This window comes from Cibotium barometz, chromosome 15 (genome assembly GCF_041138505.1).
Source record: "Cibotium barometz isolate CiBa-2024 chromosome 15, ASM4113850v1, whole genome shotgun sequence".
NCBI lineage: Eukaryota > Viridiplantae > Streptophyta > Polypodiopsida > Cyatheales > Cibotiaceae > Cibotium > Cibotium barometz.
Window position 1 is genome coordinate 31,994,655 of NC_141060.1, and position 144,179 is coordinate 32,138,833.

The 144,179-nt window shown below is 44.2% G+C and overlaps 2 protein-coding genes and 1 long non-coding RNA gene across 7 annotated transcripts; 2 read left to right on the forward strand and 1 right to left on the reverse strand.

Moving 5' to 3' along the window:
• Window positions 1-22,521: 22,521 nt before the first annotated feature.
• LOC147631177 (cytokinin hydroxylase-like) lies at window positions 22,522-114,417 on the reverse strand. Its single transcript, XM_086809501.1, has 5 exons — window positions 113,650-114,417; window positions 105,609-105,841; window positions 105,203-105,450; window positions 23,255-23,627; window positions 22,522-22,976 (listed from the first exon to the last, which is right to left on the reverse strand). Exons 1-5 carry the CDS (start codon window positions 114,119-114,121, stop codon window positions 22,542-22,544), a joined length of 1,761 nt encoding a protein of 586 aa, XP_086665627.1. The 5' UTR covers window positions 114,122-114,417; the 3' UTR covers window positions 22,522-22,541.
• LOC147631178 (uncharacterized) lies at window positions 22,876-106,758 on the forward strand. Of its 2 annotated transcripts, XR_015267546.1 has the most exons (4): window positions 22,876-23,014; window positions 23,233-23,444; window positions 105,664-106,273; window positions 106,640-106,758. It is a non-coding gene; the product is annotated as an uncharacterized LOC147631178 (long non-coding RNA). The 2 variants fall into 2 exon arrangements; XR_015267545.1 differs by lacking the exon at window positions 23,233-23,444 and having other exon boundaries at window positions 22,881-23,014.
• LOC147631179 (uncharacterized) lies at window positions 103,019-106,158 on the forward strand. 4 transcript variants are annotated; one of them, XR_015267544.1, is made up of 3 exons: window positions 103,019-105,798; window positions 105,889-105,946; window positions 106,093-106,158. XR_015267544.1 is itself a non-coding variant. In XM_086809502.1 (1 exon), exon 1 carries the CDS (start codon window positions 103,276-103,278, stop codon window positions 104,176-104,178), a length of 903 nt encoding a protein of 300 aa, XP_086665628.1. In that variant the 5' UTR covers window positions 103,220-103,275; the 3' UTR covers window positions 104,179-106,158. The 4 variants fall into 4 exon arrangements, 1 of the variants encoding a protein (XP_086665628.1); XR_015267543.1 differs by having other exon boundaries at window positions 103,019-105,946; XR_015267542.1 differs by having other exon boundaries at window positions 105,889-106,158.
• Window positions 114,418-144,179: the final 29,762 nt, after the last annotated feature.

The window sequence follows — 144,179 nt, forward strand, 5'->3', positions numbered from 1 at the left end:
AGATGGTAGCTCCCTAAGGACTCAGGCATGGGTGCAAGGTCGGGAGGGGGAACTAGGGTCTGAAGAGGGACGGCACTTAGGATGGGCCACCGGGTGCGTGTAAAAATGTCATGCAATTTGTGTGAAAAGTGGACTGGCAAAACATAAGGTTGGTGTGCATGTAGAAGCAAGACGAGCAAGCAGAGGACCGTGGAGGAGATGAGTGTAGCCCAATAAAAGGGACGGTTGGTGTGTAAGAGGAATGCAGGGGAAGATGGAGTACTCATGTGGCTGGGAATGAGGGGAGAGTCGAGTGAGGAGATAGTAAATGAAAGCGTGTGGGGGGTGAAGCAATTCGGCATACACCAAGGTGCTGGCATCTAGGGAGATGATCGAGGTTGTAGGGTCATGAGGGTATTTTTTTCAAGGAATCATGCTAGGGACTTAAGGAGCCAGTCAGCCTCCAAAATCCTCGAATACCCCATCCCATTTGTTGCAGGCTTGGGAATGGTGGGAAAATGAAAAAACTCCACTATGTAGGTAGTGGTGAGGGTGGGGATGCGCTAAGTGGCAAGGTAGACTAGGAAGGAGCAACATAAGTCATCGCATGCGATGGTGAAGTCAACCGAATCGAAATGAGCCAACCCTACCAGGTCAAGGTCGTCTGGTGCTACAAAACAAGACAAAGAGGGACCCAGGGGGTGGCGGGGAAATGATACCTCAACTAGTGGTAGGGATGATGATACGGTGGTGGTGGCGACTATCGAGGAAGTGGCGAGAGACGTGATGGAGATGGAGGCCACAAGAGAGGTGGGCACATGAGTGAGATCCAAGAAGTCAAGGCAACGATTGATGGTGGGCCAGAGAGGAGCAACACTCCCGGCTACTGATGCTTGTTGCCAAGATGGTGGTGGTGATGACGGTGGGGACATGGCGCTCCTCCATGGTGATGGCTCAGAGGCAGGGACTGATCGGGATTTGTAGCACGAGAAACGACGACAGTCTCGCAAGGCAGTCGGGTGAGAGAGAGAGAGAGGGAGGGGGGTAGGATGCGGGATGGCAAGGAGAGAGAGGAAGAGCGAGAGAGAGACAGAGAGAGAGAGAGAGAGAGAGAGAGAGAGAGAGAGAGAGAGAGAGAGAGAGAGAGAGAGAGAGAGAGAGAGAGAGAGAGAGAGAGAGATGAGGGCGGGGGTGTCGATGGGGTGGGCGAGAGAGAGAGAGAGAGAGAGAGAGAGAGAGAGAGAGATGAGGGGGCTGTCGGTGAGACGAGAGAGAGAGAGAGAGAGAGAGAGAGAGAGAGAGAGAGAGAGAGAGAGAGAGAGAGAGAGAGAGAGAGAGAGAGAGATGAGGGGGATATTGGTGGGGTGGGTGAGAGAGAGAGGGGGGGTGTCGGTGGGGTGGGCGAGAGAGAGAGAGAGAGAGAGAGGGAAAGAGACGGGGGGTCATGGTGAGGTGGGAGAGAGAGATAGAGAGATAGAGAGAGGAGAGAGATTTTATTTGTTTTTGTTTTTTTTTTGTTCTTGTTTTTTTTGGTTTCTTCTGTTTTGTTTCCTTTTTAATGTGTAATGTTAAAGAAATACTTAGAGGGGGATTTTTTTGATTAAATATTAACAACAAAGAAAAAATCAATACAAAAATTTTGTTTGAAGTAAAGACTACTTAGAAATTAGAACCATACGGGCACAGTGAAGGGAGTCAAGGGTTGAGGGTTGACGGGGTGCTTGGTCGAGGAGGAGAGGTAGGATCTCAAGAGAGAGGGATGAGGGGTGCATGGTAGATGTTGGGGAGGGGGTTGGTCAGTGAGTGGTAAGAGGAGAGAAGTGAGAGGTGAGGGGGTAGGGTGGTCGGTGGGAGATGGGAGATGGGAAGCAAAGACGTTACCCAAGAGAAAAAAAGAAAAGAGAAAAAGAAAAATACTAAGACTAATAATAAAGTGATAAAAAAGATAAAAAAATATGTACAACCCTTGTCATCTCACGACCCCTTGCCAGCCTGTCACACCTGAGGAGTCCAATACTTCTTCAATCTAGATCCGTTCACCGATGGGAGGGAGGCACCTTGGAGAGTTTCTAGTTGCATCGCACCCATGGGCAAGATCTCCACTACCCGAAAGGGACCCTGCCAAGCATACACCAACTTTTGAGCCTTTTTTAGATATTCAGAATTACAAACCAAAGCCAAATCGCCTTCAAAAAATTGGGAAAGTCTCAAGTGTTGATCGTGCCACACTTTGTGCCAAAGTTGCTACACCTCTATGGCCCTCCAAGCAAGTTGGCGGGTCTCTCCCAAGACTTCAAGCTACTCCTGTCGAGTTGAGTATGCGGGGTGATAGGTGGGGGCCCTAGGCTGCCCCACTCTAGATGATCCTCCATTAAATTCAAAAGGTAATACGGCCTCTAGCCTGAAAGTGAATTGAAATGGAGTGTGTAACGTGGTTGCCTTGTAAGCTATATGTGATAGGCCCACAATACTCTTAGGAGGGCTTGATCCCATCACTAAGAGGGCTCCTTGGCTACCCGTATAATAGGGACTTGCACAAATCCTTACTGGTGCTCTCCACTTATCTGTTAGCCCTAGGGTAGTAAGCACAAGACCTCTGGTGGAAGATTTGATAGCGTGCGAGCAAGGTATTCTTTGACTTTGTTCACTGATGATTTCTATGGGGGCACCCAAATAATCTAGTGAAGATGCTCTCATATAGAAAATTGGCCATTACAAGGGCGATGTTGTCCCGAGTGGCTCTGGCGTTGACCCATTTAGTCGCATAGTTGTGGTGGCCCACCAAAATGTACTCGCACCCAGTGGGGTGAGACTTTGGGGTGATGGGTCCCACAAAATCAATGCCCCACTTCTCGAACGGGGCTCCCAGGGTGAGGAAGCATGGAGAGGCAAGTAGTGCCTACTATCTGGTTTGGGTCCAGACCTTTGACATATGCCACATTATTGTTGCACACACTTTTGGCAACCAGAGAAAAGGGAGGGCCACCATAGACCAAACTGCATGATCTTTTGGGCAACGACATGGCCAGGAAAGTGACCTCCACGTGGTCCAGAATGAGCATCCTCCATGATGAGGGGAACCTCATGAGGGTGGACACATCTCCTCAACACTTCATCCTTGCCCATCTTGTACAACTATACTACAATGAGCTGATAAGGCTTACTCTTAAGTAAAAGCCTCCTCTTTGGCTCGACATCGACATTCTGGGAAAACCTAACTATGCTTAAAAGCATCACAGTCTCCTCATACCAAGTAGGGGTGGCATCCACAGCAAACAACATGCTGTCCTCTCTGGGAGATCATCACAAATCCCATCTTCAGAGGCTGGCTCCCCACTTAAGATTCTGGACATATGATCAGCCATGAAATGGTCCTTCCCTAGGTGGGACCATAATCTCAAAGTCAAATTCTTGAAAGAGAAGGAGCCATCTCCAAATCCTACCACAACCACCTGGGCTTTATTCAACAAATACTTCAGTGCTTGATGGTCCGTGAGATCACCATAAAGTGATGCCCTAATAAATAGTGTTTGAATTTTTGAAATGAATACACTATGGCCAAACCCTCCCACTCTATGGTTGAGTAGTTTCTCTCGGCCCTATTGAGCTACCTGCTTGCATAGTGGATAGGCCTATCCATCTTTAGTTCTACATCTGGTTGCACGAGTACTGCTCCAACTGCTATTACACTGGCATCCTGTGCACATGGAAGATCAACTCCCAATTCGAGGTGATGAGTATCAGAGCGTGCATCAGCATGTGCTTGAGAAAAGTGAAGGCTCTCTCTTGATCCATGCCCCAATGGAAGGGAACATCCAAGTGGAGCATACGATTGAGTGGAAATATCTAGATACGTACAGACGAACCGACGTTGGTAGCATGTATGCTCGAGCAATTCTTGCACGCCTTTAAGATTGGACGGAGCATTTAATCTGAGAATACTAATTATCTTGTTGAGATCCGAAGAAATACCATCTGGCTGAGATGATGTGACCCAGCAAGGCACCATGACCCACCAGGAAGTGGCACTTGAAGGGATTAAGGTGGAGACCCGATACCTTGCACTTCACAAACACCAAAGTGAGTTGAGGCATGTGTTCCTCTAGAACCACCACCCTTGGCATGCCTTTTTTCCCACTAAAGTTAGAGAAGTCATCCAAAAATATGTGTAAGAAATCATTCAAATACTCCTAGAAAATCTTGGTGGGGTGGCGGTCCTCTCGAAGGAGGCTGGGGCATTGCAAAGACCAAAGGGCATCATCCTATAGGCTTATGCTCCCCATTGTGTGACAAATACTATCTTGAGCTGATCCTTATCATTGATCACTACTTGGTTATAGCCATTGAACCCATCCATGAAGGAATAGAGCACATGGCTGGCCACATCTTCCAAAACCCGCTCTATGAAGGGCAAGGGAAACCCATCTTTGATTGTGCACTAATTGAGGGGTCTGAAGTCTACACATATCCTTATCTTGTTGGTTTTGTTTTTACCTACCTCTTACATCTTGTCTAGCTTTTTCTTCACCGCTTTTGAATATTTTGGATTCATGCAGTAGATGCCCTTCCTAACTGGCCGATTGCCTACTTTAAGTGGAATTTTGTGAGTGCAAATGACTAGATCTATCCCTGGGAGATCCTTCTTTAAGTGGAATTTTGTGTGTAAATGACTAGATCTACCCCTGGGATATCCTTGTAGGTCCATGCAAACACATCTTGGTGTTATCTGAAAAAGTTGGTGATTCTTTGAAGAGTGGAAGGGTCCTCCCATACCCAAGTTGCCTAAGATGGGGCATGGCTCCTTTATTATGCCTAGATTCAGCTCGCTCACCTCCTCGTGGGATAAGTGGTGGTTAGAAGAGGAGTTGTGCCTAGTGCTGCTTGATGGAGAGATAAGGAGTCGCGTGCTGGGGTGATGTCTAGAGGTAAATCACCAATGCGTTCGTCCATCTAGCCAGTGGGTATCTCTTCTACTGGCAAGGCTTCCTCCCCAGACTTGCGATGCTCTGCCCACCTCTCCTTGCAAGTACGTCTAGGAGGGGTTAGCACCTCTGATGACTCCTCTTGAGAGACCTTCTTTCTAGGTTGTCTAAAAAACTCTGGTTCCCCTAAACCTATGACCTCTATCACTTCTTGTTGAGATGCTGGTGCAGAGGAGGAGGCCAAAGTAAGCAAGGATTCTATTCAATCCCTACTACTTCTTCTTTTGAGAGCTCTTCTTCTTGGGACACCTCTTGAATGGGGTCTGGGTCCAACTCCACTATGTCCACCATATTTCACTGGAACCCCTCATAGGAATTTAACCAATTCCGTATAGGTTATGTTGCCTCTCCTTTTGAGCCAAATGAATCCCAAGCCTCATCCAATGGTGATCGTTTCCCTTCATCTGTCACATGAACTCCAACTAGGGGTTGGCTATCTCCTACTCTTTCTTGTCTCACTGGTTTCTTCCTCCTGAATGGGAATCATAGAATGTATGGCAGCACCCCTTGCACTCTCATTGGGGACTTTTCCAAGGGCAAGGTCACCGTACCCTCTCTTGCTTTTAGGGATATGCAAGTTGTCTAGGCCCCAATCATGGTTCATCCAAGCTGCCCTCAACCAAGGCCTTCCAAAAGCTGTAGAGTGGGAGGTCTAACACCACAAAATGCATTTCAAATTCAAAACTAACTGGAACTTGCCTGACTAATCCCAAGGGCATCACTTCCCTCTGGTCTACCATTTTGATGGCAAAGGGAACTATCTCATTAATTCAGAGACCCAAGGTTTTTCTAGGAGCTTCAGGCATGATGTTAACACCAGAACCACCATCCACAATGGCCCCTCTAATTTGAGTTCCTCCCATGGAGACTGTCACCCTTGGGCTTTGGTGATGATCAGGCACTCTTGGGGCTGTAAGGCATACCCTTGCTTGCTTCATGGGCCGTCGGCTATTACTAGATGTGGCTTCACCCTGAGTTGCCTTCGAATGGATAATAATTTTTGGCAAGCTTGATGGGGCGAGCTTGAATGAATCCGGTGAGCTTCGTGGTTATGCCACTTATATTCTAGCAAGCTTTTTGGCTAGATTAAGTTTATTTTGAAAAGGTTTGGTGAGCTTAGTGGTTACACTAGTTGTACTTCGCAACCTCATGGCTAATATTTTTCCACCCAATTCAATGTGAAATGATATCTTATAAATTTAGTACCCTATTACAAATGATTATTAATCAAGCAATATGTAACATGTGTGAAGTGACAAAAGTGATAAGTGCATATCATCAAATTTTAATTAAAACCTATGCATAGAAATCCTACTACATCATGTTTATTTGTACAAAAATAGCTCTACAATACATACTATGATAGAAATCCTACTACACCATGCTTATTTGTACAAAGAATATCTCTATAATGCTTATTTGCACAATGAATAGCTCTACAATACATACTACCAGTTTTTCATAATGTATAAATCTAAGCATGCATATATAAGGTATAAATCTAAGATAGTTTGGTTCATTGACCCTTCTCCTGAGATAGTGACTCATGGCTCTTAGTGTTTGTGGCTATATGGTGGCAATCCTATCAGATAGTTTTAGTGGGATCCATGAGAGTGGGAGGGGATTGTTGCCTTCGATCCATTGAAAAGCCTTTCCTTTTTTGGTTTCAGGGTCCGGAATGCCAGGCTTCTCCTCACTCTCGACAGATGCATAGGATCCCTACTCTCAGGCCCCATTGGAGAGTTATGATATCACTTCAACGATATAGTGTAGATATTAGCATAGGCTTTGGCATTCATACAGAAGGAGCCAGATCTCAGATTTCTTTTGGTTATTTTTACATGGTGGTCTTCCCACCAATCAGTGGAGATTGGTCTTTAGTGTAGCACTTACCTGCCCGAAATGTGCGGCAGATTTTGAGACTGTACATCACTATTTATGGGGATTCAGCACTGCACAACAGATTTGGGGTTCTATAGCCCAACTTATGGGAAAATTGAGTGGTCGTGCCATGCATGTGACTTGGGGGGCAGTTGCTTAGCTCTCCCAGTCCCCAGTCCGTAGCTTTTTTATGAGGGCGGTGGTATAGACTCTGCTATTTTCATTCAAAGAGGTATTGCCCAACATGGTTTGTTGTAGGATGTCCCTCACTCTGCTTATAAACTCCCTAGACAGAGGATTGACACAATTTGGGAGACTGTTGCCAGTATCATAGCATGGCAGATTTAGAGAGCTAGATGCACGTAGGCTATTAAGGGTGTCCAGATCTTTGGATCTCACTGCATTAGTACTATATGGGGTGATATCATCCATATTCGCATGGCTACTTGGGCTCGTATTCAGGGGTCCTCTCATTCCGCGTAGGCAAAGCATGTTATATTTATGCACGAGTGGGACCATGGCATTTTCTTTTCCTCTAGTCCCACAAGTTTCTCATGGCATCATGATGTTCCTGATGAGTGGTTGAAATCACCTTACATATTGGGGTGATTCTATTCTATTCCGGCTTATAGTTGTGAGTGTTGTATGTTTTTTTCATACTTAATAGAAGCCTCTTTCTTGATTTTTAAAAAAAGGTATAAAACTAAGCATGTGTATCAAGGTGTCCTTGCATCTGTTATCACATTGTACTATGTCACACATAGATTATACTATTATAGATTATGTCACACATAAACACTTTGACCTTCAAATAATTTATGAAGCGATCCCCTAGCTAGAGGCCATGTAAATCTTAGCAACGTCAGCACCATCCACATAAAGTACACTTTTCCCATTGGTGCTCACAACCAATGCAACTGGGCTATCCAACTAAAGGCTGGTTTTTACATCAGATGGATGTAAAAAATGTGTTCTTGCATGGTGACTTGCAAGAAGGATCAGCCACCAGGTTTTGAGGATATAAGTCACCTAGAGTATGTATGTAAGCTTTGTAAGGCCTTGTATGGGCTGAAGCAAGCTCCACGAACATGGCATGACAAGATTGTTAAGTATCTTGTCACTATTGGTTTTCATATGGCAAATGCAGATCACTCTTTGTGTGTGCGCAAGAGTGATAAGGATATTGTGATCATCACCATATATGTAGATGATCTTATTGTTGGAGGTGAAAACTTGGATGACATGGAGCATGTGAAAAGTCTTCTCAAAAGGAAGTTTGAGGATGAAGGATTTGGGAGATCTACACTACTTTTTGGGAATTGAGGTCATTTGCACACCCCCGAGGGTATTTGGCTGTCACAGAGACAGTATGCATTGGACATGTTGTCCAAGTATGGGATGGCTGATTGTAAGCCAATCTCGGTGCCATTAGATCAAAATGGCAAGCTTAGTGCGGATGCAGGTTGTGTGTTGGAGGATCCCACTATACAGGAAGATTGTGGTGGGGAGTTTGATCTATTAGCAGGCCAGATTTGAGCTACACTGTTGGCTTAGAGATCCAGTTTATGTAGGTTCCATGCAAACCACATCTTGACAGTGTGCAATGTACACTTTGGTATTTGAGGGCCACTATTGATTATGCATTGTTTTATATACAGCAGGTGTACCATTAGAGCTATATGGGTACATAAATGCAAATTGGGCAGGTACCATCTCAGACAGGAGATCTACCAGTTGATTTATGTTTTCATTGGGGAGTGTTGCTGTGACATGGAGCTGTAAGAAGCAGCCCACAATTGCCTTGTCGAGTACAGAGGCAGAGTATAGAGGAGTTGCGGTGGCAACGTGTGAGGTAGCTTGGTTATGCAAGCTACTTGTTGATTTGGGGTTGCATGTGGAGAGAAAGATTGTCATATATTGTGACAATCTTAGCAGTATATAGTTGGCCAGGAACCCAATTTTCCATGCACGGACAAAACACATTGAGGTACATTACCACTTCATCAGGGAGAGAGTCTTGGCAGGCAACACCGACTCGGCCTACGTCAGCACACACGATCAGGTCGTTGACACCTTCACGAAGGGCTTGGGAGCTAAGAAGCTTCGCAGATTTTGAGATACGATTGGAGTTCATGAGCTGGAGTTGAGCTTGAGGGGGAGTGTTGAGATGTCAAGCTCAACATGAGGTGACACTCACGAGGCGCCTGCGGCGTGACCTTTCGACATTTATATCACTGGCGGGTTTGGTAGCTGGCAGCACCGATATATCTTTGCCAGAGATTCTACAACTAGACTACACCGACTAGTCCACATCTACATTATGGATCGCTTGTAATTACGCTATTATGTGTGTTAGTCACTTTATCTTCTTTGTATACATTTTTTGTTGTGTGCGAAGAAGAAGAAGAAGAATTTTCAGCCTCACCTTGTGTGTTCTCTTCTAGGGGTTTGTGTGAGTGTGTGTGTGCTTGCAAGAGCTCAAGCTCTCTTCTCCCCTACATCTTTTCATGTATGTATGTATGTATGTATGTATGTATGTTTTAATGTAGAGTAAATGAGGCAGAGAGATCAAGTTTTGTGACTATTGAGAAACTGAAACTAGCCATAAATTCAAATTTTTCATGAGTTTGTATTTTTCCAATTCTACTATAATCTATACCTTTTAATCAAGTTGTTGAATGAGTATTGGTGTTTTACATTTGAGTAGGAAGCTCACTAAAACACAATTGGTGTTGTCATGAACTTGCAAAAACAAATGTGAAATAGCTATCAAGCCCACTAAAATAGGCTTGACATAGCCATCCTAAATGGGAAAGTTTTTTTGGTGAGCCTAGGTAGGCAAGCTTTGGCAGTTTTAGTTCACTAAAATAGGCTTGACATAGCCAAGAAGCTCGCTAAAATTGCCAAAGCTCGCCTACCTAAGCTCACCCAAAAGAACTTTCCCCCTTCGAATCCACCCACCAATGTTGGATCAAGCCTAGCAGTTGCTCTCCTATTTCCTAGCTCAAACCACATAATTAAGGTAGGGTGATTTCCACCTTTGCCCCTGCCAACACTCCCTCCCAACGTAAATTACTAACCTTGGGTTGGGTAGACCCCTCACCCACCTTTGAAGTTATAGTAGTTGGGGAATGACCAAGGTAGGGGCCGCTTCCATCCCCATGGGTGCTATTTGAGTGAAATCCTCCATGGCCTTCTGATAAGCTTGTTCCAAAATGGATGGGTGGAGTGCACCATTAGGGGAGGATTTGGTTCTTTGGGGCTCCTTGGGACCAGGTGACTACCAAACTATTGGAGTGTCAGCCTTGGGAGATGGCACCACTACTTCCACCATGTTAACCAATGGGGTTTTAGGATTCCCCATCCTCAGTGATGGTACCTTTGAATGTTGGTAGTTTAATTTGCATGTGGCTAAGGATAGTAGAAGCCAATGGCTTTGGCCCTAGTGGAGCCACCATAGGGTTAGAAGAGGAAGATGTTGAGGGAAGAGTAAGGGAACGAGGAAGAATTGTACGACAACTAGTTCAAAGAGGAGAATGAAGGGGTGAATTACCTCTAGAAGCTCTAGTATTTGGGAGCATACACAACACTCCTCTCACCACGATTAAAAATCACCAAAAAAGAAAAGGAAAATTTTTGAGACTATCCTTGACCTCTAGGAGAGTCCCATCGTGATTGTGCCAAATCTTTGTCTTAGCTATGGATGACTCCAGCGGTCCTCACTAGAGGGAACTCGCAGACTACCTACACAATCACGAGGTTTAGGGAAAGAGAGTGTGGATCCTGTCAGGGAAGTATACCCGCCAAGGTTTGGTCCACCTCACTAGTTAGACATGTAAGACCTACGCTTCACACCATATCTACCGTGGTCTCTGACCACCTCCTAGCATCCACACTTTCCTAGTGAAATCATCAATAAGTGTAACATAATACCTCAAATTGTTTGCAGTCTTGGTCGGTCTCCTATATATCCTAATGTATAACATCCAATGGCCTTACAATGATGTGATTTTTATGTGAGAAAGCATGTTTGGCATACTTTCCAAACTAGCATGCTTCACATAATTTATGAGAGAACACTTTACTTTTCTCCTTCATGAAATAAATCCAAACTTTCCTAGTCTTATCACATCAATAGGTGTAACGTAATACCTACAATTATTGTAGTCTTGATCAGTCCCCATACATCCAATGGCCTTGTAGTGACGTGTTTTTCATGCAATAAAGCATGTTTGGCATTCTTACCAAGCTAGCATGCTTCTTATACTTTGTGCATACCATTAACCTTAAACTTCGACAAGCCTGCAATAATATTTTGGCCATGCATAGACTTCAACCCGTTGTATATTTACATGACTAATGTGCTTGTGCCATATGTCAGTATTTATAATGGCCTATCCCATACACAAACATGGCTGCCATTTTTGATACCCTTTGCAGCCAAGCGGCATTGATTTTTGATACCCTTTGCAACCAAGCAGCATTGATTTTTGATACCCTTTGCAACCAAGAGGCATTGATTTTTGAAGTCTTCCACAAAACACCCTTGAGGATTAAACATCACTTTGCATACGTTTCCACAAAACACCCTTGAGGATTAAACATCACTTTGCATACGTTTCTCAACCATCTATCCAACAAAACCACGTTCTTTGTAATATTTGGAATATGCAGTATATCTACCAACAAGTGCTCCATTTTCCCATCCTACATAGATAAGGAAACTTTACCAACATGCACAATGGGGTGTGCAGTATCATCACATGTTTCTACATAACTTGATTTTTTTTCATTTTTTGCATATCTGTAAAACCATTCACCATGATTGGTCATGTGGTTAGAAGCGCTAGAATCCACATACCAAATATCTCTTGATCTTGACACATCTCTTGTCATGGAACTATATGCTATATCACAAAAGCTTCTCACTTATATCTCATCACCCTGTTAACTTTGGGAATTAAAGAACTAGACACACTACCTCCTTATGGGAAAAGATATCTAATGAGAGGACAAGAAAGAGTCGGTGTGTTCCTCCTCTAGAACTGTTGCCTCCAGAGGTGCAACTACCAAGAATAGATCTCTCACAAATGAAGTTGAAGAAGAAGAAGAAGAAGGACCACTAAAGAAGATCAAGCCCACCTCCTCCCAACCCTGAGTCTTGACTAATGCCACAGCAATTCCAGGCACATTGTTGCTTTTCTGTATTTATCAATTGTATTGTACATGTTAATGATAAGGACTTCAGTGTGTCTTTTTGTTGTGCTCTATGGATCAGAAATTAATTGTGCACCTTTGCAAAGCTTCAAGATCAAAGAAGATACTGTTGTGCTGGTTAAAGACTACCTCTCTATCTTTAGCAACATATGTTGCTTCAATATGTATTGGTGAACCATGCTCCTCAACAAACACCTCTGAGTTCACATGTTGGTGTGCAGACTTTACTTGCATTGTTTTTGGTGTAGTAACGAGCCTTTATGCTTTTTACTTTGACATTTCTCTGCTAGTGCTTTAAAAAGTTTGTTATATCCTTTTTGAGAGATGCCAATCTCATCCAAAATTTCCTGCACCTGAGTTGCATCAAGCTGGTTCTTATTCATAAAGAAAGACACATGCTTCTCATTGATTTTTTGAAACTTCTTTTGATCCATCATCCCTTCCACTATTCTTTTTGGTACCAAATGACTATAATGCACTCCAACTTCGGAATGTACATTGGACTCTGGATGAAGTAAAGATCTACAAATAGAATAACATCATTGATTATACTAATGCCTACTTTCAAACAAATGACCTAATTAAAAAATAGTAATATATATGAAACAAGAGTCTACATTACCTCACAGCCTGTACTCACTTCTTCATCCCTCCAGTTCCAACTTTCATTTTCTCTATGTTGCTAAGTCGCCTTATCCTTTTACGTGGCCCTAATGTTGTGTCCTTTGTCCTCAAAGTATCGATCTTCTTCTCTAAGTCTTGAATTGTTTCTTTGTTTTCCATAAGCTTTTGGGCATACAACCCATTTAGTTGTTTTATTTTGGTAGTCTTCTTCCGTAGTAGTAAATCCCTCTATTGCTCTACAACTATTGCTTTTGCTTCCAAGTGTTGAGCGTGACCCAATAAACCCTGTCTACCATCACCTATGAAATGTAGTAGGTTAGTAATGTTGAAAAATGGAGGTGGTGCATTTGTAAATGGATCCTTGGGATATATTGATCCATCTAGCACAAGTCCAAATGGCAATCTCCATTATTCCTCCTTTGTTCTTTTTGCTCATGGGATAAATAAAATGTATTGTTGCATTTCTTCAGTGGTGGTGGTAGTACTCAGATTTTGTATGTCCACATGAAGATGGTAAGTATCATATCTTCTTGTTGCATTTCTTCAGTGGTGGTGGCTGGTACTCAGATTGTATGTCCACATGAAGATGGTAAGTATCATATCTTCTTCTTTGTGTGTCATTTCTACTATTGTTACTGAGTACTTGATTGTCTCCATGTGTTGATGTTGGATTAATTGCAATCCCCAAATTAGGATTAATGTTCTCATTTGCAAAGCTAGTGTTCTATGTCGCCATTTTTAAAGATTAGCGAGTTAAAAGGGGAATTAGCTCGATCAGTAAAAGGACGTTTTTGGAAGAAAAAAACCCATAGGCACGATTAATTGGAATCCCCAAATTAGGATTAATGTTCTCATTTGCAAAGCTGGGATTCTCTGCCGCCATTTTTAAGATTAGTGAATTGAAAGGGAATTAGCTCGATTAGTAAGGACATTTTAAAAAAAAATCACCACGAGCACAAAATTATTTTTTGACAGATGAATCATTGAAGCTTCCATACATAACTACCTCAAATCTATGAAATCTCATTTTGACAAGGTTTACGTGCATCCAATCAAATATTCAAGAGAAGTGAACCATTGAAGCTACATTTTTACATTATGAATGTGGCCACCTCAGAAAACTAATTGAAAGTAGCAATATTCTATGCATATTTTAATGTATGGAAAATATTTATTATAATATTAAAAATAGATAAAAATGAGTTAAAATAAAAATTTAGATATTTTTTAGACCTTTCGATTATCTATCTCTAAGCTAAGCTGGCACTTCTTAGAGGGCCCAAAATTGAGTCCAAGTTTCTCCTAATAGCTGACACAAATCTGCTCAGATTCTTCGTCTAAGCGAAGCTGGCACTTCTTAGAGGACCCAAAATTAAGTCCAAGTTTCTCCTAATGGCTACACAGATCTGCTGAGATTCTGCCTCTGAAAGCCTCATGATGTCTCTAGTTAGAAATGAGTCCTCTAGGATTCTCTACTATCCTCTAGCATTAGCTGGCCTTATGCCACATCCATAGGGTCTCCATGGTCCCTTTCTTGACCCTCATATGACCTTCTGCTGAGACTGAAGTAGACTAGATTCTGCCTTAGTAATCTAACACATAACTGGTTGACTCACAGGCCTATACTAAAACAGAATCTTCCTCAAGTGTCCTCTAGCATCTGCACGCCCTCAAGCTACAATAATCTCAACAAGATATCACATTGTTAGCTCCCTGTAGGCTCACAACTGACTCTAATCACATTGTCCTCTCAACGATGGGGCTAAAGTGACTCAGCTAACGGAGGATTCTTCTCTTTTGCGTCCGCTGAGACCTCAAGACACTCTGAGCTCTCAAACCACACTAGTATCCATCGTTTTAAATACTTAGCACTGCTGATGACAGCAGCTTCATCACAGCTGCCACCACAGAAATATCACCAGGCATCTAACCCTTTAGATTGCTAATAGCTATCAATCCCCAGACTATGAGACCTTATACAAAACTACCCCCCTTCAAACCAGACAAACTAAAGCAAAGCCAATACACCCTTAGTTGACATATCGACACACCTAACTAACATTGTACCTTCCAAACAAATTCTAACTAAGTCAAAACCGGTTAAGAATCTGTCTCACCAGTCATCATATTGACACCCTTAGGGGTTCACCTCCTCAAACTCTATCAAATCAACTCATTCGTCACAGCACAAACCTTAAAACACAAGACTTTACCATCATTCACTACTCTTCTGCTGACATGAACCAAACACTTTAATTTCATAAGATAGGCAAAAACATATCATTGTCTCAATAACCCTAAGACTTGGGTTCAAACAAAATATGAAAACACCGAGAAAACATAGAGATTCTTCAAGAACCAACATCAAAATTCTCTGTAGCCAAACACTACAGGTCTCCACCTTCAAATACAACAATAAACAATTAAGCAAAACGTTAATCTAGTCCAAGTCTCTAACATAGCTGCATCTCAAGGATCTTAGGGAACACACCTCCTACAAGAATGTTTACTTCTTGTGCACTCTCTGCTCTAGACGACTCCATGCTTCCTCACACTGGACTATCCCTCTATCTGCAAAATTTCCACAACTAGATGAACTCTAGCCTGCTAACTGCAACCAAACAAGATTGACCTGTAGAAACTCACTTCTTGCAGTCTCGACTCTAGTGGTCTCTCAAGCCCACCCCCTTGCATCTCTCCTATCAAAAGAACTCAATTTCCCTCTTTAGGCACATCGTCACCTTTGTTTGTTCCAAAAACCTGTGCGGCCCATCTCCTTGGGATCACCATACTTTTTCCTTTTTGATTTCTTGCACCTCCACCTATATATTTGGATGCCACATCCTCCAAACCCATTTAATTTACTTTTCCCTACCTCTCTCGTCAAATACTCACAGGCACCCAGTCAGCTTAGTGTTGTGCCTATATCAAAGGGCACAACCCAACCAGGCTTCTTGTTAGCCCTTTATTTAGTTCCTGCATTCACAGATATCCCAATGCCATCACATGATTTAGAACCTCTTCCTAGCCCGAGTGCTTCCATTTGGCATTCATCCCACTCCCCAAAAGCATCAACATCTATAAGAGAAACATTACTAAATTGCCCGTCCATACGACCTCCAAGAACCTAGAGTAAAGAAATCTCATCAAAAGAATCTTCAAAAACATGATGATTACCCGCTAGTATAGAGCTATAGGTCTTCTCAAACCATTCTTTCTCCTGCAAAATAGATTTAGCATAGACACCATCCTTCTACCTACTCTTTACAACATCTACACCTTGGGTCTACTCCCAATAATCAACATCCTGTATGCAATCACTCATCACAGCCACTTGGCTGAATACTCACATAGCCTATACCTATAGGCCCAACATCATCTACAATAATATCCCCATCATCCACTTCAAAGCAGGTCGCATCAATATTATTCAAAAGAGTATCAACAAAACACAAGGAGCATCTTGTAGTTCGCTCGCATCTAGCATTCACAACAAACCCAAACCCTAACCCTAACAATATAGCCAGTGATGTATAGCCACATGCCTTGCATCATCACCTGAGAGTAGGCACCACTTCTAAAATAAATTTAGATGCCCGCTTCACAGCACCATCTTCCTCTAGTTCTCTTTCTAAAAACACACAGTCAGCATCCTTCAAACCTGTATTTACCTCCTTTGAAAGCATATCAACAGTCAGCTCTCCAAGACTCCATGAGCATCATCACATTTATCTTCTATTATTGACTTAAACAAACTCTAATCCAAATCAATTTCCTCGTCTAACCCATTCAAAGACTTTGTGACTTCCATAGTAACTCCAGCCATATCCACATCGTCAAACTATCTCAGGGGTTGCACCCGATCCCTATCAACATTAAAAAACTCTGACACAACAAGATTCAAACCGCCAACTTGTTCAGCTAACCTTTGAATTTTTTGATGTAGTCCATTCTGCCTCTACCTAGTTCCTCAACCCTTGGCGCTTCCATAAAGGTCTCCCACTGTACATGTAGATTCATTGGCAAAGCTTCCAACACAAGTCTGCTGCTTTCCTCTCCTTTCTTGCCAACTCCTTCTTCCTCAGTATCTTCCTCTATTGCTCAGTTGCTATTCTCACAGCTTCAACAAAGGTTCTTGGATCTTTCAATTCCACCTTCACTGTGATGCTCTCATGCAACACACCAATGAACTTGCCCTTTTTTAGAAAATCAGGTGGTACCTGATTATCACCCAAAGCTTTTAGAAGCTTTCTCCAAATAGCCTCAAACCTACCAAACCAAAACAGACATCTCTTCATTCTCTCCTTGATTCAGCCTACAAAGTTCTCTCCACAAGTCTTCTGGGCTGTCAGCTTTCCCATACTTTCTCTTCAAGGCTCCCTTCAACCTGTCCCAGCTTTCCCTACTATCAACATCCATGGCCTCATATTCAAACCATTCTCTGGCTTCATCTTCTAACAACAAGTATGTCATCCTCAGCTTATAAGCATCATCATCTCTACCATTTCCTAAAGCCACCAATTCAATCCTTCTCAAGAATTGGGTGACATCCTCACCCTTCTATCCTTTGAACACCTCATATCCAAAATCAGCAATTGGTAAAGCTACATATTCATTGGCAAAGCTGTCACCACAAGCCTGCTTGCTTTCCTCTCCTTTCTTGCTAGCTCCTGCTTCCTCAGTCTCCTCCTCCATTGCTCAATTGCTATTCTCACAACTTCAACAAAGGTTCTTGGATCTTTCAATTCCACCTTTACCGTGATGCTCTCATGCAACACACCAATAAACCTGTCCTTTTTTCAAAAAATCAGGTGGTTCTCGATTCTCACCCAAATCTTTCAGAAGCTTTCTTCAAATAGCCTCAAACCTGCCAAAACCAAAATAGACATTTCTTCATTCTCTCCCTGATTTAGCCTACAGAGTTCTCTCTACAAGTCTTCTAGGATGTCAGCTTTCCCATACTTTCTCTTCAAGGTTCCCTTCAACCTATCCCAACTTTCCCTGTTAGCAGCCATGGCCTCATATTCAAACCATTCTCTAGCTTCGTTTTCTAACAATAAGTCTGCCATCCTTTGCTTATAGGCATCATCATCTCTACCATTGCCTAAAGCTACCAATTCAGTCCTCCTCAAAAACTGGGTGACATCCTCACCCTTATGTCCTCCGAACATCTCATATCCAAACTCAACCATTAGTCCTGAGTTAACCAACAAGTGGACTCCAAAACCTACTGACTAAATCTCTAAATAAAATCCTTCTGATCCCTAGTGGGGGCACCAAATGATGTGTGGGGCTGGGTGATGGCCTCTATACACCACCAACAAAGCACACAAGAAGAAAACACTATGGGATTAGAACTGGGAAACACTAGAATCCCAGCTCTAAGGGCACCAACTAGACCTGCAAACAACTGTCCCCATCCCTCTTACGCCTATATATTTGGATGCCACATCGCTTTTTACCAGCTTGGATTGACTTCACACCTTCATATGTACGTTACATCCATCTATACACTAGGTTTGGGAGGGGCCAGGAATTCCCACACACCGTCTTATAAAAGATAAAAGTGCAAAGTATCTTATAAAAGATAAGTGTCCATTCGAGTGGGTAAGATGGCAAAGTATCTTATAAAAGATAAGTGTCCATTCGAGTGGGTAAGATGGCAAAGTGCCTTATGGTAGGTCGGGCAAGTGAAACCATGTTAACTAATGAAGTGTATAATAAATAATAAACTTTTATTTGAAGTTAAGTATGTGATATTTTATTTCTTGAAAAGATGCAAATTTCTTTCTTAGTTGAATCTACATAAGTTCTAGAATTTTATTTCAGATGTGAGAGAGAGAGAGAGAGAGAGAGAGAGAGAGAGAGAGAGAGAGAGAGAGAGAGTACAAAAATGATGGAAAGCACACATGGTTAGAGTTTCATGACAAAAGCAATCTAGAGATATATATTATGGAAAATTATATAATCTTCTTAGTAGTCATGCTCTTTTTATTGTTGAAGTAGTCACACTTGTTTTGTTGTTAAAGTAGTGAAGAGTTGAGGATTTAAATTTTTAAACTTTTTTCTTTTTTTTTACCGGTATACTGATTGTTTTGGGGTCAAGTAGAGTAGGTAGGCTATGCATATGGTAGTGCTTACCATCTCCTCTAACTATACCTATATGTCTTTTATGGGAAGGGCATATTGCCCTATTGACCTACTCGTCTTCTTGATAGTGGCCTTGTCCTTGTAAGATTTTTAAATACTTATAACATCACAATGCTAATGAGGCTATGGTTGATGATAGCTAATGATACGCTTAACTTTTTAAGGTGTTAAACTAGTTTGCATAGGACTCTTGAGTTTTAAGGTGTTAAACTAGTTTGCATAGGATGTTTGAGTTTCTACTTTTTCATATGTATATCCTTTAATGTACAACCTTGATAAATACTTAATCACTTAATGACTAAAGTCATAATCATACTTGTAAAGGTAACTCACGACTTTATGAAGCACATTTAATTTACTAATGTAGTGGAAAAGGCTAGCTAGAGTTGTAGTGCCTTACCCCTAAAAAACTATTTGAAGTATTACTTTTGGTGAAAAGTAATAAATATAGAACCCTTTAATCTTGAGGTGTTATTTGTATGCTTACATGTAATTTGTGGGAAGGATATTGTACCTTTATGAGATGCTCTTAAACCTTTTGAGGAATGAATAGATCCTACTCACAGTATTAACTAATAAGCTTTTGGTTAGCTCTTACATATGCTCTACAAAGTAGCATTGTTTTTTAGTTTAAGATTACTATAAAGAATGTCAATATTTGGTTTGGCTAAATGGATACTTATAGCATAATGGCTAAATGACTACTTATGCCTAAGTGATGGGTTCCCATTATGGAAAGGCCCATGGAGCTATATGGAAAAGCTCATAATATATATATATATATATATTGGGAATAATAGTTATATATATTACTATTAACAAAGGAAGCCCTTTATAAAAAGTCCTCCTACATCCCTTCTCTTAGATACATCAGATTTTGAAGCCAACTGACCACTCTAAACATTTAGAGAGCTTCCAATTCACTATTAAGTAATCTGCATATAAGGTCCCACCTTTCATCTTCCCAAACAAAAGAAGAGTGTCCCCATAAGATGTGATACCCTAGTTGTATACAAGCAACCATCATGGCTTCAGAAGTGCAACCCTTAGGAGATTGCTTCTCCAAGACCTCTCCACTTGACCAAATCTTCACAATTGGTCTAGTTCCCAAGGGGTTCTCAATAAAGTCCACAAAGGTATAGACAGGCTACTTCTCTTTCAGGTACCACCTTCTTGTTTTTGGCCCAAACTTAGGTTGCTTTACTTTCACATTAAGCCCTGAATATCCTTGCATGATGACAACAGTTAGGATGGCCTAGTATGTACAAGACTTTGCCAATCTGTAAATAAGATAATCTAATCCCAACCTGAAGGGCCTGAATTAGCTGTACTACAACAACATCATTCAATTTATTGGCACAATATACTGACCAACACATATGAACACATTTATACATTAGTTCTAGCACATAATATACTGACCACCACATATGAACACATTTATACATTAGTTCTAGAACACTACCCCAAGACTAGTCTCTTTCTGAAAAGTATATTGTTTCTAGAATTCCAAATCTCCCACAAGCAATAGAATCTAATTATGTTAAATACTAAATCTACAGCTTTATCAGTGCCAGCAGCTACGACCAGTCTAACCATGACCCAATCCCCCCAAAGCCCTTGCACCCCTATGTTGCTTGAGACCCATTTCCCAATTCTACCCCATACCCCTCTAATAGTTGGACACTCCCAGAAGGCATGCCTCCCATCCTCCAGAGCAGTTTTGCACTTAGGACAACAAATCAGAAGTGAAATTTCTTTGTGGTAACTTAAGCCCTATAGGAAGATCCCCCATGCAAACCCTCCACAAAGAATACTTGGGCTTTCACTGGAATGTTTGGTTCCCAAATAATTTTCCACCTCTTTCTCTAGATACTAGCATTCCATCAACAACATAAGGTTAAAGAATATTTTATGTCAAGCCTAGGCATGCAACCATAGTGAATGCTTGTTTGGCTTACTATACATTTGTTTAGTTTTATGACGTAACAAGAATATGGAGTATAAGTACTTTGAATGACTTCAACCATGTACATTTTAGATAGTGATAACATGTGTAAAGCATTGAATAATACAAAGTATAGTACTTTTGATGACTTTAACCTTGTGCATTTTGGATAGTGATAACATGTGTAAATCATTGAATAATATATCTTTTATGGTTAAAGTTTTAGCTAAGATGCTATATCCACAGTCAACTAGAAAATCACCTTTGCATGAAACTTTCCACATAACATGATTATACTTTCGCACTTATGGGTAGTGCACCCGACTAAGTCATGCCCCCCATAATTGTTTGCTTACTCCACTTATGGGTAGTGCACCCGACTAAGTCATGCCCCCCATAATTGTTTGCTTACTCCACTTAAGGGTAGTGCACCTGACTAAGTCATGCCCCCATAATTGTCTGCTTACTCCACTTACAAGACTAATGTATTTTGTACCACTTGCCCTTAAAAATAATAAACAAACAATAAATTTACTTGATTGATTTATGTGGATGCTATAGAACAATGGAATATTATGTACCTAGATAAGTGGATAATTTATGTCTTTGTTCTCTCTATTTACTATTTCAATAGTTGTTACACTATGTTAACTCTATTTACTATTTTAATAGTTGTTATGCTATGTTAATAATATTAATGATCCCAAGTTTGCAATGTCACAAAATCACATGGAATATTGTGCTCGCATTTTGAAGTGGGACAAGTCCATGATGTGTACCTTTGCATTTACAAACATATGGTTCTAACTATTTCTAGTTTTGGTGGTTCAAGTACATTCCTTTGCCCACTTACATGACAGTTCCATAATAGTGAAGCTTTGGTCCCCCCTCATGCTATCAAAAGTTTCATGTGTGTTTTATTTGGTTGTATTAGCAAATCTGTTTGGAGTTGTGTACTTAGTTCTAGTTGACTTATAATGTTATCAATAACCTTTTGTTCACTTATAGCTTTTGTAAGTCATGATCAGTGATTATACTACTTTCAATAGCAATGTACAAATTTCAATTTTATTTGTATTAGTTGACCTAACTTTTGTCTTTTAATGTTTGCATTCTAATTAGACAACAATAATTATGTATGTATATCCATATGTATACCTTGCAATCTTGCTCATGACATGCATGTTCTAATACATGAGTGTTAGTGGCTCCCCAAGTTATGCATGTTAGTGGTTCTCTAAGTTCCTGGTTGACATCAAATTTGTGGAGCTTTGCTATTACATCTTTGAACTTTTTTTGTACTAAACAAGTTTCTCTCAAGGAACAGATTCATACTTGTCTTCTCTAACTCTAGTACCTATTGTAGATGTTTGGGGTTATATTTTTGTTAGCTATTGACTGACTATTAGATAGGTATAACATTGATTTAGATGAGCTGTCCCCATCAAGCATTTGGGGAAGAGAGAGAGAGAGCGAGAGAGAGAGTGAGAGAAAGGGAAGACGAGACGAGACGAGACCGCTTAACGTCGACTTTTTTGATTTAAAGAAACCAATCGAACGAGAGAGAGATTACATACTTAACGAGACGAGACCGCTTAACGTCGACTTTTTTTTTGATCTAAAGAGACCAATCAATCGACGGAGAGAGAGAGATTACATACTTAACGCTTGTTCTTGAAACACGTCATAGTCTACGAAGAATGACACACGCCTTACGGAAGGACATGATCAGTATGACAGCACACCGTGCCACACGAAACTCAGCGATCTAGCCTGCGAAGAATGACCGGAGCGCCGAAGCGAGGTCGGAGGGTGAGCTCGGAGGCGGGGCAGTGGCGATAGTTGGGAGATACGTCCAGCTTGAACCTCTGCAGCACCATAGCGACCACCAGCTTGGCCTCCATGAGTGCCAGGTTCTGGCCCACACAGCTCCGAGGGCCTTGCAGAAAGGGCATGTATCCAATCGAGCCCTTCTTACACGCCTTCCCCACTCCACGTGCAAACCGCTCTGGATTGAACTCGTGCGCATCCTTCCCCCATATTTCCTTGTCATGATGTATGGCCAGTATGGGGATGGTGAATGCCATGCCCTTCGGTATGTCCATGTCGCCGAGCTTCATGTCGCCCAGCGCTGCCCTCAATGTTATTGTCACAGGTGGATACAACCGCAAGGTTTCACTGAGTACGGCCTCCAGCTGCATGCCATACATACACATCCATCAAGACAATTCAGGTAATTTTTTCTTTTCTTTCTTAGAATGTATAGATCATACATGCATGACATGCATTCATACATGTCAAGATATCTGAGGTAACTTCTTATCTGATTTTAGACGTATATTTCACCTCTCAGGTAGTTTGTTTTTAGAGATATTTTTCATGTATGCATTATTGGGGAATGCAAGATACATGGCTGAATTTGATGATCGTTTCTTGTATGCATGATGTCAGAAAAGTCTTGCATAGCAATTACCGTTTTCATTCGAGAGAGAGAGTCTGCCTTTGGTGGACTACTCCCACATAATTCAAAGACCTCGACCCGAGCACGCTCTTGCCACGATGGATATTCGGCCAATAGGAGACTTGTCCATGTTAGGAGCTTTGCAGTGGTGTCGTGGCCAGCAAAGAATATCGTTTTGCACTCATCAACAATCTGCTGAATGGTAAGTTGTGATATTTTCTCGTCCACCGCTACAGGTTCATCCCCTTTCATTAGTAAACCCAGAAAATCTGTTTGACATAGTTTCTGTCCTCTGTCCTTTCGCTCTTGAATGAGTTGGCGGATGTTACGGTCTATACGTTTCTTAACCTTACGCATTTCTCTGAAAGAAGCAAAGGGAAGAAACCTGCAAAAAACAAGGGTCAGTGTATATTAATGCGGGAAATTATGTTTAGTGTATGCATACCACCTGCAAATATCCATAAGACCAACTCTTAAGGCCCAAACAAGTGTGCACATGTGCATCCATAGGGGTATCTAGCCATCCCGATCCCGTGGACATTCACTTAGAAAATACTAGGCATTGTCCAGGCAACAAAACAATGTCACACAAATTTTAAAAATGTCCAAGCAAGCATCGATGATGCATATGCACATGTAAACTTGGATAGTCACCCATCTAATCTCTTCCATAATAGTCCTTGGCCATGGAGTAAATCCCATGTACATGGCCAGAGCGTACAAATCCTACGGACCCTGCCCAGTGCATCCAAAGACGATCTCTATGGGCTCCACCGGAGATCCCTTTATAATCCTATCATGTTCTGGATCTCCGTCACGGGCCTTGCCAAGAGTTTAGATACATGCTTGTAGGATTAATCAAGATAATCATATACCACATGATCCGAGAATTTAGGGTTTGTGACACCAAAAATCAATGTGCCTAACAGTCTCACTGAACAATCATAGAATCATTCATTCAAAATTGGTGAAAACACAAATGCTTCACTACCACCAATCAAAACCACGAGCAATCCAAAACATAAGTCTCTTTCTTGTATCAGATTTCCCAAAATCAAGTCGCTCACCTCAGGTTAATTAGTGACTTGTGAGCCTTAGCCTTATAATCAGTCTGCTTTTGCTAATCTTTGTGTGAAAATATACCCAAAGTGGTATTTTATCCAGCCCAAAAGGGCGTGTTTTTTTTGGCATATATTTGTCTTGATTCTTCTGGCCGACAACCATCCCTGGCCGACCAGCACCCCTTCAACATATATATAAAAAAGCCTCATCATTTACGAAATTATCTGAAGATCATCGCACATGATCAGCTCAGCACGTCCAACGCTTCAGTAGCCGGTGCTTTGCTCTAACCAATATTGCATCAACGAATACTTCAACTAACGCAACCAGCAACTGTTGACTCCAATCAATACGTCATAACTGCACCAATCGAGTGAACCTTCATCAGCACATCGTTGATCATCATCATCTTGCTGGTGCATGGCTCCCCTACTTGCACATCATATGATAGCAGCTATGCGGCTGTATCTGTCAAAATATGTAGCGGAGATGATAACAAAATCTGAGACCACAAGAGCAAGTAGAGTGCAGAAAATAGACAGCACAAGAGAAGGAGAGAGATAGGCGTGTAACTCTTCTCTATACACAAGATCCCGCAATGAAAAGACGATACAATGAGTGGGGAGCCATGAGGCCATTTTATATGGCCCCATATATGCAGTCGGCCTGCAGTAGGGACAGTCGACAAGACAAAAAATGTCCACAACCAGTGAATATAACTAGTCGGCCAGCTTCTCAGGGTCGGCCCTCACATGTGTGGAGTCGGCCAGCAGCAAAGAGAATCTGGGACTGCCTGTGACCAGTCAGCCAGCATTTGGTACAGCCGACAGGTCCAATACTGCCTCCCATACCCTGGAAAAATGGGAAAAAATTACGGGGAGTGAGGAAAAATGATAAAACACCTACAAAGGGCGGGCACACCCACAACAGAGGCCTTGGTATCTGATAAAGACAGGAGATGACTTCTAACACCCCCTCTCAGCTCCTGGCTATGAAATCAACCCTAGGGAGCTGGAGTGCCGCCTGAGCATAGCCTGAGGTAGAGACTTCGTGAAGAGGTCCGCCGCATTGTCCTCCGTCGAACAATAAAGTAGCAAGATGTCACCAGCCAAGATGTTCTCACGTACAAAGTGATACTGTATCTCTCTGTGCTTGGTCCGGGCATGGAAGACCGGCGGGTTCCGAGCAATAGCTATACAACTCTGGTTATCACATTGGATGACTGTGGGATCCTTCTGTGGAAACCCAATCTCGCCTAGCAGCCTCCGCAGCCACACAACCTCGCAAGCAGTACCACAAGCAGTCCGGTACTCTGCCTCTGTCAAAGATAGGGCAATAGTTGGCTGCCTCTTACTGCTCCAAGAAAGTGCTCCTGAGCCGAGGGTAAAACTGTAACCTGAAGTGGATCTCCTCGTGTCTTGATCTCCTCCCCAATTTGAGTCACTCCAACCTTGGAGTCTGACTCCATCCCCTCCTGTGTAAAAGAGTCCTAGATCCTTCGTACTCTGCAGATACTGCAAGATCCGCAATCCTGCGTCCCAATGAGACTTCAATGGTGTCTGCATAAAAGAGCTCAACAGCCCCACAGAGAAGCTCAAGTCCAATATGGTGTTCAGCAACCAGATCAATGAACCAACCAACTTCCGATACTGCGAGGCATCAACTGGCTCACAAGGATCATTAACAGTTAACTGAAGTGGAGTAAGCCTAGGTCGGTCATCTCAAACTTCTTTGACAAGGCAGCCTTCGTCATGCCAATGTGCTCCACATGACCACCGGGGAGAATGAGATCATCCACATAAAGGATGATAATCGTAACCATGCCGCGTTCCCGAAAGAGATACAGGTTGGAATTTGCAACTGATCTCTGAAAACCAGTTCGAACAAAGAAGGAATCAATCTTCTGATTCCAAGCCCTGGGAGCCTGCTTAAGACCATACAAGGCCTTACGTAACCTGTAAACCATCCCTTTAGATCCTGGAACAACAAAGCCTGGAGGCTGCTTAACATACACCTTCTCCTGCAGGTCACCATTAAGGAACACAGACTTTACATCCATTTGATACACTGGCCACCTCTGAGAAGAAGCAAGGGCAAGAACGGTCTGAATCGTGGTCCTCTGTGCTGTCGGTGCAAAGGTATCCTCGTAGTCGATGCCTGGCCACCACTGATCATAACCTTTAGCCACAAGTCCGGCTTTGTGTTTGTCCACAGACCCATCTGACGCATATTTGGTCTTAAAGACCCATTTGACACCAATGACTGATCGTTTCGACGGCCTCGGTACCAACTCCCATGTTTTGTTCTTCTCGATATGGCATCAAGTTCCACCTGCATGGCTTTCCTCCAAGTATCCTGTGAAAGGGCTTCCTTAACGGAAGTGGGCTCCTTGTCCCGCATAATACGAGACATCAGAGCATATTTTACCTGAAGAAGCTCCGCTATATTGCTTTTGTCGCAGACTCTGTGGTGCGATCTTGGAGGACCGTCCTCTGTGGTCCACTCGGAGGGTAACTCTGTGACACTTGACTCCCGAAGGGTGTCCAACAACCACTTGGGTACTCGAACAGATTGTGGAGCCTCCTGTCGTTGCGGGGGCTCTACTCCAGCTGCGGGCTCAACCTCCTGTAGTACAGACTGAGGTCGATCGAGTGGGACAATGGTCTGGGAATCATCATCAGACTCTTCTGGATCTCCAAGAAGTGGCGACTCCTTGACAGTGAATACTGGAACATGCTCATCAAAAACCACATCCCGGCTGACAACAATCTCATTCCTATCTGGATCATACAATCTGTATCCCTTGGAAAGAGAATTATACCCCACAAATATAAGCTTGTGGGATTTGGAGTCAAGCTTCCCCATTTGTTTCTTCGGAATGTACATACGCATCACTCCCAAAAACACGAAAGTGCGAGACATCAGGTTTCCTGCCAAAGTATGCCTCAAACGGAGTCATATTAGGTACTGAAGTCGTTGGAGACCGGTTGAGGGTATGGACAGCCGTTGCCATAGCCTCTTCCCAAAGTGGACGAGGAAGATCATGATGATCCAGCATGGTCCTGGCCATCTCCACCATAGTCCTGTTTTTGCGTTTTACAACTCCATTCTCTGAAGGCAATCCTGTATTGGCCAGTTCGCTCTTGATGCCATGATCTGCACAAAATCTGAGAAATACATTCGAGGAGAATTCACCCCCTTTGTCAGCCCTGAGAGTTTTTACCTGCAATCCAGACTCTTTTCCACCATCACGTACCAATCCTTGAACCGTGCAAAAGCTTGGTCCTTCTGTGAAAGAAAGTAGACCCATGTGAATCTGGTACAGTCATCAACAAGCAGCATAAAATAGAGAGATCCTCCCAGTGATGGTGTCTGCTGTGCTGAGGTCCACACAAGTTAGTGTGAATCAACTCCAATGGTTTTGAAGCCTGCTTGGAAGCCTTCTTCGGAAAGGATTCCCTGTGCTGCTTACCACGTATGCAAGAACTGCAACATCCTTGCCTGCTGCCAACATCTGGCAAGCCAACCACCATCTGGTCTCGGAAAGCTCGCCGGAAAGCTCGCCGCAGTGCATCCACGTTTAAGTGGCCAAAACGAAAGTGCCATAGATCTCCGACCTGAGAACCTGTCAATGAGGAGAGTGTAGAGAGCTTGTAGATACCATTCTCCACACCGCCTTCCCAAACAACCTGGGCAGTCTCACGGTCTCGTAGAGCAACTAAATGCTCCTCAAATTCCACCCAAAAGCCAGTCTTACATACTTCATGCACTGACAGTAGATGAAAACCAAGAGCAGGGACGTAAAGAACACGGGGGCATGCTTGCCCCCGTTGCCGTCGGGAATAATCTCCCCGGCCCTCACTGTGTATCGGAATGGTGGAGTTGTCGCCAATGAAAATGCGACCTGACTGTCGTTTCAGATTCAGAAAGAAGTCATGGGACGGAGTCATGCGCCTGGAAGCACCACTATCAAGAATCCATTCCTGGGTATCCTTTGCAGTGAAGCCAACTACCTCCTCGCTCGAAGACGATGAAGCATCGGAGTCCATCATCTCTAAGTGCACAAATGCAGGAGTCTTTGCAGCTGAGGCTGAAGAATCATTACTCTTCCCAGTCCGCTTAGGACACTTCCTCCAGTAGTGGCCTTTCTCGCCACAATCATTGCAGGACCACTCGGCCTTCAGTTTCTCTCGATCTGTTTCAGGCTTCTTCTCAGAAGATTTCTCCGGTGAAGCCTTCCCTTTGCCGCTCCTCCCAGGTAATGGTGCTGAGCCTGCCACTAGTAATCAAAGAGGAGTAGAAAGCGGAATACTGAGCAGGCAAGTGGGGCAGCAAAGTAATGGCCATATCTTCTGATGATATCTGCTTCCCAGTGTGGAGGACTTCCTGCTGAAGGGCCTATAGCTTGTTAATGTGCTCCCGCATCGTCGACGACTTTGCAGGGTTCATAACCCGTACCCGTATCTGCACTTCCAAGGAAATCCTCTTCATGGGCGATACCCTGTTATAAAGAGAAGCCAAGTGCTGCCATATGCCTCTGGCCAGCGTCATATGCTTTACGTGATTGATTACTTGTAGTGTGCAGTTGAGGAAGATAAATGACCGGACCCTGGTGTTGACACGATCCCACATCTGCGGTTCTTCTTCATTGATAGTAACTCCCCTTCCTCTGCTTCTGTCCATGGAACCCCAATAACGATGAAATCAGCAAGGTCATATGACTCCAGCACAGACTCCGTTATCACCTTCCAAATGCCATAGTTGCTCCCGTCCAACTGACGGTCCACTGGGAACATGGGGAGAGTTGGGATCTTCACATGCATCTCAGCCAACTCTAACAAATCTGCCATCACGGGGAAAGGGTAGGTGGGTGGGAAAAAAAACTTTAAACCTGCAAGTGGCTGTCCAGCAACTTAGCCCGCCTTCCATCTGCTACTTCTCTTCCCGTCCCTAACAGTCCACCAATCAGCAACGTAACAATCCCCCTCTTGCTCAGAAAACTCCCAAGATCTTTCAAGAGCCTAGGGCTCTGATACCATGTCAAAATACGTAGCGGAGCTGATAACAAAATCTGAGACCACAAGAGCAAGTAGAGTGCAGAAAATAGACAGCACAAGAGAAGGAGAGAGATAGGCGTGTAACTCTTCTCTATAGACAAGATCCTGCAGTGAAAAGATGATACAATGAGTGGGGAGCCATGGGGCCATTTTATATGGCCCCATATATGCAGTCGGCCTGCAATAGGGACAGCCGACAGGACAAAAAATGCCCACAACCAATGAATATCACCAGTCGGCCAGCTTATCTGGGTCGGCCCTCACATGTGTGGAGTCGGCCAGTAGCAGAGAGAATGTGGGACTGTCTGTGACCAGTCGGCCAGCATTTGGTATAGCCGACAGTTCCAATACTGCCTCCCATACCCTGGAGAAATAGGAAAAAATGGGAAAAAATTACGAGGAGCGAGGAAAAATGATAAAACACCTACAAAGGGCGGCGGGCACACCCACAACAGAGGCCCTTGTGTGTAAAAGACAGGAGTTGACTTCTAACAGTATCAACCAACACATTGATCATCGTCTTTACTATGCTGTTGCTGTTGGTGTCTGCAAATGCAGCACTCTCTACCTACAGCTATTGTCGGTCTTCTCCTCTGGATCTGCAGTATGTGTGCTTCTCATTCTTTGGAGCAGTACCTCACATCTGTAGCAGCATACGTCTACAGTACTTCATCGTTTTACATCTCTGCTACACATCACAGGGACAACAGCCCTCTCTGCTACACATTGTTGGGACAGCAGCCCTCTGCTCATTCGACACCGGCTGTGCTTCACCTCTCATATCAGAGGGTCTTGAACTAGATTTCATTTATTAGTATACATATCCTCACTCATCTTCTCCATGCTGTATTGATTTTCTCTGATCTCTCATACATCCGGTCTTTTCGTCTTTTTGCCCTCACATGGTATCATAGCTTTCGTGAGCAAAAGGAGTCAAGATCCTGAGAGCCTTTCAGCATGGATCGTCTACCCTCAATTCCAGAGGATGAGCTTGTTGATTCTCCGTACTCTGATTTAGATCACATGGAGGATGGGATTTCCTGGGAGAGTCGGAGATAACCGTCCTATTTATACCTACTCACCGTCTACACCGCTGGCATCTTGTCCTTCTTCTCCAAGCTTACCAAATTTTCCTTCTAGAGGGGGATACATGCCTATTGCCAGTGTCCAATACTGGACCTTGGCATTCAACCTCATCTGGAGAATCCTGCTGCTTAGTCTAGTCGACAGCTTGGACTTTGATATGAGATTTTCTCTCAGGGAGGATAGGTACCACCATGGTCGTCCTCCGGAGTACTATTGTCATCAACTTTGCCGGAGGCCGCATCAAGTTCGTATGTACCTTTGAGTGCTTATGTTCCTAATTCTACCTGGGGGTCTTCTTCTACAGCACAGGTTCAACATATGGTACCATCAAATACCCTCGATCCTTCGAATTATGTGAACCCGAATAGAGGAGGGTCTAGGAGCACGGTTCGCTCCCAGTTTACCAGTGTTGAAGGAGGTAACACTCTGTTCTCTTTTGGTTCACCTTCTATTCATGCTCCTAATGCATTTTGGAATACTGCTCATTCACAAGCACAAAACCCTCCCACCCAATCCATGTTTTTTCCTACTTGTGTTGGTATGCAGCCATTAGCAGCCGCACCTCCACAGGGACCTACGTATGGGTCTTACCTGCCATAGGGACCTCTCGGCACTTTACCTTCTGGCAGTGTGTTGCCACCCAGCATATCGGAGTATCAAATAGTTTACCAACCCATCTCAGGCACTATCTCTATTCCTGCATATGTGCCTCCTCAAGGTTTTCTGCCTCAGTCAGGTACTCCACTTGTGCAGAGTCCCCAACCTTATATTTCATCTTATGGAGTATCTGTCAGAATACGCAGCGGAGATGATGACAAGATTTGGAAACACTTGAGCAAGTGCAGAAAATAGGCAGCAATGGAGAGAGAGGACTCTATATACACAAGAAGAATCCCGAATACAAGACACAAGACTATGTGGCAAGGGGGCTGTGGGGCCTGTCACCATTTGGCCACCCAATTGGTCCACACGTGCTTTCTTATCATGTACATTGGACTGGTGTTCATGGCAGTTGTATATGCCGGGGATTGATGCCACTCATGTGATACTGAAACCAATCCCGTCAAGTGGGAATAGACTCCGTTGGACACCCACTCGCGTAATAGCACAACTTAAATATCACAATTTGAAATGGACAACTTAATAACAACTGAAAATTGAAATGAAATGAAATGTTGATAGATGGACACCAGCACTGGGGCCGGAACTGACCGACCCCCCCCTTAATATATGATATATTATTGGGAGTATTTAACAAATACAATGCTCCATGGGTTCAATGAACCAGATGATGTCCATGTACAACTGAGATGAATACAGTACCAACAAGAGGCTCGAAGTAGATGTTCGAAGGTGAGCGACCACTTGAGTGGTCCAGTCTCTACGGTCCTGTGCCTTCACTGGAATCCGTGGAGAGCACCCCACTGGTGTTCCAGGACCACGCACAAACAAGCGCTCCCATACTAACGCCTGGCTCTCCCGATCTCGGCACCTTTGGACCGTGGTTCTCCAAAAGCTTGGACTACCCGGCACCGAACGGGTGTTAGTGGTAGAAAGAGAATCCTTTATCAGATTTACAACAAAGTTCTTTACTTAAATTTGAATTCACTTACTTGTAGCTCGCAAATGGAAGACAAATACCCGAGGTGTCTGTGTGCAGCTACTCGAGGTGGACACCAGGACACAACAGCCAGTCAAGAAGGATGAGGAGTAGCTGCCTGTGGGGAAGGTGTAGCCACCTGAATTAGGGAGATGCCGCCTATGGAAGGGAGACACAACCGCCTGCAAAGGAGCACAACTACCTGCTGTGCAAGACACAGCCGCCTGTTGTGGAGGAGGAGGAGGCGTAGCCGCCTGCAAGGGAAAGATGAGGAGGCGCAGCTTGCTGTGGGAGGCGCTGCCGCCTGGAGAATGCAGAAGTCGCCTGCTGGCAGCCGCTTGTAGGGTGGCGCAGCTGCCTGTATGGGCAAGAGACACCCGGCTGCAGCCGCTTGTAGGGTGGCTGCAGCCGCCAGTTGAAGAGCAGCCGCCTGTGGTCGCGAGTGTGAGAGAGGCGCAATCGCCTGAAGGAAGCGCAGCTGCCTGAGAAGATGCTGAAACCACCTGCAGGAGCACAGCCGCCTGCTATGGCCGGTTGCAGAGGAGAGGGCAGCCTCACGCAGTTTGTAGAGGAGAGGAGACAACCGCCTGAATGGGAGGAGGAGCATGCGCAGCCGCCAGTTGAAGAGTACAGAAACCTATACGGGAGGAGGAGCATGCGCAGCCGCCAGCTGAAGAGTACAGAAACCTGTACGGGAGGAGGAGCATGCGCCGATGGAAGGAAACAGCCACCAGCTAGAGAGCATGCGCAGCCGTCTGTAGAAGAGGTGAAGGTGGCGCAGCGTGAGGAGGCGGCGTACAAAACGTCTTTGAGTGAGCAGAAGGGTGGTCGCCTCTTTGTAGGTGTTGGAGAGGAGTATACGACCACAGCTGGCCGGCTCCCCAAGCTTGCATGGGGGCGGCCAGTTTCATGGAGTGGTGTGGGTAGGTGGCCATGCACCCACCCCCACACACTTAAGGGGTTAAGGGTGGGGTTTCCCTCCCCACCTTGGCCCACACGTGGGTGCCCACTTTTTTTAAGTGAATGTGAACTTAGAACCTTATAAATTTAAAGGTTAGAAAGGAAAGCTATTAAACCAACAAGTGCCATACACTTACCACCTGTTCACATGCAACAAAACTCGTCAGAAGACAAAGCAAACTTCACGACTCACTGGCAGGCGTCCCCGCTCAGTAAGTGGCACGTCAAGCAGGCAAACACAAGAATACAAGTCATGCGAAAACAATTTCAAACATGCAAAACATGAATGCATGTGCAAATAGTATCATGGACATATCTCCCGTTCATGGAACAAGTACAAAATATTTGTCGGGCACAAAAATGGCATGACAAAAAACATAAATCCTGGTCTTCCTATGGAGTGACAGTCCCATAGGTAAACCACAGTTCCAGGCACGAGCCTCCCTATGGAGTGACAGTCCCATAGGCAAGACACGGCACAAATGTTGGCTCTTCCATGGCGTGACAATCCCATGGATAGAACACAATCCAGGTCATATACGGGTGGCACCAATCTGGCTCCCGTCCATACGACACCATTTTGCTAACACACGGGTGGCACCAGTCTGGCTCCCGTCCATGTTAAGCAAAAATACTGGCCCCTTCACATGAGACACCGGCGTGGCCTCAAGTGAATGAGACACACATATCTGGAGATGGACCAAATGGTCGGCCAATTGGTGACATCCCCCCGGGCTTCTAAAGAGTTGTTCTTAACTGAAAAGCCTCAAGATATGCTTGCAACAACTGTGGGTAATCAATAAAATAATCCTCATTTACCCGCTTTGCATCAATAGGCAAATAATTTTTGAACGTCACAAGGTATCTCCTGGAAAGCTTTCCTGCAGGTAGCTTTCGCTCCTTGTGAAAGACAATCTGTTCTGGCTGGAGGATCTCCTCAAGGTCATCAATCTCTGGTGGATCTTCTGTGACAGGCTCGTTAGGATCTGGCTCCACATATTTCCGAAAAAGACTCACATGAAATGCATTGTGAATCTTCCAATGACTAGGTAAAGCAAGCCTGTATGACACTTCATTGATCTTTTGAATCATCTTGAAGGGTCCATAATAGCGAGGAGAAAGCTTAGGATATGATCCTTCTCGTCCTGGCCTCTTCCGAAGCCTAGCCTTCTCAAATTTTAGCAAAATCCAATCACCTTCTTTGACTTGCATGTCCCTTCTATGCTTGTCAACAGCCATTTTATGCTTATCTTGAGACCTTGCAATGGCTGTCCGTACCTGAGCAAAGGCTATATCCAAGTCACGAACATATTCATCAGCTACAAAAATCTCATCCTTTGTACGAAGGATGGGTGGCAAAACCACTCTGCCATATAAATAATCTCAAACGGGGCCTTTCCCGTGGAGGCATGGATCGTTTTGTTGTTGTAGGCAAACTCAACAAGTGGAAGATACTTCTCCCATGCAGTCTTTTGATTTGCCACATAACACTTCAATAAATCCAACACGGTTGAATTTACAGCTTCACTTTGGCCATCCGTTTGGGGATGATAAGCTGATGAAAACTCAAGTTTAGTACCCATGTTATCAAATAATGCTCTCCAAAAGAGGCTGGTAGTCCTGGGATCTCTATCCCCAACAATGGATTTAGGCATACCATGATGCTTGAAGATATTAGCAAGAAAAAGTTTTACCATATGATCAACTTTAATGGTTTTCTTGACGGGCAAGAAATGAGCTTGCTTGCTAAACCTGTCCACAATGGTCCAAATAGCATCATTCCCATGCTGGGATCGAGGCAAGTCCATAATAAAATCCATAGTAATACTTTCCCAAGGTTGCGAGGGAATAGGCAATGGTGGCTGAAACAAACCTGGAGGTTTTTGCCTGTCAAATTTCACCTTTTGGCAAGTAATACATGCACGTACATAAGCCTCAATGTCTTTACGCATGCTTGGCCAAAAGAAATCTCTCTCAATCATGCGTGTAGTGGGCATGATACCTCTATGACCAGCATAAGGTGGAGCATGACATTCCTCCATAACCTTTGGACGCAAATCCTTCACCACACATAGGCAATTATCCTTCATAAGATAACCCTCGTTGATAACATAAGAGACATGTGAGTGACCAGCCATCAAATCCGTCCATATATTGCAAAAATCAGCATCCAAATGATACAAATCACGCATAGCAGATAAGTCTCCATGAGAGGCCACTGAGACTGTGGCGACATAAGGCCTCCTGGATAATGCATCTGCCACCACATTTTTCTTTCCCGGAGTATGCACAATCTGAAAATGAAACATGGAAAGAAAGTTTGCCATTCTCATCTGCTTCTCCGAAAGCTTTGTTTGAGATAGAAAATATCTCAAGCTTTGATGATCTGTCTTGACTACAAATTCAGCCCCAAGAAGATAATGTTTCCATATCTTTAAAGCATGAATTACAGCCAAGAGCTCTTTCTAATAGATATCCATATGAAGCTCAGCATCATGCAAATGACGGCTCTCGTATGCAAGTACATGCCCTTCTGATTTAGGATAGCCCCTATACAATCGCCACAAGCATCACATTCTACTACGAATGATTTTTGCAAGTCAGGAATACGGGTCCACATATGATAGCATGCTTGAGCTGCAAGAAAGCATCCTGTTCTTTTGAAGTCCATTTGAAAGTGGTTTTCTTCTTTGTGAGATCATGTAGAGGGGTGGCTATCATAGCAAAATGCCTATAATATGAACATAACCTGAAACCGATCCCGTCAAGTGGGAATAGACTCCGTTGGACACCCACACGTGTAGTAGCACAGCTTAATATCACAATTTGAAATGGACAACTTAAAAAAAAAACAGCTGAAATTTGAAATGAGATGAAATGAAATAGATGGACACTAGCACTGGGGCCAGAACGGGCCGACCACCCCCCTCAATATATGATATATTATTGGGAGTATTTAACAAATACAATGCTCCATGGGTTCAATGAACCAGATGATGTCCATGTACAAATGAATACAGTACCAAACAAAAGGCTCGAAGTAGATGTTCGAAGGAGAGCGACCACTTGAGTGGTCCAGTCTCTACGGTCCTGTGCCTTCACTGGACTCCGCGGAGAGCGTCCCACTGGTGTTCCAGGACCACGCACAAACAGGCGCCCCCGTACTAACGCCTGGCTCTCCCGATCTCGGCACCTTTGGACTGTGGTTCTCCAATAGCTTGGACTACGCGGCACCGAACGGGTGTTAGCCGTAGAGAGAATCCCTTATCAGATTTACAACAAAGTTCTTTACTTAAATCTGAATTCACTTACTTTGTAGCTCGCAGATGGACGACAAATACCTGAGGTGTTTGTGTGGAGCTACTAGAAGTGGACACCAGGACGCAGCAGCCTGTCAAAGAGGAGGAGGAGCTGCCAGTGTAGAAGGTGTAGCCACCTAAAGAAGGGAGATGCTGCCTATAGAAGGGAGGCACAACCGCCTGCAAAGGAGAAGAGCAGCCGCTGGAGATGGATACACAGTGGGCTGTATGAAGAGGCAGCGCAACCTGTATGGAGATGGCAGCTAGCCGCTTGCAGAGTAGGAGAAACAGCCGTCAACCTGTGGTGTAGCCGCCTGATGGATAGGAGGTGCCTAGCTGCAGCCTGTGCCGCATGTAGTGCAGAGAGTACAGCCGCCCGCTAGAGGTGAGCACACAGCCGCCTACAAGAGGCAGCGGCAGCGTGCTAGTGATGGCACACAGCCGCCTGTGGAGAAAGCAGCGCAGCCTTCTGGAGGTGGCAGCCGCCTGCTGAGTAGGCAGCGCAGCCTGCTGAAGATGGCGGCCTCTTGCTAAAGGAACAGTAGCCGCCTGTATGGGAGGAGAAACAGCCGCCGACGGATAGGAGACAACCACCAGCATGCGCAGCGTGACTGAAGAAGAGGTGAAGGTGGCGCACACAAAAACGTCTTCCAAAGAGAGAAGGGTGGTTGTCTCTTTGTAGGCGTTGGAGGGGAAGTTGCACGACTACAGCTGGCCGGCTCCCCAAGGTTGCATGGGGGCGGCCAGTTCCATGGTGTGGTGTGGGTAGGTGGCCATGCACCCACCCACACACACTTAAGGGGCTAAGTGTGGGGTTTCCCTCCCCACCTTGGCCCACAAGTGGGTGCCCACTTTTAAGTGAATGTGAACATACAACCTTATAAAACAAAAGGTTAGAGATAAAACTATTAAACCAACATGTGCAATACACTTACCACCTGTTCACATGCAACAAAACTTGTCAGAAGACAGAGCAAACTTCACGACTCACTGGCAGGCGTCCCCGCTCAGTAAGTGACACGTCAAGCAGGCAAACACAAAAGTACAAGTCATGCGAAAACAGTTTCAAACATGCAAAACATGAGTGCATGTGCAAATAGTATCATGGACATATCTCTAGTTCATGGAACAAGTACAAAATATCTGTCGGGCACAAAAATGGCACGACGTAAAACATAAATCCTGGTCTTCCTATGGAGTGACAGTCCCATAGGTCAGCCAAGTGTGGGACAGCCCACACAGACTGCCCAGCAGTACAGTACCCTTGCGCAGGGCTGTCCAGCAGCCAGGGGTACTCTTCTTGGTTCTTGTGCATGGTGCCCAGCAGCCAGGATGCTGCCCCAGAAGGCTGCGCAGGCTGGACAGCAGTTAATCAAGTGTGAAAACATTTTATTAATTAGACACAGTCGTGGGGCTTCATGAAACAGGCCGACTAGAGACAAGGGGGAGTATAAATACCCCAGCCCATAATCCATGTTTCCATCTCATAATTCACCAAGTGCTCCAAGCAAACAAGGGCCAGGACAGCCAAGAACTTGCTAAAGCAAAGGGGTGAAGGACTGAAGGTCAAGGGCAGGTTTTCCAGCCAAGAAAAGGTCAAGTACTTTGTATTTGTTTTCAGATTTACATCATTCTAATACAGCAAATACACCATCCGTGGTGGGGGCCCTACAGAGGGTAATTGGGACCCAATACTGTGTCCTCTCCATCTCCCCCTTCTCTCTCTATTTTCTGCACATCGTCTTTCAGTTTGTGCGTTAATTCCGTCGGGAAAAGAGTGCTGATTTCTGAGTTTTGAAGTACCGATCCTTCTCCGAAGCTTCCGCATATTACAGTGGTATCAGAGCTCACTTCAAGGACAAAGATTCAGCAAAGAAAACCAGAAAATTTTTTCGCTCGTGTGGTTGGTTTTTAGACGCCGGTGGACTACTCCTTTCGGAGTGACTCCTGTCCCTCGAAGGACGGTTGGTTTTTAGCCTTCGGAAGCCTCCGGAAGTCTCCCACACAGATAGTGGATGGTCAGATTGCGTTCCGGAAAGGAACTGCATTTTCCCGCTATGGCGAACTTCGGCGACGAGAGAGAACCAGAACCATGGGACCAGAGTGCACCAGGCAACCCAGCTAGGGCACCCGGCTTGAGTGTACAAGACATGTTCCAGCAGATGATGCGAGCAATCGCAGACCAGACAACCAAGTTGGATGAGCAGAAGGCGCGGATTTTGGCTCTGGAGGAGCGTTCTCGCTCTCCAGCGTCGCGTTTTCCATCTCCTCCTCCCTCTCCTTCCGTATCCCAGATACCAGATCCTCGTCACTGGGACCCTCTCGCAGGGTCACAGCCGCAGCCAAGCTCCTTGCTTGAGATGCAGATGCGTGCATTGGAGATTCGACAACGAGAAGACGACGCCATGCGACGAGTGGAACACGAGCGTTACCTCCGAGCCTTGGACGCCAGATTGACACCGGCGGCGCCCTCGAATCATTTTCCCGAGAAAATGAATTTCAGTAAGTACAATGGTAAACTCGATCCCACTACTCTGTATTCATGGTCACATCAATTTGAAGCTTACTTTGCCGCAGTTAGGAAATCAGATATTGACAAAGTGATCTTAGCCAGTTGGTACTTGGAAGGTGAGGCCATTCCTTGGTGGACTCAGTGGGCTCATGCCCACACCAGATCCGGTATGGCAGCTTATGGGTGGGACGAGTTCGTCCGTGACCTTAAGCAGCGGTTTTTACCGCCCCACTACCTTGAGCGACTCGAAGACGAGTTCAGGGGTGCGCGTCAGAATGCGCAACCAGTCCTTCAGTTTGCCAATAAAATTTCGACCTTGTGTCTACAATTAGGCTTATCTGATGCGGACAAGAAAGGGCAGTTTTTGTATGGCCTGGACACGCAAATCCAATGGGAGGTGCGTATGTTTAGGCCAGCCACCTTTGAGGACGCACTTTCGCTTGCGCAGAGTGCAGAAATGAAACACAATGGTGGCAAGCCCAAGACTTCCCAGCCGGCTTCTCCCAAGGCTAACGCCTCGGGAGGCAAAAGCCAGAACCAGACGGGGTCTTCCTCAGGACAGAGCCCGGGAGCCTCTGGCTCCAAGAACTCGAACAATGCGTCTAAGCTTACTCCAGACCAGAAAGCGGAGGCAGGCAAGACAGGTGGCAAGTTGAGTGCTGAGGAGCTTTCTCAGTACAGGAAGGAGGGTAGATGTTACTTTTGTCACACAAAAGGACATACTTCTCAGGATTGTCCGAAGAAGCCTCCAAAGGCCGCCGCCGCCTCCACAGCTTCCGTGGTGAGCACAGCTCCCACACAGACCCCAGTGGCTACCCCTAGTTCTTCAACCCCCGGTGCTTCAGTTGGAGTAATTATTAGCCGGGAGCTCGAAGATGAGCAGAAGGGCGCCCATGACCAGGAGTATGAGCGCAACGAATTGCTCAAGTCCTTTGGCTACATAGGTGGCCAGAGAGTCGTTGTCTTGTTTGACAGCGGCGGCAGCACGGAGGATGTGATCACGGAAGAGGCCGCTAGGCGTGCCCGTTTCAAGCTAACTCCGGTGGACAAACAAGTTGAGGGTTTTAGCACAGGTATGACAACGAGCGTCAAGTATGAAGCTCTAGGTGCTAAGTTAGTGATTCAGGGCATAGAGTTTGTGCGTGACTTTATGGTTGCCCTCTTGTAGGAGCAGACATAATTTTGGGTATCCAGTGGTTTCACAAGTTTCTTCCTGATGTCAAGTGGGACAAGCACATGTTCCAGATTGATCGGAATGTGTCAAACACCCTGGTGACCATTAAGTGTGAGCTAGGTATTCCAAACTTTCCGCTCATAAGCCACTTGCAGGCTAAGCGAGCAGTCAGGAAAGGCGCACAGTGTGCGATGATTTACATCCAGACAGCCCAGACGGTGGCCAGTGCTTCCGAGAAGTACTCGGTCCTCCATGAAAAGTTCCAGAAGATTTTTCTTCGGGACAGTCTCCCTCCCCAGCTTCCCCCGTCCAGACCGGAGGATCACAAGATTGACCTCCTCCCAGGCTCGGAACCCCCGAGCAAGTTTTCGTATCGCCTTTCTAAGGCAATGGAATCGGAGTTGGACCGCCAACTCCAAGAATTGTTGCAAGCTGGCTTCATCCGCCCCAGCGTGTCGCCATTTGCAGCACCGATCTTATTTGTCAAGAAGAAAGATGGGTCTTCTCGGTTGTGTGTCGATTATCGTGCACTCAACAAGCTGACTATTAAGAGCAGATTCCCGATGCCTCGAATTGACTATATTCTCGAGAGGCTGAATGGAGCTAAGGTGTTCTCTAAATTGGATTTAAAGAGTGGGTACCACCAGGTTCGGATTGTTGAGGGGGACATCCCCAAGACAGCTTTCCGTACAGAACGGGCCCACTATGAATTTGTGGTCATGCCATTTGGTTTGACGAACGCCCCAGCTACATTTAACCGCATGATGATGCGTATTTTCCGGGAGTTGATTGGAGTGTGTGTGTTCATATTTTTGGACGACATACTCATATTTTCAGCTACAGTTGAGCAGCATGACATTGATGTGGAGAAAGTCCTTAAGTTGCTGGAAAGCAACGAGCTCTATGTCAATGAAAAGAAGTCAGAATTTTATCTGTTCCAGGTACATTACTTGGGATATATAATCAGTGCCGAAGGCATTCGACTGGATCCGGCTAAAGTGGTCGAGATTGTTAACTGGAAAGTACCACAGACAGCTTATGACATTAGATCATTTGTGGGTATATGCCAGGCATATTCCACCCACATTGACAAGTTTTCTGATCTCTCGGCAGACCTCACCGATCTGCTAAAGGGAGTGAAAACAAGGAGGCAAAAGATTCGAATGACTCCACGAGCGTTGGAGGCATTCCAGAACCTCAAGGTGGCTTTGTCAGAAGCGCCTTGTTTAGCCCTTGCCTCGTGGGACGAACCGTTTCAGGTGATCACCGATGCGAGTAACATCGCAATTATAGGTGTATTGCAACAGAATGGTCATCCGGTAGCTTACATGTCTCGTAAGTTACTGCCCGCCGAAAAGAACTACTCAGTCTACGATCGTGAACTCCTAGCAGTTATACAGGCCTTGAAACATTGGAAACATTTCCTGTATGGCCGTGACTTCAAGGTTCGCACTGACCATCAGGCATTGCGCTGGATTCAGACGATGCCAAGTGCACAGTGGAGTGATCGACAACACCACTGGAGTCAGATATTCCAGCAGTTCGGTGGCATGATTGAGTACCTTCCAGGAAAGGCCAATCCAGTGGCCGATGCTTTGAGCAGGAAGGGACAAGTATCTGCGATTCAGACCACTAGACTTGACCTTGTTGGTACAGGACTAGAAGACATGAAGCACACGTACGCGGATTCCGAGAAATTCGGTACGCAGTGGGAACAGGCATTGGATGCCACAGGACCATGCCATTTTCTGATACGCGATGGTTGGCTTTACTACAAAGGCCGACTGTGTGTCATGAAATCATTCCGGGCAGCTCTTCTCCATGATGCCCATGACGCCATTACAGGTGGTCATAGGGGCATGAATTCGACTCTGGAGAAATTAGAACGGCAATACTTTTGGCCAAAGATGAGGCGTGATGTGTTTACATGTACAACGCTGTGACATTTGTCAAAAGGTGAAAGCTCCTCGTGGAAAGAAGATAGGGTTGTTACAGCCTTTGCCAATTCCTGAGGGTCCTTTCCAAGACATTTCGATGGACTTTGTCACAAATCTGCCTCCCAGTCCGAGTAAGCGTAATACACAGTGTTTGACTATTGTTGACAGGTTCAGCAAATTTGTGATGCTTATTCCTTGCAGGGCCAATGTGACCGCCGAGGATGTCGCCCAGCTATTCATTCGGCATTGGTACCCGATTGGTGGGATTCCTAGGACCATAGTGTCAGACCGAGATGCCAAGTTTACCAGTCATTTTTGGAGGGCATTGTTTGATAATTTTGGTACTAAGTTGAATTTTTCCAGTGCATTCCACCCACAGACAGATGGCCAGACAGAGATATACAACCAGTTGGCCTTTGATGTGCTGAAGTGCTATGTCCACGATCAGCAAGGTAAGTGGGAATCGTTTTTGCCTTTAGTTCAAGCTGTTTTGAATGACTCTTTTTCTTCAGCTATTGGCAGGACTCCATATGAGGCAGCGTTTGGAAGGCCTTTCCAGTTGTTGTTAACCAGGACTTCGTCTTCAGTACCGGAGGCGAACAGAGTGATGGAGTCTTACCAGGAGATCCTAGAGTCCGTTAAAGACAGATTGGCTAAAGCGCAAGAGGCCTACACTCGACAGGCCAATAAAGACCAAAGGGACATGAAGTTTTCGGAAGGGGATTGGGTGTATCTTCGGATTATGAAGCAAAGATTGAAGCAGGTGGGCAAGCGATGCCCAAAGTTGTCTTTCAGGAGCTTCGGACCATTTCCCATCCGGAAAAAGATTAATGAGGTGTCCATGCAGTTAAAGCTACCTCCGAGTTGGACTATGCACGATGTATTTCATGTCAGTTGGTTAAAGCCATATGCAGGTCCACCCCCTTCAGAGGTCAAAGACGAAGCGGAACCAGACATCATTGATGAAGCAGAAGTAATGGTTCCAGAACAGATCCTTCTGCACCGTTTCAAGCATGGCTCAGGCCGAAGACTACGACAGTTTCTCACGAAGTTTCAAGACCGAGGAACTCATGAAGCGGTATGGCTCGACAAAGAATTTTTCGAAGACTATCCGGCTTTATTGACGGATTATTTGGAGGCTATGCAGCTTCCGTCAAGTTAAGCAGAAGGGGATGTCACTTGCATCCCGCACTTGGAGATGCCACGTAGACATTTCTGTACAGAAGATGCAGGACCTGGGATGGTGAACTGGTCCCATGTGAGCCCAGTCCGGGACGAGTCAGCCAGGGATCCATCTCAGTCGTCTGAGGTCAGGTGTGCATCGTCCTGCACATGAGTCCAAGGTCAGGTGTGCATTGTCTTGCACATGAAGCAGTGCCAGTCCGCGCTGTGAGTCTCCCTCTGGAATGATGTCAGATGTGCTGTGTATCTGGTTTGCAACTGGATGCCAGGCCTCTGTAGGCATGTAGGTTTGCATGTAGAGATGGGGCCAGCCCATAGGGCTACCCCAAGTTAGAAGATCTTGCACTTGCACTTGTAGTGTGGGCATGGGGGAGGTGTAGAACCACCCCCAAGGGGCCAGGAGGGCCCACATTGTGCCCACCAGCCATGGCTTGGGCTGGAAGGGCTGTCGGCCAGCCTTAGGGCCTTAGAATGGCTGTCAGCCAAGTGTGGGACAGCCCACACAGACTGCCCAGCAGTACAGTACCCTTGCGCAGGGCTGTCCAGCAGCCAGGGGTACTCTTCTTGGTTCTTGTGCATGGTGCCCAGCAGCCAGGATGCTGCCCCAGAAGGCTGCGCAGGCTGGACAGCAGTGTGAATACATGTGCAGGCTGGAGAGCAGTTAATCAAGTGTGAAAACATTTTATTAATTAGACACAGTCGTGGGGCTTCATGAAACAGGCCGACTGGAGACAAGGGGGAGTATAAATACCCCAGCCCATAATCCATGTTTCCATCTCATAATTCACCAAGTGCTCCAAGCAAACAAGGGCCAGGACAGCCAAGAACTTGCTAAAGCAAAGGGGTGAAGGACTGAAGGTCAAGGGCAGGTTTCCCAGCCAAGAAAAGGTCAAGTACTTTGTATTTGTTTTCAGATTTACATCATTCTAATACAGCAAATACACCATCCGTGGCGGGGGCCCTACAGAGGGTAATTGGGACCCAATACTGTGTCCTCTCCATCTCCCCCTTCTCTCTCTATTTTCTGCACATCGTCTTTCAGTTTGTGCGTTAATTCCGTCGCGAAAAGAGTGCTGATTTCTGAGTTTTGAAGTACCGATCCTTCTCCGAAGCTTCCGCATATTACAAGGTATCTCCTGGAAAGCTTTCCTGCAGGTAGCTTTCTCTCCTTGTGAAGAAAGACAATCTGTTCTGGCTGGAGGATCTCCTCAAGCTCATCAATCTCTGGTGGATCTTCTGTGACAGGCTCGTCAGGATCTGGCCCCACATATTTCCCAAAAAGACTCACATGAAATGCATTGTGAATCTTCCAATGACTAGGTAAAGCAAGCGTGTATGACACTTCATTGATCTTTTGAATCACCTTGAAGGGTCCATAATAGCGAGGAGAAAGCTTATAATATGATCCTTCTCCTCTTGGCCTCTTCCGAAGCCTAGCCTTCCTAAATTTCAGCAAAACCCAATCACCTTCTTTGACTTGCATGTCCCTTCTATGCTTGGCAGCAGCCATTTTATGCTTATCTTGTGACCTTGCAATGGCTGTCCGTACTTGAGCAAAGGCTACTTCCAAGTCACGAACATATTCATCAGCTCTGCAAAAATCTCATCCTTTGTACGAAGGATGGGACTCTGCCATAAATAATCTCAAATGGAGCCTTTCCCGTGGAGGCATGGATCGTATTGTTGTAGGCAAAAAGAAATATCTCTGAATCATGCGTGTAGTGGGCATAATACCTCTATGACCAGCATAAGATGGAGTGTATTTTTCTCCATAACCTTTGGACGCAAATCCTTCACCACACATAGGCAATTATCCTTCAAAAGATAACCCTTGTTGATAACATAAGAGGCATGTGAATGACCAGCCATCAAATCAGTCCATATATGGCAAAAATCAGCATCCAAATGATACAAATCTTGCATAGTAGATAAGTCCCCATGAGGCTACTGAGACTGCAGCTATATAAGGCCTCCTAGATAATGCATCTGCTACCACATTTTTCTTTCCTGGAGTATGCACAATCTGAAAATGAAACATGGAAAGAAAGTTTGCCATTCTCATTTGCTTCTCGGAAAGCTTTGTTTGAGATAGAAAATATCTCATCTGCTTCTCGGAAAGCTTTGTTTGAGATAGAAAATATCTCAAGCTTTGATGATCTGTCTTGACTACAAATTCAGCCCCAAGAAGATAATGTTTTCATATCTTTAAAGCATGAATTACAGCCAAGAGCTCTTTCTCATAGATATTCATATGAAGCTCAGCATCATGCAAACGACGGCTCTCGTATGCAACTGCATACCCTTCTTGATTTAGGACAGCTCCTATATAATTGCTACAAGCATCACATTCTACCACGAATGACTTGTGTAAGTCAGGAACAATTAATACGGGTCCACATATGATAGCATGCTTGAGCTGCAAGAAGTCCATTTGAAAGTGGTTTTCTTCTTTGTGAGATCATGTAGAGGGGTGGCTATCATAGCAAAATGCCTTATGAAACGCCTATAATATGAACATAATCCCAGAAAACTACGTACTTGATGTACGTTTTGCAATTCTGGCCAATTCCGAATGGTCTCTATCTTTGCAAGATCCATTGTTACTCCATCCTTGGATACAATGTGACCCAAATAACGTATCTCTGAAAGGAAGAACTCACTTTTCTTGGCATTAATGAAAAGTTTATGCTTCCACAACTCTTCGAACACTGTAACCAAATGAGTTCTATGTTCCTGCTCATTCTTGGAGAAAACCAAGATATCATCAAAGAATACTCCTGTGAATTTGCGATGGGGTCGGAATATTCTATCCATCATACGATTAAACATGGGAGGAGCATTGGTGAGACCAAAGGGCATTACCAAAAATTCATATAATCCAAAAGTTGTCCTGAATGCAGTTTTATGGACATCTTGTGGCACCACTCATATTTTGGTGATAACCAGTCTTTAAATCAAGACGGCTGAAACAAGCCGAACCATCAAGCTTATCCAAAATGTCATCAATATGCGGAATTGGGAATCTGTTCTTGATGGTAAGCTCATTTAAAGCTCTATAGTCCACACACATGCGGAATGATCCGTCCTTCTTTTGAACAAGAAGCACAGGAGAGCAATAAGGTGAGGAACTAGGCTGAACCAAACCTTTGTCTAAAAGCTCATTTATCTGCATCATGATTTCTTCTTGTTGTGCGGCACTCACACGGTATGCGGGTTTGTTAGGTGGAGAACTACCTGGCACAAGATCTATGCGATGATCCTCGGGCCTTTGGGGAGGTAATTCACCTGGCAATGCATCAGCAAAACAGTCGTTGAATGCATGAAGAAAATTCAGCCTATCATTAGTCATAGCATCCACATTTTGATGACTTGGTACAATGCTATCACGAACAAAAACCAAGTACGCAGAAAGACTCTTTTTCATTGCTTTATTAATTTGGATGTGAGATACAAGTGGGATGGAATCCCCTTCTTTGTCAGCATCAATGAAATGCATGCGGCCTTTATGCATAAAAGAAATCATATTGGTCTTGTACTCTTTGCCGGGTTCAAGCCTATGATGCCATGGCTTGCCTAACAATACATCACATCCATTTAGTGGTGCAACTAAGAAATGTTCATTATCAAGGTAGCCCTGGATGTTTATGCGCAACTTCCCCATCAGCGGGATAACCTGCACTTCTTTACCAATAAAGGTAGCTTCGGCTTCAATATGAGGTTCCATGTTCTCAACCTCAATACCCAAGGCAGCTGCCGTTTGCATAGAGATGAAGTTATCGGTTGCATAGTCATCAAACATGAATAAGGCGGGCTGATCCTTGATTGTCCCCAAGCCTTGCATACCATTCGTTCTTTTGCATCATGATTTGTGTTTCCGTGTACATCAGGAACTGCATGTACATTAGCCTTGGTCTGCTTGTCTTCGTGCTTTGGTTTGCGGTCAGGGCATTGTCGAAACATGTGCTCTTTGCTATCACAAGAAAAACATTTTCCCTCCTTGGCATATTGCTCTCTTTGCTCCGGGGTCAAGCCAAATTTGTTCTTCTTTGGGCCTTGATCTTTAGATGAGGTATTTTCAGCTCTACCTCCCTTGTGGGTCTCCCGGAAGTTCTTTTTAAGTGGCTGTCCACCTTTTTGCAAATTTGCAGATTTGGGACAGCCTTGTCTTCCCCTTTGAACCGCCTTGATCCTGCTTAATTTTGAGTACCAATTGCTCCGTAGCAAGAGCAGAGGCTGTGAGCTGTTGCAAAGTATGTTTCGGGTGCAATTCAATGCCCGAACGATAAGCTGGTTGCAATCCAGAGTGAAACTTCCTCTTTCTTTCATCCTCAGTGATTTGCATAAAAGGAGTTACCTCTAGCAACACTTTCCAAAACTTGCTGACATACTGTTGCACACTTTCGTTATCTCTTTGCTCAGGTCTATCCCACTTTTGGGTGAGAGTTTGCTCCGCATTTGGTGGCAAAAACTGAGCATAGAATCTGTCCTTAAACTCCTTCCAAGTGCAAATGGGGTCCTTGGTGATCTTTTCAGTGATCCACCAATGAGCAGTGGTCCCTTTCAAAAACATGCTAGCATGGCGTACTTTAGACTTCTGAGTGAAGTCCTCATCGCTAAAAGAAATGTCAAACTGTGCCACAAATGCTAACACTTTGGAAGCATCATACTCTCCATGAAAAACATCAAACTTAACAGACTTGTCACCTGCTCATGGTTCTCTCTTTTTCTTTTCCCCTTATCCAACGGGGCAGCCCTATCTGCATGGGCTCCATGGGCCATCATGGAAGTTTCATGAAGCACGGTGGCATGTGCTCCACGAACCTGAGAATCAGATGCATGTGACTTTCCTGCATAAGGCAATGTCTCTCCATGAGACAACTCAGAAGGCAAAGCTCCTCTAGTGGCAGACCTGTCACCCCTACCATGGGATACATGTCTTGAATGCATGTGACCATGCCCTCCATGTGCACTAGCATACATATACCTGTCAGGCTTTGTGTCTTGTGGAGAAGATGCATGACGAGAGGTGACTGTCACCTCTTTCTTTTGCATAAATGACCTCAATCTTTGAGATGCGGGATCTCCATGCTTCAAGCGAGGTGGATTTCTGAATTTCAGCTCTCCGTCTTCCCCCTCTTTGATGTCACCTTTACGGAGGAGGTAGGAAAGTGCCAACTCCCCTGGCTTCTTGCCTACTTCCCGTGCCATGGACTCAAAAGTCACATCTACCATTGCATCGGCTTTCCTTGCTTCAATGGCACTTTGCACATGGGGATCTTCATGCAAAAATTTTAGCTCTTGCTCTTGTGCCTGCAAAAGCTTTCTCATATGCTCCATTTCAGCCCTCATTGCATCAGGCTCTTCTTCTTGCATGACTTTTTTTCCTTGAGACAGTTGTCCCTTTCAATCACTATCATTTACCCTTTCAAGGGGCTTGTGCCTTCCTCGTAGAGCATCAGAACCATGCGAAGCACTTGATGGGCCCCTCGAATTAGGCACTTCCAAAGGGTTGCCTTGGCTGTCCATTGTGTTAAGTGTGCTAGAAGCAGGGTATCCAATACACAGGTTCGTTTCCCCACTAAGAAGAGGGAAACATCCGTGCTCTGATACCAATGAAACTGATCCCGTCAAGTGGGAATAGACTCCGTTGGACACCCACACGCGTAGTAGCACAGCTTAATATCACAATTTTAAATGGACAGCTTAATATCACAATTTGAAATAGACAGCTTAAAAAAAAAACAGCTGAAATTTGAAATGAGATGAAATGAAATAGATGGACACCAGCACTGGGGCCTGAACGGGCCGACCTCCCCCTCAATATATGATATATTATTGGGAGTATTTAACAAATACAATGCTCCACGGGTTCAATGAACCAGATGATGTCCATGTACAAATGAATACAGTACCAAACAAAAGGCTCGAAGTAGATGTTCGAAGGAGAGCGACCACTTGAGTGGTCCAGTCTCTACGGTCCTGTGCCTTCACTGGACTCTGCGGAGAGCGCCCCACTGGTGTTCCAGGACCACGCACAAACAGGCGCTCTCGTACTAACGCCTGGCTCTCCTGATCTCGGCACCTTTGGACTGTGGTTCTCCAATAGCTTGGACTACCCAGCACCGAACGGGTGTTAGCCGTAGAGAGAATCCCTTATCAGATTTACAACAAAGTTCTTTACTTAAATCTGAATTCACTTACTTTGTAGCTCGCAGATGGACGACAAATACCTGAGGTGTTTGTGTGGAGCTACTAGAAGTGGACACCAGGACGCAGCAGCCTGTCAAAGAGGAGGAGGAGCTGCCAGTGTAGAAGGTGTAGCCACCTAAAGAAGGGAGATGCCGCCTATAGAAGGGAGGCACAACCGCCTGCAAAGGAGAAGAGCAGCCGCTGGAGATGGATACACAGTGGGTTGTATGAAGAGGTAGCGCAACCTGTATGGAGATGGCAGCTAGCCGCCTGCAGAGTAGGAGAAACAGCCGTCAACCTGTGGTGTAGCCGCCTGATGGATAGGAGGTGCCTAGCTGCAGCCTGTGCCGCCTGTAGTGCAGAGAGTACAGCCGCCCGCTAGAGGTGAGCACACAGCCGCCTACAAGAGGCAGCGGCAGCGTGCTAGTGATGGCACACAGCCGCCTGTGGAGAAAGCAGCACAGCGTTTTGGAGGTGGCAGCCGCCTGCTGAGTAGGCAGCGCAGCCTGCTGAAGATGGCGGCCTCTTGCTAAAGGAACAGTAGCCGCCTGTATGGGAGGAGAAACAGCCGCCGACGGATAGGAGACAACCACCAGCATGCGCAGCGTGACTGAAGAAGAGGTGAAGGTGGCGCACACAAAAACGTCTTCCAAAGAGAGAAGGGTGGTTGTCTCTTTGTAGGCGTTGGAGGGGAAGTTGCACGACTACAGCTGGCCGGCTCCCCAAGGTTGCATGGGGGCGGCCAGTTCCATGGTGTGGTGTGGGTAGGTGGCCATGCACCCACCCACACACACTTAAGGGGCTAAGTGTGGGGTTTCCCTCCCTACCTTGGCCCACAAGTGGGTGCCCATAATGGGTGCCCACTTTTAAGTGAATGTGAACATACAACCTTATAAAACAAAAGGTTAGAGATAAAACTATTAAACCAACATGTGCAATACACTTACCACCTGTTCACATGCAACAAAACTTGTCAGAAGACAGAGCAAACTTCACGACTCACTGGCAGGCGTCCCCGCTCAGTAAATGACACCAAGCAGGCAAACACAAAGGTACAAGTCATGCGAAAACAGTTTCAAACATGCAAAACATGAGTGCATGTGCAAATAGTATCATGGATATATCTCTCGTTCATGGAACAAGTACAAAATATCTGTCGGGCACAAAAATGGCACGACGTAAAACATAAATCCTGGTCTTCCTATGGAGTGATAGTCCCATAGGTAAAACACAGTTCCAGGCACAAGCCTCCCTATGGAGTGACAGTCCCATAGGCAAGACACGGCACGAATACTGGCTCTTCTATGGCGTGACAATCCCATGGATAGAACACAATCCAGGTCATACACGGGTGGCACCAGTCTAGCTCCTGTTCATACGACACCATCTTGCTAACACAGGGGTGACACCAGTCTAGCTCCCGTCTATGTCAAGCAAAAATACTGGCCTCTTCATAGAGACACCGGCCTGGTCTCAAGTGAACGAGACACAAATCTAGAGATGGACCAAATGGTCGGCCAATCGGTGACATAACCCCAGAAAACTACTTACTTGATGTACGTTTTGCAATTCTGGCCAATTCCGAATGGTCTCTATCTTTGCAAGATCCATTGTTACTCCATCTTTGGATACAATGTGACCCAAATAATGTATATCTGAAAGGAAGAACTCACTTTTCTTGGCATTAATGAAAAGTTTATGCTCCCGCAACTCTTCGAACACTGTGACCAAATGAGTTCTATGTTTCTGCTCATTCTTGGAGAAAACCAAGATATCATCAAAGAATACTCCTGTGAATTTGCGATGGGGTCGGAATATCCTATCCATCATACGATTAAATGTGGCAAGAGCATTGGTGAGACCAAAGCGCATCACCAAAAATTCAGATAATCCAAAGGCTGTCCTGAATGCAGTTTTATGGACATCTTGTGGCACCACTCGTATTTGGTGATAACCACTCTTCAAATCAAGTCGGCTGAAACAAGCCGAACCATCAAGCTTATCCAAAATGTCATCAATATGCGGAATTGGGAATCTGTTCTTGATGGTAAGCTCATTTAAAGCTCTATAGTCCACACACATGCGGAATGACCCGTCTTTCTTTTAACGTAGAGCAGAGCAATAAGGTGAGGAACTAGGCTGAACCAAACCTTTGTCTAAAAGCTCATTTACCTGCTTCATGTTATCTTCTTGTTGTGCGGCACTCACACGGTATGCGGGTTTGTTAGGTGGAGAACTACCTGGCACAATATCTATGCGATGATCCTCGGGCCTTTGGGGAGGTAATTCACCTGGCAATGCATCAGCAAAAAAGTCGTTGAATGCATGAAGAAAATTCAGCCTATCATAAGTCATATCATCCACATTTTGTTGACTTGGTACAATGCTATCACGAACAAAAACCAAGTACGCAGAAATGAAGGAGCTAAAGAAGCTCAGCTGAAACAGTTAGGGTTTCATGTGGGAGACACACACAGAGAAGAAGGGAGAGAGAGAGAGAGAGAGAGAGACATGTGGGGATAAGTCAACTCACAAAGTATGAGTGTGTGACTCCCCTATCACACATGTATATTTGCTCTAGTGCACATGTGATATGCAGCGGAAGTCTTTGTATTGGAAGATCCTGTCACACAAATGCTCACACCGTCTTCTGTATCCTGAGTTTCGTGAGTTTAGCAATCCATTTCAATACTTCAAACTTTAAAGAGTTGAGAGAGAGAGATATGAGAACTGTACACCAGATTGGGTCCCGAATTACCCACTGAAGGGCCCCCTATCTCGATAACGAGATAGTATTTGCTTTATTTCTTTAGAGAGAATGACTGTGGACTGTAGATAAGCCAAACGCAAGATCTCGGAGGATCGGAGAGTGGCTGATCTGTACACTACTGTAGAAACACCTCGATGACTTGATCTCGAGCCTATGCACTCTTCCCAAGGGCATGAGGAAGGGCTGCACACCTGAGGCTGAGAGAAGAAGGAGGTGGACTGTTCTACACTATGTTAGAATGCTGAAAACACTTATGAATGCTGTGTTACCTTCACCAGATGACTGCTGCATGTATGGATGATGCACAGAACGCTGGATACTGATGCAAACTGCAGATTCAGGGCTGGAAACTGCTGTAGACTGTTGATTCAGGGCTGGAAACTGCTGTGGACAGAAACGCAGGCCTGTAGGGGTGCTGAGGGACTGAAACGCAGAGGTTTTGGGGCTGCTGGACAGAAACTGCAGGGTATTCAGGCTGCTGGACAGAAACGCAGAGGTATTCTGCCGCTGCTGGACAGAAAAACGCAGGGTACTGCAGGCTGAATGCTGGCGTTGAACTGAGGCTTGACAGTATGCTGAATTAGAGACTGTAGAGGACTGAATCAGGGCTGATTTGATGCTGAAAACAGGCTGATTGGAGGCTGATAGCAGGCGCCTAGGGCTGTATGAAGCAAGGGGTTCTCAAGGGCTGGAGAAGCAAGCTTATGAGCTCCAAGGGCTGGATTAGTCTAGGGCTGAAGGCAAGAATGCTCCTAGGGCTAAGGAGGAGAGCTCTTAGCACAATGAAGACTGAATGAAAAACTAAGCTCTATGCAAGCCTATTTATACTAACTGGAGGTTGGTCATTTAATAAAGTTTATATTTATAAATGCCCAATAATGCAAATAATGCTAAATAAATACTATTAAATATGGAAAAAATACCAGATAAATCCTAGTAAATTCCCTAAGGCTTCTGGGATGTTCTAAATGATGCACAGGCATATGCATGCATATTATGCAGGATGCAGAGTGCTTTCTGATGCAAACCCTAAGGCTTCTACTGACTCTACATGCATGAATGATTCTCTCCAAGTGGGTTAAGGGACTTGACTGACTGGCTGACCCACTAAGGCTGAGGAATGACCTACGTAGCTCGTGCCTGACTTATCCTGGACTGAGGATGTACAATGGGGTCACGGCGTACGACAAATATCATCCTATTGGGTTCTAAAACTGTGCAACTGCTGCACTTCTGATGATGAGCCATCTTATCACCATGCACTGAGTGCAGAGTGCATGTGACATTCCCTCCTGATTAGCTTGGCGGCAGGTTCATGGCTTCCAAGTAGTCCGCCAATCACTCGGGGTACTCCTGGAAGAACTCCTCGTCGAGCCATACAGCTTCGTGGGTGCCTCGATCTCGGAATTTCGTATAGAACTGACGAATCCGTCGACCGGAACCATGCTTCCATCGATGAAGAAGGATCTGCTCAGGCTCAATCACTTCTACCTCGTCTACCACATCTGGCTGCTGTTCATCTGAAACATCAAACACTTCTGGACCAACATATGGTTTTAGCCAAGAAACATGGAAAACATCATGCATTGTCTAACTGGCAGGCAACTTTAACTTCATTGAGACATCACTTATCTTCTTAACTATTGGAAAAGGGCCAAAACTACGGAATGAAAGCTTGGGACAATGTTTGCCCACTTGTTTCAATCTCTGCTTCATGATACGCAAATAGACCCAATCCCCTTCCTTGAAGTGGACATCTCGTCTAGACTTACATGTCTGTCTGTGAACTGAATGATGGCCAGGCTCAAAATTGAGGGCCAAACTGGGTTGAATAACTCTGCGGAATCAACATACTGATCTTCTAAGTCTTTTCCAGAGATGTTGAGAATAGCCTGACTGGTCTGGATGCTGGTCTTTCTACTAAGAACATCTGCTATTGGGTTATGCTGACCAGGGATGTACTTAATCATTCCTCCAAACTGTTGGAAGAGCTGACCCTGTCTAGTATGCTGAGCACTCCACTGGGCACTTGGCATTGTCGGGAGCCACTTAAGTGCTTGGTGGTCTGTGGTGACTATGAAAATGTGTCCATAAGGAACATGTTTCAAATGTTTGAGAACTGATTGCTGTTCTAGCTTGCCCTTGAAAGTCTTGGAAAGACAAGAGGGAAACTAGCTAGGAGGTTCTGCTAACTGTGGGATACTGGGTAGGAGATCATGCTTAAAAATGTCTGAATGAGAAAGGAGATCTGCTAACTGAGGGAGTGAAGATGATGAGACAGCGGTTATTGATGAGATAGAAGCTGTCTGAGCATAAATTAATGCTCCTTCTGCTCCCTTGCATATAGCTCGTCGGGCCTGGAGATGAGAAATCATAGGAACGCGAAGAATGCTCCTATTCCCCCGAATCATGACAGGCTCAGGAAAACCTTTAGAGATGATAAAGGTGTCCTGCCCCCAATTGGGAATAGGTTCATACTCACGAAACCACTGGATTCCTAAGATCATGTCACATCCCAAAAGAGGAGAGACAATGAAATCTCGCTGGAATGAGGCCTTTTGAACTTGAAAAGAAAACTGTTGTGCCTTCTGAGAGATGTGGGTGCGGAGACCAGGTGTAAACCCGTCTACCTCCAAATGATAGGGCACTAAGGTACAGCTCATGTTGGTAGCCAACTGGGGAGAGATGGCGTCCTCAGAACTGCCCATGTCAAAAAGGATTATGAACTGTCGGCCCTTGGCAGAGCCATAAGCTCGGATCAGGCTTTTCTGTGTGGTTGTTGCCTCACCCTCCTGCTTAGCATCAAGTACCACGGATAGCATGGAATGCATAGAAGGTAAGATCTGAACCGCATTGGTGGTAGTAGGCAGGTCTGGAGGAGCGGGGGATACTGCGGCAACTTTGGCAGAAGGCTCTTTGGAGGCTTGCTCCGCTTGTCTTTTTGGACAATCCTTCTTACCATGCCCAATGGTATGACAGAAAAAACATCTGTTTTCTGATTGATACTGTCTTTGCTCCTCTGGAGGAAGATAGCCTCCAGTGATGCTTGCTTGAGTCTTTTCCTCAGGGGTCTTCTTAGGCTTGGATTCCTTACCTCCTGAACTAGAGCTAGGACTGTTGTCTGTCTTAGTGTCTTTAGAAGACGAATTACCCTTCCCCTGTTGGGGTTTGGTACTGGACTGAGATGACTGCTTGGGCTTGCCTCCGTTCATCTTCATTTCTTCATTCTCAGCGAGAGTCAGAGCCCGGTCATATGTACTTGGTTCAAAGTTACGAACTGTGAACCGAATGTTAGAGTCCAATCCACAAATGAATTGCTCCATCTTAGCCTGGTCAGATAACCCTAACTGATGTGCTAAAGTAATAACCTTACCGGAAAACTGAAGCACTAGGGATCCGTTCTGTCTGAGTCCATAGAACTCGTCTTTCAGACCGGTCATGTACTGGGGCCATGTACTGGGGCGGGAGAAATCTGGTCTTCAGGTCATGGACAAAGATGTCCCAGTCAAAGGCTGTGACACCTGTGGCATGGTCTGTATGAATACTAGACCAATGCTGCCACCAAGTGACTGCCTCACCAGTGAGATGGGGAGCCGCTAAGTGGACTTTGTCTTGTGGGTCTGTGATCCTAGCTAATGAAAAATGAGCATTAAACTGATGAACAAATTGATTAACTGATGAATGATCACACTTACCATCATACTTACTGAAATTTGGTTAACTGCGAATGATGGTGGTTGATGCTGCTGCGGGATGCTGGCTGGTGACACCTATGATTGGGGAGACTGAGGAGAGCTGCTGATACCTCAAGTGTATGGCCTCCTTTTCCCGTTGGTGTTCGAGTAACATACGTTCTCGATCAAGCTCACGTTGGTGTTCCCGAGCGGCGAGTTCAGCCTGACGTCGGTCTTCGTCGATCCTGCGTTGGGCTTCCTCATAGTCTCGTCTTTCTTCTTTTTCTCTTCTCCTTCGGGCCTCGTCCTCTCTCCTTTCTTGTTCCATCTGAAAGAAGAGGGAGATGTAGTCGGGTGCTGCTGGAGGTGTAGAAGGACGTGCTGCTGCTGCCTCCAAGAGTTGGAGACGCTCCATGAGTAGCTGGTTCTGAGCTCTAAGAAGAGCTATGGTGTCTGCTGTAGGCGGAAGAACAAGGTCTCCTTCGGGGGAGACGTCTTCCGGCTGATGAGTACTCTCTCCTGTAGACATGATGCTGAAGTCGGTGGTCGTGCCGGAACGCAATCTAACCATCCAAGGATGCCCCCACGCTAGGATACGGTGTGTGTGGACAATCTGAATCTGATACCAATGTGATATGCAGCGGAAGTCTTTGTATTGGAAGATCCTGTCACACAAATGCTCACACCGTCTTCTGTATCCTGAGTTTCGTGAGTTTAGCAATCCATTTCAATACTTCAAACTTTAAAGAGTTGAGAGAGAGAGATATGAGAACTGTACACCAGATTGGGTCCCGAATTACCCACTGAAGGGCCCCCTATCCCGATAACGAGATAGTATTTGCTTTATTTCTTTAGAGAGAATGACTGTGGACTGTAGATAAGCCAAACGCAAGATCTCGGAGGATCGGAGAGTGGCTGATCTGTACACTGCTGTAGAAACACCTCGATGACTTGATCTCGAGCCTATGCACTCTTCCCAAGGGCATGAGGAAGGGCTGCACACCTGAGGCTGAGAGAAGAAGGAGGTGGACTGTTCTACACTATGTTAGAATGTTGAAAACACTTATGAATGCTGTGTTACCTTCACCAGATGACTGTTGCATGTATGGATGATGCACAGAAGGCTGGATATTGATGCAAACTGCAGATTCAGGGCTGGAAACTGCTGTAGACTGTTGATTCAGGGCTGGAAACTGCTGTGGACAGAAACGCAGGCCTGTAGGGGTGCTGAGGGACTGAAACGCAGAGGTTTTGGGGCTGCTGGACAGAAACTGCAGGGTACTGAGGCTGCTGGACAGAAACGCAGAGGTATTCTGCTGCTGCTGGACAGAAAAACGCAGGGTACTGCAGGCTGAATGCTGGCGTTGAACTGAGGCTTGACAGTATGCTGAATTAGAGACTGTAGAGGACTGAATCAGGGCTGCTTTGATGCTGAAAACAGGCTGATTGGAGGCTGATAGCAGGCGCCTAGGGCTGTATGAAGCAAGGGGTTCTCAAGGGTTGGAGAAGCAAGCTTATGAGCTCCAAGGGCTGGATTAGTCTAGGGCTGAAGGCAAGAATGCTCCTAGGGCTGAGGAGGAGAGCTCTTGGCACAATGAAGACTGAATGAAAAACTAAGCTCTATGCAAGCCTATTTATACTAACTGGAGGTTGGTCATTTAATAAAGTTTATATTTATAAATGCCCAATAATGCAAATAATGCTAAATAAATACTATTAAATATGGAAAAAATACCAGATAAATCCTAGTAAATTCCCTAAGGCTTCTGGGATGTTCTAAATGATGCACAGGCATATGCATGCATATTATGCAGGATGCAGAGTGCTTTCTGATGCAAACCCTAAGGCTTCTACTGACTCTACATGCATGAATGATTCTCTCCAAGTGGGTTAAGGGACTTGACTGACTGACTGACCCACTAAGGCTGAGGAATGACCTACGTAGCTCGTGCTTGACTTATCCTGGACTGAGGATGTACAATGGGGTCACGGCGTACGACAAATATCATCCTATTGGGTTCTAAAACTGTGCAACTGCTGCACTTCTGATGATGAGCCATCTTGTCACCATGCACTGAGTGCAGAGTGCATGTGACAGCACATAGTGCACTTAGTACTTTTAATGTACTAAGTGTACTATGTACTATAAAACTTATGGGCTTGTACACACTATAAGAGTGGGCATAATGCCTGTGCCCTTAAGTGAAGGAAAAGAAAAAATCAGCATGTACATGATAATATACAAGGCCATATCAAGGCTGAAACTGGCCTCATCCAATGCCCATCAAGTGTCTGCAATGAGCAAACCGCTTTGGAGGCAAACTCTTTGTCAACAGATCAGCCGGGTTGTCATCCGTATGAATCTTGACAAGCTGAATCAGCTTGTCCTCTATCACCTCTCTGATGAAGTGATACTTCACATCCACATGCTTCGTCTTTGCATGAAAGACAGGGTTCTTTGCCAACTGGATGGCACTCTGACTGTCACAATGCAACAATGGAATATCCCCTGTATAACCCAAATTAACCACTAACCGAGATAGCCATAATGCCTCCTTGCAAGCCTCTGTGGCTGCAATATACTCGGCCTCTGTAGTAGATAAGGCAATGCACTTCTACATCCTGGATATCCATGACACAGCACCTCCTGTGAATGTAAACACATAACTGGTAGTAGACTTCCGGTTATCTGGATGACCGGCATAATCCGAATCCGTGTAACCATGCACTAATGCATCCTGTTTGCGAAAGCAGATGCACATATCCTATGTGCCCTTCAGGTATCTCATGACACCTTTCACTGCTTCCCAATGCTTCTTGCCAGGGTTGGCCATGTATCTAATAACCACTCCCACTGCAAATGCAATGTCCGGCGTGGTAGCAACCATGGCATACATGAGACTGCCACAAGCTGAAGCATACGGAATCTTGGTCATATCAGCCCTGTCACTATCCGACTGTGGGCTGTCCATAGCATTGAGTTTCACATATGGAGGAAAAGGAGTACTAGTCTTCTTCCCCCCCTCCATATTGAACCTCTGCAAAACTTTGCCAATGTATTCCTTCTGAGACAAATACAACACATGCTGATTTCTATCCCGAAGTATCCGCATACCCAAAATGTGATTTACATCACCCAAATCCTTCATATCAAAGGTCTGATGTAGCCTCTTCTTCAAGGCATCCATCTCTTTACGAGATTTCCCGGCAATCAACATACCATCAACATACAAGATGAGGATCAATAGACTGCCATCCAAAGCTTTCTTGGTGTATAAGCAGTGATCTATGTCACTCCTCCTGAAATCCTGGGATTTCATGAATGTATCAAATTTATGATACCATTCCCTTGGTGCCTGTTGCATACAAGCTTCTCCTTTCCATTCACTGCAGAACCCTCTGGTTGTTGCATATATATCTCCTCATGGAGATCACCGTGAAGAAAAGTAGTCTTCACATCCATCTGAATCAAATCCAGATCATCATGAGCAACCAAAGCTAATACAGCTCTAAGTGTGGTCATTTTGATCACTGGAGAGAAGATCTCATCAAAGTCCACACCATATTCTTGCTTGAAGCCCTTAGCCACTAACCTGGCTTTGTATCTTGGCTTTGCATCAGGTGCAACTTTGAGCCTGTAAACCCACTTGCATGGCAAAACCTTCTTGCCTGTAGGCAAATGCACCAACTCCCATGTTCCATTTTTGTGCAGAGAATCCATCTCCGACTTCATAGCACGCTCCCAAAGAGCCTTGTCTGCCCTCTGTAAAGCCTCCTTATAATAAGAGGGCTCCCCACAGTCAGTGAGCATCAAGTAGTCAACCCCTGGAACAAACCTGTCAGGGGGTCTGGAGGGTCTTGTGGACCTCCGTACCCAATGATCATCATTTGCAGGTTGCTGTCCAGCCTGCATATCACCTATTGGTGGCTCCTGTTCCATGCCATAAGATTGAAAGATCATGCCCGGCATCTCCTCTAACTGTGGGATATCCATAGGGATCTCTTCTGCCATCTCTGGCTGTCCATTTGGACCATTTTCAGCACTATTTAAGGGCTGGTTTTGTTGCTGTAATGACTGATTTACAGCCCTTGGTTGTTGTCCATGATGTCCATCATCATCAAAGATGACTCTGCCAGGCTCCTGTTGCCTTGCAGGCTTCTTATACATGCATGTTTCATCAAAAATGACATCATTGCTGCGTATAATCTTTCTATTCACTGGATCCCAAAGTCTATACCCCATTTCACCTCTGTCACCATATCCTAGGAATATGCATTTGTGAGACTTAGGATCAAGTTTGGTGCGTATTTCCCTACGTATGTGCACGTACGCAACGCAACCAAACACTCTCAAGTGCTTGTAGGACGGAGGCTTCCCTGTCCATACTTCCTCTGGCACTTTCCCACCAAGTCTCGTGTTAGGTGACCTGTTTATAAGATGAACGACTGTCATAACAGCTTCAGCCCAAAAACCATGAGGTAACGCAGCATGTGACAACATAGAACGGACCTTCTCCTGAATGGTCCTGTAACCTGTTCATCCTCTCTGCTGTCCCGTTTTGTGGAGGATCATAAGGAGCAGAGAGCTCCCTCTTGATGCCTTTAGCATCACAAAAGTCCTGAAACTGTTTGGACATATACTCTCCACCATTGTCAGAATGCAAAGCCTTCAGTGTTTTGCCAGTTTGATTCTCAACATGAGCAACAAACTTCTCAAACACTGAGAATGTATCACTCTTCAAACGAAGAGGATAAACCCACACCTTGCGTGTGGCATCATCAATAAAAGACACACAATATTTTGCCCCTCCCAAAGAAAGCTGAGGCATCCACATACATCTGTATGCACAAGCTCTAACTGAGCATCTTTCTGTCCAAGAGCTTTCTTGTGGGGGCACTGGAGTTGCCTGCCATATATACAATGCTCACAAAACTGAAAACTTGAGAACTTTAGAGAAGGCAAGTAACCAAAACGAGACAATTGCTCCATTCCTTTGACACTCATGTGTCCCAACCGGCTATGCCACATAGAGATTTCCGGCAGCTCGGTTGCATTTACATTAGCATGGCGACAAACATTAGCATGCATGAAGTAAAGAGTGTCCACCTTAGAGCCTCTGGCAACAACCAGTGAGCCCTTACTAATCTTTCACTTTCCACTACCAAATGTAGTAACATAACCAGCATCATCAAGCTGTCCAGTAGAAAGCAGGTTCTTCTTGATCTCAGGCACATGCCTGACATCATGGAGCATAAGGTGTGAGCCATGTGAAAACACAAGCCTCACATCACCTCTGCCAAGAATCTGGCATGCATGGTTGTCACCCAAATAAACTACTCCTTCATTGCCAGCAATATACCTGACAAACAAGTCTCTGCAACCTGTGACATGAAAGGAGGCACCTGAATCAATGATCCATGAGTGCATACCATGATCATCTCTTGCATGGAGTGAATGGGCATCAAGTGAAGACATGAATAGGACTTCATCCTCACTGTCACCTGCATGTGACACATTGACTTCTTCAATCTTGACTCCACTTTTGCCCTTTGGCTTTGCATCTTTGGCTTCATCTTTGTCTTTGTCTTTGCCTTTGTCCTTTTCCTTTTGATCATTCTTCCATTTGTAGCATTGCTTTTTGAAATGTCCCTTCTTGCCACAATAATGGCATTCCAAGTCCTTTTTGGAGCGGTTCTTGCGATTTGCAGACTAAATTTCTTGATTTCTATTGCAGGAAGGGGGGCGTCGTATTTGCTAACTCGTGTGGTGATGCTGCTGCTGCTGCTGCTGCTGTGCAGGTATGGATGCTGCTGTTGCGCTGTGGTGCGCCTGGCTGAGCAGCAGCTGTTGGCTGCCTGGTTGGGCAGCGTGGCTGCTGCTGGGCAGCAGCTGAGCAGCCCACGCTGTGGTTGGGCATGCCTGGCTCAGCTGCGTGGTCTGTTGGCTGCCTACGTTGGGCAGCCAGGGCAGTACGACCAGCAATAGACAGGGCTCTTCGACCAGCTAAGTAAGACCAGCAGGCGCACAATAGACAGTGCGACCAACAGCAGGGTGATCACGTGCAGATGGTACGGCCAGTAGGAAGCGACCAGTAGAGTAATCAATAGGGGATTGTGAGAAGAGGGAGGTGATCAAGCTCTGATACCAGTTGAAGGAGCTAAAGAAGCTCAGTTGAAACAGTTAGGGTTTCATGTGGGAGACACACACAGAGAAGAAGGGAGAGAGAGAGAGAGAGAGAGACATGTGGGGATAAGTCAACTCACAAAGTATGAGTGTGTGACTCCTCTATCTCACAGATGTATATTTGCTCTAGTACACATAGTGCACTTAGTACTTTTAATGTACTAAGTGTACTATGTACTATAAAACTTATGGGCTTGTACACACTATAAGGGTGGGCATAATGCCTTTACCCCAACAAGAAAGACTCTTTTTCATTGCTTTATTAATTTGGATGTGAGATACAAGTGGGATGGAATCCCCTTCTTTGCCAGCATCAATGAGATACAAGTGGGATGGAATCCCCTTCTTTGCCAGCATCAATGAAATGCATGCGGCCTCTATGCATAAAAGAAATCATGTTGGTCTTGTACTCTTTACGGGGCTCAAGCCTATGATGCCATGGCTTGCCCAACAATACATCACATCCATTTAGTGGTGCAACTAAGAAATGTTCATTATCAAGGTAGCCCTGGATGTGTATGCGCAACTTCCCTATCAGTGGAGTAACTTGCACCTCTTTACCAACAAAGGTAGCTTCGGCTTCAATCTGAGGTCCCATGTTCTCAACCTCAATACCCAAGGCAGGTGCCGTTTGTATAGAGATGAAGTTATCGGTTGCACAGTCATCAAACATGAATAAGGCAGGCTGATCCTTGATTTGATCCCAAGCCTTGCATATCTTCCGCTCTTTTGCATCATGATTTGTGTTTCCCTACACATCGGGAACTGCATGTACATTAGCCTTGGTCTGCTTGTCCTCGTGCTTTGGTTTGCGGTCAGGGCAATGTCGAAACATGTGTTCTTTGCTACCACAAGAAAAACATTTTCCCTTCTTGGCATATTGCTCTCTTTGCTCCGAGGTCAAGACAAATTTGTTCTTCTTTGGGCCCTGATCTTTAGATGAGGTATTTTCAGCTTTATTTCCCTCGTGGGTCTCTCGGAAGTTCTTTTTAGGTGGCTGTCCACCTTTTTGCAGATTTGGGACAGCCTTGTCTTTCCCCTTTGAACCGCCTTGATCTTGCTTAATTTTAAGCACCAATTGCTCCGTAGCAAGAGCAGAGGCTGTAAGCTGTTGCAGAGTATGTTTCGGGTGCAATTCAATGCCCGAACGATAAGCTAGTTTGCAATCCGGAGCGAAACTTCCTCTTTCTTTCATCCTCAGTGATTTGCATAAAAGGAGTTACCTCAAGCAACACTTTCCAAAACTTGTTGACATACTGTTGCACACTTTCATTATCTCTTTGCTCAAGTCTATCCCACTTTTGGGTGAGAGTTTGCTCGGCATTTGGTGGCAAGAACTGAGTATAAAATCTGTCCTTAAACTCCTTCCAGGTGCAAATGGGGTCTTTGGTGATCTTTTCGGTGATCCACCAATGAGCAGCGGTCCCCTTTAAAAACATGCTAGCATGGCGTACTTTAGACTTCTCAGTGAAGTCCTCATCGCTAAAAGAAATGTCAAACTGTGCCACAAATGCTAACACTTTGGAAGCATCATGCTCTCCATGAAAAACATCAAACTTAACGGACTTGTCACCTGCTTTAAATTCCTTGAGCTTTCTGGCATGAGGCTCATGGTCCTCTCTTTTTCTTTTCCCTTTATCCAACGGGGCAGCCCTATCTGCATGGGCTCCATGGGCCATCTTGGAAGTTTCATGAAGCACGGTGGCATGTGCTCCACGAACTTGAGAATCAGATGCATGTGACTTTCCTGCATAAGGCAATGTCTCTCCATGAGACAACTCAGAAGGCAAAGCTCTTCTAGTGGCAGACCTGTCACCCCTACCATGGGATACATGTCTTGAATGCATGTGACCTTCATGCCCTCCATGAGTACTAGCATACATATACCTGTCAGGCTTTGTGCCTTGTGGAGAAGATGCATGACGAGAGGTGACTGTCACCTCTTCCCTTTGCATAAATGACCTCAACCTTTGAGATGCAGGATCTCCATGCTTCAAACGAGGTGGATTTCTGAATTTCAGCTCTCCATCTTCCCCCTCTTTGATGTCACCTTTGTGGAGGAGGTAAGAAAGTCCCTACTTCCTTGGCTTCTTGCCCACTTCCCGTGCCATGGACTCAAAAGTCACATCTACCATTGCATCGGCTTTCCTTGCTTCAATGGCACTTTGCACATGGGGATCTTCATGCAAAAATTTCAGCTCTTGCTTTTGTGCCTGCAAAAGCTTTCTCATATGCTCCATTTCAGCCCTCATTACATCAGGCTCTTCTTCTTGCATGACTGTCTTTCCTCGAGACAGTTGTCCCTTTGAATCACTATCATTTACCCTTTCAAGGGGCTTGTGCCTTCCTTGCAGAGCATCAGAACCACATGAGGCACTTGATGGGCCCCTCGAATTAGGCACTTCCAAAGGGTGGCCTTGGCTGTCCATTGTGTTAAGTGTGCTAGAAGCGGGGTGTCCAATACACAGGTTCGTTTCCCCACTAAGAAGAGGGAAATAACTGTGCTCTGATACCAATGAAACCAATCCCGTCAAGTGGGAATAGATTCCGTTGGACTCCCACTCGCGTAATAGCACAACTTAAATATCACAATTTGAAATGGACAACTTAATAACAACTGAAAATTGAAATGAAATGAAATGTTGATATATGGACACCAGCACTGGGGCCGGAATGGGCCGACCCCCCCCCCCCCCCTCAATATATGATATATTATTGGGAGTATTTAACAAATACAATGCTCCATGGGTTCAATGAACCAAATGATGTCCATGTACAACTGAGATGAATACAGTACCAACAAGAGGCTCGAAGTAGATGTTCGAAGGAGAGCGACCACTTGAGTGGTCCAGTCTCTACGGTCCTGTGCCTTCACTGGAATCCGTGGAGAGCGCCCCACTGGTGTTCCAGGACCACGCACAAACAAGCGCTCCCGTACTAACGCCCGGCTCTCTCGATCTCGGCACCTTTGGACCGTGGTTTTCCAAAAGCTTGGACTACCCGGCACCGAACGGGTGTTAGCGGTAGAGAGAGAATCCTTTATCAGATTTACAACAAAGTTCTTTACTTAAATCTGAATTCACTTACTTATAGCTCGCAAACGGAAGACAAATACCCGAGGTGTCTGTGTGCAACTAGTCGAGGTGGACACCAGGACACAGCAGCCAGTCGAGGAGGATGAGGAGTAGCTGCCTATGGGGAAGGTGTAGCCACCTGAAGAAGGGAGATGCTGCCTATGGAAGGGAGGCGCAACCGCCTGCAAAGGAGCACAACCACCTGCTGTGCAGGACACAGCTGCCTGCTGTGGAGGAGGAGGAGACGTAGCCGCCTGCAAGGGAAAGATGAGGAGGCATTGCCGCCTGGAGAATGCAGAAGTCGCTTGCCTGCAGCTGCTTGTAGGGTGGCGCAGCTGCCTGTATGGGCAAGAGACACCCGGCCGCCTGTGGTTGCGAGTGTGAAAGAGGCGTAGTCGCCTGAAGGAAGCGCAACCACCTGAAGGAAGCGCAGCCACCTGAGAAGATGTTGAAACCACTTGTCTGCAGGAGCACAGCCGCCTGCTATGGCTGCTTGCAGAGGAGAGGGCAGCCTCACGCAGCCTGCAGAGGAGAGGAGACAACTGCCTGAATGGGAGGAGGAGCATGCGCAGCCGCCAGCTGAAGAGTACAGAAACCTGTACGGGAGGAGGAGCATGCACCGATGGAAGGAAACAGCCACCAGCTAGAGAGCATGCACAGCCGTCTGTAGAAGAGGTGAAGGTGGCGCCTCCTGAGGAGGAGGAGGCGCACAAAACGTCTCTGAGTGAGCAGAAGGGTGGTTGCCTCTTTGTAGGTGTTGGAGGGGAGTATACGACCACAGCTGGCCGGCTTCCCAAGCTTGCATGGGGGCGGCCAGTTTCATGGAGTGGTGTGGGTAGGTGGCCATGCACCCACCCCCACACACTTAAGGGGTTAAGTGTGGGGTTTCCCTCCCCACCTTGGCCCACACTTAAGGGGTTAAGTGTGGGGTTTCCCTCCCCACCTTGGCCCACACGTGGGTGCCCACTTTTTTTAAGTGAATGTGAACTTAAAACCTTATAAATTTAAAGGTTAGAAAGGAAAGCTATTAAACCAACAAGTGCCATACACTTACCACCTGTTCACATGCAACAAAACTCGTTAAAAGACACAGCAAACTTCACGACTCACTGGTAGGCGTCCCCGCTCAGTAAGTGGCACGTCAAGCAGGCAAACACAAGAATACAAGTCATGCAAAAACAGTTTCAAACATGCAAAACATGAATGCATGTGCAAATAGTATCATGGACATATCTCCCGTTCATGGAACAAGTACAAAATATGTGTCGGGCACAAAAATGGCATGGCAAAAAACATAAATCCTGGTCTTCCTATGGAGTGACAGTCCCATAGGTAAAACATAGTTCCAGGCACGAGCCTCCATATGGAGTGACAGTCCCATAGGCAAGACACGGCACAAATATTGGCTCTTCCATGGCGTGACAATCCCATGGATAGAACACAGTCCAGGTCATACACGGGTGGCACCAGTCTGGCTCCCGTCCATACGACACCATCCTGCTAACACACGGGTGGCACCAGTCTGGCTCCCGTCCATGTTAAGCAAAAATACTGGCCCCTTCACATGAGACACCGGCCTGGTCTCAAGTGAACGAGACACAAATCTGGAGATGGACCAAATGGTCGGCCAATTGGTGACAAATACTGTGGACTTGGCTTTCCGTTGGGACTTGTCCCTCCGTGTACATGCCCGTAAATGCTTGGTGGATTGGTGTTCCATTGGGTCTGGTACCTCGTGTACTTGCCTGGAGCACGTCTATTTTGGTATAGTCTCATGAACGGGGATTGTCCATACCAATGTTGCATTGCATAGCATCTTTATGTGGTTCCTTGCAATTGAAATTGCATGCTGTTTTCATGCTTGCTTGACTAATGTGTAGTTCCGGGTAAGGGGACGCCTGCCCGCAAACCGTGTGTGTGAAACTGTCTGCTAACATGGTTATGTGGCATGGGACAGGTGGTATGTATTGGTCATAATATAACCAGCCCGGTGTTCACACACACTGATGTCCCGAGGTGGACATAACCCAATGTCCACCGCCCAGACCTTATCCCCTTTGTACAAAGGAAGTAACCAGCCATGTGTCCACTCTAGCTTGCTCCACAAAGCACTTGCCTGCCACCTACACTGGACAACTCACCATCTCACTCCTCTCTCTAGAGTTTGGCGCGTCCTTCATGAGGGTTGTTGGGCTGCACATTTTCCTTCCCAACTCCATTTCCAAACTTGCTAAGGTGATTTTCAAGCTTCCAAGAGTGATTCCAGATGCTAATCATTCTCCTACACACTCCCAATGACTGAAATTCAGCAAAACAGCTCTCTTTATTGCTGTAATTTCAGGTCTTTTTGCTGAAAACCCTAATTTCACCCCTCCTTTCTCAAGCTGAACCATAGGGGAAGCTTTTCCAAGGTTCCCTTCATCCTTTTGAAGACTTTTGTCGCGAAGAAAGGCGACAAATCAAAGATCTCAACACTCCAAGGACTTCCATCGCGAAGACTTCCGCTGTCATCGACTCTACTTGCTATTGGTAAGCTTTTACGCTTAAATATGGAAGCAAGTAGCACGAGGGAGGAACAAGATTACAAGATTACATACCCTGTGGAGTGTTCTCTTGTCCTACGTGCTCTCTTGCAGATTGTTGCTATCATGTGTTGGTGGAACAATAGAGAGCAAATGGTAGGGAACATGGACACTTGAGACTCGAGAGGGTAGTGTGGATTGCAAGTCTACAACGACCACCACTTGTTTGCAATATTGTATTCATATGCATTGGTATGGAAATTTAGTCAGAAATACCCATGACACTATGTACTTGATTCTCCCAAGATCAATATACTTTATTTGAGGGAGGGGTCGGCCGTTCCAGCTCATTGTGTGTCTCTTGTCAATTCAACAATTTACTTCTTGTATTTGAGCAAGTGTCCATCAAATCTTAGTGTATATAAGTGTATTGATTAGCATTGTGTTCAACCAAGTTACAGGGCCATTTTATATGGCCCTTGCAATGCAGTCGGCCTGCTCTAGGACAACCGACACGCCTATATCTCCACGACCAACATGCAACCTCTGCAACCTCACCACCTCACAAGCAGCACCACAAGCAGCCCGGTACTCTACCTGTGTCGTCGACAAGGCAAAAGATGATTGCCTCTTACTGCTCCATAAAATTGCTCCTGGGCGTGAAGTAGAACTCCTCGTGTCTGAATCTCCTCTCCAAACTGAGTCACTCCATCTGTGGAATTGGACTCCATTCATCAATCCCCCTCATGTGAAAGAGACCAAGATCCTTCGCATGCTGTAGAAACCACAAGATACGCAATCTTGTCTCCCAAAGAGTCATCTGCAACTATGAGCTCAACTTCCTCATCAGGAAGCTCCCATCCAATCTGGTATCCATCAACCAAATCAATGAACCATTCTGCTTCCGAGTCAAAGAGGCATCACACGGCTCACAAGGATCAACACCTGTTACAGTGGGAAGCCAAGTCCTGGAAACCTGCTGAAGACCACGCAAGGCCTTCTGATACCTGTCAACCACCCCCTCTGAGTCCGGAACCACTAAGCCCGGAGAATCTACCTCCTTCTGCAAGTAATCAACTGCCACCTACCTGGCTTTCCAAGAGGTCCCCGTGGAAAGAACATCCTCATCTACAAGAGTTTCTTTGTCCCGAATACTACGAGACATCAGAGCATAGGTTACCTGTAAAGTTTCCTCTGACTGACGAACACAAGAACTACCAACATCAGTATTGGAAAGTTCCTGCCAATTGCTGCCATCAACTGGCAAGCTATCCACCATCTGGTCCGAGAATGCAGCGTATCCACACCTAAGTGGCCATTTCCAGACTGCCACTCATCACAAAACTGAGGACCTGGGAGAGAGAGTGCTGAAAGTTTGTAAACTCCATTCTCCACTCCGCCTTCCCAAACTACCTAGCCTGTTGCCTTGTCCCAGAGAGCAACAAAATGCTCATCAAACTCCACCCGTACACCAGTCTTGCAAACTTGATGCACTGACAAAACAGATGAAAACCAAGGGATGGAATATACAACACCTGGGAGGAATGCTTCCCCCCTCTGCCATCAGGAACTATCTCCAACCTGCCCTCACTGTGAACTGGGATAGTGGATGTATCCCCTGTAAGAATGTGACCAGAATACCTGCAGAGATCATGTAAATCTGAACGGGAAGGAGTCATGTGCCTGGAAGCACCACTGTCTAGAATCCACTCCCGAGTATCCGTAGTCCTCCAACCTCCTCCCTGCCCGAAGAAAATGAAACATCGGTGTCCATCACCTCCAGGTGCACAAATGCTGGAGTCTTCACAATTGCTGCTGAGGATTCTTCACCCTTCTCGGTGTTCCGCTTGGGACACTGTCTCTAATAATGGCCTTTCTCGCCACAATCATTACAGGTCCTCTTTGCCTTTAGCTTCTTGCGGTCAACGTCGGACTTCTTCTCACAGAAGACTTCTCCGGTGAAGCCTTCCCTTTGTCCTTGTTGTTACGGCCTTTCGACCGTTGGCCAGTTAAGGCCTCCGAACCTCTGCCCTGTGGAGGGTTTGAGAATCTTTCCTCGTGGTCCAAGACCATGGGCACAAGCTCCTTCCACGTGATGGTGTTGAGCTTGCCACCGGTAATCAAAGACGAGTAAAATGCTGAGTACTGAGAGGGCAAATGTGACAGCAACGTTATGGCCATGTCCTTCGATGATGTCTCCTTCCCAGCTTGAAGAACTTCCTGCTGAAGAGCTTGCAGCTTGTTAATATGCTCCCGCATCGTCGACGACTTTGCAGGGTTCATAACCTACATGTGTACGTCCAAGGAAATTCTCTTTATGGGTGATACCCTGTTATAAAGAGAAGCCAAATGGTGCCATATACCTCTGGCCAGCGTCATATGCTTTACATGATTGATTACCTGCGGTGTGCAGTTGAGGAAGATAAATGAGCGGACCCTGGCATTGACACGATCCCACAACTGTGCCTGTGCCTCCCGGTCCAGTAACTCCCCTTCCTCTACCTCCGGGCTGTGGAACCCCAACAACGATGAAATCAGCAAGGTCGTAAGACTCCAGAACAGATTCCATCATAACCTTCCATATGCCGTAGTTGTTCTCGTCCAATTGACGGTCCACCGGGAACGTGGGGAGTGTCGGGATCTTCACATGTCTCTCAGCCATCTCAAGTAGATCTGCCATTGCGGGGATGTAACTGAAAAAGGGTGGGTGGGTGGGAACAAAGAAGAACTTAACCTGCAAGTGGCTGTCCAGTAAATCAGCCCACCGTCCTCTTGCTTCTCCTCTTCCCAAACAGTCCCGAACAGTCCACCAATCAGCAACGCAATAGTCCCCCTCTTGCTCACACAACTCCCAAGAACTATCAAGAGCCTAGGGCTCTGATACCATGTCAGAATACGCAACAGAGATGATGACAAAATCTGGAAACACTTGAGCAAGTGCAGAAAATAGACAGCAATGGAGAGAGAGGCATGTAACTCTACTCTATATACACAAGAAGAATCCCGAATACAAGACACAAGACTATGTGGCAAGGGGACTGTGGGGCCATTTTATATGGTCCCTGCACTGCAGTCGGCCTGCTCTAGGACAACCGACTGCAGTCGGCCTGCTCTAGGACAGCCGACATGCCTATATCTCCACGACCAGCATATATATACCCAATCGGCCAGGTATGAACAGTCGGCCTACATGGAGAAGGTGTCCACGACCTATCACACAATCGGCCAGCACCAATAGGCATACAGTTGCAGTCGGCCACCTACTAAGACCTCCTGCCACCCAAGCCACAGAAAAATGGGAAAAATGGGGGAAAAATACGGGGAGTGAGGAAAAATGAGAAAACACCTACAAAGGGCGGGCACACCCACAACAGAGGCTCTGGTTTCTAGGTAAAGACAGGAGATGACTTCTAACAGTATCCTCCCTCGGTCCTACTCTTGGGTTGGGTATTAGTGGATTGTCTAGAGTTCCTCCTAACCCTCTACACTTTGGATCCTTCCTTTCATGTCTCCATGTCCAGAAATGCTTTCACAAACGTGTCTAACTACACTACTTGGGCTAATCTTATGGAACAGGTTTTTACCTCCCAAGGTTCCTGGAACCTAGATTTGAACCAAAACCCCACCCCTCCCTAGTATCTCCTGAAGTCATCCACTATTGGGAAGCTAGAAATGCCACTGCCATAGTGGAGCTCATGCAAGGCCTTCTGCCGGAGTTTCATTCACAACTCCAACAATTCCCCTATGTCTCTGACAGATGGGCACACCTCGCAGAGAGAGATGCTGCACGTGATCGCACGTGTCGCATTGATCTCGAGCATCGAATCCAAATTTTCTCTATCAAAGAGGGGGATGACCTGACTGTCAAGGTTGTTGAATACCGGCGTCTTAATGCGGAATACGCCACCACTGGTTCCGCCAAGTCGTAGGAAGACCAGGTTATCACTTTATTGAACAAGTTGCCACCTAGTTTCTTTACTTTTGTCACATAGACCATTAGTTTAGAACCTATGCCTAACCTATATGAGTGTGAGTGCCAACTCTTGCGCTTTGCTCGGTTGCATGACTAGTTTCATCCCAAGAAGTCCCCTTCTTCCTCCTCTACTCAAGGGGGGCCCTTGTGTCCAATACCACCTCTACTCAAAAAGGGCAGCAAGGGAAGGGGAACAGCAACTGAGGTAACCAAGGCAAATCTCAAGGCAACAATACTGACCCCAAAAAACCCTTCCTCAACACCCACTCCCCACTGGTAGAATATTCCCAAAAAGAATAGATTCTGCACTTATTGCCAAATACCTGGATATGTTGATGATGAGTGTGGCATTAAAGCCAAGGAAAATAGAGGTAACAACCCCAACACCACTAACTCAAATCACCAAAACAACCAAGGTGGTAGTGATGCCGCTAAATTGGCGGTCAAGTGGGGGTAATTTTCCAGCACCTACTCTGCTTGGTTCCCCACCAAGGAACCAGCAACAAGGTACTGGTACGAATTGGCCTAGATACTCTCCGTGGCGACCCACTGGTTAGGTCGCTCAAGGTCCCCCCTCCCAGTCAGTCTCTTTTGTTACCCCGGAAGAGATGTCTAATTGGTCATTACTTACACCACATCCTGGCTCCTCGGCCAATGTCGCACAAGTCACATTTGAGGTTGACGTTGGCCGCTCTTCCAGAAGGGAGAAGAAACAAAACCTCAACGAGGCTGTCAACGTGTGACAGCATCTACCTTCGTTCAGATCTGTTAGTTACTTGATAATCCTCTTGTGTCCACCCAACTCTTCCTTGTGGCTATCCAGTAACTTGGGTAGTTGACAGTGGAGCTACACACCATATGGTACGCAATGCTAGCATTTTTATCTCTCAGCGTCCTGCTAAGGGTGAAGTTCGATGTGGCAACAACATATTGATGCCCATCAAATCTGTTTTGGCATCGTCTTATTTGACACTAACACAGGCCCCAACCAGGCAACTCTGGATAATGTTTATCTTGTCTCTAATTTGGGCCTCAATTTACTTTCCGTATCTCAGCTAACCTAACTCGATCGTGGAGTTTACTTCAACAAGCGAGTTGTTGAGGTAATTGATGAGCCTACTAGTCTTGTTGTTGCGAGAGGTCAAGCTCAGAAGGATGGCTTATACTAGATGTCTACTTTTTTATACGAACCATCCTCCAAGGGTTCTGAGTTTCATTGGGTTCGTGCTTATGTGACTCAAGCTCCTTTGGACACTGAACAACTATGGCACTATCGCTATCGTCATCTTCCCTATGACACACTCTATGAGTTGTCTAGAGACGAGCTAATCGAAGGCATACTACGCCTCAAACTAACAAAGGATGTCTGCCAGCCATGCCAGATGGGTAAGCAGCATCGTACACTGTTTCCACATCATGCTACTCATCGTGCTCAAAGTATACTCAAGTTGATTCATTTCGATTTGAGTGGGCATTCTCCAACTCCCTCCTTGAATGGGTCTCTCTACTACATGCTGATTGTAGATGACTATTCGAGGTACATGTGGGTGTATTTCTTGAAGCATAAATCAGATGCCTTCCAATAATTTTCCATGCGGGTTCAGTTAGTCACTAACCAAATGGGCATCTCAATTGAGATTACTCGCAGTGACAATGGTGGTGAGTTTTATCTCCCATCAATTTACCGAGTTCTTGCAAGAGCATGGCATTCAACGCCAACTCACCTCCACCAACTCCCCCTCATAAAATGGAGTGGTCGAGCACAAGAACTGCACCGTTATGGACATGGCATGCTCCATACTCTTTGCAGTAAAGCCGCTCGAATGCCTTTGGTCAGAATTGGTCAACACTTCTGTATACCTTCTGAATCGTTGCTCCATGGTTGCTGTCCCTCATAGAACCCTGTTCGAGGCATTTTATGGCGAAAAACCAATTGTTTCCCATCTCTGTGTATTTGGGTGTCGTGTGTACACACACTCCGAATGACACGAGGGGCAAGCTTGAGCCAAGGAGTGAGTTGCTCATTTTTGTGGGCTACTCTTCTGAATCAAAGGCTTACAAAGTCTTTGATCCTAGATCAACAAATTCTTCGTTCGTTGAGACATTGTCTTTGATGAGCGGGATTTACTTTGTCTTCGGTTGCCCATACCACCCCAACAAGAATCTTTGACTGTGCCATACGAACCCAATCAGTCAACCTTTACTCCACCTCTTGAGGAGTCTTCCTCCTCACGACAGCCACCCAGGGACCCTTTACCTCGCTGGTACCAGTAGACCATGCATGAATCTGGCATGCTTCCTCATGCTACTCCCTTGAACGGTCCCCGTCGGCCCACCAGGCCCACTCCTCGTGCCTTATTTGCCTCTGTTTTTTCCGCAGACTATGTGGCTCATGATGAGCCAACTGTCACGTGCATCCCGCACTTGGATGCCACGTAGACATATCTGTACAGAAGGTGCAGGACTTGGGATGGTAAACTGGTCCCAGGTGAGCCTAGTCTAGGACGAGTTAGCCAGGGATCCATCCCAGTCGTCCGAGGTCAGGTGTGCATTGTCCTGCACAGGAGTCCAAGGTCAGTTGTGCACTGTCTGCACATGAAACAGTGCCAGTCCGCGCTGTGAGTCTCCCTCTGGAATGATGACAGTGATTTTGTGTATCTGGTATGGTACTGGATGCCAGATCATTGTATAGGTAGTTAGGGTTTGCTTTTAGAAAAAGGGGTCCATTGAAACCGGCCTCTGATAGAAAACCAGAGTGCGGTAGGAGCAACCACCCGTCCACTTGTAGTCTAGATGAGAAACAAAACACAGATTGGGGCTAGAGTGCCCAAATCTGAAAACACAGCGACACCTGTTGGCCCCAAAGCTTGGCGCCCCTTGCGGTATTTCTTTATTCAATTATAATAATATGTATGGCTGAGTACAACACAAAGACCAGCCAAGAGTTTACACCTGTAAGTCCAATCTGACGGCCCACAAATCCTTCTCAGCACAGAGGATCTATGCACACAGATCTGTGTCCTCAAGCAACACACTGTGCCTCCCTCTGATCAGCCAAGATCACAAAGCAGGCCAGCCATGGGCATACATCTGGCATAATTCAAGAGCATGATACATCTTCTCAGCTCAAACATACATGTGCTGTCCAATCTCTGTCTTAATCCCTTGTCAATCTGCCCACGAGGAGCCAGATAACACATACCTGCAGCAGACATCAAGCAGTAGAAAGAGAGATGGATGAACAGAAACAGAGCTTACCAAGTTCAGCTCGTGAAACAACACTGGAGGAAGCAACAGCACCAATCTGTGCTAGCAGGCACTTGAATCCACAACCCTGCTTCACACGTGTGCTTGCACTTGCCTGTATCCTCCTCCTGATGCTCACTCTTATGCTGTCCTTGAAAAGTACAGATCTGAAAATCAGCACAGTACCCGTCTGTACCGCCTCGGGATATGTGCCAGGCGTTGTACTTGCATAAACAGCCTGCTGTCCACTTCTGTACCTGCCTGAATCAGCATACACAGTTCTGTCCAGCACCCTGAAAAGCGCCGCCTGCACCAGTACTTGCTGTATCTGACTGCCCGTACACTGTACGGCAGTCGTACAGTAGGGTATGGGCTGTTGTACCTGCTGGTACAGTCTGTCCAGTCCCTGTGCGCAGAGAATCCAGCAGAGGGAAGAAGACCCGCCGCCTGTGCTAGAGAGAGAAAGAGAGTGCTCACACAGATCTGGCCGTACAGTGCTGTACGGCTGATCTACACTCAGAAAATCAGCAGCAGCACACAGAAAAACAGCCGCCTTCCTCCTCTTGAGCTTTTCCACGCTAGTATTCAAGCGCATGAAGGAACTTCTCCTTTTGCTACACGATTCCCCAAAAAGGGAAGAGAGAGAGAGAAGAGAGAGAAAACTCCTCCCCAATTTAATCCCTAGGGCCCCAACTTAAATAAGTTCCTAGGGCCACTAAGGCCTAGGGGCAAACCTCAATAAACATTAAAACTTAATGTTTTTAGTTTCCCCCTTCACACCTAGGGATGTCCACACATCTTAACACTGTCCGGGCACCCCCCATGTGAATCATAAAATATTCTGACCCTGCAACCACCATGCCCACACTTGTCCTGCTCCATTTTCACAGGGCCATGACATACCCCCCTCTTGAAAGATGGCAAGCGTCCTCGATTGCATTCTGGTGATGCATCAAAATATCCAAAGTGAAATATACAATATGGCAAGATCAGCGTCCCAAGATTCACTGCAAACCAATGGCATAGTAATAGTCCAAGTTGTATACCACTGTGAACCATACATATCCACAAAAATCTCCATGTGACTAGTACACATATATCATAGAAGTCCCATAAACAGATGTACTGTCAGCCTCAGTACCTTCGGATGAGATAAAATCTGCACCAAGCGACCTCTGGATGTCATCTGAGCCTGTCTGTATCAAGGGAGTGGAGGTGCTACCCCCCTCTTGAGCATCAGGTAATGCTCCAGACCCATGCTCTGCTGAACCTGAATGAGCCACAATAAGAGTCGGCTCTAACTCAAAGGCATCGAGATAAAGCTGCAAAACCTGAGGTGAATCTGTTAAGTCACCTTCCTCCATCCACTTCGCATCCATCGGTGAATAGTTCTTGAACTTCACAAGATAGCGACGGGAAACTTTACCTCGTACCTTCCTTTCTTTATGTGCCAGTATCTGCTCTGGAATCAGAACCTCATCAAGTTCCTCAACTTCCGGCTGAGCCTCATCTGATACATCCTCAGGCACATCCCCACGGAAAGGTCTAAGAAGACTCACGTGAAAAGCATTGTGAATCCTCCAGTGATCTGGTAACTTCAAACGATAGGTTACCTCACCAATCTTTTCCAAAACCTGAAAAGGCCCATAATATCGCATACTCAACTTAGGGAATAAGCGCTCTTTACCCTTCATCTTCTTGAGTCTAGCCTTTTCAAAGCGCAAAAGAACCCAATCACCCAATGCAAACTGCAAATCACGTCTGTGACGGTCTGCGGCTTTCTTTTGCTTCTGCTGAGTTTTCTGGAGGGCCAACTTAACTCTCCGATAAGCTTCATCCAAGCTCTCCACATACTGATCAGCCTCAAAGATCTTATCCTTTGTATGCAAAATGGGTGGAACCTTCTTCCCTCCTTCTACACTCTCAAAAGGCGCCTTGCCTGTCGAGCTATGTACAGTGTTGTTATATGCAAACTCCACTAAAGGAAGATACTTTTCCCATTGTTGCTTGTGCTCTGACACATAACACTTGAGAAGATCCAACACTGTAGAGTTAGCCTCTTCTGACTGACCATCTGTCTGTGGATGAAATGACGATGAAAACTTGAGAGTTGTATCCATGTTGTCAAACAACCCTCTCCAAAACAAACTCGTCATCCGTGGATCACGGTCACTAATGATAGACGTAGGCAAGCCATGATACTTGAAGATGTTCGCCATGAACAACTTCACCATATGATCCACTTTAATTGTCTTCCTCACGGGAATGAAATGAGCCTGCTTACTGAACCTGCATATGATAGTCCAGATGCCATCATTTCCCGTTTGTGTCCGTGGAAGATCAAATACAAAATCCATGGCAATGCTCTCCCAAGGTCTATCCGGAATAGGTAAAGGCTGTAATAACCCTGGTGTCTTCTGACGGTCAAACTTTACCTTCTGACATACGATGCATTGCCTCACAAAGGCATCAACATCTCTTCTCAAGGTTGGCCAATAAAAGAAAGTCTCCACTGCTTTGACCGTGGCGTCAATACCTCTATGACCTGCATACGGTGGAGCATGACTTTCAATCATAACCTTGAGTCGCAATGGCCTGGTAACACACAGTCTGCCATGCATCAATAAAAACCCATCTCTGAGAGTGTAATGCTCATGCCGCTGACCCTCAGACATCTGATCATACAATCTTTCAAAATCCTCATCATGGGCATACAGCATGCTCTTTCATTTCATCAAGCTCATGATGATAAGCAAGTGAAACTGCAGAGACCTGTGGCTTGCGTGACAAAGCATCTGCCACTACATTCTTTTTGCCTTCCACATGCACAATCTGGAAGTGAAACATTGACAAAAAGTTTGCCCAACGCATATGCTTCTCTGAAAGCTTAGTCTGCGTGAGGAAATAACGCAAGGTCTGATGATCTGTCTGTACAGTGAAATCAGCCCCAAGCAAGTAGTGTTTCCATGTAGAAAGAGCGTGAATTACAGCCAACATCTCTTTCTCATACACCTGTAAATGCTTCTCGGCATCTTGCAAAACTCTACTCTCATAGGCTATCACATGTCCCTCTTGCATGAGAACTGCACCAATGCTACTTCCACATGCATCACACTGGACAACAAAAGCCTTTCGGAGGTCCGGTAACACCAATACTGGGTCCGAAGTAAGCTTTTCTTTGAGCTTTTTGAATGCTGTAATTTCCCGATCAGCCCATCTAAACGGAGTTGCTTTCTTCGTCAAAGCATGAAGAGGCGAAGCAATTTCAGCAAAGTGCCGTATGTAACGCCTGTAATAGGAACACAATCCTAGAAAGCTGCGTACATCATGCACGGTCCTCAAAGCTGGCCAATTAAGTATTGCTTCCACCTTTGCTGGATCCATACGGACTCCATGACCAGACAAAATATGCCCCAAGAAATGTATCTCCTGCAAAAAGAACTCACTCTTCTTGCCATTAACCACCAATCTATGGTTTCTGAGTTCTGCAAACACAATGGCCAAATGCCTTCTATGCTCTTCCTCAGTTCGTGAATGCACAATCATATCATCAAAGAATGTGCCCACAAACTCTCTATGAGGCCTGAAAATCCTGTCCATCATTCTGTTAAATGTGGCAGGCGCATTTGTTAAACCAAAGGGCATAACCAAGAACTCATACAACCCAAACGTGGTTCGGAATGCTGTCTTATGCACATCCTCGGGTCTAATGCGTATCTGATGATACCCGCTTTTCAAGTCAATACGACTAAAAACTGTGGAGCCCTGTAAGCGGTCCAAGATGTCATCGATCCTCGGTATGGGGAATCGATTCTTGATGGTATTCTTGTTCAGCGCCCTGTAATCAATACACATGCGCCAAGAACCATCCTTCTTCTGCACTAAGAGCACAGGTGAGCAAAAGGGTGATGAGCTAGGCTGAATCAACCCCTTATTTAGAAGCTCCTGCACCTGACTCATAATCTCTTCCTGTTGGGCTGCACTAACACGATACGGCGGTCTATTCGGTGGAGTACTACCAGGAATCAGATCTATGGCATGATCTTCTGGCCTCTCAGGAGGTAATTCTCCTGGCAATGACTCGGAAAAACAATCTTGAAACCCACTTAAGAAATCAGCCCTGTCCTTATCTAACATTGACAAATTAGACTTAGACTCATCATCCTGTGCATCCTTTACATAAATCAAGTACGCGGAAAGATGCTTTTTCATTACTGATGAAATCGCCGAAGCGGATACAATAGGAACAGATTCCCCTTTGAGTTTTACATCCAATACATGCTCTTTCTGTCACCAATTGGCCGACCATTTGGTCCATTTCTAGTTTTTGCGTCTCGTTCACTTGAGGCCAGGCCGGTGTCTCGTGTGAAGAGGCCAGTATTTTGCTGACATGGACGGGAGCCAGACTGGTGCCACCCGTGTGTTAGCAGGATGGTGTCGTATGGACAGGAGCCAGATCAGTGCCACCCGTGTATGACCTGGACTGTGCTCGATCCATGGGACTGTCACGCCATGGAAGAGCCAGTATTCGTGCCGTGTTTTGCCTATGGGACTGTCACACCATAGGGAAACTCGTGCCTGGAACTGTGTCTTACCTATGGGACTGTCACTCCATAGGAAGACCAGGTTTTTATGTTTTATGTCGTGCCAGTTCTGTGCCGACAGATATTTTGTACATGTTCCATGAACGGGAGATATGTCCATGTTACTATTTGCACATGCACACATGATTTGCATGCTTGAAACTGTTTTCGCATGACATGTATTTGTGTGTTTGCCTGCCTGACGTGTTACTTACTGAGCGGGGACGCCTGCCAGTGAGTCGTGAAGTCTGCTCTGTATTCTGACGAGTTTCAGTGCATGTGAACAGGTGGTAAGTATATGGTACATGTTGTTTAATGTTATTTAATTCTAACCCCTTTGTTTTATAAGGTTAGGGGTTCACACTCATTTAAAAGTGGGCACCCACTTAGGGGCCAAGGTGGGGAGCCTCACTTTTAAGTGAGTGTGGGGGTGGGCATGGTCACCAACCCCCACTAGTCCCCTTTCATGCAAGCGTGGAAATCTTGAGTTGTACCTTCACATTAAATTTTATTAAAAAGGTTTACCCCTTCAAGCGTAAAAATCCCATCGCTTCTTCCTGGCGTTGCTTCATCACCCTTCGTAAGCTTCCTGATGGCTGGAGTTTTGCTACGCTTGCTGCTGGGGGTGCTTATGCTGCTGCTGCCTGCGCCAAACTCTCTACAGGCGGTCAGCACAGATTGCAGGTGTGCTACACACAGGCTGCGCATGCTTCTTTGAGGCGGCTGCTTCCTCTACGCCATCTCCTACAGGCTGCTGCTCATACAGGCGACTACACCTGACTGCTGGCGGCTCCTATACTCTCCCAGCCGACTGCACACACTTCAGCCAGGTGCCCTTCCTCACAGGCGGCTGCCCCACTTCAGGTCGCATCTCTGTTCCCTCCTAGGTGGCTGCGCATCTGTACTACAGGCAGCAACTGTACTGCAGCCAGGCACCTGTGTACAGCATACAGGTGCCCTTCCTCCCACAAGCGGCTAAACCCTTTATCTGGCGGCTGTTTACCCACTGGCTGCGTTGTCTTGTTCTTTTGCAAGCAAACGTGGGCCATCTTCTCTCCACTGCAGCCAGGCCTCTCCTCCAAGTGGGTTCTCCTTCTTTCACAACAGGTGGCTGTTATTTCTTGCGGTGGTACTTGCCTTGGTGGTTCACCACGAGGCGACTGAGTCTTCATCAAAGGGACTTCACATCACCTGGAAGACTTCATCATACTCTGAGTATTGGTCTTTTATCAACCAACTACAAGTAAGTGATTTTCAGATTTGAGCAAAGCATTTAATGTTTAAATCTGATAAGGGATTCATCCCTCTACGGCCACACCCGTTCGGTGCCGGGTTGTCCAAGCTGTATTGGCGAACCTCGGTCCAAAGGTGCTGAGATCGGGAGAGCCAGGCGTTAGTACGAGAGCGCCTGTTTGTGCGTGGTCTCGGAACACCAGTGAGGCGCTCTCCGCGGAGTCCAGTGAAAGCACAGGACCGCAGAGATTGGGCCACAATAGTGGTCGTTCTGCTTCGAGTTTTCTTCATCGAAATCCGAGCCTACTTGTTTGGTACTGTTTTCATATGTACATGGACATTATCTGGTTCTCAGAACCCATGGAGCATTGTATTCATTAAATACTCCCAATAAATATATCATATATTGAGGGGGGGGTCGGCCCGTTCCGGCCCCAGTGCTGGTGTCCATCTTTCCATTTCATTTCATTTAAATTTCAAGTTGTTTTAAGTTGTCCATTTCATATTTGTGGTTTTAAAGTTGTGCTATTAAGCGTGTGGGTGTCCAACGGAGTCTTTCCCACTTGACGGGATCGGTTTCATTGGTATCAGAGCACGGTTGTTTCCCTCTTCCTAGTGGGGAAACGAACCTGTGTACTGGACATCCCGCTTTTAGCAAACTTTGAACACAATGGACAGCCAAGGCAACCCTTTGGAAGTACCAAATTCAAGGGGTCCATCTAGTGCTTCTCGTGGGTCTGATGCCCTGCGTGGTAGGCACAAGCCCCTTGAAAGGGTTCTTGATAGTGAATCCAAGGGTCAACTGTCTCCAGGAAAGACAGTTATGCTTGAACAAGACCCTGATGCTATGAAAGCTGAAATGGAACATATGAGAAAACTTTTGCAGGCTCAAGAGCAAGAATTGAAGTTTTTGCATGAAGATCCTCATCTACAAAGTGCTATTGAAGCCAGGAAGGCTGATGCTATGGTTGATGTAACCTTTGAATCAATGGCTCGTGAAGTGGGCAAGAAACCAAGGGAGTTGGCACTTGCCTATCTCCTTCGCAAAGGTGATATCAAAGAGGGGGATGACGGGGAGCTGATTTTCAGAAATCCACCTCGTTTGAAGCATGGAGATCCCGCATCCCAGAGGCTGAAATCTTATATGCAAAAGGAAGAGGTGACTGTCACCTCTCGATATGCATCCTCTCCCCAAGGCACTAAGCCTGACAGATTTATGTATGCCAGTGCTCATGGAGGGCACGAAAGTCACATGCATGCCAGATATGTATCTCATGGTGACAGGTCTGCTTCCAGAAAAATTTTGCCTTCTGAGTTGTCTCATGGAGAGACTATGCCATATGCAGGTAAGTCACATGCATCTGAGCTTCGAGTTCGTGGAGCACATGCCACCGTGCCCCATGAAGCTTCTTTGACGGCCCATGGAGCCCATGCAGACAGGGCTACCCCGTTGGATAAGGGGAAAAGAAAAAGAGAGGACCATGAGCCTCATGCCAGGAAGCTCAAGGAGTTCAAAGCAGGTGATAAATTTGTCAAATTTGATGTCTTTCATGGTGAACACGATGCTTCTAAGGTGTTAGCGTTTGTGGCACAGTTCGACATTGCTTTTAGCGATGAGGATTTCACAGAAAAGTCGAAGGTGCGCCATGCTAGCATGTTTCTGAAAGGGACTGCTGCCCATTGGTGGATCACCGAAAAGATCACCAAGGATCCCATCTCTACTTGGAAGGAATTCAAAGATAGATTTTATGCTCAGTTCTTGCCACCCAACGCGGAGCAAACTCTCACTCAAAAGTGGGACAGGCTGGAACAAAAAGATAATGAGAGTGTGCAACAGTATGTTAACAAATTTTGGAAAGTGTTGCTGGAAGTGACTCCCTTCATGCTAATCTCAGAGGAGGAAAGAAAGAGGAAGTTTCGTTCTGGATTGCAACCTGCATATAGATCGGGTATTGAATTGCACCCAAAACATACGTTGCAACAACTCACAGCGTCTGCCCTTGCTACAGAGCAATTGGTGCTCAAGATCAAGCAAGATCAAGGAGGTTCCAAGGGGAAGGACAAGGCTGTCCCAAATCAGCAAAAGGGTGGACAGCCACCTAAAAAGAACTTCCGGGAGCCTTACAAGGGTGGTAAAGCTGAAAATAACACATCAAAAGAACAGGGCCCAAGGAAGAACAAATTTGGACTAACCCCGGAGCAAAGAGAGCAATATGCTAAGGATGGAAAATGCTTTTCTTGTGGTAGCAAAGACCACATGTTTCGGCAATGCCCAGATCGCAAACCAAAGCACGAGGACAAGCACACCAAAGCAAATGTTCATGCAGTTCCTGATGTGCAAGGCAATACAGGTCATGATGCTAAAGAGAGAATGGTTTGCAAGGCTTGGGGGCAAATCAAGGATCAGCCCGCACTATTTATGTTTGATGACTGTGCAACTGACAATTTCATCTCTATGCAAATGGCAGCTGCATTGGGTATTGAGGTTGAAAACATGGGACCTCAGATTGAAGCCGAAGCTGCATTTATTGGTAAAGAGGTGCAGGTTACCCCTTTGATTGGGAAGTTGCGTATTCATATACAGGGCTATCTTGATAATGAGCATTTCTTAGTTGCTCCACTGAATGGATGTGATGTATTGTTGGGCAAGCCGTGGCACCATAGGCTTGAGCCCCGCAAAGACTACAAGTCCAATATGATTTCTTTTATGCATAAAGGCCGCATGCACTTTATTGATGCTGGCAAAGAAGGGGATTCCATCCCAGTTGTATCACACATCCAAATTAATAAAGCAATGAAAAAGAGTCTTTCAGCGTACTTGGTTTTTGTGCGTGATAGTCTTGTGCCAAATCAACAAAATGTGGATGTTATGTCTAATGATAGGCTGAATTTTCTTAATGCATTCAAAGACTGTTTTGCTGATTCATTGCCAGGTGAATTACCTCCCCAAAGGCCCGAAGATCACCGCATAGATCTTGTGCCAGGTAGTTCTCCACCTAACAAACCCGCATACCGAGTGAGTGCCGCACAACAAGAAGAAATTATGAAGCAGGTTAACGAGCTTTTAGAGAAAGGTTTGGTTCAGCCCAGTTCCTCACCTTACTGCTCTCCTGTGCTTCTTGTTCAAAAGAAGGACGGATCATTCCGTATGTGTGTGGACTATAGAGCTTTGAACAAGCTTACCATCAAGAACAGATTTCCAATTCCACGTATTGATGATATCTTGGATAAGCTTGATGGTTCGGCTTGCTTTAGCAGACTTGATTTGAAGAGTGGTTATCACCAGATACGCGTGGTGCCACAAGATGTCCATAAGACTGCATTCAGGACAGCTTTTGGATTATATGAATTCTTGGTAATGCCTTTTGGTCTCACCAATGCTCCTGCTACTTTTAATCGTATGATGGATAGGATATTCCGACCCCATCGCAAGTTTACAGGAGTCTTCTTTGATGATATCATGGTTTACTCCAAGAATGAGCAGGAACACAGAACTCATTTGGTCACAGTATTCGAAGAGTTGCGGAAGCATAAACTTTTCGTCAATGCCAAGAAAAGTGAGTTTTTCCTTTCAGAGATTCATTATCTGGGACATATTGTATCCAGGGATGGAGTTACAATGGATCCTGCAAAGATAGAGACTATTTGGAATTGGCCCGAATTGCAAAACGTACATCGAGTACGTAGTTTTCTGGGATTATGTTCATACTACAGGCGTTTCATAAGGCATTTTGCTATGATTGCCACTCCTCTACATGATCTTACGAAGAAGAAAACTGCTTTCAAATGGACTTCAAAGGAACAGGATGCTTTCTTGCAGCTCAAGCATGCGATCATATGTGGTCCAGTATTGATTGTTCCTGACTTGCACAAGTCATTCGTGGTTGAATGTGATGCTTGTGGTGATTGCATAGGAGCTGTCCTAAATCAAGAAGGGCATGCAGTTGCATACGAGAGCCGTCGTTTGCATGATGCCGAGCTTCATATGGATATCTATGAGAAAGAGCTCTTGGCTGTAATTCACGCCTTAAAGATTTGGAAACATTATCTTCTTGGGGCTGAATTTGTAGTCAAGACAGATCATCAAAGCTTGAGATACTTTCTATCTCAAACCAAGCTTTCAGAGAAGCAAATGAGAATGGCAAATTTTCTTTCCATGTTTCATTTTCAGATTGTGCATACTCCAGGAAAGAAAAATGTGGTGGCCGATGCACTATCTAGGAGGCCTTATGTTGCTGCAGTCTCAGTGGCCTCTCATGGAGATCTATCTGCTATGAGAGATTTGTATCATTTGGATGCTGATTTTTGCCATATATGGACTGATTTGATGGCTGGTCATTCACATGCCTCTTATGTTATCAACGAGGGTTATCTCATGAAGGATAATTGCCTATGTGTGGTGAAGGATTTGCGTCCAAAGGTTATGGACGAATGTCACGCTCCACCATATGCTGGTCATAGAGGTATTATGCCTACTACTCGCATGATTGAGAGGTATTTCTTTTGGCCGAGCATGCGTAAAGACATTGAGGCTTATGTGCGTGCATGTATTACTTGCCAAAAGGTGAAATTTGACAGACAAAAGCCTCCAGGTTTGCTTCAGCCATTGCCTATTCCCTCGCAACCTTGGGAAAGTATCACGATGGATTTTATTATGGATTTGCCTAGATCCCAGCATGGGAATGATGCTATTTGGACTATTGTGGACAGGTTTAGCAAGCAAGCTCACTTCTTGCCCGTCAAGAAAACCATTAAAGCTGATCATATGGTAAAGCTTTTTCTTGCTAATATTTTCAAGCATCATGGTATGCCTAAATCCATTGTTGGGGATAGAGATCCCAGGACTACAAGCCTATTTTGGAGGGCTTTGTTTGATAATATGGGTACTAAACTTGAGTTTTCATCAGCTTATCATCCCCAAACGGATGGCCAAAGTGAAGCTGCAAATTCAGCCGTGTTGGATTTGTTGAAGTGTTATGTGGCAGATCAAAAGAGTGCATGGGAGAAGTATCTTCCACTTGTTGAGTTTGCCTACAACAATACGATCCATGCTTCCACGGGCAAGGCTCCGTTTGGATTATTTATGGCAGAGTGGTCTTGCCACCCATCCTTCGTACAAAGGATGAGATTTTTGCAGCTGATGAATATGTTCGTGACTTGGATGTTGCCTTTGGTCAGGTGCGGACAGCCATTGCAAGATCTCAGGATAAGCATAAAAAGGCTGCTGACAAGCATAGAAGGGACATGGAAGTCAAAGAAGGTGATTGGGTATTGCTGAAATTTGAGAAGGCTAGGCTTCGGAAGAGGCCAGGACAAGAAGGATCATATCCTAAGCTTTCTCCTCGCTATTATGGACCCTTCAAGGTGATTCAGAAGATCAATGAAGTGTCCTACAGGCTTGCTTTACCTAGTCATTGGAAGATTCACAATGCTTTTCATGTGAGTCTATTCCGGAAATATGTGGGGCCAGATCCTGATGAGCCTGTCACAGAAGATCCGCCAGAGATTGAAGAGCTTGAGGAGATCCTCCAGCCAGAACAGATTGTTTTTCACAAGGAGAGAAAGCTACCTGCAGGAAAGCTTTCCAGGCGATACCTTGTGAAGTTTAAAAATTATTTGCCTATTGATGCCAAATGGGTAAATGAGGATTATTTTGCAGATTATCCGCAATTGTATCTTGAGGCTTTTCAGTTGAGGTCAACTCTTTAGAAGCCCGGGGGGATGTCACCAATTGGCCGACCATTTGGTCCATTCCTAGTTTTTGTGTCTCGTTCACTTGAGGCCAGGCCGGTGTCTCGTGTGAAGAGGCCAGTATTTTGCTGACATGGACGGGAGCCAGACTGGTGCCACCCGTGTGTTAGCAGGATGGTGTCGTATGGACGGGAGCCAGATCAGTGCCACCCGTGTATGACCTGGACTGTGCTCGATCCATGGGACTGTCACGCCATGGAAGAGCCAGTATTCGTGCCCTGTTTTGCCTATGGGACTGTCACACCATAGGGAAACTCGTGCCTGGAACTGTGTCTTACCTATGGGACTGTCACTCCATAGGAAGACCAGGTTTTTATGTTTTATGTCGTGCCAGTTCTGTGCCGACAGATATTTTGTACATGTTCCATGAACGGGAGATATGTCCATGTTACTATTTGCACATGCACACATGATTTGCATGCTTGAAACTGTTTTCGCATGACATGTATTTGTGTGTTTGCCTGCCTGACGTGTTACTTACTGAGCGGGGACGCCTGCCAGTGAGTCGTGAAGTCTGCTCTGTATTCTGACGAGTTTCAGTGCATGTGAACAGGTGGTAAGTATATGGTACATGTTGTTTAATGTTATTTAATTCTAACCCCTTTGTTTTATAAGGTTAGGGGTTCACACTCATTTAAAAGTGGGCACCCACTTAGGGGCCAAGGTGGGGAGCCTCACTTTTAAGTGAGTGTGGGGGTGGGCATGGTCACCAACCCCCACTAGTCCCCTTTCATGCAAGCGTGGAAATCTTGAGTTGTACCTTCACATTAAATTTTATTAAAAAGGTTTACCCCTTCAAGCGTAAAAATCCCATCGCTTCTTCCTGGCGTTGCTTCATCACCCTTCGTAAGCTTCCTGATGGCTGGAGTTTTGCTACGCTTGCTGCTGGGGGTGCTTATGCTGCTGCTGCCTGCGCCAAACTCTCTACAGGCGGTCAGCACAGATTGCAGGTGTGCTACACACAGGCTGCGCATGCTTCTTTGAGGCGGCTGCTTCCTCTACGCCATCTCCTACAGGCTGCTGCTCATACAGGCGACTACACCTGACTGCTGGCGGCTCCTATACTCTCCCAGCCGACTGCACACACTTCAGCCAGGTGCCCTTCCTCACAGGCGGCTGCCCCACTTCAGGTCGCATCTCTGTTCCCTCCTAGGTGGCTGCGCATCTGTACTACAGGCAGCAACTGTACTGCAGCCAGGCGCCTGTGTACAGCATACAGGTGCCCTTCCTCCCACAAGCGGCTAAACCCTTTATCTGGCGGCTGTTTACCCACTGGCTGCGTTGTCTTGTTCTTTTGCAAGCAAACGTGGGCCATCTTCTCTCCACTGCAGCCAGGCCTCTCCTCCAAGTGGGTTCTCCTTCTTTCACAACAGGTGGCTGTTATTTCTTGCGGTGGTACTTGCCTTGGTGGTTCACCACGAGGCGACTGAGTCTTCATCAAAGGGACTTCACATCACCTGGAAGACTTCATCATACTCTGAGTATTGGTCTTTTATCAACCAACTACAAGTAAGTGATTTTCAGATTTGAGCAAAGCATTTAATGTTTAAATCTGATAAGGGATTCATCCCTCTACGGCCACACCCGTTCGGTGCCGGGTTGTCCAAGCTGTATTGGCGAACCTCGGTCCAAAGGTGCTGAGATCGGGAGAGCCAGGCGTTAGTACGAGAGCGCCTGTTTGTGCGTGGTCTCGGAACACCAGTGAGGCGCTCTCCGCGGAGTCCAGTGAAAGCACAGGACCGCAGAGATTGGGCCACAATAGTGGTCGTTCTGCTTCGAGTTTTCTTCATCGAAATCCGAGCCTACTTGTTTGGTACTGTTTTCATATGTACATGGACATTATCTGGTTCTCAGAACCCATGGAGCATTGTATTCATTAAATACTCCCAATAAATATATCATATATTGAGGGGGGGGTCGGCCCGTTCCGGCCCCAGTGCTGGTGTCCATCTTTCCATTTCATTTCATTTAAATTTCAAGTTGTTTTAAGTTGTCCATTTCATATTTGTGGTTTTAAAGTTGTGCTATTAAGCGTGTGGGTGTCCAACGGAGTCTTTCCCACTTGACGGGATTGGTTTCACTTTCCCTCTATGAGTCAGAGTAATTTTCCTATTGTAAGTATCCACCACCGCATGTACCCTGTGGCACCATGGCATCCCCAACAAAACATCACAGCCATCCAAAGGCATGATGAAGAACTCTTCGCTGTCCACATAACCCTGCAAATGAAGCCGAAGCTTCCCAATGATAGGAGTAACGGGTTCTGCATACCCTGGACAAGCCATATTTGCCTCATGTAACGGCCCCATCTCCTCTGCGCGAATCCCCAATCGGCCAGCCAAATCTGGTGAAATGAAGTTGGCTCTAGCACCTGTGTCAAAGAAGATCAAAGCATTCTGATCTCTCACTTTGCCCCATGCCCTGCACAACTCTGTAGCTTCACCACTTAGCTGCTCCCCCACAAGACCAGGAACTAAGCCTGCAGAAGGCTTTGGTTTCTTTGGCTTGGGCTCTCCTTTATTGTCAGGGTCCTTCTTGGACGTTCTCTTGGGACAATTGAATGACATATGCCCCTCTTCAGTACAGTAAAAACACTTTTGAGCATCTCTCAAAGCCTGTCTTTCCTCAGAAGTCCTTTTGGGCATTGGCAACTTCTTATACTTTGTCTCTGTAGACCCTTTAGTATCACGAGAAGCATGCCCAAATTTTTCAGCTTTCTTGCCCAATTTCTTACTGCCTTTAAATCCAGATGAACCACCTGTGAGTAACGCATTAGCTGTCATAGCATTTTCAATCATCTGTGACATGTTCGTTACTCTTGTCTTTATACAATAATCTCGTACCTCCTTGGGCAGCCCACAACAATATTTCTCAACCTGCTCAGATAATGGCACGGCACGATAAGAAGTCACTGGGAGTAGAGCTTCCCAAAACTTCTTGTTGTAATCCTCCAAACTATCACACTTTGAAGCATCCAGCTTGTGCCATGCAGTCATAACATCCACCTCAAATGTAGATGTGAGCCATACGGAAGAGAAAACCTGTTTGAATTGGACCCATGTGGTGGGTGCTATGCCCTGCAAAAGAAGAGTAGACCACCACTGCAAAGCATTGCCCTTGAGAAAAGTGGCAGCTTTCCTCACCTTTGAGGACTCTGTGTAATTCCCACCAGAAAAAGCAGCATCAAACTGCTGTAAAAAGGTAAGTGCCTTCAATTTATCCTTGGCCCCACTGAAAGTGTCAAACTTCACTGCAGCTCCCCCTTCCTTGTAATCCTTCGCCTTGCCCATAGGCGTTAGATTATCATATGGAAGTGGTTTCGTAAGATTGCTGCCCCCAACATTCATACCCATCATTGGGTCAACATTTCCCATTCCAACACCAGGCATACCATACATCCCAGCCATGTTTCCATACATTCCATTATGCATACCTGGCTGCATGCCACCAAACATATTGCCTTGCATCCCAGGTTGCATGCTTCCAAACACATTTCCTTGCATACCGGACTGCATACCACCATACATATTCCCTTGCATGCCAGGCTGAAAATTGGCTCCAAAAGGCCCATACATACCCATGCCTCCCTGAGGATAACCCCCAGTCATGGATTGAAACACCGAGCCACCACCAAAGTACCCTGGATGCATGTTCTGCTGAGGAATAGGTGGCTGTCCATAGAAGGAACTCTGTGGGTTAGCACCAAAAGCATGCTGCATGTTCGGAAACTGTGCAGGAGATGGATCCTGTGGAGTGGTACCACTATGACCTTGAGAAAGATTCTTCGAACGAACCTTCTTCTTCTTTTTCTGGGGCTCTGTGCGAGGCTCTGAGCGAGATCTTAAAAATTCAGCAAATCTCTCACTCTGTGTGAGCTGCATAAAAGTATCCATAACACTAGCCAAGCGATCTTTGAACCGAGCATCATCATCCTCTTTACCATGCACATCTTCTGGCTGTGTTACATCCTCATAAGGCTCATCATCTGCAGCCTGTTCTCCTGCAAAGATATCCTGAGATACATCTCTCTCAGGAGAAGTCTCTTGCTCTTCGTCTTCATGATAGAAGTACTCTTCCTCTGTATCAGACATGATTGCTGAATTTTCAGCGATGGCTTTCTTCAAAACAACCACGAGCTCACCCCCTTCAGAAAGTTGATGATTGGTCCCGGCAACGGAACCTTGAAACCGGCCTCTGATAGAAAACCAGAGTGCGGTAGGAGCAACCACCCGTCCACTTGTAGTCTAGATGAGAAACAAAACACAGATTGGGGCTAGAGTGCCCAAATCTGAAAACACAGCGACACCTGTTGGCCCCAAAGCTTGGCGCCCCTTGCGGTATTTCTTTATTCAATTATAATAATATGTATGGCTGAGTACAACACAGAGACCAGCCAAGAGTTTACACCTGTAAGTCCAATCTGACGGCCCACAAATCCTTCTCAGCACAGAGGATCTATGCACACAGATCTGTGTCCTCAAGCAACACACTGTGCCTCCCTCTGATCAGCCAAGATCACAAAGCAGGCCAGCCATGGGCATACATCTGGCATAATTCAAGAGCATGATACATCTTCTCAGCTCAAACATACATGTGCTGTCCAATCTCTGTCTTAATCCCTTGTCAATCTGCCCACGAGGAGCCAGATAACACATACCTGCAGCAGACATCAAGCAGTAGAAAGAGAGATGGATGAACAGAAACAGAGCTTACCAAGTTCAGCTCGTGAAACAACACTGGAGGAAGCAACAGCACCAATCTGTGCTAGCAGGCACTTGAATCCACAACCCTGCTTCACACGTGTGCTTGCACTTGCCTGTATCCTCCTCCTGATGCTCACTCTTATGCTGTCCTTGAAAAGTACAGATCTGAAAATCAGCACAGTACCCGTCTGTACCGCCTCGGGATACGTGCCAGGCGTTGTACTTGCATAAACAGCCTGCTGTCCACTTCTGTACCTGCCTGAATCAGCATACACAGTTCTGTCCAGCACCCTGAAAAGCGCCGCCTGCACCAGTACTTGCTGTATCTGACTGCCCGTACACTGTACGGCAGTCGTACAGTAGGGTATGGGCTGTTGTACCTGCTGGTACAGTCTGTCCAGTCCCTGTGCGCAGAGAATCCAGCAGAGGGAAGAAGACCCGCCGCCTGTGCTAGAGAGAGAAAGAGAGTGCTCACACAGATCTGGCCGTACAGTGCTGTACGGCTGATCTACACTCAGAAAATCAGCAGCAGCACACAGAAAAACAGCCGCCTTCCTCCTCTTGAGCTTTTCCACGCTAGTATTCAAGCGCATGAAGGAACTTCTCCTTTTGCTACACGATTCCCCAAAAAGGGAAGAGAGAGAGAGAAGAGAGAGAAAACTCCTCCCCAATTTAATCCCTAGGGCCCCAACTTAAATAAGTTCCTAGGGCCACTAAGGCCTAGGGGCAAACCTCAATAAACATTAAAACTTAATGTTTTTAGTTTCCCCCTTCACACCTAGGGATGTCCACACATCTTAACACTGTCCGGGCACCCCCCATGTGAATCATAAAATATTCTGACCCTGCAACCACCATGCCCACACTTGTCCTGCTCCATTTTCACAGGGCCATGACAGTCCAGCCCATAGGGCTACCCCAAGTCTTTGTGTGGGCATGGGGATAGTGTGAAACCACCCCCATGAGGGCCAGGAAGGCTCTGGCTGTGAACCCACCAGCCATGGAGGGCCTGTAGGACAGGCTAGGGGAAAACATACAGGATATGCAGCCTTTGTATGGCTGTAGGGCAAGTATGGGGCAGCCCATACAGGCTGCCCAGTCCCCAAACTGCTTGCAAAACAGTGTCCAGCCTCTTGGTATTCATGCGCCTGATGCCCAGCCAACCATGAAGAAAAGCGCAGCTTTTTACTGGATTTTTCTAGCATTTAATGCCATAATTCAGTCGTGGGACAGAATTAGAACTGGCTGCTTGGAATAATGCTGGCCGACTGCTGTTTATATGTAGTATAAATAGGTGAGCCCATAATCCATTGAGTTATCTCATAATTCACCAAGTGCTCAAGCAACCAAAGGGCCAGGACAGCCAAGGGCTTGCTAATGCAAAGGGGTGAAGGATTGCAGGTCAAGGGCAAAGATTTCTCAGCCAAGAAAGGTCAAGATTTCTGTATTTTCTTTTCAGATTTACATCATTTTAATAAAGCAAATACACCATTCGTGGTGGGGGCCCTACAGAGGGTATTTGGGACCCAATACTGTGTCCTCTCCTCTCTCTCTCTCTCTCTCTCTCTCTCTCTCTCTCTCTCTCTCTCTCTATTTTTTGCACATCTTCATTCAGTTTTGTGCATTAATACCGTCGCGAAAAGTGTGCTGATTTCTGAGCATTGAAGTTACCGATCTCCCTCGAAGCTTCCGCATGTTACCGTGGTATCAGAGCCTACTTCAAGTGCAAAGATTCAGGAAAGAAACCAGAATTTTTTCTCGCTCGTGTGGTTGGTTTTCAGATGCCCCCTGTCGGAGTGACTTCTATCCCTCAAAGGATGGTTGGTTTTCAGCCTCCGGAAGCCTCCGGACGTCTCCCACACACATAGTGGATGGTCAGATTGCGCTCTGGAAAGGAAGTGCGTTTTCCTGCTGTGGCGAGCTTCGACGACGAGAGAAACCAAGAACCTTGGGACCAGAGTGCACCAGGCAGCCCAGCTAGGGTACCAGGCTTGAGTGTTGCAGAGATGTTCCAGCAGATGATGCGAGCAATCGCAGACCAGACGACCAAGTTGGAAGAGCAGAAGGCGCAGATTCAAGCTCTGGAAGAACGTACCCGTTCTCTAGCGTCACGTTTTCCATATCCTCCTCCCTCTCCTTCCGTATCCCATATTCTAGATCCTCGACACAAGGACCCTCTCACAGGGTCACGACTGCAGCCGAGCTCTTTGCTTGAGTTGCAGATGCATGCATTGGAGATCCGACAACGTGAAGACGAAGCCATGCGACGCGTGGAACATGAGCGTTACCTCAAAGCTTTGGACGCCAAATTGACACCAGTGGCGCCCTTGAATCATTTTCCCGAGAAAATGAATTTCAGTAAGTATAATGGTAAACTCGACCCCACAACTCTCTATTGATGGTTGCATCAGTTTGAAGCTTACTTTGTCGCAGTTAGAAAGACAAATATTGACAGAGTGATCTTAGCTAGTTGGTACTTGGAAGGTGAGGCCATTCCTTGGTGGACTCAGTGGGCTCATGCCCACACCAGATTAGGTATGGCAGCTTATGTGTGGGACGAGTTTGTCCGCGACCTTAAGCAGCGGTTTCTACTGCCCCACTACCTTGAGCGACTCGAAGACCAGTTCAGGGGAGCGCGTCAGAACGCGCAACCAGTCCTTCAGTTTGCCAATAGAATTTCGACTTTATGTTTGCATTTAGCTTATCTGATTCGGACACGAAAGGGCAGTTTTTGTATGGCTTTGACACGCAAATCCAATGGGAGGTGCATATGTTTAGGCTAGCCACCTTCGAAGATGCACTCTCGCTTGCGCAGAGTGCATAAATGAAGCATAATGGTGGCAAGCCCAAGACTTTCCAGTTGGCTTCTCCCAAAGCTACCACCTCGAGGGGAAAAGGCCAGAACTAGACGGGGTCTTCCCCAGGACGACAGAGCCCGGGAGCCTCTGGCTCCAAGAACTCGAACAATGCGTTTAAGCTTACTCCAGACTAGAAAGCGGAGGCAGGTAAGACAGGTGGCAAGTTGAGTGCTAAGAAGCTTTCTCACTACAAGGAGGGTAGATGTTTCTTTTATCATACAAAAGGACATACTTCTCGAGAGTGTCCTAAGAAGCTTCCAAAGCTCTCCGCCGTTGCCTCCATAGCTTCCGTGGTGAGCTCAGCTCCCACATAGACCCCAGTGGCTGCCCCTAGTTCTTCAAATCCGGTGCTTCAGTTAGAGCAATTATTAGCCGGGAGCTCGAAGATAAGTAGAAGGGCGCCCATGACCAGGAGCATGAGCGCAACGAATGGCTCAAGTCCTTTGGCTATATAGGTGGCCAGAGAGTCATTGTCTTGTTTAACAGCGGCAGTACGAAGGATGTGGTCACGATACAGGCCGCTAGGCGTTCAGCAAAAAACAGATAAATCCGATAGCTATCCACCAGGATCAAAAGGAAATCTTGGTGCATCTACCTTCCAATCCTTCAAGCATTTTCCTCTGTCAAATAACCATTGATATATCCTGTTATGGTCATCCACTTTCAGCAACCCCCTGGGCTCTTCATATATGACTTCATCAATATATACTGCATTTCCTTCTCCATACCAGGTCACGTGGTTTTGTGATGGAAACAACCATTCTTCACCTCTACTCCCTTCTGACACATTTGATTCCCACTCATAATCATATACTGATTTAACAAACACCTGATCTTCAACTCCCACCTCATGATCATCCAATTTGCAACCTGCATCATTGGCTTTCAACTCTCCCTCTGGACAAATTGCCAGACCAAGACTATAGCCAAACCACTCATCCATATGCTGAGCATCAACATGTGGTGTGTCCACCATAAACCCATTTCCCTTCAGCCCATCAACATCAAACACAGCAACTTCATGCATTGTAGACTCATCATTGTCACTTCCCTGTAGTTTCTCCAGCGTCAAGACCATTGGTGATCCTTCAAGATTCTCCACATCTTGCACAGGCATCCCTACCAAGTCCAAGCTCCCTAAACTCCCAGGCAAAGCATCTTGGTTCCCTTGACCAACAACAATAGCCTCACATGCATTCTCACTACTAACAACCGATTCATTCTCTTGGGCATGACAAGGAACACACACCTTATGATCAGCAACCACACGTGCGAAATCTATAACGTCATCATCCAAAGTAGCATCCAACTCATCATCAGTCACACCATCACTCCCTTCCTGCAGAACTGGTATGCAAGTAATCTTCTCCAAGGAAGCCAACTCCAACAGATCATCCAATGCATTATCAAGAATACAGTCCAGCTCATCATCCAAAGAGCATTCCAAATCACTTTCCACAACAGCATCGGCATACGATTGCAAGGACATCTCTTCCTCTACACAAATTGGCACCTCCATCTCTTCATTCGGCATAATAACGTCTTCATTGACAACCCCGCTTTCCAAAAACAATGGCTTCTCTTCAAGACCTGTCAAGCACTCCTTTTGCTTTGGCTTTTTAACTTGTAGGGAATCCTCATTCGGACACCCTTTCAACCATGAAAAGAACCCTGACGGCTTATCAAGCATACATTTATTCACCTGCTTTAACCTTGAAGGCATTCCTTCCAGCAAAAAACATTTGGCATCCTTTCCAGCATTAAAGAGATCCTCATGCACACCCTCTGAATGCATACCGAGCTCTACCATCTTCTTCATCTTCCACTCCTTGTCCCTTGCAATGTGCACAGCATCCTCAAACGTTTTGGGTTTCTTCCCTTCGACCTTGAGCTTCAACGCAGGAAGCAAACCACTTATAAACAATCCTTTCTTCACAAACATCGGGGAAGCCTCACTCCGCAAAGAAAAGCACCATGGATCCCACAACCATGTGAACACATGCAAAAAATCATCCATGTTTTGTCCTTGTCCCTGTTGCAAATCATTGAGTTCCTGCCATAGCACACTTGAGTCTTCAACTCGCTGGAACTGCTCCAAAAGAGCCTCTGTCAACCTGTCTATGCACTAGATACATAACAGTAAAACTGCACTCCAACAAAATATATATGTATATCCCAGTAATCACTTACTGCTCAGCACTGCTCTGTAGCCCTCTCTTCAGCAGCATCCAGTTGCAAGACGGCCACACCACCTCAAAAGCGGTAGCTCCTCTCTTTGGCAGCATCCCTGTCCAGCTGGAACCAATCAGTCACCACAGCAGCCCACCAAAACCAAGGCTACTCCTCTTGCTTTTGGCATGTAAGGCGGCATCTCCTGTCCTCCTTCTTCTTTGCTGCAGTCAACACTCCACGCCTTCCAATTCTTACGACGTGCTCCAGCTTCCGCCACTTCCAAGCAACCCTTCCCCAAAACACGCCTTCTTGCTGTGGGTACTTCCCCCACCTCTCAGCTCTCTCTCCTTGGGTTTCCAGCCGTCACCACTTATCCTTCCGTATCCCTCGTGCTATCAGCTCCCGTCAGCGCTAAAACCTCCTGGCGCCTTGTTTCCCTTGAATTCCCGGCCTGCAGTTGACGTCCCCCAGCTGTCGTCACCCACCTGCAGCCAACCTCAACAAAACATAAAGCCACTCCTCTGCAGCAAACAGCGTGCTCACCAACCTGCTCTGCCGGCTCTCCTTCTAGTGGGCACCAGCCTCCGCCTTCAACTAAAACAGAGACCCAGCTCTCCCTCTCTTAGACGGCAGCCACCTCAGGTCGGCCCAAGCAAAAAACCCAAAGCTACTCCCCTGACTCCTCTGCAAGTCGCCAGTCCACAGCCCCAAGCCTGTTCTTTAACGAGGCCGCCACCCTTTGAAACCTTTGCGTCTGTGCAGACCAGAGGCCCCTCTCTTTCAAAGCGGCCACCTCTTCTTCGCTTGTTACACCTGAACCAGAGCTGTCTTCTAGGCCTGCAGCTGCACCAGAGTAGCTCCTTGCACCCAAGGCGGCCACAACCTGCTCTCCAAAGAGGTCTCTCCCTCTGCAGTATCACTAGCCACGCCTTCTTGCTACCAGGCGGCCACTCTCTCTGTCTTCACTTTCACCCCCTGGTCGGTGCCTGTAGAACCGTCTTCTTCTCGCTTACCCGCCAGCTTGTATCAACGAGGCGACCACTACTTCCTGCTTTTGCGTCTTCGCCAGCCTTCTGGAGCTCCTCGTTGGCGGCTTCAGAAACCTCCACGTGGTCTCCTCACTTGTGGCCACGTTTATCATTATTTTTTATTTTGTTTAAGGCCTAAGAAATGGCCACCCCAAATATCTTCCATTTCACACCCCGTGCTCAAAGCTACATTCCTTCATCCTAAATTGCCCATGTCTCCACATACTCTTCAAATACAGCTTCGAGTGCCCATGGATACTTGGACACGCACACATTTCCAGAGCTGCCAAACAGCTGATACCACCTCCAGCCAACCACATTCCGAAAAAACCTGTACAAGCTTACAGCCAAACCGTCCACCCTGTACATTTGCCAAGGCGTTCCCGAGCAAAACTCTCACACAGGCCATGCATCCATATGTACACAAGCCCAAAATATCTCTCAGAAAAACGCCTGACACCAATCATGTGGGTGTCCATTCTCATTTTACCAGGGAACAGGTTGAGCTTGGTACCATCAGGCTCCAGTACATTCCTACGGCGGACAACCATGCCGACATCCTTATAAAGTCCGTCAACCGGCCCATCCTTGAGCGTCTTCGCGAACAGATTGGCATTGGTCCTCCACCATCACTCTCCACATATTGAGAGGGGGATCATCCTCTCCGTCGATCATTTTTGTAACAGGCGCATGAGTCAGTGAAAACCCCCATGAGGGCATGGCTCATGTGAAAACCCACTGCATTGCATTTTCCATCTTGCATAGCATTCTGTTTTTTGTGTTTGGGGCGCATGTGAATGAAAGCCCTAAAAATGGACATTCATGCATGTGAAAACCTCTTGCATTGTGGCATTGCTCCAGTACCGCCCAAACTCAAAAACCTCTACACAAGTCGATGAACACACGTTCTACTCCTTCGACAACCCACCTTACCCAAAGTTTTTTTTTCCTGATCTTCTCTCCTGGTCCCCTTTTTGCTTGAGAGGGGGTGTGAAAATATACCCAAAGTGGTATTTTATCTAGCCCAAAAGGGCGTGTTTTTTTATATTTGTCTTAATTCTTCTGGCCGACAGCCATTCTTGGTCAACCAGCACCCCTTCAACATGTATATAAAAAAGCCTCATCATTTACGAAATCATCTGAAGATCATCGCACATGATCAGCTCAGCGTGTCCAACGCTTTAGCAGCCGGCGCTCTGCTCTAACCATATTGCATCAACGAATACTTCAACTAACGCAACTAGCAACCGTTGACTCCAATCAATACGTCATAACTGTAGCAGTCGACTGAACCTTCATCAGCGCATCGTTGATCATCATCACCTTGCTGGTGCATGGCTCCACTACCTGCACATCATATGACAGTTGTATCAACCAACATATTGATCATCGTCTTTACTATGTTGCTGCTGTTGGTGTCTGCAAACGCAACACTCTCTACCTACAGCTATTGTCAGTCTTCTCCTCTAGATCTGCAGTATGTGTGCTTCTCATTCTCTAGAGCAGTACCTCACATCTGCAGCAGCATACGTCTACAGTACTTCATTGTTTTACATCTCTGCTACACATCACAGGGATAGCAGCCCTCTCTGCTACACATCGTTGGGACAGCAGCCGTCTCTACTCATTCGACACCGGCGGTGCTTCACCTCTCATCAGAGAGTCTTTGTACTGGATTTCATTTATTAGTATACATATCTTCACTCATCTTCTCCATGCTGTATTGATTTGCTCTGATCTCTCATACATCCGGTCTTTTCGTCTTTTTGCCCTCACAATCTTTCGGGTCCCCTAACCCACATATTAGCCAATCTAACCCCTAGGTAAAAAATTTAACCCCCGGGTTAGCTTCAAGTACATAACAGAGGGCATAACACGGTTGGCCCATCTTCGACCTCTAGTGGTGTGAATGCAAAAATCTGAAATTGTCTTTAATTGTGTGCTTAATTAAGTCAGAGTTGTCAGGTACGATACCGCACTGCTCGTACAATACGATACCGTACGGGAAAATACGGTATGATATTAAAAAATTTCTTATCGTACGGTCTTTTAAAAAAAATACTTACTTTAGTATTTTCAGTTTCAAAGACAAGACAAGTTGTCACATGACACAAACCAAAATTCCATTAAAACCAAGTTGAAAGCATACATAGATGTTAGGCTAAAGCCTAAGTCATACAATGCGAGACGCTCTACGCGTAGGTAGCTGTAGTAGTAAGTACAAAAAGTGGTTCACAAAAAAGAGAGGGTAGAGGGTTGGATCACTATCAAAATTAGAGCTCTCGCTAGGATCATCTCCATCTGAAGAGTGCCCATCGGAGTGCTCGAAGAAGTCACCCTCGCTAAGGATGTTCCCCTCGTCATCAAATTTGGGCTCTCTAACCTTCTCTGACAAGGTAGTTGGAGCGTCCTTATTTGCAGGAGCAGAGGAACAACTACCGGAACCTTGTCGTGTGTAGGTTTGTACTATGCCTCTTGAGCTGAGACGAAAGGTGCATTTGCCACGAGTGCCTACTTGCACTCCTCTGCTAGTAGGTCCAGTTGTTGCATGCCCACGACAAGTACAAGAAACTCGTCGATCAATCTCCTCGAGCTCTACATAGAGCTGCGCATACAATCTCTCCTCCTCCCTATCTACGTCCTTGTGGACACTCTTGAGAGAGTCGCTTGTGAGCTTGAACTCGTCCACATTGACCTACAAGTGATAATGCGCATTGACAGATAGTTATTATCAAATAAAACTCAAAAAGCAAAAAGTTAGAAGTTTACAACTTAGTTTTTAACTTTTAAGTGGTCATTAGTTGTAACTAATAAGTTATACCTGTCTAGTCGAGTCCATCCTGTGCATGGCACGGAACTTGCGTAAGTTAGTACGGCAATACACTAGCTGCTCTAACTGTCATGTGCTCAAGTGATTGTGGAGCTTCATGTGTATGAGAGAGTAGGTGTTCCAATTTCTCTTACATGTACTTGAAGCGCAATCTTGAGCCAAGAGTCTCAAAGCCACCTTTTGGAGGCTGCTGAGCGTGTAGCCAAATGTCTCCCACCAAAAAAGGGGTTTCACAAGATTTGCCAAGTATGCGGTGATGTAAGTGCAGATCCCCCCTCTGGTCATTGTAGCTACTGAACTCCTCCAAGAACTTCCCATGGAACTCCTCTGGCAATATCTTAGGCAAGAAGGCATCGCGGTCCTCTAGCAACTCAATGTCAGTGAAGAGGGCGGGTGATTTGTAGGCCGGATGTAGCAAGGCGGCAAGACATGGATAGGTCACCGCATTCACCTCCATCTCAAATGTGGTGCAAGTCATCACTGACAATGCATCGAATTGCCGACAAATGGGTCGCTTGTTGGAGAGGGATTATCCTTCCCATGGTTGTTTCCGTATGCCGTACGACAGGATTTTGTACGGAATACCGTATGGTACGATACCATACGGTCCACTGGATTCGACCGTTGCCGCTTGTGTGTAGTTTCGCCAGTAGCCGTCTTCGACCGAAACATTTAAATAAGTAACGTAATCATACTTTCAAGAGAAAAAAAGCAAGGCACACCTCAGGATTCTCACCTCAATGATGGCTTGCTTGATATGGCGATATATGAAGTGGCCCATTGTCTTTCTTCCATTCTTCTCGGAATCTACCGTTCGTACAAAGTATGTGCCTAGAGGGGAAGACACAAATATGTTGATGATTTCCCTCTTCTTTCTATCACTCCATCCATCTAAGAGGATGCTACATCCATACTTGGCCCATCCTGCTTGCATGGGTGATAAAGAATTATCAACTCTCTCCCTCTCTTCGTTCAAGTCGTTTTGTGCGCATGTCGTAGTATGAGACGCCGGCTATGTCGGGTCCACATTTGCAATGGCTTTCACCATTGTCTTCCATTGCTCCACCTTGAGCACATTAAAGGAGAGATTGCAATCAATAACGGTGCATGTAATCTCTATCTCCGCTTGATGTTGACGCTCTCGAAGATGTGATAGGAGACCCATGGAACCCCCGGTAGCTTCAGCTAAAGTAGATTGCCTCGTGCCTTGGTCAGACCTTGGCCTCTTTGTGGAGGGCGAGGCGGAGATGGCGGGAGAGAAAGTATCCCATGGTAGGGAAATGACCTCATTATAGGCGCTTGAGTTTCTACTTGGGAGGTTGACACCCCTAATGGCTCTTATCATCTCATCGGCGATGTTTTGAGGCACTTCCTTGCATGGTGCCACTTGCCCCCCCCACCTTTGCAATGTGCTCCCGAAGCCTAGTGAGGCCGCTCACATAAGGCTTGCCACAATATTTGCATGTCCACCTATAGCATTTTGATTTTCCAGCCGCTTGTGAGACATGGCATGCAATATGAAAGCTTTATTCATGTCTCTCGTCATTGTGATTGATGAAGAGAGGAGCGGCTTGAGAGAGGAGTATAGAGAGGGGGAGGAGGGTGGAACTCACGCTTGGGCAATGGATTATGGGGCCTTGAAGATTGAGGAATAGAGGATAGAGAGGGGGGCAAAGAGAGAGAGAGAGAGAGAGAGCTTCAAAGGTGAGAGCTTGAGAGCTTCAAAGCTTGAGAGAGATCATAGATGGAGGGCTTGAGAGAGAGAGAGAGAGAGGGCTTGGAGGTTTGAAGCTCGAGATCTCAAGCCTTAGAGTTAGACTCTAGAGCTCAAAGGCTTGAGAGCTTAAGCCTTAGAGGCTTAGAGCTTGATGGCTTGAGAGTGTGAAGAGCTTAGGCTTGCTAAGTGCTTGAAGGTGTGGAGAAGAAGCTTGAAGGCTTGAGTCTTAAATAGGTAGAGCCTTAGAGGCTATAGGTTTTAGCAATGAGCATATGGCATATGAAAGACTAAAGTCAAGGCCAAACGGCAGAAAACGGACAGGCAGAAAACGGCTAGTGGCGAAACTGCGCACAGGCAGCAATGGTTGAATCTAGTGGACCGTATGAAACCTTAAGTATTCCGTACGAAAATCCTGTCATATGGCGTACGGAAACAACCATGAATTAAGTTTACTATGTAAGGGCTCTAAGAAATGCACGTCGCGATTACATTGCTCCGGTTTTCCCCTCCTATGGATTGCAAAATGGTCCTATCTCGGAGCTTATGTAATGACTTAATTGGAACACTATGGCCAGCTGCTGTCCTATCTTGGAGCTTATCTAGTGACTTAATTGGAACACGATGGCCAGCCGCTGTCCAAGTGAGGTGAAATGCAAACAAGCCTTTTAGCGTTTCGTCTTTGTGTAAATGGTTGTTGCCATTGGGTTTGATGTTTTGGACATGCAATGCAGTTGCCACCTTTGAGGGAAAATAGGTGAATGTAACACCCAACAATGCATGTCCTGTCATAAAACACATGATTGATGTTATGCCATGAGGAATATGTATACAATCATACATGAATTGATATTTAGGGCTAGCTGAAGAACGAGTTTCGCATTATGTTGGATGGAAAACAAGTTGTAAGGCTTCATGGACAACTTGTCCTTATTGTTAGCATTGTGGAAATGGTCAAAAGCATGTGATGCGTAATGCATGTTTGGATGCATCTACGTTATGCTAGGTTGGTATGAAAAGTGAACAAGTGGACACATACTAGTACACATGGCCGTGATGCATTCATTGACAAGAGGAATTGCTTGTCTACTTCTTAAATGTGGACAAACAGGTATCTCAAGATGGTGGACAGCCATATACAGATCCCAAGGTGAATAGTCATGTGTTGCATCTCTATCGAGAGATTGATTGGATATGCAAGGATTTGCCATGTATGTGAAATCTACCATGCGAAGGGCGTGGTAGAGTAAGCTTTGGAAAAGCTATCAAAGAGTTGGTTTATGGCAATCGTTTGGTTTCAAGTGCAACACTACTTTGCCTTTTTTGTATACAATTTGGAAGTTTCATAAGAATCCTATAAAGCCTAGGTTCATAGTTGCTTCTTGCAATACATCTCTGACGGATGTTTCTAAATGGCTTAGTCATTGCTTTAAAGCCATTTTACCTAGTGTCCATGACCTTTGGAAAAATCTTCTTAAAGATGTTGACGTGCCTACAGACACGAGGTCTTAAAAGATTCTGTAAGAGTAGTTCCTGTCTTGAAATTCTTAAACTCCTCTTGGAGCCTGGTTGAAAAGTCGTCTCCTTTATGCCTACAAACCTTCGACTTCACGACCTTATACACCAAACTGAAGACTTACGTGTAAGGATTAGATCCCTTATGACGAAAGTTTTTGCCTATAGATTAGAAAAGGATAGATACAAGGCTTTATTAGTAGAAAAGTCAGCTTTGCATTTTGATTTTTCTTGGTTAAAAAGTAAAAATCAAGATGTAGATAAGAGAAAGAAAAGATTCACCAAAATTGTAGACAAAGATGACATCTGTACTTGGTTAGATTTTCTCCTAGATAACCTTTATATATCCTTAGGCGACTCTTTATTTAAGCAAGCAATTGGTATTCCCATGGGTATCAATTGTGCCATCTTTCTTGCTAATTTTTATCTTTTTACTTATGAGTTTGATTTTATGGAACGTCTTATTTTTGCTTATACTTGTCCTGTCTTTCTTCACAAACTTTGTAATGTGAGATGTTTTGTAGATGACCTCTTCGTTCCCGACATTCCTTCCTTTCAAGAGTTTTTTTATATCAGTCCAAATTCCTTAGGTGGAGGGATCTATCCCAAGGAATTTTGCAAACTTAACCGCACCTCGAATAGCGATAGTTGTGCTTTTTTAGACCTTAAGATCACTCAATCATCTTCAGGCTTCATAGTAGATATTTATAACAAACGCTTACAACTTGAATATGCTAACTTAATGATCATTCGGATGCCACACTTTTCTTCCAATATTTTTGATACAGCTAAGTATGGTGTTATGTGCTCTCAACTTTTTAGATTCTCTTGTCTTTGCTCTACTAAATTTGCCTTTATCTCTCAATCATGCCATCTTATTTTGCTGCTTATCGAAAAAGGTTATTGTTTCAATAAGATTTTGAAAAAGGTTAGTTCTTTCATGAATTGTAGTAAGTTTATCTTTGGTATTTCAGCTTTTGGAATGTTTAAAATGATAAGGAGTAAGTTTTATAGAAGTGGGAAGCTGAAAAGCCCACTTAATTCATAATTCAATGCTCTTTTTTGTAAAAGTGGCTTGTTCTAGCTTAGAGCAAGGTTTGTTGTTTTAAATTAGAGTAGGCCTTGTTTAGCCTTTTCTTTCTCGCTCTAGCTTAATATAGACTTAGTTTGGTTCTTTCCTATGTTTTGTGATTGTTTGTTGTTATACCTTAGAGCAGACTTTGAGTGCTAGTCTCTATCATGGCTGAGCATGCCCACACTCCCGGAGAGTGATAGAAACTCAGTTCGCTAGTTTTATAAAGCATGTTCTTTTGGACTAACACAAACCTGCACCTACTCTTTGGCATTGATGACGTGAGTAGGGATGTCATAGCTTATTGTCCACGCTATGCATGATAGAGTTGATGAACCTACACTCCATGTTCATACAGACATTGGAGTTAATGGTTGCACTTTTGAGTCGAAGTCTTTTAAAGTTTAGCTTAATGTTTGGTTCTGGCTCTTAGTGCTTTAGGTCTAGAGTTTACAGTTCTCTCTTTTGCTATTTTGTTTTTGTTTTTTGTTTTTTTTGGTTTTTTGTTTTTTTGTTTTGTTTTTTGTTTTGTTTTTTGTTTTTTTTGGTTAATGTCTTAATTAATAGTCTTCGTTTGATATTATCTTTTGATTTCCTCTCCTTAGTAACTAGGTTTGTTAGTTTATTTATTTTTGATATTTCAAATGCTTTGTTTTTGTCTTTGTCCTTCTTCACTATTATTTCTTTCTCAAATCTCTCAATAGATCTGATGCAGTTGTATAATTATGCCAATGGCTATAATAAACCTATGCTTTCAGCTGTACATGCAGTTGTTGATGCAAGAAACTCATAAATTCTATGAATTGCATCGGGTATGTTAAGGATCTGACATGGGATGAAGTTGTTTCTCTAAGGCTTTTGTAGCACGGGTGTGATTTTGAACTACAACACCTCAATATGATATGCAAAACACTATAAACAAAAAAACTTATGCTGTCCATTTTTCTTATAAGCTAATGCTACAACCAAGCAGCTAGTGAGAGCAAGGCTATATTCAAACCTGCTACCAGGTATGACAAGGTAATGGCCATGGTGGAAGACAAAATCTCGGAGAAATTCCAGGTCATGAAATATTTTTTTCCCTTGCTCATAGCTGCACCCGAATTGTGTCAGAGTTGTAATCTCTGCTATGATTTCTGTCATATCATCTCCAATTTCAATTTCTGCTTTCCCGTTGTCCTCGTCGACATGTTTATCCCACTTTTGCAACATCTTCTCAGCAGCCAGGATCATTGTTTGTGCATAATCCTGGCACGTCAACAAGTTTATACTCAGAACTTTTTTGTCTATGGTAGTATGGCTTCACTGAATGGCCTGTTTAAAAAATGTAAACCCAGCAGTTTTGACATGGTCTAAGTGACTGAAATGAGGAGGTATTTCAATGCAACAACTTACAGAAAGAATACCTTCAGCTTTTCGAAATGGAAAGCAGGGCTAATGAGTTTTCTTTTATGTGCCCAGTCCTCCCCATTGGCTGAAACGATGCCTCGTCCAAGCAATGGTTCAAGAAATTTTTGTACTCCCAGATAAGGCTTTCCATTCGACAATCCCGTCCTAGAAGAGAACAATTCTTTGATCAAGTTTATGTCTGATAATGCAAGTGATGCTTCTGGACCCCACCAAATCAAGAATTTATTACCTGCACATGAAAATCTACTTGCATTAATATGGTTTTGTGCTACACAGGTGATTATGAAGACCTTTCTATGTTTGTATCAGACCAGAAAAGAGGCAAAAAAACTTGGTACTTCTGCATTGAGATTTGTATTAGGCCACTTCACATGCCTTTTAGATGCCTGATGTTTAATCTTATATAACAAATGCAAGGATCAAAATTCCTGCCAATGGACACTTGCCTAACATTGCACCCTCCTAAAATTCTTTGTTCAGAGACGCTTGCACTTTCTAGACTTTTGGCAGAGTTTTAAGCAAAGAAGAGGTCATATGGTTTCAATCTACGTGGTTTTCTTTTACAAGAAGATGGGGCAGCAAGTTGATTTGCAGTTACTTATTGGAGGATTTTACACTCCTTGGTTTCAATTTATAAGGCTTTATTCCACAGGAAGAGGAGGTAGTAGGGCAAGTTGATCCCCCCCCCCCACCTCTCTCTCTCTCTCTCTCTCTCTCTCTCTCTCTCTTCTCTCTCTCTCTCTCTCTCTCTCTCGCGCGCGCGCGCACACACACACGCAGGCACATGGATGGTGTGAAAAATGTATCTACTTGGTCATATCGTGATATGATACTTGAGGAATGTAGGACCTCAACATGTGAAATTTCAAACTTGCAACTCAACTCGTCCTTGATAATGCTAATTGTACACGGGCGATTTTAGAGTAGTTTTTGATCAATTCTCATCTTCTCAAATGTTGCTTTGATCACGTATCTGTTGCCTTGTTTGGAGTTTCTCATCATTCTTCTATGTCTTTGTTTTTGTCAGGACAAGGGTTAGGCTAGGGGGAGTTGGGCGGTTCAAGGGAGTCTGGACTCGTGTGGACAACCAGGGCTACAGTTAGCCGGCTAGGCTCTATATCAGGCGGTTGGGTGGAGAGTTGCTCTTTTATCTTCTAGGAGGTGGCACGAGCTAACATCTCATGGTCTCATACTGGTATCAGAGCAAGGTCCTTCCTCCATAATGCTCCGCCTTTCTCTGCAAAGTCATACAGCACAGCAGCACAGTTAGTCGCAAGAGAAGCGCGCAACGACGCGGTCCACACAACAAACGAAAGGCCGCCATCAACAACCTCCTCCTCTTGGCTGCGCACATCGCCGATGTGAGGAGAGTAATCTCTCTCTCTCTCTCTCTCTCTCTCTCTCTCTCTAGGCTACAGTCGGCGATAAACACTAGCAAACCGGTGCCACATCAAAGCAGAGTGACGTCAAAGAGATGCCTATACACTAAGTAAACTCTCTCTCTCACACACACACATTGTTGCCCATAACCTCAACAACAACAACGAAATGAACAATGGCAGCAGCGCCGCGTTGAAATGGCGACCACAAACACGGTCGGCGTGAGGAGATCAATAGTAGTGCAATAGCCGTGGTGGGAGGATAACGATGCATACTACAGCGCAACACGCAACTGCAGTCGCCAACAGCAAGGCCGCGCCAGACAACATATAGCCGTTGAGAAAAGTTTAAAAAAAAAGAGAGGAGGGCCACACATCAAGCACAACGACAGCGCAATCAATAACAAGGAGCGTGATTTTCAGTGAGCTGATTTTGGTCAGGTACTAGTCTTCATACCTTGCACACAAATTTGATTTGTTACCATGACCTCTGAAGTGTCCGAGCACTATGAGGGTCAGCAGCATGGTGGTCATCCTCTATGGATACCAATATGGCTGATCTAGATGCGGATGATCACGGATTTGTGGATTTACACGCACACTTTATTAGAATCACACAGACAACGTATTGAACAAAGTTTACATGTTCTTTCTCAAAGTTTACAGACCATGCAAGTGATTCTCCAACAGGCACGGCCAAGACACTTTGGGTTGGAGCATCCTACTTCCTTGGTTCTGAGGAGAACAAATGGAAAGGGGCTAAATAAGGTAGTGACGCGGTTACGAAGGCTAGGATGTCTCTCGTCTCCGCAAGATTATGAGCGAGCTAAAAAGGAAAAATTATCTTATTTGCATGGCTGTTGATCACGATAAACAGAATTATCCAAAGAATCATGTGGCAAGGATGTCGATAAGGGCGGTAGTAAGGCAGTGCACATGGTGCAAGTCATGCCACTTGAGGCTTCTCAAAAGTTTTCTAAGGTTCAAGTATGCCATACTGATGCCATGCATGAGTATTGTAACCTCTATGATGTGCGTACCCTCTTTTAGGCCTTATAATTTGGTTCAGATGCATGGACATATCAAGAGACGAAGAGTTTGTGTTATAAAGGACGATGGGACTACACAACTTTTTGAATTATCACTTGGTTAAAAAATTAAAAATTTCACAAAGCTCTAGTTATTATAAATACATGGCATCTCTTGCTAATGGGCATGATAAGCATGTATGGGACACGGTGGTTAAGCAAGTTCCACTCATTATTCAAGGACATAAAATGCACTTAGATTTTTCAGGTTATGCATATTACTTGAGCTGATGTTATTTTGGGTCGTGAATGGTTGTTTCATTTAAGACCATCTCTTTCTTGTAGTTATTTAGATAATACTTTTGATTTTGAGGTCAATGGTAAACAAGTTCGTTTGCAAGGTGAGCACGATGTGTCCCTATCTCCACTCATTTGTTTTGTTGAAGTAAATCGCCTTGTACATGCTCATCAAATAGAAAATCTCTTTTTGTGTTACATGTTTTCTTCAATTTTGTCTCATGATGATGCTAGTGGTGATAATTTTAATTTCAGTTTGTGTATCTCTGCCAAGGGTATGGAAAGTGATACTTCTCTTCATGATTTGTAGTGTATTAAATCTCTCAATTTTGTCATATGTGAACAACATGTTAGTGCTATGCATAATAATGAACAAGCTTAAATTTTTTCTAAGCTCACTCCACACGTTTCTAATTCTTTGCAAAGTCTTTTGCTTGAATTTCGTGATGTGTTTTCAAGCGACTTGTCCTCTGATTTGTCCCTTGAGCGCAATGTCTAGTATGTCATTGAAGTGCTCAACGATGCTAAACTAGTTTGCAAGCCTCCGTATCGGCTTAGCGCTAGTGAAGCCAGTGAGGTAGAGCGTAAGCTTACTAACTATCTCGCCAGGGCCTTCATTAGGCCTAGCAATTCACCATGGCATCACCAATTTTATTAGTGAAGGAAAAAGATGGGTCTATACGTTTGTGCGTGGACTATCGTGGTTTGAATGCAATCACAATAAGAATAAGTATCTGTTACTGTGAGTTGATGAGCTTTTTGATCAACTGCAAGGTGCGCGATAGTTTAGCAAGATTGACTTAAGATCGGGCTATCATCAAGTTCGCATCCGCATGGAGAATGTGCTTAAGATAACTTTTTGAACCAGATTTGGGTATTATGAGTTTTTAGTTATGCTGTTTGGTCTAACTAATGCTTCAGCTACGTTTATGACGCTTATAGATAGTGTGTTACGCATGTATCTTGGTCGATTCGTTGTAGTATTTCTTGATGATATTTTGATCTTTAGTCGTACCAAGGAAGAGCATTCGTAACTCCAATGACGGACCAATTAAAATCTAAGGGTCACAACTTTGCTTGGGGTGATGACCAACAACAAAGTTTCGATCATTTTAAAGTTACCATAGCTACCGCACCTGTGTTGGCAACAATAGATCCTAATCAATCGTTTGTGGTTGAAACAGATGTTAGTGAGCAATTGGTGGTGTACTTCTTCAAGAAGGAAGACTAGTAGCTTTTGAGAGTAAGAAGTTGGATAGAGCTCAACGGAATTATTCTGCGTATGAGCGTGAGCTTTATGCCATCATTTATGCTTTAGGGAAGTAGAGGCATTATCTCTATAGTGCTAAGTTTGAGATTGTCTTTGACCATGAGAGCATCAAATGGTTGATAAGTTAAGCTGATTTGAAAAGTCGTAAAGCTCGACGGGTAGAAATCCTCCAAGAATTTGGCTTTTAATTAAGGGGTATCGCAAAGGCCGATACAATGTCGTGGTTGATGCCTTAAGTCAACTCATTGAGTTTCACGGAGTTGAAAAGTGAATTTTTAGATTCACTCAAAGGCAAGTGCGAACATGATTAATCATATAGTTCCATATCCAGCTCTTCTCTTTCTAGGGATAAGCTTAATCGTTTTGGAAGCATTTTTCCATCGATAATGGGTACTTGTTACACAAAGGAAGAGTATGTGTACCCTCGGACTCAGACACCAGGCACCAAATACTTTTTGAGTGTCATGATAGTCCAAGTGTAGGTCATCTTGGAATTAGGAAGATCTATGACTTAGTGAGAAGGCAATTCTATTGGCCTAGACTTCACAGGGACGTCCAAGAATATGTTTTGCATTGTCAAAAATGCCAGGTACAACCCTTAAGAGATCCCTGATGGTAAGTGGGAAAGCATCTTTATGGATTTTATTGTAGGTCTACTTACAACTAGCAGAGGCCATGATGCCATTTGGGTTATTAGTGGATAGGTTGACCAAGATGTCTCGGTTTATTCCAACTAAAATCACGATGAAAACGCCAAAGTTAGCTCGGCTTTTCATTGAAAATATTTATGGACTCTATGCGTTGCTAGCCAATATAGTTAGTAATAGAGATCTGAAGTTTAATAGTCACTTCTGGCGAGCAGTGTTAAAAAGGTTGGATACAATGCTCATTATGAGCATTGCTGACTACCCTCAGAGTGATGGTTAGACAAAAAGGGTCAACAAAGTACTCGAGGATATGCTAAGGGCAAATGTGAGTAAACGACAAACTAATTGGGAAGATTACTTACCAATTTTAGAATTTGCCTTTAATAGTGCGAAGCATGTGATTACGGGCTTTAGTCCTTTTATGCTTATGTATGGCTTTCAACCCTAATCCCTAGTAGCTATGGGGTTAGCTATTGAAAGAATTCAAAAGGTTAAAGACTTTCTGCAAGATCATTATGATATGTTTAAGATTGCTAAAAGGAAAATGTTAAATGGGCATAAGATCGTTACAAGCATTATGTGGACGAAGACCACAGAGTGGTCACATTTGAAAAAGGTGAGCAAGTATTTCTCAAGATTCTCCAGAGTTCGAAAACTTTGAGGATGGGCAAAGTGCCAAAGTTGTTGTCTAGGTATTGTGGACCTTTCACAATACTTAAGCGTGTAGGTGAAGTTGTTTACAAGTTAGCTCTACTAGAACATTCCAAGGTTCATCCTCTCATAGATTTAATTGAGCCTCCGGTTTTACCTCATGAGCCAGAGTGCATCTTAGATTTTCAAGAGAAGTGAACTCGTCACGGAATTAGACAACAGTGTCTAGTTAAGTGGAAGGATAGACAGGAAGAAGGTTCAACTTGGGAGGGCGTTAGTACTCTCAAGACGTGTTATCCTACCTTTGTTTTTGAGGACGAAAACTCTTCCAAAAGGGGGGAGTAATGTCAGTGCAAGGGTAAGGCTAGGGGGAGTTGGGTGGTTTAGGGGATTTCGGACTAGTGTGGATGGCCAAGGCTATAGTTAGTCGGCTAGGGTCTATATCCGGCGGTTGGGTGGAGAGTTGTCCTATTCTCTTCTAGCAGGTGGCATGAGCTAGCACCTTGTGGTCTCATAGTTTTCTTGCTCTGAAGAAAGCAAATGAACTACACTTAACAGAAATTTAACCTATTTTGCTTTTGCAAGATTGAATGACGTCAGTGTAGTTGCTTAAATTTCACTGGGTAACAATCTTGTATAAAAGAGGGAGGTGATGAATTGAAACATTTTATAAGATTAAAATTAGAGTGAGGTGAGGTTGATGAGAGACTTTAGCTAACCTCATATAGCCTTCCTTATTTGTTTATGATCCAAGGCCAGTCTTGTTTAAAGGACTCAACTAAGCTGAGAAATTGGCATGAATATTTCTTTTCCAAGCATGGTGTCATTGAATGTGTGTGTGTGTGTGTGTGTGTGTGTGTGTGTGTTTCTCTGTCTCTCTGTGTGTATCTATCTCCATATATATTATATGAAGGAAGAGTTTCACATGGCAAGAATTTGGAGATTCAAGAGGTAATTTGGAGGTTGAGGAGAGGTAGGCTCCTATTACTCTAGGAGTTTGAAAAATATCAAGCTGGGAATTATATACATGTGAAGCATGGGACAATCCACTAGTTTTATCTAAAGAAAAAGATAAAGTGCGTCAATACGTGTGTGCCATTTTGAGGAAGAGAAAACTAGTCAATTTGAGAAGTATTCTAATATAAATCAATCAATGAAATTATAATTAACAATTGAAATCATATTATATTTTATAAAGTGAGATCTAATTAATTTAACCTAATTTAGATACATCAATAAAAATATATCATAATTATCAAGCTTAAATATTCTCCATAAAAAATGTATATAGATTAAGTTTTGTTTCATCATAGGGAAAAGATAAAGTGCGTGAATGTGTGTCATTTTGAGAGAGAGAGAGAGAGAGAGAGAGAGAGAGAGAGAGAGAGCTAGTCAATTTCAAGTGTATCCAAACATAAAGCAAAATGAGTAAACAAAATTAAATTATAGATAAAATGAATGATTAGGTTCTAGTTAATTGAACCTTAATTTGATTGCATAAGTCAATAAAATATATCACAATTATCAAGCTTAAATATTCTACATAAATGTATAAGAGTATGTGAATATTGCATTATAATAATAAAGCTAAGTTATATTTAAAAAAAAATAAAACGTATAATTGAAAATGATAAAGTGAAGTATCTTTTTAAACACTTTTTTAAACTTATTAACATAAAATGTCTTAAATTACATCAAAATCAACTATAACAATCATGCCCAAAATGTGAAACAGTAAAGTGGAAAATAATTATGACTGAAAGAATAATGAAAAATGATGTTCTATAGAAAAGAGAGAATATGGGTGCCCAATTTTGGGTGGTATTGATTAGTTGAAGAGAGGTGACCTTAGACATGGAATAAGAGGAGGCTTAGACCTTAGAGCAAGTGTTTTTTTTTAAACAATTGAAGTATCACAATTCTTCCTAGCATCTCTCTAGAATATTTGATGAAGGGTTTAAAAGCCTAGCTCTGCCTCGTATTCAATCCAAGACAGCCCCTCATGCGAGAGAGAGAGAGAGAGAGAGAGAGAGAGAGAGAGAGAGATTTACAAATAAACACAATCAAATTGATTGGGAAAAAAAACTTGTTAGTGGAAATGATGTTCTATAGGAGAGAGAGAGAAAAGAAGAGAACTTTTTAACGTCGTAGGAAACTATCCCAAGAGACCAAATTGATCTATCCGACAAGATTTGAACTCAAGACCTTTGATTCAAGAGGGAAATGAGCTAACCAATCTACCACACTTGGGAGAGAGAGAGAGAGAGAGAGAGAGAGAGAGAGAGAGAGAGAGAGTTTGCGATTGTATTTTGTAGCCTCCTATAATTAAAATTCATTTTTAGTTATAAAATTAGGATTGATTTTTTAATTGAGAGTTGCGTGAGTTCTTATGGCAGTAAACTTATCTTTTTCGTAGGCCTCTGATCTTTCCTTCTCTAGGACATTTGGCTCTAGGATTAGCCCTCTTTCTCGGTGTCTTTGTTCAACTAAGGCCATTCTAGTGCGTTTTATACCTACTATTTTTTTTCCATTTATTCTTAATTTCTTTACCACCAAGAATTCTTGAGCTAATTATTTAAAAAATAAAAAATCAGGGAAGTTGGAGACAATAGCCCTAAAAAGCTCTAGGCTATATCTAAGCTATACCATGGGACGAATCTTGACACATTCCCGAGGGTAAAATTCAGGCAATATAAAAAAAACATAGGAAAAAAAGACAAAAAAACATATGACGCTCGGACGTGTATTTCAATGTGAGATTATACCATAGAGCTTGGACCAGAGCGCGTAGTCGGGGAGGACGGTGCCCACGAGGTCGCAGTGTCGAAGAGTTTGGTTGGTGGTCGCGGCGGCGGCAGCAGCAGCAGCAGCAGCGGCCGCCGTCCGCATGCGCACTATCTGCGGGACGTTGCCAAGGAGGGCGTTGATGGGAGGGGGTCCGCGCAGCCCTTGCCTCGCCATGGCCGCGCCCAAGCGCCGCGGTGTCCACCAGAAGTAGTTCAGCAAGCGCCAGCAAGTGCGGGCGAGCCAGGCCACCGCCACACACGCAAAGGCCGTCAGCCACAACATAGCGGCTATGACGGACTGACTCTCTGTGAGAGAGAGAGGATATATTGAGTTAATTCTGAGAGAGTTCGGTGTGTGAGAGAGAGACAGAGAGAGTATTGAGAGCTTCTGACTCGCTCTGTGTGTGTGTGTGTGTGAGAGAGACTCTTTATGTGTAGGGACGTATCCCATTTAGGGCGTTCGAATAAGACAAGCTCCGACTACGAAATATTCACCCTTTTTATTGTGGGGTATTAATTAATCCCCCTTCGTGGTGTTGGCTTCCCGCTTGTCGTTTGCCTCTCTCACCCCCCTACTGATGAAGGTGGCCTGCGTTTTGATTATCCGGCACAAATCACCTGAAGAGCAGGCATTGAAGTGCTATTGTCAGCAGGCAAGCACGTCCTTTACAGGCCCTACACAGCACGTGCATGCCTCGTCCTGGCACGTCCTTTACAGGCCCTACACAGCACGTGCATGCCTCGTCCTGGTCGCCTGCATCTTCCTCCCTCGCACGGTGCAGACCTTCTCTGAGGGGCAGTAAAGAGAGAGCCATCACACAAGAAGAAAGAGCCAGCCAAAAAAAAAAAAACGATCGAGCTGGAGCCATGTGCGCACCTGTTTCTCTTTTGTTACCCCCTCCTCCATTTGCGTATAATGGATTCTTAGTAGCCCTTTGTCCCAACTGTTTGAGAGTCTCTTTTTGCATGTTATTTCGACAGAGTTTCCATAGCCATAAAACACTTGTCCAATATACTTTTTTGAAAAAGATTACATTACATCTCTTAAGGCAATTCAGGTTACGTAATACAAATTAAACGTTGTGGGTGCATATTAGTACATATGTCTGTTCACTACAAACTCTACTTAAGGCTACTTACTGTAAACTCTACATATCCATGTCCTACTACATATGTCCCTTCACTATAACTCTATATCTGTTACTCTGCATGTTCTACTGCATATGTCTATTTACTCTAAACACTATGTATGTCTATTTAATCAAATCTAAACGCTATATATGTCTATTTACTCTAATCCCTATAAATTTGTATTTACTTTAAACTCTATATATGTCTATTTACTCTAATCCCTATAAATTTGTATTTACTTTAAACTCTATATATGTCTATTTACTTTAAACTCACTCTCTCTCTCTCTCTCTCTCTCTCTCTCTCTCTCTCTCTCTCTCTCTCTCTCAAATATATATATATATATATATATATACATACATACTCAAAACTCTAGATGTGTCTATTTACTCTAAACTCTATATATGTCTATTTATTCAAATCTCTACAAATGTTCTACTACACTACATATGTATCTTCACTTGTTGAAACTCTACATATGTCTATTTGGTTGTTCCCCGATTAATAAATATAAGGCTCTGACCTTACAGGGCACTAAGGTCAAACCTTCATTTTTCCCAACATTCTGTCCAGTGTGTCCCCCAACCCCCAACACACACACACCACACTCTTCATGCACTCCTCATTAAACGTTCATTTTTTCCCTCGCACCTTTGACTAACCTATAATTGTGTGTGTGTGTGTGTGTGTGTGTGTGTGAGAGAGAGAGAGAGAGAGAGAGAGAGAGAGAGAGAGAGAGATGGAGAAAATGCTATTGAATGCCAAAACCCTCACCATGTGCCAATCTTGAAGTTGTGCCTATTTAGATGAATGATGTGTTAAATGAACCTCATGTTGTGGCAAATGGTAGGGAGCATCAGAGGGCTTTGTGCTCTCTCAACAACTCATTGCAATTGGTAAAAAACCATGTGCCAATCCTCAAGAAGTGCCTATTTAGATGAACAATATGCTAAATGAACCTCATACTCTGGCAAATGGTAGGGAGCATCAAAGGGCTTCTTGTGTCATTTGTGCTCTCTCAACAACTCATTGCAATTGGAAAAAAAACCCCAAAATCACCTAATGAGCTCTCCTCAAAACAAGCAATTTAGTGATGATGAAGAAAGTCTTGAGTATTTCCAAAGCTTCAAAATTTTTAAAGAGAAATTTATATGTAGCCAAAGGCCAATTAGAAGAAATTCATGGGGATGAAAGTATATTGGCTTTGGGTTTGTGTAAAAGAAAACAATACAATGATGTGTTAAGCATTGAATTGAAAAACTTGTTCTCACATTTTGGATAAAGCAAACTCGTGTGTCACCTACCAAGAAGGATATTGCCAAAGAAATGGAAGAAAGCTATACATTAAAACCCCCCTCAATATTTTCTAGGCAAACGTTAGGTATTTGATATCTCCCAAGTATTCTTCATGATTAAGTATACTTTTTCAACTAACTAGTGGCATAAGTCTTGGTTATCCTTTGGTTAGCCCACTAGTGATAATTGTGACTGTGCATGGTATGTTATGTGCATGCCTTGAGGGTGTGGGCTTGCTAGGGTTATCTTGGTCTCTATCTCGAGGGTGGCTCACCATTGTGTATGGTTTAGAGCCTACAACGGTGATTGTGCATGGTATGGGGGATGTGCATCCTTGATTAACCAACAAACAAATAATTAAACAAATAAACAAGCAAAAAATAAATAAAATTTAATAAAAAAATAGTTTACTCCCTTTTTAACCTTAGAACCTATCAAAAGAATAAAACAAAAACAAACAAAAAAACCTTGCCTTGTTCCCTATACTGCGGCCCCCTCCCTCATGTTCCCCCTCTCTCCATGTCGGTTGTGGGCATGGTAGCACCACCTATGTTTCCCCCCCTCTCCACGCTGCTTGTAGGCACGATAGTGTCTATCGCAATTCCCACATGCATCATTTTTCTCTGGTGCTGTTTTACGATCCTTACATGTGGCAACACGTGAGACACATACACATTGATACATGGGATTTACATGCCAGTAATGCGTGGGACACGACGCGGGCATTGCGTGGAAAAACCAATAGAGGCATACTATTGCACATCATCGATTATAATAATAAGTGCAAATGGGTAACGTTCGTGAATGGCACGATTGTAGGCTAAAGACCCAGTGATGTGTAGCAAACGAAACATAGGGGGCACATGAGTATGGTGTGTGTCCGGTAAGGTATACACTAGGCACCCGGGGTCACTCGTATTTATAATGGTTGGATGGTTAAACAAGTATGCTAGCTAGGTTTGTTTTAGCTAATTTTGAGTTCTTCTTCTCTCTCATGTTTTTGCATGCAGCTAGTTTTTGAGAGAGGTAGGTTGCCTTGTATGGAGGCCTGACATTTGGTATTAGAGGTTAAGCTTTTATTCTTGGCTATTGGGAAGCCTAGCTGCTGGCAAGTCTGAGTAAGCTTGAGTGTGGAGAAGTGTGGAGATTGCAAACTTGTTTCCTTTGCTCAACCATTTGGCTTTTTTTTTAAATCCATCCGTCGCTCGTCGCCAAATTTTTGTCGACACTGGGATCTCTACCGCGTTGTTCCATCGATGTCCGTGGTTTGTTTCCCAAGCTGCTGTTGACGTCTTATTGCCGCCACACCAACGCGTGGCCAATCCCTAAGTCTCTTATGTGGTGCATCCTACACAAGCCACTTCTTATCTTCTCTTGACCTTGGCCATCCAATAGGGAAAAAATCCCACGTTTTAATTACAAAAAGCTTATTAAAATACAAGTCCTAAGGTTTTTTCTCAAATGTTATAAGGGGCAGTTCCTGCGTGCATCCTGGGAAATTGTTTTCCTTCCGATGGTTTGTTTCTTGAAGCACTTGGCATGATCTTTGAAGGTGTAGCTCTATACAGCTTCTGTCTTCATCGGCTTTGAGATCCTTATGACCACGGGACTCACTTATCTCGTCTCTTTAAATTTTTCGTCGTTTGGTGATTCTTGCATATTATTAATTAAAAATGGAATCCGATCGCTCTGCCCCACAATCACCGGAATATGTCCCTCTTCGCCAACAAATGCATGATTTATGGGAGCAAATGAATTTATTTATGAATGATATCTGCACTATTATAACACCTAGTACCTCAGCGACTTCAGATACCCATCCCTTGGGTAATCGTGAGGGTACACCAGAAAAGGGATTAAAGACAAAACTTATACTAAAGGATTTGAAACCACAAAAGTACATTGGCACTTTACCTTCTCGCACGGCTATGCAGTAGATCAGTGACTTTTACCATTTAATCCTACTTTGAGGAGCTCAACTCTGATATTAGTTGACTAGCACATTTTGATGTTGTGCTATGGAAAGAATGGCATGCACAAAAGAAACCTCTTATCAACTTCTCAATGCATGTCTATCAATTTGTGCGTGAGGGGAGGATGCATCACATTAAAGGTGAGCCAGATCTACTCAAGAATGAATTAATTGTACTACTACACAAATGCTTAGAATATCTTGTAAGTATCTGTATTAAGGTTGGGTTCAAAAATCGCCAAGTGTTGTAGACATGCATGAAAGTCGAACTCCAACTTGTAATGCCATAAAATCTTTGCAAGAGAAAATTCTGACATAATTTTTGATGTTTTCAAATCTAACTTGCCCTCTTCTTTGCCTCCGTGCAGAAATGTGGAGCATCAAATAGAGCTTATGGCCACAGTGCAATTGTGGTCAACATACCTCCATACTACCGGATGAGTTTGGTTGAGGAGAATGAGGTGTCAAAGGTGATTCAGGAGTACCTAGCAAAAGGACTCATTCGCTCTAGTTTCTCGCCATTTGTTTCTCCAGTTTTTCTAGTTAAGAAGAAAGATGGTTTTTATCAAATGTGTATTGATTATAGAGCTTTAAATAAAATTATTGTAAAACATCGACATCTAATGCCATGGGTTGATGATTTGATAGATGCTCTAGGTGGAGCTAAGGTCTTCAGTAAGATAGATTTTAAAAGTAGATATCATAAAATTCATATCAAAGATGAAGATAGATTTTAAAAGTGGATATCATAAAATTCATATTAAAGATGATGTATCTAAGATTGCTTTTTGTACTCATTTTGGTCATTATGAGTACCTTGTTATGCCATTTGGGCTTACTAATGCACCAACCACATTTATGATGTTAATGAATGATGTCTTTAGGCCATTCATGGGTAAATTTGTGGTAGATTTTATTAATGACATTTTGGTTTATAGTAAATCTTTACTGGAGTATGAACCACACTTATTTACTGTATTTGGCGTGGTCAAGAAAAATGTGTTGTACAACAATAAACAAAATACTTTCCTATGTCGAGAGGAAGTTGAGTATTTGGAACACATTATATCTGTGCTAGGCATAAAGATGGATCCAAAGAAAGTAGCTGTAATCTTGGCATAGCTTGTAAAGAGAATGTGGGGGGAGAGGGAGAGCTTTAAACCCTAGCAAGCAAACACACACACATAAGAGAGAGCAAGACACAAGAGAGAGATGGATAGCTTAAGTTTCTTATATCTTCTTCTTCTCTATTCAACCAACATAGCATAAAGATAAGAGTACACACTATATAGGTTAGTACTCAACTACTACCACATACAAGGGTCAGTCCATAATGTGAACCCGACTAAATGAGCTGGCGCTATAACTATGCCAGTATCTAGTAATCCAAAATGGCTGTCACACAACCTATCATCCCACTGGCCGCATATCACCCATAATCTCACCAACCATGCCAGATGTGTAGATGCGGAAGCTATCACCCAGGCGGGTCATCAATGTTGTCCGCCGTAGCACTAGTTGAGCTTGATATCTCAACACTCCCCCTCGAGCAGCAAACACCTGATCCTCTGTGTGCTGACATACACCAGATCTACATATGCTAGAACCTTCTCCCTCACAAAGTGATAATACACTTTGTTCTAACATGATATACTGGGTTACTGGCCAATTGTATGCTGCTCATGTTGTCACAATATATGACAACTGCCCTATCCACGGGTTCTCCCATGTCACCAAGTAGCTTCTGAAACCAAGCTACCTCATAATAAGCTGCCATAGCAACACCCCTATACTGTGCCTCTGTATTCGACAAGGAAACTGTTGGTTGCTTCTTACTGCTCCAACTCACAGCATCACTCCCAAATGAGAACATAAAACCACTGATAGATCTCATGTCTGCAATACTACCAGCCCAATCAACATTTGTGTACCCATGCAACTGTATCTCTGTACCAGCCTCATGGAAAAGTTCATAATCAACTGTGGAATTTATGTACCTGAGGATCCATCTAGCCGCATCCAAGTGCGGCTTCCTAGGGGCCTGCATAAATTGACTTACAAGTCCAACAGCATAGCTCAAGTCTAGCCTTGTAATGGTCATGTAGATCAAACTACCCACTATGCGCATGTACGTAGTGGGGTCCTCCAAAAGCTCACTTGTATCTGCAGAAAGCTTTGTGTTCAGCTCAATGGCATTGAAATAGGCTTACAGCCTATCATACCATACTTGGACAACATGTCCAAGCCATACTGCCTCTGCAATAGCAAAATGCCATGAGGTAATCTCACCACCTCTATGCCCAAGAAATACTACAGTTCACTCAAATCCTTCATCTCAAACTTCTACTTCAAAAGCTTCCTGACATCATGTATGCCTGCATCACTATCGCCAATGATAATCAAGTCATCCACATAGATGACTAATAGCATGATCCCTCTATCTATCTTTTTCATATATAGTGAAAAATCTACATCCGATATCTGAAATCCAATGGTAACAAGATACTCCCCGATCTTGTTTGACCATGCTCTGGGTGCTTGCTCTTCAAGCCATACAAGGCTTTGTGTAACCTACACTTAAAATCTGGATGTGCATCACTCTTATAACAACCTGGTGGCTGCATCATGTACACTTCTTCTTGCAAATCACCATTCAAGATAGCATTCTTTATATCCATTTGATGTAAAGACCAACCCTTCGCTTGCAGCCATAGCAATGGCAGCTCTCACAGTTGCCATTCTTATGCCTTGGGTGAATGTCTTCTCATAGTCTATACCATAAGTCTGGGCATAGCCCTTGGCAACCAATCTTGCCTTGTACGTGCTCACTGAACCATCAGCATTGTGCTTAACTTTATACACCCACTTACATCCAATTACCTTCTTTTCCTAGTAGGCAAAGGTACTAACTCCCATGTTGCATTTGCATCCAATGCTGCCATCCTCATCCATGGCATCTTCCCATTTCTTATTTCATTAGGAATTTTTTGGACCAAAAGAGGGCCTCTTGGATTAACTTTTGATTAGAAATGGACCGATAGGAAGAGGACTGGGTGTACATTTTTTACTTCTTTGACCCCAGGGGGCCTAGGCTTTGGTTTGCTAATGGGGCCTAATTTCTACTCTTGTCCCCCTACCTCTCCTGGGCCCAAACTTAGAGGTCTCCCCACCTAGAATCGCGCAGATTAAAAACCCAAATTTAATTTTTTTTTCCAAAAGTGTGTTTTTTCTCTCAAACTTCCCCCCAACATACTCTAGGTTTGGAAAACTCAATTTGAACCTCTTTCTTCCTCTTCTAAGATCTCCATTGCTACAGAAACTCCATACCTCTCAAGCTCTCCCTCCTTCTCAAGCTCCCTCAGTATCAAGCTCTCTCTCCCTCTTTCTTCCTTTTCTAAGCTCTCCATTGCAGAAACTCCATCCCTCTCAAGCTCTCCTTCCTTCTCAAGCTCCCTCCCTCTGAATCTTTTCTCTCTCTCTCTCAAGCTCCCTCCCTCTCCATTGCTGCAAAAACTCTATCCCTCTTTAGTCTACTCTAGGTTCAGGAAGCCTATTCTCAAACTCTAACCCTCTTTTAAGCTTTCCATTGCTACACTGAAAACCCTGAACTTTCTCTCCTCTCCACTCCTCTGTTGTAAAACAAGCTTTTCTTTTCCCTTCTTCTCTTTTCTTACCACCATGGCCTCTTCCAGTAATGTGAGAAGACCTAGGGAGAAGGTGGAAGAGCTTATGCTGCATAACACAAGAGATGAGAATGGAGTTTGGGCTCCAACAAGATTCAGGGGGTTGGGGCTTTTGTCTACATGCAGCCAAGCTCTAAGGGACCACATTGAGTGTGTCAAACAACTGGGGAATATGCTACATCATTGGAAAGGGCGGCTAGAAGGCTTCAAGCATATTAAGAAAAGGAAGGACTGGTTGCCATAGTGCAACATGTGTATACCCTTGGAGACCTGTACATTCAAGGCCAACGACCAAGGTTTCCTTCAAATTGTCAGTGTAATATAAACACAGCTTTAACAACATGCTAATATTGGATTTTTTGTTTCAAATTTTCTTATGCCACTTTCTATATTTTTACAGATTGGGAAGCGTAAGGAGGGGACAACCATGGTCTCAGAATCATGGCAAATGGGGGACCTTAATTTTTCAGCAGCAGCAAGGTGCTGCTGCTGAAAGGAGGGGACAACCATGGTCTCAGAATCATGGCAAATGGGGGACCTTGAATTTTCAGTAGCAGCAAGGTGCATAGCCCTACCAACACATAATAGGCATGTGGAAGAGCTTGAAGATGAACTGGGTATATGGGAAAATAGCCTCTGTTCTGATGCACGTGAGGGGCAAGAGTTTCAGGATTGAGGTGAAGGCAATGACGAGCTTTCAAGTCAACAAGGAGATGGAGATCAACATGAAGTAAATGTCACAAGAGAGGTAAAAAATGAAGACATTATAACAATTTTAGATTAGATGACATGCTTGTAATTTTGTAGCAGGCTCTTTTTTAACCAATCTTTATTTAATTAAAATCTTACTATTTTTGCAAACTGTGATTTTTTTTGTCTAGCGGTCTAGTGTGAAAAGGCCAAACTTTAAATTTTAACTATAAATAGCCAAAGGTGACTTCTTTCTCATTTTCACGCGATAGAAACCAAGCACGAGCTCACACTATCTCTTTGCATTCACATGGCTACCCACTTTGACAACTTCTGTGAGTTCCTCTCTACCACCCCGTGGGCGGGCAAGAGCGAGCTCTTTGTCGTCATGTTCACTCGTGAAGTCGACTTTGAAAAGTCGCTCGCCCTTGCGTCCCAACATTATGAGACGCACATTGCATACATGGAGCAATACTTGGCTCCCCACTCCATCTCCTTTCCCCATTTCCCCAATGATCGATGGGTGCCTGTTGAACTGCTTAAGTACATTCAACAATATGCCCGCCCCCTACATCCAGCCACTTGAATGCTTCATCGACATCTGCATCCCTGTATAGGAGCTTACCGTACCTTCAATAAGCAGGAGGTGAAGAGATTGGGAAAGGGAAATTTAGAAACTAGGTTTCTCTCATGGCGGCTCGCCACTTTTGCGTTTCTCATCAGCGTGATGAGGATTCAAATGAGGAGGTAGAGATGCCTGCATTGCAGTTGGTAGGGTATTTAAGGGATGACAAGGAAGTGAAGGCAGTAAGAACGAGTGCTCGTGTGGAAGAGCACCTTGCATCAGAGCACTTTCCAAAGGGTGCACAATCTGTAGCAGCTGAACAGCCCACTGTAGTAAAAGATGTGGTGCCATCTTCCCCACAGGAGGAGAGCAAGGTGCTGCCAGAGCTTGAGATCAATCTCTTGAGCACCATTGTGGTGGAAGGTGAAGAACACTTATTTCTTCATGACCTTGAAAAGACAGCTGGCTTTAGATTTAGGGGTAAGCTTCTTGCTCGTATAGGTATAGCCAAAAGCATAGGCATAGAGGATCCTCAAGAAATAGCCCAATCACTCCTTAAGCACTCTCTGCCCAATAACAAGAGAAGGAAGCTCAATATTGTAAGAAAGCCTTTGTAGTAAAGATGATGTATCACTTCTTATTATGAATACAATACAGTTTTTGCAAACTTATTTTCATCAAGTATATCATTATTTTTTCTAGTTTGTACCATCAATGTTTTTGTAAATGCATCCAGAAATAACCTTGGGAGCTTAGGGGAGCAGTGCCAGAACAGTGCACATTTTGAGCCTGCACCACCGCTGCTGTAGAGCCCAAATTCGCACTATTTTGGCACAGCTTTCCCATCCCTTCAGGAGCAATTCTGACAAATAATGTATTTTTACACATGATTAAAGGTATTTTTATCTTGTAAATTACTGTTTTTCATAATCAATGTACTCAACTTCATTTGCATCAAAAATGATCTTGAGTGGCTGGGAGAGCAGTGCCAGAACAGTGCGAATTTTGAGCCTGCACCATTGCCGTAGAGCCCAAATTTGCACTGTTCTGGCATAGCTTCTCCAGCCCTCCAAGAGCAATTCTGATGCATTGGATGACAAATAACGTATTTTTACACATGATTAAAGGTATTTTTATCCTGTAAATTACTATTTTTCATAATCAATGTACTCAACTTTATTATAAATGCATCAGAAATGATCCTGAGTAGCTAGGGGAGCAATGCAAGAAAAGTGTGAATTTTTAGCCTGCACCGCCGGCTCTGCAAAGCCTAAATTCGCACTGTTCTGGCATAGCTTCCCTAGTCTTCCAGGAGCAATTCTGATGTATTAGATGACAAACAATGTAATTTTACACATGACTACTGTTTCTCACAATTAATGTACTCAACTTCAAATGCATCAGAAATGATCCTGAGTGGCTAGGGGAGCAGTGCCAGAACAGTGCAAATTTTGAGCCTGCACCACCGCTGCAAAGCCTAAATTCGCACTGTTCTGGCGTAGCTTCCCTAGTCCTCCAGGAGCAATTCTGATGCATTGGATGATAAACACTGTATTTTTACACATGATTAAAGGCGTTTTTATCTTGTAAACTAATGTTTCTCACAATTAGTGTGCTCAACTTCATTATAAATGCATCAAAAATGATCCTGAATGGCTAGGGGAGAAGTGCTAGAATAGTGTGAATTTTTAACCTACATCGCCGTTGCAGAGGCCAAATTCGCACTGTTCTGGCACAGCTTCCTCAATCCTCTAAGAGCATTTCTGATGCCTTGGGTGACAAACTGGCACTTGATAGACACTCCATGTTAAACAAACATGATGACACCGAGACATTGTAAGCAAAACTTAAAATTTTAATTATCACAAGGTTACAATGAAAGCCAGATAGGCTTGTTACAAAGGGGGGTTTGAAACAAAAGAGTTACTTCAAAAAAAGGTTAACATCTAAGATCTCTAGATCGTGTCTCGCGCTTGCCTCAAATACACCAAGCTAGTTGTTGGCAGATATGGTAATCCTCTTTGCATGTATTGCAAGGAAGTTTGTGTCTTCAAAAATCCCAACAAGGTAAGCCTCGAATGCTTCTTGCAATGCTTCAAGGGCAATCCCCTACACACGAAACTCTGTTCTATATATCATTGGAGAGTCTCCTTCACTGTGCAAGCGAAAGGGGCTCTTCTCAGCAACGCAGTGTTCCTCTGATAAAACTTAATTTCTTGTAGAGCCCTATGCCCTTGGCGCATCCTTCTCATTGGAGCTCTCTGTATTGTGTTGGTGCATTGGCGAGGTTGGGACTTCCTTGGCTTGAAGAGCTTAACCTTTCTACGCTTATGCACACTTGCAGGAGCCTCCTCTTGGTCTTTCTCATAGTCTAAATCCTCCTGCTCCTGCTGCTGTGGTGCTTGTGTATCAAGTTCCTCCCGGCGGCGGGTAGGTAGGGGTCCCTGTCCTGGTAGTAGGGTCTTGCCACCTGTGGTGCTGCGTAATGTAGGAATGTTTTCACCAACCCAGTCGAACTGCTCATCATCATCAGCCTCTCTATCTTGATCTCTTAGATGGCTGCATTATGGGGTCTTCTTCACGTGCTTGCTCTCCCACTAGAAGGACCTGCATGTGTGTGCATTGGTGTTACTGGTGGGGAGGAGCGTTGGACTCTGGTGATCCCATTGGGCATGTCCTAGAATCCAAGGAGTCACTCTGTTCCGTGGTGTCGCCAGTATGTGGTCGTTGGGTGCCTTGCATTGTGTTTTGTGAAGGCATGGTAACACGTGCGGGGTTCTTGTTACGTGCCATATCCATGTACGACTATGCCTATTATGCTAACGTGGTGATGTGCTGGTGTCCTTATGTGGGTGCCTACGTAGATCTTGAGCTCAAGCTCTCTAAAAAAGTGAAATGAAAATGAAGTGAGAGAAGGAACTATTAATAGTTTTTTTTGGAGCAAAAAAAAAAAACCTAGCTATACTTATTTTCTTAGCCTTATTACGTCTAGATTTATGTTGGTGCATGCACAACCCAATGCCTCCCCTGTCTCCTCATTTGTGCACGCCAAGCACCATGCCTATGGAGAGCATTGGTCTGCAACCATTCAAGTCGAGCATGAATTTTTGCAGCCTTGCGTGCCTCTTGCACAAGCTTAGATTGTTGGGCCCGCTACCTAACCAATACCCTTCCAAAGGTTGTGTGATAAAACTAATTGAATATCTCTTGTAGATAGTTTGTACGTGTTCCTCCTACAGAAGCTCTACCTCCACGTCTTGTATTTTTGAAATAAACCCCTCTTGTTTTATAATGTGATTTCTCCACATGTCGAGCGATCCATACGTGTTCATGAAATATGCACCATGTGCATGAACTATGTGCTGTACACATGACAATAGAATTTAATTAGAAAAAGTCCAGGTTAAAACATCAGTTTATTTTTTTATTGTACAACTTACCATATAGTGTGTACTTTACTCTCTCCCCAAGCACCTAGCACTTTTTGGTGAATTTTACGATATGTTGTTGGAATGATGCTCGTTCTTGGGTAGTTGTGCTACTTTGATTCATAATGCGAACCATGCTATTGAAATTTATCCAAAGTTGTTTACACATATTTACAAGAGCTGGCATTGGACAATCTACATTTGTGGTGATTGCACACAGGTCTCTCCAGAGTCCCCAAGTCTTCTTTGAATTCTCTATGTTTGTTGGCTTCTCTAAAAATCTCCTTGCCTTTGCTCCAGTCATGGAGACCTTTTGAGCAACCTCATATGACATACCAGAGGCTTGCTTATTCACTTCAATTTTCACATTTCCGCCATGGCAATCCAGAGAATTCAAAAGATGCTTTAATTTACTTGGCATTTAATTATGGATGTACTGGCTCCTGACAGGCTTCTGAACTGACCTTTGAATTACAAGCTTTTTGGAGGGAAAAATTTATTTTTATCATACATATTGGTTGGGTGGTGTTTTTTTCACCTCAAAATGTAAAAAAATAAAAAATAAAAAAATTTTACTTTTTGGGGTCCACCTAAATACGAGAATATTTTGCTGATGTGGAAGGGAGATATGGTGGCAGTTAATGAGAGAAAGAAGATTTCAAACTGACAAGAAAGATTCGATTCGTAGAGAGTGAAGATAAAAAATTCATACATATTGGTTGGGTGGTGTTTTTTCACCTCAAAATGTAAAAAAATAAAAAAATAAAAAAAATTCACTTTATGGGACCCAGCTAAATACAAGAATGTTTTGTTGATGTGAAAGGGAGATATGGTGGGAGTTAATGAGAAAGAAGATTTCAAACTGACAAGAAAGATTCAATTTGTAGAGAGTGAAGATAAAAAAATTCAAAAAGTAAGAGAGAGAGTATGAGAATATTTCCTTTAAAAAGTGAACAGTTTTGTTGATGTGGAAGGGAGATATGGTGGGAGTTAATGAGAAAGAAGATTTCAAAGTGACAAGAAAGATTCAATTTGTAGAGAGTGGAGATAAAAAATTCAAAAAGTAAGAGAGAAAGTATGAGAAAAGTCAAAAAGTAAGAGAGTATGAGAATATTTCCTTTAAAAAGTGAAACTAGGGGGGTATGGGCGATTTGGAAGGTAAAAAATAGGGGTCATCATAGCCTTTGTCTCCCTTAAGCCTAGCTTTTCAAGGTCTAATCCCTTAAAATTAGGAATCCTTAGGAGGCCCTTTTTGGGTCCAAAAAATTTCTAATGTCCAATTGCCTACTCAAAGAGCAAGTGGGCTTAACCTCCTGTATTGCTTTTACCATGTAAGCATAATGATGAGCTGTATATCCATCATATCTCAACCTATCAATAGGGTATCTAATCCTCGTAGACTTGCGTACACCTAGATCACTGTGCCAGGTGTCCTCAAAACAGCCCTGGTGACTGTATAACATCCAATGACCTTACACTGAAATCGTGTTTGGCATGCTTACCAAGTTGGCATGCTTCACATACCTTATGCATACCATCAACCTTAAACTTTAGCAAACTTGCAACAATATTTTGGGCCTGCATAGACTTCAGTCGTTGTACATTCACATGAGACCAATGCGCTTGTGCCATATGTTAATATCTACAATGACACCTGTTCCATATGCACAAACATGGCTGCCTTTATCTTAGGCATGGCTGTTCCATATACGCAAACATGGATGCCTTTATCTCAGGCATGTTCACATCCAAAGTAAACATCCTGCCATTTCTCTTACCCTTTGTAACCAAGCGACACTTATTTTTGAAGTCTTCCACAAAACATCCTTGAGGATTAAACCTCACTTGCAGACCTTGCTCAACCATCTATCCAATAGAAACCAGGTTCTTTGTAATATTGGGAACATGAAGTACATCAGCAGCCAAGTACTTCATTTTGCCATCTTGCATAGACAATGGCAATTTACCAACATGCGCAGTATAAGCACCTGTTTCTACATAAGCTGGTTTTTCCATTTTTTGCATATCTCTAAACCACTCAGCATGACTGGTCATGTGGTTAGAGGCGCCAGAATCCACATACCATATATCTTGAGATCCTGACACATCCCATGTTATGGAACTAAGGATGTGCTGCATCACAAACAACTGCTCACTTCTGTCATCATCACCTCCATGTTTGCTAGATGATGCATAGTTGCCATGCTGCAACTTCCCACTTTTAATGTCATTCTGCTTTTTGTAGCAGGGCATGTGTCCTGGTTTTCCACAATAATAGCACTCTAGGATATTTGCATTTTGATTTCTTTGCCAACCGCCTTGGCCTCTTTGGCTTCCCCTACCTCTAGACTGGCCTCTTCCACTTGTGTATGATTATTGCTGTGAATCATTAGACTGTTGTTGTCCAGAATTCTAATTTCCTTGTCGGCCACCACCTTGGCCTCGACCATGGCCTCTACCTCTGTCTCTACTTGAATTAGAGTAGAAGGCCTGTTCCGATGTGTTCTTGCTTTGTGAAGAAGAATCCTTACCTAAAGCTTTTTCTTCTATGATCAGCATAGATATCAAGTCCCCAAAGTTGGGAATATTCTCCTTACCTGCAATGGAGGTCTTGATGAATGGCTTGTACTCTTTGCCAAGCCCATTCAGACAGACACTCACCAAATAATTATCCTTCTCACTGATATATTGCTAGACCCAAGAGATTCAACAATTCCCTTGATCTTCAAGGCATATTCATCGATGGACATGCTTTTCTTTTCCACAGTATGCAACTCTTACTTTCACTGCAACTTCCTTGTCTTTGTGTTAGTCTGGAACATCTGAACTAGATTTTGCCATGCAACTGCTGGAGTTGGTGTGTCTATGACACTAATTGAAAGCCAGTACATGACTTTTCTTGCACCCTGATTCCAATCCTTGAATGCCTTTATATCTGTAGGAGTGGCATTCTCCTCAGATAACTCTGGAGGCTCCTCATTATCTCCTTCTACATAATCCCAAAATCTTTTACCCATTAAAAAATTGGTCATTCTAAACTTCCAATCATGGAAGTTATTCTTATCCAGTTTCTCACTAACAATCTAATTAATTTCGTCAGACATGTTTTCCTGCAACAATCAAATAACCTACAATCAGACAAGTACTGTATGCAACCTATAATACAGTAGTATCTCCCTCCTGTAATAACTGCAACAGCGCAGCAGTACTTCAACAGAGCCCACACCAAATGTGACCAGAGTACATGTACATACACCCAGTATCCACAATACATGTGCAAACCCTATCTTCACTTCCAAAATGCACTGCTGCACTACAATAACCAGATTTTGAGCAAAAATAATTTTCTTCCACAACTTTCAAAAAGCTGTCAAAAATAGCCTGCAATGATAAAACGAGGCCCGTAACGCGTCCGAAACGCGAATCTGGTTGAAAAAACTTTGTCTAATAGGACATTATACCTGCCCTCTAGCTCAACTCCCACAAAGACAGCTCCTCAATCGTAGATATGTAGCTCCCAGAAGAGCTACTATAAGGGGGTATTGTACCTAAACCAAAAAGGAGAAAGAGATGATGGTGCTCTTACCCGTGTAGTACCACTTCCTTCCTTGCTTGTTCTTGTCTCCTTAGCTCTCACATGAACCAAGCTCTGATACCATAAAGAGAATGTGGGAGAGAGGGAGAGCTTTAAACCCTAGCAAGCAAACATACACACACACACAAGAGAGAGCAAGACACAAGAGAGCGATGGATCTATCTTCTTCTTCTCTATTCCAACATAACATAAAGATAAGAATATACACTATATGCATTAGTACTCAACTACTACAACATACAAGGGTCGGTCCATAATGTGAACCCGACTAAATGAACTAGTGCTATAATTATGCCAGTCTCTAGTAATCCAAAATGGCTGTCACACAGCCTGTCATCCCACTGGTCGCATATCACCCATAATCTCACCAACCATGCCAGTGGTGTAGATGTGGAAGCTATAACCAGGCGGGTCATCAATGTCCGCTGTAGCACTAGTTGAGCTCGATATCAACAGCTTGTTCCATAGGACATTATTGTGCTTAGATCTTTCTTAGGACTATTTGGTTTTTATAGAAAGTTTATTTTTGTCTATTCTGAAATAGTAGCATTGACTAATGTGTTGTTGCAAGTTATCATTGTTTATGTCTGGATTGATAAATTAAAGTTTTGATAAATTAAAGTCGGTTGCAACTGCACTTTTGTTGAAGATCATGGATCGAGCAATTCCTTTTATCATTGACACAGATGCTAGTAGCATTGCCATAGGATCTCTATTGAGTCAAGAAGGCCAGCCAATAGCTTTTGAAAGTAAAAAACTCATTAGTTTGCAACTCAAGTGGCCTACACACATGAGCTTGAATTTCATGCAGTTATACATACACTCAAGGTGTGGGGGCATTACTTGTATGGAGCTAAGTTTAAGGTATACATGGATCATGATATTTTTGTAACTATACAAATTTAAGAGGCCGTCAAGAAAGATGGGCCGAATTGATGTAAGAGTTTTACATGGAAATCTTGTAAAGATAAGGAAAATATAATTTTGTGTTGATGCATTGTCTCGTATAATGTATGAGATGAGTTTTAGTACTGTCAAGAATGAGATCATTCATAGAATACGTGAAGCTCAAAAGATGTATCCATATGTTCAATTGTTATGGAATAAGGCTAGCCAAGTAGATGAGGATTCAACCCCGTTTGATTTATTGTCTAGTAAACATAGATTTACCATTGAGAATGGAACTCTCAAGAGGAACGGCAAGATATGCATTTTGAACATAGATAATTTGAGGGTATTATTGACACGAGAATGCCACAATAGTCCATCTGTTGTGGACACCCAAGAATTAAGAAAACAATTGAGCTCATTAAACATTTCTACTAGTGGCCATAGTAAATGTTAATTTTGTGACACATTGTTTACAATGTCAGGTTACTAAATTCGAGCATGTGAAGTTGCCTGGATTATTACATCTATTGCCTATTCTAAAGAGGAAAAATGACAAAGTATTTCCATGGATTTCATTATGGTTTTACCTCTAGAACTAGGAAAGTTTATAATGCTATCTTTGTTATTGTGGAGGATAGATTCTCGAAGATGACACATTTTGTTTCTACTACGAACAAAGTTGAAGCTCTCAATATAGCAGACTTATTTATTGCCAATGTGTTTAGATTACATGGCTTGCCATAATCCATTATGTCATATAGAGATCCATGGTTTACATGTAATTTTTGGTAACATGTTTTTTGTAAACTTAGCACACAACTTTGTATGAGTAGCGGTGATCATCCAAAGACTAATTGGCCAGACCAAGAGAGTCAACCAAGTCTTGGAGGATATTTTGAGAGCTTATGTCGAGGATGACATAGCGATTGGGAAAATTATTTTCTACTTGTTCCTTGGAGAACTGAGATGATTCATGTAGGTAAATCTACTAAGCACATGCAATACACATGCACAAGCACACACACATTTATAGGCATGCACACACACACACACACACACACATGCACATGCACGGGCAGCACATGCACATACACACACATGCACGTGTGTGGATCCTATGACTAGTGGATCTCTCTCTCTCTCTCTCTCTCTCTCTCTCTCTCTCTCTATGCAAACACACACACACACACACATGTATGTATGCATGTCTATGTGTGTGTGTATTTGTATTCTCACCCCAATGATTAGTTGACTTATAGTTATCAGCAGTAACCTTTGGTCACTTAACTTTTCTAAGTCATGATCCGCGATTTCAATTTTATTTCTTTTTAACATTTGCATTCTAATTTGAAAACAAGAATTATGTATGCATATCTATATGTATACCTTGCAATTCTTACTCATGACACGCATGTCCTAATACATGAGTGTTAGTGGTTCTCCAACTTATGCATGTTATTGGTTCTCCAACTTATGCATGTTATTGGTTCTCTAAGTTCCTGGTTTTACATCAAGTTTGGGTTTGAATTTTTTTTTCATACCAAATATGTTTCTCTCAAGGAGAAAATTCATACTTGCTTCTCTAACTCTAGTACCTATTTTGTAGATGTTTAACACTCATGTCCTAATACATGAGTGTTAGTGGTTCTCCAACTTATGCATGTTATTGGTTCTCTAAGTTCTTGGTTTTACATCAAGTTTGGGTTTGAATTTTTTTTTCATACCAAATATGTTTCTCTCAAGGAGCAAATTCATACTTGCTTCTCTAACTCTAGTACCTATTTTGTAGATGTTTGGGATTATATTTTTGTTATCGTTAACTATACTATTTGACAAGGTAAAAAATTGACTTAGATGCAATTTTCCACTTTGTTAAAGGGGTGTTGAAGCAACCGTACCTACCTATTTCAAAGCTGCCCTCATTTTTCATCAAGCTTGATGCTTTGCATGCCCGAAAGAGAGAGAGAGAGAGAGAGAGAGAGATCCAGCAACACCTAATTTTGGTATTAATTAATTAAAGCTACCAAAAAAGTAGATATGCTAATTTAAAATAATTTCCCCAAGAAAAGATCTTTCTTTATGGGAAACAATGTTAGGATGTCGAGGCTAGAATGCTTCCTCCCTACATTGATATGATGGCAAAGCGTGTGTAGGACATGGTGTGCATCCTCTTCCGATTGCTATAGCTCATGCTCGCGACCTCATGGGTGGTTTTACGATAAGGGTCCTCACTTTGGGACCATCTCGTGCAGATGGGACACTCTTGAAGTACCTTAGCATACCTCAATCGACTTAGAGAACCAATCAAAGCATCCCAAGGGGCAATCAATCGAGGTTCATGACACGTAACTCAATGGAGTTATCGATATTTCCACACAGGATAATGCCGACCACCACATAACTCGATTTACTTACGTGGCAGACATCCACATGGCACTACATAACTTGATCGAGTTACATAATGGACATACACGTATGCTTGTTTGAGGTGCAAGGTGGACATCCACGTAACTCAACTCAGTTACGTGGTTGAATCCACGTTTGTGCTACCTGTATGGGTCAACTTGGTTACTGGACACCCACCATGGAACTCAATCGAGTTATATGATGCATACGTGGATGACCTGTATATAACTCAACCAAGTTACGTATATAACTCGACCGAGTTATATGCTACATTACGTGTATGACCCATATATAACTCGATCGAGTTACATATACATATATAACTCGACCGAGTTACATATACATACCTTGGCATACATGCACATCCTAAAGCATTAAATCATTTAAAAAAAATCTACATAACTCAATCAAGTTACATTAAAATCCACAAAAATCAATTTTTAGATTTTCAATGTAACTCGGTTTTAGATTTTCAACATAATCCATGTAACTCGACTGAGTTACGTGGATTCCCAAAAAAGCGGTGAGCAACACTTTGTGAGACAGGTTTTTTGTGCTCCATACAAATGATATCTTTACAACTCCAGAAGGATAGGAATGCATGGTTTTGTGTTTGTTTATGGTTTTGTGTGACTTAGTTTTGTTGGTGTGAAATAGTGATTTGCGTTTGCTGTGTATTGTTGCATATCATCTTCTTATTGTACAAATATAGCATGGCTGTCCAGTGTGCTTGAGATGGTTTGAGTTTTTTTGTGCAAGCTTGGGAAATGAGGACACTAGCATTATCTCTCTCTTCTTACTTGACTTGGGCTACTATTTAAACTTGGAAGAAGCAAATGATGATGGAGCTATTGTGATAAGGTAACATGGATGTAGGGATTGGGGATGACAGCTGGTGCACCCCCATTGACCATGGGTGGTGACAACCTCATATGCAAGGAAGGACACTGGCACTTAAGGGGACTTGGAGTTCTCTTAATGGATAAGTATGATGGGTGGAGCATGTGGCTTTCAGTGGGTTGGAGAAGCATGAGCACTTGCTATTAATTGGCACTCATGATGGAAACCCTAACCTAAAGACACAAACTTCAGATGTATTTGATGTATATATCTATTCATTGTGTTAGTGTGAATCCTATCTATGTTAGTGCTTGAGTTAGTATCTATCCTATCTTTTGTGTGTGTGTTGGTGTGCTAACCAATCCTACCTAACCTATGTGACCTACTCCTATCTAAGTGTTGTGCCTATCATAATCCTCTAAGCTAAGTGCCCATTAGTGCTAGGTGTGCGTGTGTGGGCAATTGGTGGTGGTGGACAAAGAATCTCGGCACATGAACTTGGGAGAAAGGGTGTGCTTCAAACCCAAGCATATGAACCAAGATTTGTGCTCAAAAAACTCCAAAAGGAATTAAAGGCTTTTAAACCTTAATAGCTATGGTGATGATGGGCGTCAGTCTCGACGACATGGCATACTGATCTATGTGTGGCAAACATGCCGCAGGCATAGAGGAAGCCTGATCACGAATGGAATAAGGATGTTTACTCTCATGCTAGCAAGGGCATGGGCCTTGCATGGAAATACTTGGAAGCTTCAAGAGGCATGATTGATATGGCGAGAGTGGGGCAGCCACCCAGGAGCGGTGCTGAGGAGAAGCCAACTTAGAGGTTTATAAAAAGAGAATATGGGGGCCTTTGAAGGGGCCATTTTGCCACATACTACTATTTTGACTGAGAAAAAGAGAGAGAGAGAGAGAGAGAGAGAGAGAGAGAGAGAGAGAGAGAGAGAGAGAGAGAGAGAGAGAGAGAGAGAGAGAGAGAGAGAACAAGTAGACATGAGCTTCATCTTTTATTGAGAGAGAGAGAGAGAGAGAGAGAGAGAGAGAGAGAGAGTAAGTGAGAGAAAGGCATGGCTAGGCACTTGGGAGGACTACTCTCAGCTGCCTCTCCAGCACACGAGGCAAGATCAAGACTGTTTAGGGTATCAAGTCAATAAGGAGACCCCACAAGTGACTTTTCAGACTTATTATTGGGGCATCTTGGTGGTCTTTGGTGGGTTCATACAAGACACATGGGGTGGAGAACTTGTGAAGTAGCCATCTGAAGTTCTCCTAAAGCTTTTTGAATTGGAGCTCTTTTTAACCTGAAGGACTAAGTGGAGGTGAAGTTGTCTCAAGGGCTTCTTTAGTTTGTTGCTATTGCCTATTACTATGAGTTTGTGTGAGAGAGGAAACACCTCTTTTCCTATCTTCATTTTGAAGTACCAAAGTCATTGTTGTGAAGAAAGGTTATGTGTTGACCTTATTAATATGGTGACAAGTCTATATGTTTGATCCCAAGCTTTGTACCAAATTTCGTGTTGAAAATACTGTGTGGTGATATCTTATTGTCACTAGTTTTAAAGAACATCTATGAGTTATGGAAACTATACATCATAATCATTGTATAACCTTTTTTTCACTTTGTAAAAATCATTGTACCCTTGTGTGAGAGTGAGATAGGGAGAAGTTGAGTGGGTTTTCTTAAAAAGTTGGCATGTGTTGCCCCAAGTTGGAGTGAGTTCAAAAGTTTTTCTACTTTGATTGATTGTATGGTCTGGGGGTGGGTTTAGATTAGTTTGAGATCAACACAAGTATCACACACATTTGATATGGTTCTCCTAGTGCTGGTTTGTTTGGAGATCAAGAAAACTACTATAATTTTGTCTTTGGTTCTTGAACCACATATCCAAGACATTGTTTGTGTTAGGTTCACCTTTGAGGTGCTTGGTTCCTTGAGGGTTGAGTATGAATGGCTCGTGCCTGTTGAAGCTCCCCAAATGAATGGAAAACTTTCTCTTGTCCCCACATCTGCCAGACAAGGTCCTGCATGTTAAGGTTTATGATGAAGAAGATCTTAACTGAATCAGTTATTTTTGCAATTGTGGGTTGTTAGCCATTGTAGCTTCAAAGCATAAATGAAGAAAACTTTCGCTTAATTAATTTTCTTCTAGTATTATACCAATCTCAATTGAAAACTCTTTTGTTTAAATACACTATTTCAATTATACAATTGTCTTTGAAAGCCATGGAGAGTTATTTGCAAATTTAGGAGAGAGAGGATTGTGCTCGTGTTGGTGGTTGTTTAGTGTTTGCCCCACTAGTGGATTACAGTGAAGCTTGGCTAGCTATAGAGGCATTTCAGATTGAAGGCCAAGTCTCACATGTTTTGGTGTCCCCATTAGGACATAAGAGACTTGTTTTAGAGCTTTAATCAGTAGGTTTGAAACCACTTGTTTGTAGGTCAACTCAAGACCTATGGCTCTGGTGCAGGATATGAGTTGTGCAAAGGAGAGAAGGGTGAGGATGTGGTTTCTAATAAGAATAGAATTAGGAGTCCTTAGCAACAATAGTGATGAATATGCCTATAAGTTAAGGATGATGGGGTTGCTCTTGGAAGGAGCAGTTAGAGAATAGTATGAGGATGTGGTTGGAGGAAAAGGGTGATTGGGAATGGTTAAGGGATGCTTTGAGAAGGAAGTATGGTAAAGATGATAACCTTGAAAACCTTTGGACAAAGCTCAGTAGGTTGTATCAAGGGGAAGAGGAAGAGATTGCGGCCTTTGTGAGTAGATTTGAGGAGTTCTGGAGAAGGATCTTGAGAGTTTTGGGAGAGAATCAAGTGCCACCAGACTTCTTGAGAAAGACAGATTTATAAGATTGTTACATGGAGTTATTAAGGAAAAAGTTGAGAATGGGAGAGAATCAAGTGCCACCAGACTTCTTGAGAAAGACAGATTTATAAGATTGTTACATGGAGTTATTAAGGAAAAAGTTGAGCTTAAGGATCCTGAAACCTATGTGGAGGTAGTAAGGATGGTCATAAAGCAGTGGAGGAAGAAGGTGAGGAATCAAGAGCTCACTGGGAAAGGGAGGCATGCATGCAGGTTAGATATGACCATGGGTCATGTGGGCACATAGTGGAGCCTGCCTTTGGGGGACATGCATGTAGAAAGGGAGATTTGTGTGGAGGTTCTAAGGATTGTAGAGCCAGATAGAGGACATGATGGTCTGCATTAAGAGATTCAAAGATTGAACAAGAAAATTAAAAATCTTAATCTTGCTATGCAAGTTATTCAAAACCAGCTAAGAATACCACAAGGAGATAGGCCATAGAGGAATCGAACGGAGCACTTCCAATGCTACAAATGTGGAGAGAGGGGCCATATAGCTCCTCAATGTCCTAAACCAAGGCAAAAGCCAAGAGGTGTGTATCCTATCATTCAAAGTCTAGAAGGTAATAAGGGTGTTAGCAATAGGGATGCAGGTAATGGGAATCAGGTGCCAGTGCACAACCTTAAGGTCCTTTGGGTAATGTGAATGTACTCGAAGCCATTGTGGAAGATGAAGATGAAGTTGATACATTGGCCAATAAGAGGAAAAGGATGCGGAGGTCGGAGTTTGAGGATGCATGTAAAGAAACAAGAGCTAGAAAGTAGAGAGAGAAGGGAAAGGTAACCATGGAGCAGCCAGAATCTAGCAAACAAGGAAAGGCTAGAACTAGAAGAAGAAAGATTGGCATGGATGACTTCCAGTTGGGTGAGGGGGAATCCCCTTAGATTCTCCTGGCTGATGTAAAACATAAGAAGGCTTATATCACTGATGGTCAGCTCTTTTACAATTGAACTCAAGCATAAGGAGATAATGGCACAAGCTTGCAAGTGTTAGACGGGTTAGATTTAAGGTGCCAGAGGCTAATGTGGTTCAATTGAGTAGGGTTTCTAACATTTTGCCTATTGTTGATGTTTGGGTTCATGGCAAGAAGGTGAGTAAAGCTTACATTGATGGAGAAGCTCAGGTGTGTGTCATGGACTAAAGAAACTATGCATAACCTCGGATTGGAGGTGACAGAAAAGTCTATCTTTAGTGTGAAGATGGCCAAAACTTTGAAGGTGAAGTGTCTTGGTGTGGTTGAGCGTATAAAGTTAAATGTTATTGGGCAAAGAGTGGTAATTGATATGCATGTGATGCCAGCAAGGGTTGGAGCATATCCCATCATTTTGGCAAGGCCTTGGCTAATTGCTATGAATGCAAGGTAGGATTTGTATAGAGGTTGCGTTGATTTGTTTGTTGACATGCCTAAGGAAAATAGGATAAGATATGATTTGAATACTGGAAAGATTTTGGAAGTCGAAGAGAATCCAGAATCAGATGTAGGGGCGGATTCAACCTCCCTTGATAGTTATGATGCTATAGGTCCTTAGTAGATGAAACCTATGATGCTTCGAGAGGTTGGATCGTCTTGTTGGATCTTGAATCAGACATATGTGGGATGCATATAGCTGATCATACGACTGAACAAGCTCATGTTCAAGGTGAGAAGCCTAATGTACCGAAAGCTGAGCTAATGGAGATGCTTGCTTGTGATCTGACTACTAGTGAGGAAAGAGAGAAGTATGGAGCTTTGTTTGATAGGTATCCTGGCAAGCTTTTTGCCGAAGATTACAATCAAATGAGAGGTACTTCCAGTGTGGTTCATGAGATAAAGTTGAAAGAGGGAGAAAATCCAATAGCACAGAAGTTAAGAAGGTTGGGTACTATTCAAATAGAGGCAGAAGTTACTAAGTTGTAGGCTGGTTTCATATACCTTGTTCATGGTGCAGAATGGGTTTCCCCTCTGGTCATTGTGCCTAAAAAGGGTAATAAGTGGAGCGTTTGTGTAGATTACAAACCTCTTAATCACTATCCCCTTCCTTTCTAGGATGAGATACTAGACCAAGTGGCACGGCATGAGAGATATTCAGTTTGTGATGGGTTTAGTGCCTATTTTCAAATTATAATAGCCCCAGAAGATCAAAAGAAGACTAGCTTTATCACTCCTTAGGGGGTATTTTGTTATAGGGTTATGCCTTTTGGGCTTCTCAATGCACATGCTAGTTTTCAAAGCGACAGGGTCCTTGCTCCTTACCTTGGATCCTTTGTTAGATTTTTTATGGATGACTTTTGTGTTTAAAGTGGTAGGTGGATACATGTGGAGAGGCTTAACTTAGTGGATACATGTGGAGATATCCAGGTGATAACCTGAAGGTGCAAAAGTGGAATATGACTCTACAAGAGTTTGACATGAGCTTCATCAAAGAGGATAGTGTGAGAGCTCACATGGCAACCATGCTCACCTACAAGGAAGTCTAGGTTAAACCCAAACTTATTAAAGAATTTAAAAAGAAGGCTATCCCTAGTCCTAACATGCATGAGGAGTTGCAGGATATAGATGGAGAATTGTTTTTTGATGGAGCATTTAAGAGAAGTATTGGCAAAGGAGGTGCGGGGTTTGTTTTTGTTGACAAGCAAGGAAAAGAGCACAGTCAAGAGATACACGTAAAAAGAAACAATGAAGCTGAATATTTTAGCCTCTATTTGGGTCTTGAAGAGTGAAAAAGGAAAGAGGTTAAGAGGATAATTGTAAAAGGTGATGACATGCTTATCATAAGGTAGGTACAGGGTACTTGTTGGAAGATCAATAAAGATGAGATGAAGGGCTGGATTTTTAAGGTAAGAAGGCTTCTTAATAGTTTTCAAGCTTTTCAAATATGGCATGTGTCTAGGCATGACAAAAACAGAGCTCATGAGTTGGCATATAAAGTTTTTACCAAATATGTGCATGCTATGGTGATCCAAGAGCCTTTGTATCAAGGTAGAGAGTCTCTTTATGAGGAAAATCATGTCCTTCTTATAGGTCTTGCAAGGGAGAGCTTGAATTCTTCAAAAAGAGGAGAGCAGTTGTCAAGAGAGCCATGAGGTATGTCATTAGGGGAAGGTTGAGGTCTATGGGGGCCCTTTAAGCTGCCATATTATGTTTTTAAGTACTTTTGCTTAAGGACTCTAAGCATACTTTGACTAGGCCTGACAAGGGGATCTTTATGCAATCATTATTTGAATTTCTATTTTTTCAAATATATATTTGCTTGAGCTAAAATGGGGGTAACTTTTTGGTTTCCCCAAATTCAAAATGGATGGAAAGCCTTCCCTCCTCTCTTCCCTCCACATTTAGGTCCCCCCCCCACTTTCTCTCTCTACATTCTCTCTCTAAGACGCCCTCGTTTCTCTACCACTCTCTTTCTCTTCCCCTTTCTCACATTTGGGTGTGCCATGGCTCTGCATCTCTGATTAGTAAGCTTCCATAACCTCTGCACTTCCAAATGCAGATATCTCACACTCTCTCATCCTCCATGCCTCATCTTTTTATCATTTTCTGCTCTCTCTCTCTCTCTCTCTCTCTCTCTCTCTCTCTCTCTCTCTCTCTCTCTCTCATGTCTTTCCCCCATTGAAGTGCAGAAAATCCCTCTGTCAACCTCCATAGCTTCAAAGCTTACCATTTTCCATTCTTGCATTGTTTACCATACATATCCCCTACTTCTGTCTGCAATCTACATCTCTCTCTCTCTCTCTACTGCATTATGCTGCAAAACCTCAATCTACCATTTTCTATGCCTCTTCCTCTTGCCATCTTCCTTGTCCTTTCTCCTATTACCTAATCAGAAGATCTATGACCTTCTAATATTTTTTACAGCAAAACTTCATTGCACTCTCCTTAGAATACCCTATCCTCACTCTTGCATTGTGTTCTACAAGAAGCTCTTTTCAGCATTGCCTAACCCTAAAGAAAATGCCACTTGAAGATATATCTAACAGAGCACCAAAGTTCAGGTTACATGTAGATTTGGCTGCTGAGTATGCTACAATCCGCAGCACAAAATCAAGTGGTGTGACCGATGTGCCATTGGGTACTCTTCGATCACAAGGGCAAAAATGTATTGACCTCTGGACGAATGGATTCATATACCCTATTGACCCGCTCACCAATGCTCCACCTCATTTTGTTAATATCACTACATTTCTTAGTTATGTAGGTGATGGAGCTAATGGTCTATTTGGCTATTGTAGGAGGCTTTCTTTTGTTGCAGCTCAGGAATCGCATTCAAGACTGCATTTCCGAGGCTTATGGCTTGAGTTGCAGAAGCAACACAAGAAGGACATTGATAGGCTTGAAGAAGTGGTGAACAACTTGAAAACTCAGAATCAGGAGCTCCAGCAGAACAACTTTTTGCTTAAGCAGGCCTTTGATATTGAACGGGACAAGGTGAATGCAGCCAAACAGGATGCACGAAACAAGCAACGACATCTTGCAAGCCTGAAGAAGCTTCCAGTAGGCTTTCGACAACGGAAAAGAAAGCGTCAGTCCCTAGAAACCTTGGCAATCCTAAGTGGAGCAAGAAAACGACGTGTACGAGCAACAAGGTAACTTCTATTCTTGCCATTGTTTTGCAGGCCTTTCTGTTTTGTGAAACATATTGATGTTATTTTGTATTTATGTTCCATGTAGAGATATTGCTGGGGATATGATGGGATATGAAGGTGGTGCTGAGGAATGTAGAGCAGGCATATTGAAACATGTTGTTAAGTTATCAGACATATATAAGCTGCTAGAAGATCCCACATGCAAAATATCTAAGCAAATCCGAAACAAAATTTTTGGAGAGCTGCAAAATATGGTAAATTATGGATGCATGTGATAGTGCTGGTGTCAGTAGGAAGGGATATGAAGCCATCTACAGGGTGTTTACACTAGGTCATCGTGCTAAAGGTTTTCTTCGACCCATGCTACCAACTCCATACAGTGTAACCATGGCAAGAAAAAGTGCAAACTCAGAAATTGCGACCATGTTAGGTGGCTACCGTCATGTGGAGGATGCTCTGCCTGTATGTACTACAAAGGTATTTGAATACAACAAGTACAACAATGTCTTTATTGATTTAAGGACCCTTCAAAGAGCTATGATTTCTTATTATGGTCTAAGCATTGAGGAGTGCCAAGGTCAGGCTGTGTTTGTGTTAAAGCTTGATGAGTGTCAAATTGTAAAAGGACGAAAATTAGAAAGAGTCAGCCTAACACTTATGAACAGGGCTATCAAAGGAAATCTGGAACAGGATGATAATCTTCTTGACTGTAGTGCACAAGCCTCAAATTCCAACAAGGGAAGTCAATCTCAGGGAAAAGATTACTATGGAGTGCAATCAGAAAAGAATATATGATGGTTGGCAGCATTTGAGCTTCCACAGGAGACGAATGATACATTGCGATGGTACCTTACCCGAACAGGTATCCCAAATGTCATATCATTGCAATCAAAAGGAGAAACTTTGCATGTGGAAGATGTAGGAACATTTACAGTTGAGTGGCACATGGCAGGTGATTTAAAGACATTGAAGTGTATGCTGGGATGCAAGCTAGGAGCAAATACTTTTTTTCCATGTATTTATTGCTGCCATTCAAAATCAGAGTATATTGATCGTAGCAAAGCTTCAGGCAAGGTTGCAGCCACCAAGACGACCAAATCTCATGCAAAGGGCAAGAAAAATGTACAACCAACTTCAATGAGTGCAACGCAAAACAAAGATCCAAAGAAACCTATGCAGTGGGTTAATGGCATCATGAATTGTAATACCAATTGTCCGCCTAATCGTGATCAAGAAGATATCTCATGGAGCCCTATATTAGAGATTCCACTTTCCCGTGTTCATATTTGCACGCTTCATGCTAGGTTACGCATAATGGACAAATTACTGAAGTTACATATCAATTATGCATGGAATATGGAGCCTAAACATCTTCGCAACGAATGCATCAGTAAGCTGGAAGATGTCCTTTCAAGTGTGGGGCTTCATGGTGGTGCTGTAAAGTTGACTAAGGATACTAAAAAGTCAGGACCGGGTCAGGATAATCTAAACAAAATATGCATGGGTGGGTCCAAAGCAAGACACCTTCTCTCACATTACGAGGGGTACAATAGTCACACAAAATATGAATTATGGAAGGCCATTTGTGAATGCACCACTTATCGTGGGAATAATGCAGAGCTTGGTCTCAAGCGGGCAAGGCTGTGGGAGTCACTTGACAAAATGATTCAATTGCTAGAAAAGGCTCCACTTGTTGCTGAGGAGATTGCAAACTTGAAGACTGCAATACATACATTTACTCAGCAAATGGTTGATGCATGGGGAGAAACACATATCACCCACTATATGGTATTTACCTTTCTATCTATTTACTGATATTAATCGCCAAATAGTAAAATTCTGATATGATCTTTGCTGCAGCACATTATATTTGCCCACGCACAGTTTTTTCTCGACGAATATGGTCCAATGGCAATTTGGAGCACCCAAGGAATGGAGCGCTCTCATTATCAAGCTAAGGCAGCATACTTTAAGAACACGCGACATGGTGGAGGTGGTAAGGAAAAAAGTAATGCCTTGCATGAGATGTTTAATTGGTTTTATCGCAGTTTGGGAGGTCGACGCCGACAGAAACCAAAAGGGCAGGTGTCATTACTACGAAGGGTTGTAAAAAATGTCAATTTGCAACGAGCAATTGCATGGCGAGCATCAAGTGCCGTGCATGGGATGCGTGAGTGGTTCGCTGCGCGGAGGCGTATGGGTCGAAAATGGGTTCCATATTAGAAAATTGTAACCTTTTTTAAGTTAGAGCTTTTTTTATTAATGTCGAGATTTTTTTTATTAATAAGTTTTTTTTCAAAAACTATATAAACCTGTGAAAGTGAGTTTTAAAATTACATTTTCACGTTCATTCACTCGTGTAAGTCAATGGATGGCTAGAACTAAGCACACTGCACGCAAAACTGAGAACCCAAACGTACCGTCTGGTGCACACAACTTAATACACGCAGTAGCCGCGGCACAGGCATTTCAACAGGTGCAAAAACGTATCAAAAAGAAGCATACAAGCATGGACAGAGAGGTAGAGACCCGACAGGAAGATGTACAGCCGGATGTGTTCTCAAGACTGGACAATATT

What these genes read in the sequence shown, in the direction of transcription:
- LOC147631179 (XM_086809502.1), top strand. Translation starts at nt 103,276, where the DNA reads ATGACGAAAGTTTTTGCCTATAGATTAGAAAAGGATAGATACAAGGCT.
- LOC147631177 (XM_086809501.1), bottom strand. Translation starts at nt 114,121, where the DNA reads ATGGGATACGTCCCTACACATAAAGAGTCTCTCTCACACACACACACA. An exon ending in TCCATTTCGAAAAGCTGAAG is followed by an intron (nt 105,451 to 105,608) that starts GTATTCTTTCTG and finishes TTGACGTGCCAG; the next exon opens with GATTATGCACAAACAATGAT. An exon ending in CTTGTCATACCTGGTAGCAG is followed by an intron (nt 23,628 to 105,202) that starts GTTTGAATATAG and finishes TGTTTTTTGCAG; the next exon opens with GTTTCTTCCCTTTGCTTCTT.